The sequence below is a fragment of the Syngnathus acus genome, chromosome 16 (assembly GCF_901709675.1).
Source record: "Syngnathus acus chromosome 16, fSynAcu1.2, whole genome shotgun sequence".
NCBI classification, from domain to species: domain Eukaryota; kingdom Metazoa; phylum Chordata; class Actinopteri; order Syngnathiformes; family Syngnathidae; genus Syngnathus; species Syngnathus acus.
The window spans coordinates 8,339,546-8,483,724 of record NC_051101.1 but is presented as its reverse complement, the minus strand read 5'-3'; the positions used below and the strand labels follow the sequence as shown (position 1 = coordinate 8,483,724).

The window sequence follows — 144,179 nt, the reverse complement described above, 5'->3', positions numbered from 1 at the left end:
AGTGGTTCTTAACCTTGTTGGAGGTACCGAACCCTACCAATTTCATATGCGCATTCACCGAACCCCTCTTTAGTGAAAAAATTTTTTTTTTTTCCAAATTCAAGACATCAATGTTTAGTACTGGTGCACAAAATGAGCCGTGCATGAACATCACCTTGTTCAAACAACAAAACCAACAATGCATGAACTCAAAACAAATTACAGACCTGCAAAGCAGTGTGACTTCTGCTGTTGCCTTTGCGAGACCAAAATGTGATACACAAATTGGACTTGAGCAGTTAAATAAAAAAAAAAGAGACAGAGAGAGAGAAAATAAAAGAAAAATATCAAATATGCGTTATCACGAATTTATAAATCGGCCGTGTTCGGACCTCCTTAGTGGAGGCTCTGCCGATGAACCCCTGAGACCGACTCACCGAACCGCCTAGGGTTCGATCGAACCCAGGTTATGAACCACTGCGTTAGACTCATGTGGCAAAAATTACACCTACTTTTAGCTGGTCTCAATTCTAATTTTCTTTCTGTTAGCAAAATGTCAGATGCGCCCGGGACATGTATTAGAAACTGCCCTCAGTCTGTCATAATGTGAGGCCCAACCCTGTCTGCTAAATTCCCTAACATGGTAAACTAGAGTAGAAATGAAGACGTGTCAATTTTTATGTCGAGCAAATGTGCCCTCGTTTATGAAAATAGTGTTTTAATAGTGTTTTTCTTTTTATCCCTTTAGATGCACTGTGATCTTATCAATCTCAGCTGGCCAATCCAAAACCTTTGAGTGCAATGGAATGGAAGGCCGCTATGTAAACGTTGTGATTCCTGGAAGACAAGAATACCTGACACTATGTGAAGTGGAAGTTTATGGTGAAGAAGCCAATGAGAATCTCAGTGATACCTGCAGCTGAATCTGGAGCATTCCACAAGTCAATTATCATTCAGGGTAAAATTCTTGATAATTAATTAATCAATCCTCTTTTTCATACTTTTTACGCTTTAAGTACTATCATCTTTATGAGGACCAGGACCTAACACAGCAATAACTAAATAAAATACTGCACTCTAACTGTTATACCTTTAACTCTTAATGGTGAGATTCGACAAATAAAGCATTCTTAAAAAGAATTGTGTTTGGACATCAAGTGAAATGTACATGTGCAATCAAAACAATGGAGAACGTTTTCATACAACTGTATATATTCTTTTTTTTTTGGTGGAACCTATTGAATAATGGTCTGCCTGGGACCAAATAAAGTTGGAGAATCGGAAATCAGAGATATTGTATTTGGTTAAAACATCAGCATATCGCGACATTTCTGGCGGTCACTTAATAGAAGGACATGCACAACACACTTAGTGAGCCATCAGTGCAAGGTCAAGCCTGACAGCAGGCAGATGAAGATCCACTTAGGGGACCTGCCTCTTGTCTACATTCCTGGTCTCCATATGAGAGCTCTTTATTCAAAGGACATTTCTATTGGGAATAAACAAGGAAGTTATGGCTGTACTTAATGTCAGGTGAAAAATAAATATTGCATTGAACCTTGATGCAGCGTACTACAGCAGAATAGGATAATGTAAGAGTAAGATTAGTCATGATTTACCACAAACTAACTATTATCTGTTTTCACCAGAGTTTAAAATATATATTTTTGCTAACGTTTCTTATCATTTCTAATCTTCTCTGATTCTGGTTTTATGATGGTGGCTGGGCTTGTTAAGATACACCTGCTCTACAGCAAGCATTCAATATGATGTAGTTCAGTCCGTCAATTCCCTAATACATACTGATGGTGTGCCCGCATGACCTTTACGCAACATTACTTTCTAACAACAGGCACTATAAATTTATATATGTGGTACCACAACTCGTCTTTGGTTTGTAATTGGGGATCCAAGCAAGAGATAGTATAGCCTAGGGGGTCATTTGATAAGATAATGACAGCAACATGTCAGTGTGTTTGGGTCATTGTCTCTCATCTCCATCAGTCAGCTCTTAAAAGATTGGACAATTTCTTCTTTAATGGTTGTAAAAATTGAAGCTCAATCTCACTTTGTTCAGATTTGTTTCTCAGTGTGTAGTGTGAAGCACACCCGTTATGATATAAGTGGTTAAGTTACTTTGTTGAAATGCCTGAGGATATTCCCATCCGGGTCATTTCATTCTCCGGATATTGAATTGATCGGCAAGTCGTTGAAACGGTCGACTGTGTAGATTTTTTCATGTTCTTAATGTGCTTGCAGTTTACACGTCTTTAACATACAGTATAAGGTTAGTGATAAGTATACGAAGAATGGCATGGGATGGCATTGTGCAATATTAACTCATATTGACTTCTATTAATTTCTTTAAAGATTAACTACATCCTGTACTGGGTTTTGTGTGTGTGGGTGTATTTTTAATGACAATAGCTGTAATGTCTTTTTGCCATTATCCATGATAAATGCCTCCCCTGATGGTAGTACTTTATTGTCTTTTGTGTGAACCATTCTTGTAAAAGGCCATTAATTTATAGTAAACCCAAGACAATGGTCTCTATGATACTAATATATGCCTTGTGGCTTCCATGTACAGATTTATTTAGTGCTTTCAGGGAGCACTTTGCTATATACCGTTGTTCGATTATTCCCCGTTCCCCCTTCATGGTGATATTCTTTATGTATTTCATCTAATTCCACTTCCTTGCATTGCTGCTTTCTTATTCTTTATCGTTTAGATTGTTTTCTCATTGCATCATATATCCAACAATCTCTTTTAATTTTTATTTCCTCTGACCACTTCTCCGCCTCTCCATCTCTTAATTGCTTCACATACATGCACACCATTTGGTTTTAATGTATACCTCATATAGACCAAACAGCAGTATCATTAATCTTAGCTCTTTGGTGGCGCAAGCCTTGTTACAGTAACTGGACAAGACATTGTTTCATATGTGAGCGAGCCAATGTAGCTGTATATCTACCATCACTTCTTGATAAATTATACCTGGGGTAAATGTGTGACTACACCTTGGGCTTCAATGTTTTCCATGTGGAAGAAAGAACAAAATGCAAAACTATCCTTTATTTACAGTACCTAATTTTTCTTGCTGCTCCCAAGTTAGATTAATTTCTGCTTCACTCTCACTTTCTATCAGAATTCCACCCGATAACAATCATGCTACTTCTATTTAAAACTACAAAACTTGGACTAGTGAGCACCAGAACTCCTAAACATATTGTCACATTAGCTTAATCATTAAGTTTCAGACATTCCATCACTTGCCCAAAAAACATTGTCATTGATATTACGTCAGTGAGAAGAAAAAAAAAAAAAAAAAAAAAAACACATCATAAAAGCTCTCCTTGGGTATCTGTAATGACCGGTGGTTATTACAGCCTGTTTGTTGATATTGTAACCTCCCTCTCTGTTGACTTGGAGACTTTTGACCCTCTTAAGGATGATGTATTGCAAATAGGAGTTATTTTTAATTGTCCTGTTGCTGCAGGAAAGATTTGTAAAGCCATTACTAAAAATCAATACTCTGCTTTTAGGTGATGAATTAATTAATGAAGTGTGAATTTGCTCCAAGTGGATGTTGTTGATGGGCAGAGATAGAAGAAGCACAGGGAGAGGCAGAAAAAAATAAATCAATTAAAAATAAAGGAGACAAGGTTTATACGGCACCTAGTGATTTCATATGAATAGGTTTGGGTAATTTTCATCCATAACAATTGTGATTAATTTGTGTTTTGCTTTAAATTGTTGCATACAGGGAAGGGCAGGAGATTTTCTCTGCTGGCGTCATCTGGGAATTTAAGATTTTGTCACTCACAGATCACCTTCAAGACTATTAAGTATTATGAAACAAGCTATATGATTTACACAGTACTGTTTCTGATTTGGCCTTTTGGATATAGAAACATTTGAGACTAACATTTCTGTGTATTAGAAAGCATAATTGCTATGACATTATAAAAAACATGTTTTATACATTGCTCCACATGCTGTATGGATAATGTTGGAAAGTGTATCAGAGTAACAAGACAGGATTTCCCAAAAATGAAAATGTCAAAATGCAAAATCTGCTTCAACCTGAGCATAATCGACCAAAAATTTAGAATATCAGATGAAGGCTTTAGGATTATTAAATTCTTTTTGTGGGGGGTGGGGTGAAAATTTCATCAAGATGGTAGCCCCCTGTCGCATTGCTTATCAGACGGGCAACAACGACTATACAGCAGAAGATTTCTTTCACTACAAGCAAAACATTCTCACATGATGTCTCATTCAATCCAGTGTCCAAATTAAACATCCTACGGCAGAAACAACAGTTTTTTCCTCAAAGTACAGTAACTTGCAACTAATAGTCTCCATTATTCACGGACCTACAGCAGAGGTCACTGCCATGGGGTTTACTTTTTTTTTTTTACCTCTCTGAATTGGAAGTCAAGAGAAAATGAATCGAGGCACCCACACACGGAATGAGCTATAGGTTTGACTTTGACTTGTCCTCAAACCGCAAAGTGAAAAGATAGTTTCATATATGTCATTTGGACTGTTAAATTGTGTTGTAGGTCAACAGGGTTTATTGTTGTTGTTTTTACTTTGGTATTATGATATTGGTTCTCTAAATCATGAGGTTTTGACACATCTTGATATAATTGCTCTTCATTCAAGTGTAACATCTAAACAATAAGGAAATTGCTCCAAAATTATTGGGCACTGTATGTTACAAATATAATAACTATCTACATCTGGACTACTTGACATTTTATATTGTTAAAAAGCTTGTTCTTAAAATGGGCATTTTGCTGAAGTACAAAAATGCCTTAAAATACTGATCATAACGATTCTGTCGTTGGTTGGTAAAACTGAACTCCAAATTTTCACATACTGCTAAACATTAATTAAAATATGATAAACCCAGAACACACAGAGCCATCTGCCAATTTTCCTAACACTCAGGACAAGGCTTGGAGTGGTACAAAAATTAAAATGTGCTAGTTTTTATACTCAACCGCAACTGTGCTGAGTATAGAGCCCTAAGTGTATCACTTAAGAATAAATGCAAAAATTTGAATACTTCACTCATCACTCAGGAGCACATACACAGGCACACACACATTTACAGATAAACCATTGCACATCTATAATTTCAAAGGAATCTAACAGACAACTTGAGATGGAAAATACATTGCCACACCATGCTGTCGAGGATCAATTAGAATCCTATCCATATATCCTACCCCAGATATAATACGCAGTCAACCATTTCATTATATTTCTAATTACAGGCGAATGGTAAGGTCTGATAGGATTTTATGTCTTTCTGTAGCGCCAAGGTCTGTCAGGCAAGATAAATTCCCCTTGAGGCAAAGCTGTGTATCAACTTTAGGAAGTCCATATATTGTCTTAAACATGAGGTAATGTTGCAATGTCATTTTATGGTATTAATAAGTACCATCATTTCCGGACTATATGATGCTACTTTTTGCACAAGCTTGGAACCCTACGGCTTATGGACCAGTGTGTCTGATTCTTCTTGATTTTTATGATAATGTAAGAGGATTTGCTTTGGTAAAACAGGTAATAGAAATGAAGACGGCTTATAATCCGGTGCGGCTTGTATATCAACAAGCCCAACCTGTGTGTGTGGAGTGGAGTCCTTGAGGCCATATTTTATGGTAAAGAGAAGCTAATCTAGGAACTAAAATAAGAGTACTATACAAGGAAGAGTACGTCACTTTATGTAAGGTGTGACCTTCAATGTGATGATCCACTCCTCTATCCTCCTCTATCAGCACACACGCACACAATTGGACTCAAAGATGAGGTGTAATTTATATTACTGAAACCAAAACACACTTGGATTTCAAGCACACATTTTCTAGAGGTTGACAATCTCCACTTCCTGGTACTTGCAAGGTCAAAAAAAAAGTCAATGTCTCAGTTATCTACAAGTGATTGAAGTTTCACATTCCTAGTGTGTGACCATGTGTACGTCTGTTATGTGTAGCATAAGAGCACGTCTTGTGTGTTGCTGGGTACTGGAATGGAAATAAGCCCTACGAGTATGGCTAAAGGGCTCTCACTCTCTCTCATGAGATAGGGGTCTTAACAAGCTTGAGTGCAGAAGGTTGTGCAGGTCTGCCACTGGATGCGCATGTGTGCGTTTGTCTTCTGGCAACAACAGTTGCCAATTCTGACTGTATTGAATCAGAAAGACAATACCTTTTAGTTTTGTAACTTGTGGCATGGCCCGGGGTGAGGATTAACGAACCCTCCTTCATTGAATACTGTTTATAGTGTTGTCGTTTGGAGTGTATTGCAGAAGCTGCTTCTGTGTTCTCAACAACAGTGGAATTTTATGGAAGATTTAGTGGTACAAAAAATGCATGGATAGATGTTTGTATGTTTTTCTTTTCTGTTTTAGTTTTACTACAAACAATTCATGTGCCTGTATTGTCAATGTCTCCAGAATGTTATGGTGTCCCTGCAGTGCAAATCACAACTCCCCCAAACCAAGCAAAAGATAATAAAAATATGAATATATATGAAAGTATATGAAACGACAGCAAATCAAAAATGACAAAAAAAACAAGCAAACAAGAAACTAGAATCACCATCAAAAACAAGCAAACAAAAAAATTATCTGAAACAAAAACAAACAAGAAAAAAGAATTACAAACCTAAAAGCAAGTAACAAGAAACAGAATGAATTATTATTAATTATAAAAGTTCTCAAGAAACATCATATATCAATGTACTGTTATTGGACTTGCAAAAAGTGATTTCAGTATGCATTCTACAAGACTGCATTTTGGCTTCTCTGTCCTTATTGGAATTGTGTCACATATTTCCCTCGTGTTTTAGCACTGGTTTATATTTTGGACCAAAATCATTTGCGATGTACGCGGGAAAAGAATCCCCACTGGAAATGAATTATTGCCTGATGGCTTATCTTTGTTGGTTTGTTGCACACTGAAATGGCAGGATAGCATTGATTAAAGTACCAAATTCACAGGTGCAAACACCCTAACATATTTTAGCAAAGTTCATTCACCCAACTTAAATAGCTATGCTATTTAAAAAACAAAAAACCTATCTACTTTACAAAAGTATTGGTGTATAAATGTGACTGCAATTAAAACTCAAAATCTTGAGATGAATAAATGTAGAAATTGAATTACTTTAGTTATCATAAGGTGAAGTGTTTATACTGTAGTATTATTGTCCTGTGCAACATTTTGAATCTTTTGGACTGGCACTCGGTTTTTTTTTTAAGTCTTCTGTCTAATAACTCATCTTTATAAGTACCAGAATTTGAATTAAAGCATTGCCAATTGCCTGATTCAAATCGGTCACAGATTCCTAATCTCCTGTTGGTTTTATTCATCATTATTTTACTTTCTGAGAAAGCACAGTACCCATTGCCATTTTCAATTCTTCTGCCTGAGGGCAATATATTTTAATGATGAGCTGATTCTATGAATGCCGTCTCCTGCTTTGCCAGCCCGACTAGCAATTCCTTTTGCACATGTCAGGGTCAAGGCCAAGATGTAATCTGAGGCTCATTACAGCTGGTGAGGCCAAGAGCAAAAACACAACACAACTTCTCCCTCCAGCACCAAATTACTTTGCTGGGTTTCCCTTTCTTTCGTTCAATGTAACTCTCGTTGTCTCAGCTGCTTCACTGTTTGTCTTTGATCTCTCTCTTTCCTGGCTTATCCGTTGCCTCCGTCTCCCTCAATTTCAATATCTTGTTCTCCCCCATCTGCTTCCTTATTTATTTCTTGGTCTATGTTGTTAGAGCCCCTCTCTTTCTCTTGCCTACCTCCCTTCCTTCTGTCTGTCTCAACACCTCTCGGGACCAAATCATTGGGTCTGGAGTTTTATTGAGTTTGCTTGTGGTGCTGGCAAGGACTATTTACCAATAAGGTAGTTCAACTCTTAACAACAAACACTCAAATCCCCATTAAATCACTGCTTATGTTAGTACAGTACTTATATTAGTTTTCTAGAAAATGCTTGAAAATTGGCACAAGTTAGGGTCCAATCACAATATTGATCTGGATTTTCTTACCTAGATAAATTGGAAGGAAAACAGTTTTTTATAAATTGGAGGGAAAACAGTTTTTTTCTATGTGTGACTTACAACAATGCAGGATTATGTAAAACAGTAAAACTTTTCTTGACTCTTCAGGCTATGTAGAGATAATTCATTCTTTACGGGGATTTGTGTCTATCAGACAGAAGTGACATGTTATGTAAGAACGGCATATGTGGGAGGAATTTATTCAGCTGTAACTGAGCTATGTATTCCTTTTCTTAGTCTTTCTCTCCTCTTTTTGACATAATATAAAATCTCAAAAATTGACTAGCAAGTCAGTTTTTCAAGTCTATGTCAGAATAAAGGCAACAATATTTGCAGAATATTTATGGTGCACAGACATGATGGGCTTTCAGTATGAGATGTTGACCTTATGATAATGGTAACTTTATTCTAGGATTACACTTGATGTAAAAAATATTGTTGAGGGCAAAAAAAAAAGATGTTTATGTTTTTAGTGCTAATCTATTAACATGCATGTAAGTTTAGCATATTTTTATATTTTGAATTGAGATTCTCACTTTTGGAGGATTGATATTTATATAGTATACATGGCAATGACCCTTTGAACATTATTCTATAGCTCTAAAACTCAACATGAAATCAACATGTGTTAATCTCATTGGGTGTTTAAAAATGTGATGACAGCTGTTCCAAAGGAGTCCTTGCGGTTTGTGATATACAAGTGGCTTGGCCTTCATAAAAGTTATGGTCAATTTGAAAGCTTCACAACTGAGTCGGTGCTGGGATCATAAGGGAAGACCTTGGAGAACTATAAATTGGAAAGTAGTGAGATGATACATGAAGGAGGAAATGGAGAGGATATAGTAAGCAATACAAAGGTATGGACAGAGGAGCAGTAAAAAAAAAAAAACTCGTAGACAACAGATGTTCTCAAACTCAAAACTTGAAATAAATAATATACGTATTTATATACTAGCCATAACATTTCTTTAACATTTCACCACAACTTGAAATGTGAGCTTGATATTGTGCTTGACCACATGTACCTGTGAGAATAATGTCTTGAAATGTTTTTAAGAGACTTACGTACCTATGTCTGAATATAACCAACAAGAAACAATACAGACTGCACAATGAATTCAGTTATTAGTGGGAATCATGTACTTTAACAAACCGGTCTGTATTCAATAGCATAGTGTGTTGTAGCCTGGCTCCGAAAAATTAAGCACTTCTCTGTTTCACTGCTGTTAGTTCATTTGTTCTTCTGTCTATAATTATAAACAGGCATATTTTGCAAGTGACCATACTGCCGTTGTTTGTCATTAGCAGAATTTTCAGCACAGTACAGCCATCTGCCACAGTGCAACAAGTGCTATGACACATTGTCAGAAAGTGTTGTATCCGACAACTTTGATGATCGAAAAAGTTAAGTTGTCATTAGCAAACAGTTATTGACTGTCCATGTTTTGACATGATTTGACATAATATTTTGGGAACTCTTTGGTCCTCATCCCTTATTTCTCGCCACCAGTCGTGGTTCTGCTGTGACAAATCTGAATCTTTTGAGGCTGGCAGTGATCAGACGAGCTGAAGGTAGCAACGCAATGCCAAAGGCATTTTTTTATCCACACTTATTTTTCCAAAATATTAGAAAGAGAGGCAGAGATGCCAATACTTTGACCTTCAAACTAAAAGGCATTTGTCTAATATACTTATGATGAAAAAAAAATATTTTTTTTTTTATCAAAAGCTCTTATTGGGGAGGAACACGACTGTGTAGTTTGAAACGAGAAAAAAAAAACAGTAGTCTGATGCTTTGAGTTCTCACCCATATTCTACACAGCAGATTACAAAATAAATTTTGTTTTTTTGAAAGAGAACCTCTCCTCATGAAGAAATCCATAAATTCATGAGCATCCAAACGAAAGAGATTGTGTTGAAACAGAATGTGATGGATACCGATAGAAAAACTGCGAGAGAGACTAGTAAAAATGGGAATGGAAGGCAAAATAGAAGAGTGAGAGGACACACAAATGGTGAACAACAGCATGAGCGCTTGAAGGGACCCAGCATGAGTCTGCTCTGAACCACCAACAGATTTAATGCCGGGAGACACAGACAGAAGAAAAAATTCTTTGTTATTACCCCATGCGCTCACAGACAAGATCAACCACAGAAGGGGTTGTCAATACAGGTCGCTTAATCCTAGGCTTTAATTTTGTGACTTTAATTCATGCACCTCATTACATTAAAAATTAAAATCATGTTGGTAAAGTGAAGTACTTTCTTAAAATGGTTGTTAAATATTTACTGAGGAGCGAGTGCAAAAAAGACCAGCTTTGAATGACTTGTTTCTATGTGAAAAAGTTTAAAGGATTCATTGATGTTTATATAGGCTAAATATTTGATTCTGTGGCTCGACACAATGTTAAAATCACATTAACTATATTATTGCTAATCAACATATAGCCCAACAAGAATTAAAATAACCTTTGTCATAACTGACACTATTGGGATTTTAAATTTAGAAGGAAGTTGACAAAATCAAGGTGGTACTGTCCTTGTAGATGATGTCATGATTGTTTTACTGTATCCATTCTTACAACAGGCCTTGCCTGCCTCCCTTAGGCTGCTAAGCAAATTACACACTTAGATGTTAAGAGGTAACAAAATCATGCTGTCTTACCTTATAGTGCCAGTCTGATGTTATCAAAATGGGAGTATGGTGCAGATTTCTTTTCATTGGGTATCTCTTCTGATGCTGCAGTGATGCGTCCATTGTGATCAGTAACTGAAATGATACCAGAGAGATAGAAAATATAAACTTTCACGACAGTTTATATCTGAGGTTCATTTTTGATACAAAGACAAAGAAACAATGTTAGTCATGTTGTTCTGGTCATTTTAAGAGGCCACACATTATACTTGCCGAACTGAGAAAATGATATTCAGAACAACCTTAGTTGTGAAATCCTGCAAGGTAACATTTGGTAACATTATTCACAAATTAGAGTCTCTGTAATCTACTAATGCTGATGCAATACATAAACATTTTATCATAGAGTATGATTCAGCATTATTGTAAGTCAAACAAATATTATTAATTAGACTGGTACTTATTATTTATACCACTCTCCTAAAAATGATGACGCTTAATGGAATTATCTTTAAATCACATATTTGTGAATGTGCTCACAGAATCTCAAATTGAGTCTCTATTGACAAGAAGAACAAAACAAACAAATACACAAAAACACACACACAAACAAACAAACCACGTCCTTGTCATCAGTCAAGACTAGGAAAGGGCAGAATGATGAAACAGACATGCAACACTTGCATTTGTATGTTCTACTGGTATGTTATGTTACATTTCTGTGACTACATCATTTTAAACGGCGATTCACCAATTTAGGCTGTCAATAAAAAAAACATGACAAAGAATTAATGGATAATGTACTTTTTTATTTACTGCAGTGGAAATTCAAACAAATACTCACCATGGTCATTGTCAATTCTATTTTTTTTCCTTGAATCAAATTAGCAAAAGAACCAATTGATTGTAATGGAAATGAGTTGACCGCTCTCGTCATAAAATGCCATTGCGCCGTGGCCCCAATCTCACTGCCTTAACACTGATGGCTAATTGTTGGTCTGATTTGCTTGGCCCTCCAGTGCTGTGGTTCTCGCTGCTAATGGGCTCATTATTGAACAACAATGTAGGCCTTGTTAATTCAATCACTGTAGACATTAATGAACACTATATCCAATAACGAGCGTTGGCGATTTTAATTGTGTTGCTACAGCATTTGACAGAATCGAAAGCAAATGCCAGGTATACAGCAACAATCGTAACCAGCAAACATTGTGGATAGGAAGAAATGTCTGCTTTGCAGGTTTTATACAAGAAAATACTGACCTCATGTGAATACTGCATCAACAAGCTTTCTGTAAGATTATTTTATTTCAGCTATCATTGTATATTTTACGTATATAACGACAGGTAGATTTCACTTTCTGTCAGTGCCAATAAATCCCACTTAGCATCCATGTACCAGTGAGTTATGTTATTTTTACACTTCAATTATGTGTTCATAGATGACATTTGCAATTAATTTCAACAGTCCAGCTTTAATTATTTGAATGTTATATTTCTGTAAAAAAGTGAGTAATTCTTTATTGGCATTAGACACTATCAGGTTGTGTGAAATGACAATTTCATATTCACTATAAACTGCTATATTAGTGGCTTGTTTGACACCAAGGGCTTGTTACTTGGATCATATAATGTTGGTGGTTTTGATGGCCACTTCTGTTGAGAGTGGGCTTAAAACAAATAATTACTTCACTCACAATTGACAACAGCCCTTAACATAATCGAGTTGTCGACAAGCATGTCTGCTCGAACCGTACCCCCACCCCCCTGTGTTAATGCCCATAGAACTGGGGACCCTCAGCAGCAAGATGTGAAAATACAACATTTTCTCTGCTGGCACTGAGTCTCGTGTCTCTTTGGAGATACTTTTGCTAAATCATCCTTGCAGAATTGCTTTCATTTACAACACTGGTTTTGGATCATGAACCGTCTTTTTAAGGTCACGCCAGAGCATTACAATCAGATTCGTCCAGACTTCGTATAGGCCACTTCAGAATCTTCATTTTATTTCATTTGTATTTTTTGCAAGTATTCTCACTCAGGATCTTCTGGTAAAAACCAAGATTCATTGTTCCATCAATTATCCAGGTCCTGAAGACGAAAAGCAGCCCCAATCCATCACGCAATCACCCTACACCATCCTAATTTAATGCAAAGAACCACTGTCCAAGCACCTGTACTTATCAGCAGGCAAACATACACACCATTACTTGCTTGCAAGGGTGTTTATTGAGGTAGAAACACACACGGGTTATGCAGTCCTGGGCTACGAGAGGCAGTTTTTGGATACATAAGCACACAAGTATATTCAGTGTACAACCACTCTCTGTCTGTCTTGCCACCTTTGTCCCAAACTACCCTGAAACACAATATTTTAATTCATTTATTCATTCATCCAGTCAATTTTAATGACCCTACTATGTGATAGAAAGTGAGTCCTATTGTACAGCAACCTGTGTACCAAAACCCGTTGAGCACTCAGACAGATTTTTGCTCCCCTTCAGAGAATAGACCTAAAATGAAAAGCCTTGTCTCCTCTCCCACCATCATCCTCCTCCCATTCTCCCGTAGAAAGCCCCCCCCCCCCCAACCCATAATGGGGTACTGGAGGCTGTCTATCCATTTTTCTGCCAAAAGAGGAGGGAGCAAAAGAGAGAGAGTAAGTGAGCAATAGAGTGAGAGAGACCAACAGTGAGCTCATCATCCTTGATTAGGCCTGTCACCACCAGGTAGGAGGCGGCAATTAGCCCTGGCCAGGCCTGTTCCAGTGAGACATGCACATGCACACGTGCCCGCACGTGCTCCTTCGCACACACATGCATAATTACGCAGACACAACTGACACTCACAGGCACACACCCATACACTTGGGAGGCCGACTGAATGAGGCCGGCATCTGTTAGAGAGCGATTTGGCTGGTGAGTTTAAGAAAGAATGGCTCGATGGATGCATGGTGAGCAATAGTGTGGCACCATGGCAGGGAGGGATGAGGAAGAGGAGGGAAAGTCATAGTGAAGGACAGAGGACAAGGAAGGCGGGGAAAGTTTATTTTTAATGGAGGAGAAGCGGGGACAATGAGCGGAGACGATGAGGGGAGGGACAAAATTTTGAATAATGTAAAGGCTTTGTGGCAAAATTAACAGGCAGAAGAAAGGGCTTTAATGAGTTAAAGTAAATGGAAGGAAGGCAGAATCGGGAAATAAATGAAGAATGCTGCCGGAGTGAAATCGATTGAATTGGGACAAAAGAGGGAATGATGAAGAAAGACATGGGGGGAATGAGTGATGAGGTGGTGCCTTGAAAAGAAAAAAAAAAAGCAGTGGGGCGACAGTGGGAATTGAATTTGAGGGGACAGGGGTTTGGCTTTTTTAAAAAAGCCAGGAGGCAAGGGGTGGGGTGAGCGGGGTGGGAGGAGGGGCGAGGTGTTGAGACAGACAGGGAAGAGGAGATTGGTTGTTAGGTTTTGATAGCATGTGCCAAATCGATTGTAGCGGACTAATCCAGTTAGTTATGGCAGAGGCATGCAGAAGAAGCGCTTGTGGGGGTGTTAGGTTGTAATGTGTGTGATGGGTCGCTTAGTTGTGACTGTGTCGCGTCTCCCTTTCTGGATGTGTTTGCATGTGTTTGATTGAGGCACGGCTGGACTCAAATGGGGTAAATCTGCTTCCATGTTGGAGTCCTCATATAAAAATATTCTTACAGAAATTTCAAGTTAAATGTCAGCTGAATAGATGATAATAATTCACCAAGATTCATATTACATTTGAATAAGATGTCAGAAAACATCTCACAACAGCACCATTGCAACAACAGACTTACAGTAAAATGGTCATCGGATGGCTACCATGACCGACACTTCACTTTTGCTGAGAAGGAATTCTGGAATGTTCAATCACTTCATCTATAATTGCCTGCGTTTATTTTTCCTTGGAGGCCAAAGCATAAGAAATTCTCCCAGACCCAATAAATGCTACCACTGAACATATTCCGATTAGAGTCTGGAGGCTGAGGAAAGGATTTGATGGTAATTTTACATTTTTACCATTTTTTTTCTTCGCAGACAGTTGGCATTAGATTAGGGCTGGTCTAAGAGAGGAATGGCTTCTAGCAAATTGTGCAAGTTGAAGGGCAAATGCCCCTCTGAATTTATCAACTTATAGCTCCAGTCAGCTGCGAGGGATGGTGATGACCTTAAGATACCCTCCTAAGGATGCTTTTTACAGACATTCCAAGTTGCATGCATGTTACAGGAAAGCCGCATCTTGTCTGTCTGAGCATCATCTTCATCATCTTCAAATCACCGTACAAATTGGTACTGGCTGTTTACTATAAACAGTGTTGATACATAATGTATGTTGCTGTTGTTTTCTTGTGTGTTATTATTTTGTACTTTCGATCCTGCTAATATTATGAAAACGGTGAACTTGTGATTTGATATGTGGTTGAATTGTTTTATTTTTTTCATAAAGTATTTGATGTATGATTAACCCATAAGGTTTCACCATACACCACACCATGTGGAAGAAAGTCAATTAAAGTAAAATATGACAAAGAAACAAGCAACAAGTCAAATTCATTGTACTCAACTGCTGTATCGTCCATATTTTACCGTTGTCTGTGTGTTTCAGTTCCAACATTGTAAATTTTTATTCAGGGTGTCTCACCTTTGGCCTGACAGAAAACATCTTGGCAAGTGTAGCCTTGCCACGACATGACATCACAAAGTATATTAACAGGGAGAATTGGTGGTTCGACAGTGAGCTGCTTTTTTGCCAAGTTTTAGCAAATTTACAGTTTGAAAGATGCAGCAGGACAATTAATTGTATGAGGCCTCAACTAAAGAATATGTTTAGGAAGAAAGCATGTCTCTGGTGAACTTTATCATTATTGTCTAAATCTGAAAAAGACATTTTTACAGAAGAAAAAATCTAGAATTACAATTTGATGCCTGGGACACAGATACTTCACAAGTACCTGGATGTTTAATCTCATTCAATGCTTTGACTGTCCATTCAAAAGGTCAGGAAAATTAAGACAATCATGCACATCCTACTAAATTGATCTGATAATTGTTGAACAAACTTAGAAACCAAAGAGAATGAACAGGAAGTAATGCGTCAGAGAAGAGAAATCTTAAATGGATGAATTGCTGCTACAGGGAACACGATGAGTGGAAAAAAATACTACTAACCCGTACACAGATTTATTGCATTTGCAGTCTATGGAATAAACTGGCAAATGTTTATTCATTTCAACTACAATCAAAGCGCTTGAAGTCAATGTTCATGCATGCAAGGCATCACAACCATAGACCATAATCCATGCATTAACGGAGGAGCAACACCATGACTGATAACTGCATAATGAGAAGAACACTAACACATAAAAAATATGACATAGTTATGGCAGTCTTACTCTTTTCCAGTCATTTAATGTGACCATTATTATTCTAGAATATACGTAGCTTGAGCATCAAAACACCAATGAACACTTTGGCGTGAAAAGGTCACATATTAAAGGAAGAAAAAGCAGTTTAATTGTATGCCAAGGTCATAAACTGCAGGGCTATAAAGAGATCAAATAATAAATCAAGATTCCAAGCATTTGGAAATGTAATTTCAGCTTTAAATGCTCTAGTTGACAAAGATGGTCCACTTTCTTTTTTCTTTTACTGAAAAAGCAAAACATTTGAGCAGTGTTGTCTTGGTAATGTTCAATAATACACCAATCTTCAGGGTTATTGCCTCCCTTAGACTGATTGGGGCTGTGCACGGACAACTCCAGTGACACAAAACAGTGAGGAAGTCAGAGAGTATCCACAACCAATGATCAGTTTGTTTGTAAAATTAGGGGCCTGTTTGACTTCCGTGGCTTCACTGTATCTCTGCAGGCTCTTTTTCTTAGGATAAAAAAAAATAATCAAAGATTAATCATTGGGACTCAAACAGCTGTTTCTTGAAATAATTACATGTGTCTGAAGTAAGAAATTTAATCCCTTGGAGGAAACTAAATGAATAAAAGCGATCAGTACAACGATTCAAGTCATATATAAAGAACTCATTGAGATCTTTAATCAATGGGTAATTTCCACATTTTCATGTCCCGTGGACTGTGGTGTCAAATGCAATCAAAAGTGTCAAAACCTGAGTATGTGTGTGCGTGTCTGTGCACATGTATTTTATCTTCACACTCAATATCCACACTGCACTGAACAACAAACGGAACCAACCACTGTGGTGAGAATCCAATTTTCAACACCCAGTAGGTGATACTGTGTGCCTTATGGCAACTTCCACTATGCCCATTCTATTTACATCCTTTCAATTAAAACAATACTTTTAATGTTTCTCTAACAAATGTGATGTTATTAACTATGATATTTTACAGAATTTGGATTGATTAACAAATATTTGTATGTAGAAAGCTTCATTGTTGCAGCTCATCATGATCAGGATGCTTTTTTACCATGTAGTGTCTGAAAGCATAAATAACCAACACAACCAATTACCGATTTTTGCAACTACACCACAATACCTAGAAAAATATAATATGTGATGCAATACTCTAGTTACTACTTTCCTTAAGATTAATTTAGTTTTTTGTGTGTGCTTGCTAATAACATTACATTTCTTTGCAATGCCTCGCTGTGGCAGACAGCAGTCCCTCAGTAATTAAGTGCAAATGCCAGAGAGAAAGCGAGTGAGCACGAAAGGACGAAAAAGAGAACAGAGGAGGCTCAGCTGGTTCCTTGAACATGAAAATAGGTCTAATTAACAGCGTTGACTTCACACATGAGATTGACTCAAAGGGGAGTGAATTTCAGGCAATTACTCATACAGCAGAATATCATTTAAAGACAATTCATTTTGAGACTTCTCCCAATTTAATACCCTTTAGTCCTGGTCTGATTTAAAAAGCAAATAAATGTCCTATATTTGATAAAGTTTTCATGCATTTCACAGTTCGTCTTGGCAGAATATCTTCTCCCGATGTGAAACTTTAGGAATTGTTTAATTTTAAGGTCCAATCTTGTGAGTACATTTAAAGGGGGAAAAAAACAGTCAACATGAATACTGCAACTGCCTATCTTCCATAAAAATGAAGACATGTTAAGCAATTGTATTTAGTCCAATAATCTCTTATTCTGCTTATGGTTTAAGATTTAAAGAAAGTTAATTATAAACTCTTCCCATTGGAGTAGGTACTTGATATCAATGTGTGTGGATTCCGCTTTGTCAGCAAGTTTTCTGACACGAGATAAACACCCTCCACTACCCAAATCCCCTTTTCACAGTGGAGTGTGATAAATAGCTACTCAGCTTCCCATCCCTAAAAAATTAAAAAACAGCCTGCTCAATCCTTTCCTTTTTGTGTTTGCAAGTCGATTAACATTTTTTTCAATCAGTTTTCTTCCCCACCGCTGTATTTCCTCGCATTTTAACCCTATCTTCCCTCAGTGCAGAACATCCATATCTCCCCTTTCCCCTCTCCACTTTCTACAGCCCCACTGCCCCACTTCATCCACCAACCCAACATTATTCTAGCAGAGGAAACGATGAGGGTTAAAAGGCGACCGCGGCCTAGTCTTCGAGGAATTAAAAGGAAAGAGCTCGGGGAAGCGGGGGATAAAGACAGGGCCTGTTTAAAATTCTGACACCTCTCTGCTATAAAGTAGGATTTCTGAGCCACTTGGGGCACGGGGAGGAGGAAAGAGACTTAAGCAGATGCGGAGGGTAAATGTGAGGCTTTGTTATTTCTGACAAGCACACAGAATGGAAATGTCATTAAGTGACTGCAAATATTCAAACTCCATCGCTCACCCTCTGATGGAGGTTTTTACCATGTTGTTTTGTCTTTAGGCATAAGCATAGATAATACACATTGTGCACAGGGAAGAAATTATTTGTGTCTTATATCAATAATTCAAGCATATACTGTAGGTAGAAAAAAAAATCAAATGCCTACCCACATAGAATTATTCATCTCCATGCTTGTTGTAAGTGTGAGTCTTTTACACTTTTAACTTTTAAATGGGAGCAATGTCTAACATGGTGTAAGAGCAAGGCACGCGTGATGAAAATATAAGATTGAAACTGTAATATGTTATTCTGAAATTGTCATAAGAATATTTATTATTTAAAACGCTTTTGAGGACTTGCGTGGTGCCGTCAGGCATTCTGTTAAATAATTTCAGCACACTCAAAAAGATATAAATGATTAGCAGTTAAACAGTGTTGGGCCTTTTGGATTGATATATTTATACAAGTGGGACTATCATATGTTACGATAATCTTTTGCACCAAAGTGCAAATTTATTTATATTATAAAAACACACCAAATAGTCTATTTTGAGTCAATTCAACTCAAAATTTGGCCCTACTACTATGCCTTATAGTGAATTTCACGTTAATTTACTATTCACGTAACTTCTTTTTTTTCTGTGAGCGGGAGGGGGAACCCATAAAAGTTCTATCATAAGTGAAAGCTCTAGTCAAGTGGCTCAGCCACCCTTGTCCCCCTCAGGGGGCTGTTCTTCAACATGTCGAATTTCCACTGGTTTCCTAAGCAGTCATTACCCCATTTCAGCAGGAGTGATATGTTTTACATGGCTCATCTGTTTTCTGGGTTTGGTCATGTGACGTTGGCTCTTTGACGTAAATTTTTTTTAGCAGTAAGTGGCAGTAGAATGTTGCACTGAACACACTTTTGAAAATATATTTTTACATGATTTCCCCTTTTCACCGAACAAAGCTGCCTTTTTGATGATATTTTTTTCCTAAGCTATGTTAACACTTCCGGAAGCCTTGCACTCTACTTTGGATAGTTCCTGTTTGTATTTATGCCACAACTAAAACTGTCACCATAGTAATTGCCTGAGGAAATAAAATCCATGAAATACTAGCACAAATCTAATAGAAATACAAACAATAAAGGTAAAAACAAAAAACATATACTGTACATATAAAGCTACATATGGGTGTGAATTTAATAGAACATTGCAAGATCCCCTGCACAGAGAGTAAAGCAATTGGAAGTAGATACTGTACACACAATAAAGCAGGAACAAAAGAGGCAAGCCGAGCAGATGACAACATTTTCAGCCAACATCTTCAAGGACAAATAGAAGAGTGCTGGCAGCCACAGAGCACCTGAGGGCAGCCAGCAGAATCACTCTCCACCACCGACAACATATATTTGTCATTTAGCCTGTGGCAATTCGGTCCCCCTGAGACATTTGGAATGCCTCATCAAATGATGCCGATGTTCCCTTTCGCTGGCTTTGTGTTGTGCCCAAAAGCTGTAAGGCACATTCATCTTTGGAATAACCCAATCCCGCTTTCACTTCCTCCCCTCGTGGCTATGTTGGGAGGCGTGCTGATGTGGGTTATTTGTCCCCTCATGCTGAACAGACAGGGTAAGTGTATATGGGCTGCTGTTGTTTCAAGAAATTGGTATTGGGCTTAATATATTTAATTTCGCAGGATATCACCTTTAAAAATCACTAGGCTGGAAGTCTAAAACAAAAAAAAACAAAAAAATAACTACCTCCACATTGTAATCAAACAATCTGAGACAAACTGCTGGTTCATTTAAAGTCGTACAGTACTGTACACTCAGCAGTGTGCATGCAGCCCATTACAAAGACTGGAAAGGCAATGAACATCAGTGGCATGCATGACTTCTTTTATAAGCCTTGCACAGTTAAATTGGTGACATTTGACCTTTAATGGGCTTTGTAAAAGCTCAAATTCTTTTCAACTACTGAATGAGAACTTCTAATGAATACTCAACCAGGAGAGAGAGAGAGAGTCCAATAGTCATTGAACTGAGACATCAAAGACGACAACTAGTAAGGTTCCCAAATAACAGGTACTTCCAGGTTTTCACCTTACTTTCAGACGTACGTGTCCACAGTAGAAATATGCCACTGTACTGTTTAATCACAATTGTGCCATAAGGAAAGTAACCTTGCAGGAGATGTACGTTATCACAACAGATCTAAAATATTGGTACTAGGCGTGGAAAGACGTATTTGCCATTTTAAAACACAGCAATCAAAGTTTGCCATTATTATAGTATTCTACATCATTCCTGAGCCCACATGGCAATATCCGTCACACAATGTTGTGCTGCTTGAGATGGGAATGTTTTTCCAGGTTATAACACGGATCATAGATGATGAAATCTCTAAATGACTTGCAACTGTACATTGAGGAAAGTTCTTAAACTTTTTTAACATTTTCACACGCTGTTGATGGCCCTATCCTTGCTTCTGAATAACTGAGTTTAAAAAGCACTCTGGGATTATGTTCATGACATAATTAAAATTGAATTGCTGCTCTGAGTTGAATATTAAATATCTATTAAAAGAAACCCCGTGAGCTCTATCACTGACCATACGCTATTGACTTTTTCATCACTAAAAAACAAAGATTGGGACCAACTCTGACTCATTCACTCCACCATCTGTAAAGTTGCTGATGGGAAACCTTTACTACATGTTTTATACTCTAGAATCACTTCTCATGCCTTAATTTTCCAGCACAGGTCTGTGGTATTGATCTACGAGCGAGCTGATTGGACAGAGCGATTAATGACCTCCAATGAAAGAAGTAATTCTCTGAGGTCTATCCCTTGAAATGCCACGAGATTACATCTTCTCCCTCCACCGGACCTTCATCATCAGTACAGATAATACAGGGGCAGGAGGTTTGAACAAACCATGACCCCCTGTGTCACAAGAGAGCATTGTAAGTGTAGATCTAAGGTAATTTTTGTAAAGAGCATGGTCTCTCTCGCTCCTTTTGTTATCCATTCATTCCCTCACAGTCTACATCCTGATCTCTGTGTCACCCCTCCTTTTTCTCTTGCTCAAGTCCTCAATTATTTTCAGAGTGCCAGGCAAGGCACTGTGGGGGCACAGGGGACCATTTGGACTTAGTACATTAAAGAATTCATGATTTGAAACCACCATAGCCCACCCTGACGACTTTATGATATGACTTTTCAGTGCCTGAAGCTCCTTCCTGTTCCCCCACCCTTTTCCACCAGACTGGCTTTCATTCCCCCCGACGACTGACATTGATCTATCCTTGAGTCTTTTAGCTCAGGGACCGTAAACTTCTGACTCCTGACCATTAAAAGAAACAGAGCAGCTGATATTTATGAATCTGTCTGTAATGATTCCCATGTCCGTTTCTTGTGTCACCGTCTGTAAATTGGCCTGTTGATTTCAGGCACAAATAGTCACATACTACATGACAGCAGACATCTGAAAAATAGATTGAATGTCCCAGCATGCCGAAAAATAAATAAATAAATACAGTTATTGGAAGATAGGATAAAGCACACTATGTGTGGAGGATGCCAATAATCGTCTGCTGTGCTTGTTGTCTTTTATTTGTAATTAAAAATAAACAGTCCTAGACAACCCACAGGTAGCAAACATCCACGAAATACCATCAGCATAATTCAAATACAAAAAAGTCCCATAATATTGGTATGTGTATATATAAAAGCAATTGGGAGTTATTCATTCAGTTATTGTTGTAGATCTAATGTTTTGTTTCACTTGATTGATTAGACTGATAGAAGACTACACTTCTAGGAAAAAAAGATAAAATGTTTTGAATATATTTGATAAGAATGCTCTCAGAGAGTCGCTATTTTACCAGTGATCTACTTTTATTTTTAGGTGGGATTACTGGGTTCAAGAGGGGGACCCAAACTGGGTCCAGGAGTGATTCAATGCAAGCAAGAAGCGACAGCAAATATTGTGGAGACATTGGTGACGAGAACAAAACATCAAACAATGATACACTCCAAAACACATAAGTTTACATTATTGGGTTAGTAGACATACCACTGTGAGAGCCCGAACCATCTGCGTGCAGGTCTGACAGCCAGTTGATTGCGGATTACTTGCAGGTATGGACCTCCAGAAAAGAGCCCCACCCACCATGAAAAAAAAAAAGCAACCCACAAGCAAAGGAACCAAATAGGAACTCAGCCCGCCAAAATTAAGTCAGTGGACAAACACCATATTCATGTCAGATGTAGAATAAGGATCTTCAATGCCCTTTAAAAACATTAATATTAAAAAGCCATACATAAATCCATTGGGAAAAAAACACCCTCCCACCAATGCAAAAACATTTAGACCACCAATGTGTTTACAATTTTTCGAATTCTGCAGCAACGTGAATGAGAATGCTAGGCAGTGAATGGCCCTCAGCTGCTTTGTGAGTGCGTGCCAGATGGTCTCCTATCGCTGAATCAGCAAATATGGAGCACTTCTTTGTTTAAGTGTGGTTGTGCCATCGTTACACTAAAATATTTCAACAATCTACAATATAACAATCATATGATGTGATAAGATGATTATTATTTAACTATAATTTGTTTCACAATAAAAAGAGGAGGAGAAGGTCTTTTCATGAGTTAAGCGAATATAGCAGTGATTAAATATCACAATGTTTTTTTTGTATTTATTAATGTGACTTGCTATAAGCCCCTAAAAAAAAAAATCTGTTCTGTCTATTTTCAGTCAGTAGTTTCTGAAATGGTGTGATCATGTGGCAGGCAACATGCCACATCTGTGCCAACTGCAGGAGTCAGTGCTTCTCAAGAGAAGATGACATCATCCGTTTTCTACACTCACTTCACCAGCAAGTGTACATCATTTGTGCCGCAGTGGAGTAGAGAGGGGAGCTGCCTTGCTCAAGTGCAACTGTTTACTGACGTCAAACCTGAGACTCTTTGTTCACACAACACATTATTAGAAAGTAAATAATGGTGTTTTGAGATCTTCAAAAATAGTGACAAACCTAGACTATCTGCTGGATTGGTAAATATATACAGCATTCTATTCCCATAACTTTTATAGTTACCGAAGTCAAGATATTTGTAGTGCCAACGGCATATAAATGCTAGAGGGATAAAAGCATTAACGCAGTCAGTCATTCAGCATTTACCTTTCTATTCAAGCCCTATGGGGCATCTAATTTAAATGCCTTTTTTCAGGAATGCTGCATATTGATGATTAGGTTTGGATGCCAGCAATCTTTGCTATACAATAGTGATATAGGGACATCTTCTGGCCAAACTGGGTACTTTCGTTTCTAGTAAATCCCCATCCATAAAGATTGGCTGCAGGTTTGAGACATCTGGTTGCAAATAACATTGCTCCAGGGAGTCTTTGTCAACTTTCCAGCTTGCTGTTTCTACTTCGCTGTGACATTGTGAAGGGAAAGACATTGCTTGTGAAAAACACGGCCAGCAATTCAGTGCTGTCGTCAAATACGCATGTCTCAAACGTAAGAGACATTCTTTCCTGCCTTGGCCGTAACAACTCATTCAAAACAAGCTGTCCTCAATGTGGGCGGCGTGCTACTCTCAGTGTGAGTTCCCTAATGGCCATAATGGAGGACAAGACCATTTATTATTACAGGAGGTGAGGTACATATAAAGCTACAATTAAGGAGAAAAACATCCTGGTGCTTGTAGAGGGCAGTAATGTGACTCTGGGAGTGATGGATGCCTCGGGAATGAGTCTCACAGACCAATGGGAGTATCTTATTATCTGAAGAAAGTGGGGGATCAGTCAGTGAGGTAAATTGGAAGGAGAGGAGGAGTAAGGAAAGTAGGAAATGAAGTAAGACACAAAAAATACTCCAAACATGCTACGATTACTACAGTATGTTTTCTCATCGTCAAATCAATTGCGTGCAAATAAAGGTTGAAGTGTTACAAATCCATCAATTTCGGGTCAACGTATATCCGATGGAATTATTGGCTAATAATTACTATTGATTGTACATGTGCTCAAAAGTGTTTACATGAATGCATTTATCTAATGGGGTTTATTACATACCTGACAGTGGCTCAGCGTTCCAGTGCCAGTTTTTAATGCAAAACCACCTGAGTCTCGAAATTCTCTGAATCTTTTGATGATATCCTGGACTCATGCAGTCCCTTAATTCCTCGCAATTGTTCGTTGAGAACGATTGCTCTTAAACTGTTGGACTATTTGCTCATGCAGTTGTTTACAAAGTGGTGGACCTCGCCCCATCCTTGCTTGTGAACAACTCGAGCATGCTGATATGATGTTTGCACCATGCAATGTCTTTTTAGTGATCGTTATCTGGATAATCCCTAATTCCAAAAATGAGAATAAAATGTCATGGTACTCTATCCGATGTACTACACACCTGTGACATTTCTAGAGATTTGGTTATTATGTTTATCACGATGCCCGTGCATGTGAAATGCATGTGCCTATGTAGATGTGATATTTTACTCTATCAACCATTCAGATAAACTGAATATTATTTTGTGCGTTACAGAATGTTTCTTTGTCTCAGACTTATGTGATTGCTCGTGTCTGTTAGCAAATATTTTAAACTGATTGGCAAATGCCTTTCATTTGCAGCGTTATTGGTGTGCATTGTCTGCTGTGCAGATCAGTTTATGTGCAAATAGTGAAGATAATCTCCATGTGGATGTGTTAGCAAAGGCTCCCGTTGATATGCTTGTCATCTTACACAGACAGACACCAAGAGAATAAGGATGAGAATTGCATTCAGCAGATAGAACAAAGTTAAGTCAGTAAGTCAAGACTAAGTAACATCACTCATCTGGTTTCCTATTTCTGGGAGAGATATGCTAATCTAGTGATGTGTTTTTCAATGTGAGACAGGGAGTAAAACTGCCTGCAGGTATACCAGCTCTCTATACCCAGAGGCAAATAACATGTTTATATTTTAAATGCAACGCGATACTGAGTGGCCTCTAAGGGACACGACTCATATAGCGTGTTGAGGCAACTGGGAACCAAGAAATGCATGTGTACTAAATACGATGGCAGCTAATTCACCACTTCCTTCACAACAAGGAGAAAATGTTGAAATGAACTTAATCACGAATCAATATTAAGTTGTTCCAATAAAAAATACAATTGTAAAAAAATACTTATAAATACAATACTAAATGTTTTTTGAACACTCCTGTACTTTAGTAACCAGAAGTAGCACAAAAGTTGGTTTCACCCAAAACACCTACTTTTGACCTCTAAGTCTGTTGACTTAAGCTTATTGTGCACAAAAATAAATGTCAGTGACTTTGACGCTAATTGTGTGAATGCTCAAAGCATTCATTGTCCACTACCTTGCCAGAAAAATCTCATTCTTTCGCTGTGTTTTTGTTCTTTTATTTTTTTGTCCTGTTTCCATTTATCTTTCTGTCTCTGGGTCTTGCTGCCTTCTATTCATCTAGCTCTCGTGCTCAGCCACCTCCCTAATATCCCCCCTGCAGCTATGTTTGGGACTCTACAGGAAAGGAAGCAATCTTAGATTTATTTTACCTCCAATTTTCCAATTTGAGAGACCCCTGCTGCTGGAAGCAAATCCTTGGAAGGTCTGATCGAGTGAGTCGTCCAGTTAAATTAAAGTATGTCTTAAAAAATGGCGAACAATTCCGCGGCACGCTATGTTTTTAAATTGAGTAACAAGAATGTAACACGGTTTGTTTTTGGTATACATGGACGAAACAATCAGCTACGGTGCTATAAATTTACTCAATCTAACAATGAGACTATGCGATTTGTAGCCTGACTTTGTTACATGTAGGTCTTAGGAATTAATTCTGGCCTTTTTCCACATTGTGGCAATCCTTCACAATACAGGACAACCTATTTTGATCTTGTGTCAATACGTATCTGACCTATTTCTAAATGTAGCTCCACCTGATATTTTATTAAGTAACTTTCTGTAAGAAAAAAAAGCAATCAACTCTTTTGATAGCACGAGTATACCTGTAAGGTGCACGAAGAGATGAGGGAAGAGAGAGGAGTTAGTCATGACTGTTAGTGTCATAGGATGCAGCCCAGGCATCCCATCTATTGAGAAGAAAGGGGGGACTCTTGGCATGGTGAGCCTTGTCTAATTGGAATTGCTCTGGTGCAGCTAGTGAAGCATGGTTGGCTGTTGCCACGTGCTGACAGTTGCTTGCCAGTCTGCCTATCAAATGAAACACACAGATTTAATAATGATACCACTAATAATAATAATAATAATAATAATAATAATAATAATAACAATAATACACATTTATGTGACACAAAACACCAAACTCCAAATTATTTGAAATATATCGACCGGTCGTCGACATGGCAACAATTTGATTACAGACACTCCCGTATCCACGGTAACAGAAAGCAAAGGAAGGCCCCCTTACAGATGCTTTTGTTCTTAAGTGCATCCCTTGGAGACTTGCACACATGCAACTCTAATCCCCTGCTTGAAGCTTTTTCATTTAAATTACCAATTACAGAGATAGGAGGACAGAGAGAAATGAAAACCACAAAAGAGAGAGAGCATGGGCAGGGGTGCGGTGTAAAATCAATGACAGATGGAACTGCAAAACATAAAGCAGCACGAACCAGAGGTACTGCTGGGTTGGAGGTTTCATTCAAACCAAAGTAAATGAAGATTTTGTAAGACTGCATTATGTGCAAGTCAAGCACACTCTACCAACAGGAACTGCATTCATGTTTATATGAGCCAGTCTGAATTTGCATTGTCTATAAATACTGACTCAATCCGGAAGTGTAAGTAGTGTGCATTACTCACTAACACTGCTCATAAAACAGTTAACAGTTGAACCAGAACAGTTGCTAAATGACTACAATAGCATGTTAAAGTTGGAACATAATAATACTATATTGTGTGACAGCAAAGGACACTAATGGCTGCTCCCTGAGATGGATGAAAAAGGATGGCTTAAGATGCTTAACACTAATTCTACCAACATAACATTAATCAAATTACCATGTTCCGACTACTAAGTGGGAGCACATATAATATATCTTTTGTAAAAAACATTTTTGCATCAATACTGCACCGTAAAGTGCAAATCACCAATGAATAATCAGACTGTGCACATTACACTCTGGCTCTCCTGGATTGGTTTGTGGTGAAGGCACATGTGTGCTTCTATGTTAATGTTGTGTGATTTAACATGATTTATTGCCGCTAAATGTTTCTCATAAGTAATGTGCCTGGAGAGCTGAACACAGAATATTACAGCTCAAAGCTATACATCATCCCGACAGATCTAAAAGTAACCACAATTTAGTGCAAATGTTCAAAGTGATAACATTAAAATAAAGCAGTGGCTGGGCATCATTTTGACTGTTTTTGTTTGTCAATTTTTGTATAGTGCCTCCTATCATTAGGCTGAATTAAACAGTTTCCTGTACTTTTTAATTAGTTATACGATACTATACTATGATGATTAATTATATTATCATTTCTGTTAATTTTTTGCCACAGAGATTAACAACAAAGAAAGAAGCTCGTTGCATGATAGAAACTGCAAAGAGTGTAAATGTCACAACAGCTTAATTTCTGCACAGCTCAAACTTTTGACAGCTTTTTCCTGATAAAATGATCACTTCCATTGGAGCATCACAATTTTATCCCCTCCGGTCAGTAGAATATGAAATACTGTGGAAGTCAAGAGTTTCCTGCTCTGGCACAATGACAAAAGAATCAATAAGATGAAGAATGGACACCATAGCCAAGGATAAGGTTCTTCAGATGGATAGATAGCTTCGGCCTATATCTCATTTATCATGAGTTGTGGCAAGGGCAACTGCAGTCAAAACAATGTGGATGTGATTGAAACAACTGCAATGCACTTTGGTTAACTTTTGATTTTTTTCAATGTATAAAGACGAAAAGCCATTTCACAGTAAACAATCAAAATATCGATTTGACTAAACGATACAAACCCCCCAAAAGTAAATATGATTCAGAGTTAAAATGTGCAGTTTAAATAATTGCGTAGATTGTGAAATGACAATTATTCAGAAGAAACATTGCTTCATTAGCAGAGCAGGGCATGTTGTCCAGTAGATGTCAGCAATGTTGCCAATGAAGCTTTGGTTCCCTACTGCTTTGTTTGTATAATTTTGTGTTTCAACAATCGCTCCCAAAAACTCCCTGAGCGGAGTAAGGCTAATCACTTTCTGTCAGCCGTAGGTCATTACATTATGTTTTTAGAAACATGTACATGGAATCAAATGGTCAATCAGAATAGAAAATAAAGTTGTTTTGTATAAAATTATTTCCTTCCGATGCTAAGCATCTTTTTACGATTGGTGAAAAGTCAGGCCAATCTGCTTAGTTTTGTGTTATGAAGATTAATATTTTAATGTTCTTATTTTACCAGTTTGAGGCATAACATCCTTGTTAGGTTCACATGGACCAGCACAATAAAGCTTTATCAACAACAAGTACAATCCAGGAAGGCATACCTTCAGTGCAAATTGTTTCTTTGCTCAGACGCTAATAATCCCTCTGCAAGCCCCAAGCCATATCTTTTTTTTTCTCTTCCTGTAATGAGCTGTGATCTGTTATCAGTCATTAGAGAAAGCTTGATTATTCAACTGGTATTCTGCACACGCTCACAGAGTTCCCCGAAGGTGACCTTTTCATATCACCATAGAAACTGCCTCACTCTACACTGAGATGCTCACTATGTACTGTACACAGAGTAAAGGAGAGAGACAGACAGACCAGCAGGAAGACAGAGAATTGAATGAGTATTCTTAAAAATACAGTGAGACCTCAAGCACATTTGTAACTCAAAAGGTTCAGAAAGTGAAGTAATGTCTTCCACCGACATTAACTGTAATGCAAATAATTCGTTTCAGCCCCATAACAAAGTGATACTGGACTATTTTTATAAATCTGTGTGTTATTAAAAAATACAATAGTGCAGTGTAGAAAGAAGTGAAATCATAAAGGAATGAAACACACAAGAAAATATGAGTATTTTTTGCTCATTAACTAACTGAGGGGAGGGGGGAGGATTTAAAAGTAATCTTCTTTCATACATACACGTGGGCACAATAAAAGATAATAATAATAATAATAAAAACGATAATAATAATAATTTATGAAAACTCTCCAATGAAAATCTGATCAAAAAAACCTAATCACACAGACATGTACAAAAAATGATGATACCCCGAGAAAAGATTTAATTTAATTCAATCCTAGAGACATCAACCAAGATGTGTCGTCTAATTAGCATGACAAATTTGTCCCAGTTTTATGACAACATCCTCATTAAATAATGAATATATTGCTCATGACAGGTTGCTGTGAAAGCAATCCACAATGTAAACCTTAGTTATTTTGAGATTAATATTTGCTAAATGAGTGAGCATTGTGCGTTACTGGCAAGTAGACTTAGTCAAAGAACTAAAAGACAGCAACAGGTTTGGGACCATGCTCCACAGAGATTTAAATCCCCACACAAATACTAATAATCCCTCAGCAACTCGATGTAAACAGAACCGTCACCTAACAAGCCATCTGTCTCAGCAGATCTGTTCCGTTATTGTCGTTGCCTGTCTCGTTGACTGCAATTCTTACACGTTATAAAACACAGTAACAGGATATGAATGGGGCCGCAGTTTAAACAGATTGCGGCTCAAATTGACATTTCATGAAAAGCATTTTTCAGCTCTTAACTGCTCCGTCTATCTATCTATATATCTATACATATATATCTATATCTATCTGATTCTTGCATCCTGTTTTGGTGAATTTGTAACGATTATCAGTCCTATCCAATCATTGCCTGGTTATTTATACACGGCTCTGAATCACGATGTTGTCATGGAGTTGGCACATGCGCAGCAAACAAGGGACTCTGAATCATCGACGGGAGAAAGGGAGAGAGAGAGAGAGAGAGAGAGAGAGAGAGAGAGAGAGAGAGAGAGAGAGAGAGAGAGAGAGAGAGAGAGAGAGAGAGAGAGAGAGAGAGAGAGAGAGAGAGAGAGAGACAGAGCGAGAGACAGAGACGGAGACAGAGACAGAGTGATGGGAGCCGGCTGAGCAAGCAGCAGCGAGTCATCGCTCTCCGAGCTGCTAATGACAGGTAAATTGCAGTTGCAGGTTTTAAAATACTATAATACTATTTTGAAAGCAATTTACATGCTCATTTGACTGTTTAGATGTTAGACTTGTTAACGACGTCGTCGACGTGCGTGTTTTCATGTCAAAACGAGTGCGTGCGTCGTGCGTAAATCTTAATTATATTGTCCACATTTGGATAGGACGTATCTGTCGATGGAAACTTCGGTAGTGTCGCTTCATCGATGAAATTCAAAACTGCAATAACACGAACATGAGCATATCAAATGAAGTAAAAGTTAATCCACGTACATTTGGATCAATCATGGTCTGCTGCCAATTTGCACTTGCCGGGAAGTCAGTCGACCGGATTTTGTCAATACGGTCATTTTAAATTAAATTGAAAAACGCTCTGTGGTCTATATATCTCATGGGGGTTGGGAGGACGCAAGCTCGAGGTCTGTTCTCAGTCGAACGTCATATATGACGTATGTGCATGTTTTCATGCTGGGGTAATGGCGTTCAGCACCAAGGACAGCTCACAGAAAACGCTGGATGCTAGTGGTGGGAACTACCCATGACCCATCTACTTTTCTGGAAGTCATATAATAAGAAATCATTTATTATTTTGCTGAAGTCGAATTTCAGGTGTATGCTACCTGATTTATTTCATTTTTAAATAGGTAAATGTCAAACTAATACAGTTCAAATCAGTGGAGTGCTTGATCGATTTAGGGATCGAGTGCAGAAAAATAGCAACGTGGAGGAAAATAAACTGAGCTTTTAAGACAAAAGGAACAACATGAACTGACCTTTTATGACAGAAGCACCAAATTCAGAGAAGCAAGATATTTACATCCATATTTTTATTTACAAGAATTGTTTGTCATTGTCAGCTTCAAGAATGCTTTGTGATTAATATGTTGTTTTGTGCCAGAATAAAAATGTAGGAATTTAATTTAGGAAAAACAACTACTAAATATCACATTAACACAAATATATATAATTATTTTCATTGTGCCAAGTTATCAAAATGAGTTTAAAAAAGTATATATTTTTTTAACTTTAGTACTACTACTCGGGCACATAAGAGTCTGTACTGCACATTTAAAACATTTTGAATACAGGAGTTGACTTACTATTGTATTTTTACTGGAGTATTTTTAACACATGTCTGTAATTCTGTGAATGTAGCACAGAGTATAATACTCAAATAAGTCACAGAAATCAGTGTACTTGTTTTCACCAAATTAGCAGGTGTGTTGGGGGCAAAACTGCTTCGTGCGCCCAGATGAGCGCTACACGGCCCTTAACACTAGACTGGCTGGCACGAAAATAGAATTCTGCAGATTGCACAGGGGGCAGTCTACCAAGGTAGGGATTAGAGTTACACACTATAAAGGCATCTATTTAGGTTTTAAGGGCCTAGAAGAGGGTCTTGAACATTTCATACATACGACAAATCTCATTCAACCCCCAATTTAAGTTGTCTTACAATGCAAACATGCAAAGTAAAGTTTGTAATAATAACAAAATAATAAAAAGGAGCTTAAAACATGCCAGCTACAGTCCTGCAAAGGGTGTTGTAGTGCAAGGTTCTTATTTAGAAATGAGAATGCGCCATTGATATTCATTTTACATTTGCATGCACAGCTTCAACGTGCTGTATAAGTTTTATGAGAATGCGTGGGGGTAAATGTGTTTATGAATGCATAAGCATGTGCATAATGCAGGGTTGTGCAAAACTGTGTGGGTGGATTCATTCATGCGTTACTCTGTTCAAGCAGGCCGACAGATGTGAAGGATGGCGTCTTGCTCTGAGATCTGTGGTTCGGAATATGGAGAGCAAGCCCAAGTCAGTGGCAACTGTCAGCAGTACGGTGTCCGCTCTTACCTTCACCAGGTAGAACACACACGTATCTTTCCTCAAGAGAAAGTGTCGGAGATGAATAAAGGGCAATTGAGGTATTAAATTTAGAAATACGTCTCTGTCATCCAGTTTTATGAGGAGTGCACAGCCTCCATCTGGGAACGTGATGAAGATTTTCAGATTCAGAGATCGCCTAGCAGGTGGAGCTCTTTACTCTGGAAGGTGAGATTAACCATTAGTTTACTCATGCTTAAACCTAACTGCCGTTAAATATTTAGTATACAGTACCTGCAAATATTTAATCTTTTATTTTTCCCAACCTTAGGTCTGTCTCGCGTTTGGCACCTTAATCTTGTTTGCGGGCCTGATTGTCATTGTTGTGGGATATGCCACTCCAGCTAGAATTGAAGCATTTGGTGAAGAGGATCTTCTTTTTGTGGACAGGTATATCGTTCAGAATTGCTTTATGGCGATTAAGTTATTGTAGATCCTACCTAAAACTGTATGCAGTTAATATGCAATAATAGGTGTGAACTATCCTGTACATTATAATGTGTATATATATATATATATATATATGCATACATATATATGTATGTGTTGTTTCTCAACAGCCAGGCAGTTAGTTTTAACCGTGCGCTCGACGTTTGCAAGCTGACTGGAGCTGTGCTGTTCTGTGTGGGAGGTACCTCCATGGCTGTGGGTCTCCTGCTATCTGCCTTTGCCAAAAGCTACTCCAAAGAAGAATTATATCTGCAACAAAAGTTTAAAGAGCGCTTGGCTGATTTGCATTCAACAGTTGGTAAGGTTTAATTCTCCACCAAGAGACCCATTTCTGTTTAAAATACAGTTGTGACCAACACAGTACCTTTGATTTTGTCACAGGTACCCCCATAATGAGAGCACCAACCCCTGGGGAAGGAAAGGTGCCAGTTACACTTTCCAAGGTCCAGAACATCCAGCCAGCAACTCCAAAGTCAGAAACCTGACAGTAGTCTGATTGAACGGGGATAAAATAGTTTGAGTGAGTGAATGAGAGGTGAGTGAGTAGAGTGATTAGTGAGTAAGTCCATTAGTGCAGGGATGTTATAACCTAAAAGGTCAGCTCACATGACTGATAGGGTCAACTCTTCTCGCTGTTTGACACAACATTTCTAAGATTACAAAGTTGACATTTCATGTGCATCATTTTTTTTTTATTCGACAAAACACTTCACGTTTGTGAGTGCTAGCCACACAAATCTAAAGTAAGACAAAGAAAGTAACCCAAGAACAAATCAATAGAACACAGCCACTGAACAAGTGAACATTTTTCTTTTCAGTGTCGAAGAGAAATGTGGTGCTGCGGGAGAGAGGCTGAACAGCAGGCGTTATCGATGCGTCGCTGCCATTTCACAATAGCCAAAGGGCCAGACATAATAACCAATCCAAGCTGCATGACATGTAAACACAGACTCATAAAATCACCAGCACTTTACTGTCTACATTTAAGTAAAATCAACCGTGAGTCTAGCTTAGATAATTGCGTACTATTGGGGCAAATTAGATGAGCGAGACAGAATAGACTTGAGAGTGTGACATTTTCTCCTGACATGTTTGACCCTGTCTTCTGGAGTAAAACATTTAACATGATCAATAACTAAAACCAGAAGGTGTGATGAAAGCTATATAGAAGTTCAACAACACTGTCTGTTAATTATAAAGAAAAAGCACAGATCAGCTATCATCATCGTGGTGGATTATTTTACTTTTAAAAGTGGCATATAAAACATATGGCCATATTCTACTTTTAGTACAGCAGGGATTCTTAAACATGGGATGTTTATACTATTTTACCTTGATTTAATTGTTACAATTTGGTCAGAAACATACATATGTTAATGCTTTTTTTTTTCTTATTCTACAGCCCTCTAGAAAGCAACTAGTGTTGGGCAAATGAGCCAGTGCTCAACCTGCCCCATTCCTTAGTGCACATCTGTCTCTGTTACCTTGACAACCAGAGCTGGAGCTTTTTTGAGCTCCCAGGTTGAATTTTACTTTCAAAGCAAAGCAACACAACTGGTCTTCAAGTAAACACATGGATTGTATTTTCACTATAAATTACACTTGTCAATCGATGGTGTATGTAGCGTACAACTTGCTATTCAGAGTATTATAGTATCTGGTTGTTTCATTTAAAAAAAAATAGAAATTGGTGGCAACCACCGAATCACACTTTTTGGAAAGAAAAAAGTATGTGTTCTTACATACGTAATGAAAATGTTCGCGTCAGTTCATCTCTTACTCACAGTCCCGATGCCACTAATACCCTCTTCGTTTTATTTATGTATTTTTAATCAAAGTTTGGTGATTTTGTCATGAAGTTTTTTTATCAGACAAACCACAAAGCTATATTATCGGTATTCTAAACTAAAAAAATTACTCAATCACATGTAACATATAATCTTGTTCAAAGACCATAAACCAAGATGTTAAAAGACTGAGTGAGAGTGTGTGCTGGTGATCAATAAATGTGCTCACAAGTAGTCTCATGCTGTAAATTGTGTGTTTGGTATCATTCTTTTGCTGTCCAAAGGCAGAATTTTAAAGATATTTTTCGTCTCAAGAAAATCCTTATTCAGGGTTCCGTGTTGTAACTTGATTTTACATTCAGTGTGTCTCCTGATGTAGTAACTATACTCTCCCTAGTGGATTATAATGCATAAAAAAACTGAAGTCTATATCCACAATGTAGTACAGTATATCTATTTTTAAACATAATAAAAGCTAAATATGCTGGCCATTTTTTTTGCAAGACTGTATTCACATTTATGCAGAAGCTTTGTACTCACTCTCTGTTTTATTGTTTTATTTCTCTCTCCCTCTCCTTCATATATAGCACACAATATATATATGTATACACATATTGGTTGTAGTTATAGAGTATAAAGTACCACAGTTGTAGAGTTGTACAGTAGTAGTAAAATTGTTAAAATTGTTAACATATACAGTCAAGCCGGAATTTATAATTATTAAATGTACATATGTATGTATATGACTTTTACTTCCCTGCATCTCTAAAGCATACATGAGTTGCCTTCATTAGAGTAGAGTACAGTTTTCAGTGTAATCTATCAGCAGGGTCATTTAGAAAGGCAACGTATAGAATGATAAGTGTGCTATTTGCGGCCTCATTAACACACCCACATGTGCACACACTGAAAGGGACCACTGGACTAGATAGGACAGAATTAATGACACATCCGGAAATAGCACCCAGAGGACCATCACCTTGAGCAGTCAAAAGTGAGTCATGGAGCACCTCACCACCACCACCACCACCACCACACACACACACACACATCTGCTCACTGATGACTCACATGCACCTGGAGTCCTAGACAGGATCAATGCCAAATAATAAAGCCAACTTGCTGAGGAAAGAAAGCGTAGACCACATACAATCTCATAACATTTTGTTGTATGTAACGGTTGGTAGATTGCAGGTTCTTCCTTTGGATTTCAAAGGCAATAATTTCATGGAAAACATAGTTCAAGATGTGCCATATCATACCATAGTATTTAATGTAATGGGAGCAGTAAATCAAGTTTAATTATTCAATGAAGGTCATTAATTATCACCCTAATGAATGCCGTTGGAAGTGCTTGTTGAGTCTGATTAGGAAATCCACAAGTAGCAACAAAAGTAACATTCTTCTTGCACAAAAATGAAAGCAAATTTACATATTAAATTTTATATTAAATTTACATATAAATCATTACATTAGTCACACGATGATCATTAGTATTATTATTAATCATCAATAGGGAGTGTTTTTATAAACCGTGTTAATGAAAAAAAAATAGAAATCTGTCTCAGTTATGTGTGGGCAAACTGGAAATGGGTTAGAATTGAATGTCTGGGTCCTGTATGGGTTATTTAAGGCCTAATTAAGCATCTATTTAAGCTGGCCACCAAAGCCTGCGCCACACACTATCTAAGTAGAAATGTATTGGAACTTGTAACACAAACTTGTGTTGCATGGATCACAAAGTTAAGTTAGAACATGTGTAGCTGGTTCTTATGGCTTTTGTGTGTGTTAAGTGGGCATGGGTGAGAACTCATGTCTAGGTGATTCTGGTCCAGATAAAGCAGATATAATCATAAACTGTCTCGTGCTAAATTTTAGATTTGGCACAACTATCACTCTATGGGCTTCCTTAGGCAGATGGAGAACATGACAGAGTAATGGTTTTCGTACAAATACATTCAAATAAATGTATCATATAGTAACGCAGCTTGAATTTGTATCCATATAGTGTGAACGGTCATTGTATAATGACTTTTTAAAATTCACATTTAATTAATAGATAACCTAATACAAGCATAGATTGACAAATGAACAAAGTTAAATGGTTCACTGTAATGTTATGTCATTCTGAAATTACTCACTTCAAGGATGACATTTTTGATATTTCCATACATCTTGCCATTATTCAGCTGTTACACATCATCGTTAAATGAATTTTAACTACTTCTATTCTCAGAAGGAGTACCGAGATTGTCGTCAAGTACCCCATTCCTACTGTGGTCTAACTAACTATAACTATAGCTACCTTCATTGATCACTGATTTTCTTTCTCTTTCTGGTCATTACCATTGTCATTTTTATCAGCGCTGTATTTGGTATTTTATCCCTCATTTTGACCTTCTTTGGTATCGCCATTTATATTGTTTAAGTGTACAGTCATTTGGTCACCAGAAGATGTAACAGACTTATTCTCATCTGGAGTCTCATCCTTACTCTCAATGGCAAGCTCACCCTTATTCCCATCCACAGCATTGCTCTCATTTGGAGTCTCGTCCTTATTCTCATCTACAGCTGCAGCATTGCTCTCATTTGGAGTCTCATCCTTATTCTCATCTACAGCTGCAGCATTGCTCTCATTTGGAGTCTCATCCTTACTCTCAAAGGCAAGCTCACCCTTATTCTCATCTACAGCTGCAGCATTGCTCTCATTTGGAGTCTCATCCTTACTCTCATTTGGAGCCTTATCTGCCAAATCCTCCCTACTCTCGGAAACTTCATCCTTACTCTCATTGGCAAGATGATCTACAGCTATATCCTGACTTTCATTAGTGTTCTCATTATTTCTCTTATCTGCCGTCTCATCTGTAAACTCATCCCTACTCTTGACAACCTCATCCTTACTCTCATTGGCAAGATGATCTACAGCTCCATCCTTACTTTCATTAGTGTTTTCATTCTTTCTCTTATCTACCACTTCATCTTTAACCTCATTCCTACTCTCATTCCTACAGTCATTGGCAACTTCATCCTTACTCTCATCGGCCATTTCTTCCTTCTCCTTGTGTTCAACTGAAATCTCATTCTGGTTCTCATCTGAAGCATCCTTACTGACATTTGCTGTCGCCTCACTCACATCTGCACTCTTTTCCCTACTCTCTTCTGCAATGTTCTTTTTACTATGGCCTGAGGCCTCCCTTGTCTCATCTGGTGTTGCCCTTCTCTCATCTGGGACCCTCTTACATTCATTTACTACCGTGTCCTTCACTTCTTTTACCTCCTCTGCCTGCTCTTTTGACAACGCAGTTACTTCTCCCTCATTTTCATTCTTTGCCGCTTCATTTTCCTCTTCACCACCTCCCTTTGTTGGACTAGTTGTCTCCTTAACTGCCCCTTCTACTTGGATAACTGAAGTTTCCTTTTCAAAGGTATTTTCAGCAGAGGCCTCCTGCTTCTCTTCAGCCTTTTCGCCAGACTCCTCTGATGATTTGGTAACATCTGATGCAAGGTCCTGCAACATAACAGAAATGTTCTGTATATAATAATGTAATCATAACAAATGGTTTACTATTAAATACTTACCTAATAAATATCTACATTACAAAACAACTGAACTCAACAGATCCTGTGAGAAATAGATATCCAGCTTCACTGTGACAACTGTAACTCAATCACTGATCAATATAGATCTTTGAGATCACATTACAGTTATGAGAAAACACCTTTAGTCATTTTTAAAAATATGCACGTCGGACAATTATCTTTGTATTAGACAATAGTCAAAACCGTACCTCTTCAGTTGACTGATCTAGGGATTTAACTTCTGCATTTCCATAATCAGCTTTTGAATCCAAGTCATCTGGGGAGAAAGATGTAGGAGGAAAATAAAATTAAATGTGGCCGAATATTAACATGTACCAAAAACTTCATCATTTTAAACAGCATTTTCATTACTGAAAAGGAGAAGAAAAAACAACATACATTTCGACACAAAGACAAATCGATAATGTCATATTTCTGAATTGTTTCATAATTACGTGAATATATTTTACAGATAAAGCATTCCAAATTGCGAGTAAGAAAACACTTAACAAAACCTTACATCTCAATTGTGTAGTGTAATTACTGTCGCCTATTCACGATATAGCCCCTATTCTTCAGTCCATATCAATTGTCCATTATTTCTTAACATCAACTCCCATCATGTTCAAAATATTTGTCAGGTATTGTAATTGTAAAAAAACAACAACAACCAAACACATGAAGACACACACACATTCAAAAAAATATGTTTGAAGGTTTGTACAAACACAGCACAAGAGGGACACCTGGTGGTCTTCAGTAAACCACCCCACCTCCACCGATTGGTTTCGTGCAAGTAAACAACTTGTCCAAACAATTGAACTGTTCAAGAGAAAGCTGTAAACGTGTTTAAAAGCTCATGTATGTATCAAGTATCACCTTAGTTTAGCTTATGGTCGGAGGCTAATGAAAACAATAAATGTCATATGAGCATTGCCATCATTGTCTTCACTCATACTACATTCAGGGATGAAAAAAAAAAAATTTCCTTTGAAGGGATAGTTCACCAAGCAAATCATCTCACTAATTCCTTATACTTTTTTTATGAATTTAATATATTTCATTGATATTAGTTTAAGTAGTGAATTCCACTGCAAGTCCTTTTGCGTAATAATATGCAGAATTAAAATCAGACACCCAGTGCAAATAGCTGGCAAATTCTTCCTGCCAGCCTGAATAAAGACATTATACTGCAACACAGAACCAGCAACACAATGCTTAATTTTCATTTGAAGCAAACATTACAAGGCAGGTTTGCTGGAGTACATAATTAATACGGAATTTGGAGCTATAATGTGAACATGTGCATCAAAGGCCTAAGAGTAATTAACCTTAAAGGTCATAGGAGGAATTCAAGTTATCGCTCTGATAAACACCGTAATTGCACACTTGTTTGGAAACACTCTATGAATGGGAAATTTCCAATACAAAATAAACAGCGAAAGAGTGGGCAGAGGAAATTGAGTCATTTGTGTTCCCTTTCTTCATTTAGCAATGAAAGTACAAATGAGATTGGAAGAGTTTCAAATGCAAAACTGACTGAAGTTTTGCTACGGTTGAAGATGAAACATTACGGGGAAAAGAACAGACCTTGAATAATATTTTATGGAAATAACTTTCATCTGGAGCAAGAGGAATATGATTGAGTAGCCAAAAGAAAGCTGTGGATGAGCAGGTATGGGATTTGAAGAGCAGGTCATTAAAAGAGGATAATTAATAACAGCAATATACTTCACACATTTTGATTAAAGTTCTGAAATGAATTGTGTCCATGTGTTTTTTTTCTCTCATTATCATGCAAAGGAATATTACCTCATACACACTATATCAGCACAGAGTACTAATGCATATTTGATGACCTTTTGATTAAGTAAAAGCTTATCATTGAGTCGTTCATCACTATGAGATGTAGTCATTCATTTCTTAGACACAATAATTTGCTTTAAACAACAACCCAGTTTTTATATTTAAACAAAACAAATCCAAAACCAGTATTGAAAGTGAAAACAAAAGATTCAAGTTCGAAATGTATCGTTTGTGACAGAAGTTCTGGAACCTTTCTGACAACCTTCGTATGGGCCCAACCATTCTGCTTCTTTATTCAGCTCTTATGCAGATGGTTGATTTCTGTAAATGCATCATTTTGCCCTTTAGATTAGACACGAAAGCTCTTTTCAATATTCGGCGTAGATACCTTGCAAATTTGATCTGAGCAAAGCAGCTTGGATTTAAAATGACAGACATGAGGAAAATGTGAGTCTGTGAAAGTCTCAGAGCCACACTCTGCATGTCACAGTTAACCTTGTACTGTATGTCACTGCTGAAACACTTGTTAACAGATTAATGTGGCAGATTAGTGCTGCCACCCCACACTTTAATCCCCTAATCCCGCATCAAAGGGTCATAAAAAACCTTTTCCTGCTGCAGTAAAAACGGGAGATGAGAAGCCCCAAATAAAGGAGGCGATATGGAAAAATGGCCATAAAAAAAGCACCCACACACACAAACACGCACACACAAGCACAAACACTGCAAACACAAATAGCACATTGCTCACACAATCCCCAACAACGATCTGAGCAACAGGGAGAAAAAAAAAAAAACATTTGAATTTTGGCATCCCACATCCTTTAGCTTTTGAGCCTCTTTTTGACACAGCCACACCATATTTCTCTTTGTGCACATGCCTCCTGTCTCCCAGAGCTGTTTTGCTCTGACAGGCATTATAGATACATATGCTAACATGGATAATTCCCCGTGGCAGTATGGCTTTCTATGACACGAAAGGCTCTGGGTTGATCTGGCTGGATGACTTGTCTGCACACATGTACACACGGATGCATTCGTTGGATGAGCAGCCTTTCCTTTCATGCTTTTACTTGATAATAATACATAAAGATTAACTACATAAAGCCCACAATTAGAATTTTGGGAAGAAACATGTAATGACTAGTCAGTTAGATTGTTTTTAAAAGAGGGCATGGAGGGTTTGTGACTGGGTATTTTGTGACACATCAAAAAAAAAAAAAAGTTAAAACTTGAGAAAACAAGCACAAATGAAAACACAAAACACAATTATACACCAGAGTTTAAATTTTTGAAAACTCTGTAATGTTTTGATGCAGACACGGCCCTAATCTTGCCTTCAAACTTAGATATCCGTCCTTGACTGGGAAAAGACATACAGGAACATATGTGGACATAATGGTGCTCCATCATGTGACATACAGTAAATTGAATTTGCTCCTGCTGCATTAACACTATGGAGCCTCGTACATGCATGAAAAGGAGGCAGCAGGCTTTTCAACATGATGTTTTGTGTGAGTGAATACCCTTAAGACTGCAATACTGACCCTGTTTTACCTGGCTCTATTTGAAAATCACTCTACACCTACCCTCCAAAAGGTCTGACACAAAGGAGTTGTAATATTCTCGTAGATAGAGAGTAGAAATATTCTGTTCAAAAGAAGACCTTGGATGATGAATTACTGGGTCTCAAGCAGTTCATCTCCTTTAATTGTAAAGTTGTCATATCTTTACTATTGATGTGTAGTTTTTTAAAGTGTTATTTATTCAGAGTTGTTTATGATCAACAACAAAAAAGAACAAAATGTCAAAATAAAAGAAGCACATGCTTGGACAAGTAATTCTCATACAGTAACTGAATGGCAACCATAGAGCTGAGAGCTGAGGTAAACAAGATGGGAAGTGACCTTGCTTGCCAGCAATATCATGTCCAGATGATTATGGGACAGTGCCCAACCAGAACAGAGATAGCTGATGGCACAGTGGTGATAAAAAATATATACGACTTATAAATATGTATTGTTCATTCAATACGGAGTAGCAAATAAATCACAAAATTCTACTATTTTAATAAATAAATAAATACATTTTACAATACTTCAATTGGACACATTTTCTGAGTGTGTCTTTCTCATATTCTTATCTTAAAATCATCCAACTATACTGAATGGGTGTGGTCTCTAAGTGCCCACTATAGGCCGCAGATGCGTGATTCGTTTGTCATATTTAATGGGAGGGACAAGAGACGCTTTGACTGGCTATAATTAAACTCGGCTATGATCACCCCCACCACGGCACAGCTCTCCTTCGCTCAGATCTGCTGGCCTGGGTTCATGAGCAAAATTCCCAACACCTGGTCTAACCTGCACATTTTGTGCTTTTAATCAGACTATCGTCATAGGGAGTTGTTGTAAGACAGTGACAACGTGAAAAACACTACACTCCAGCTTATTATTTTTACTTCAAATTAAAATGTATTATTACCTTGCCTGGAGGGTAATTTGAAATTAGATCAAAACCTTGTTCAGAGCAGAGCTAAGAAAGAAAAACATTAAATTTACAGCCCAATGAACACTGAACAGAGTCCCTGCAACCATCTCATCTTGCCTTTCCTATCCCTCATCATGTACATCATGTATATCTGAGGATCTCTCCTTCAAGTAACAGGCTCTTTTGTTGATTTCCAGAGCTGCAATTTGGTTCCAGTAAGGGGCACAGGCAAGTTTATTTCTGCTTTGATGACTCTAAATTGAGAGATTAACCAAATGATAGGCAATTATCCAAAGTCCTTACCATCTCCCAGCCTTCAATATGTCCATGCATTCACATCTCCAGCTAGTCATCATATTTGATTGCACATGTACTCTCTTTTCTCACTCTATTTTGTTTATCTTGTATTCCCTCCTTTAAAGGACTCCTTTATGTTCACCTTTCATAACAGATCAGCTCCCCTCACTTGTTTTAAGGCATCTTTCACTTTATTTGTTCTGCTGTCATCTTTAATTGTGATTCAACTAAACTGGTGACATTTTGGGGAAGAAAAAAAAAACACATCAAGACAGCAGTTTGGTTTGATTGAAAATGAAAGATGTTTTTGAGAAAAAAGAGAGAGAAGGAGAGAGAGAGAGCGAGAGCAAGTGAGAGAGAGACACTCCATGACCTTTGCTGCATGAGTTGTTGCACCACCACTACCCTTTTGCTTGTGTTCTCTGTCACTTGCATCTGTGTTCACTCTAACGAAGCAGAAAAGTCTGAAGCTTTCAACATTTTTTCTTATTCCCTTGGTTCCCACTAGATGACAGACAGTAAAAAAGAAAAATAGCAGCACATACAAAAAGTGACCTCTCTGTCAGCACAGTCAGCGCCCAAGTTTCCTAGTTGCTTATTTCTTATTTATTCATCCCTCACTTTCTATTTTCCGCTAAACCTGAAAAGCTTTTAATTGCTATACATTTTTACATTATTGTTAAGTTATAATGTATGCTGTTTGGTCCACAACTCTATGCATATACAGCGTTGCTTGGTAAGTGAAACGACAGCCAGAGGGCGGGAAGGGTGTTGGATGTGGGTTATAGTATTTTGTAAGATTTGGCTTTCGCTCTAAGAGTGAAGGTTGAAAAACAAACAAACAAACAAATAAACAAACATCTGTAAACGATTCAAGAGATGACGTCTATTATCCATTCATTCATGTAATCTGCGGCCATTGATTTACAACATATCTAATGATTGAATATGCAAAAACTACATTTTGTGGCACATTGAAAGGTTTTACGGAAGCATGGATCATTAGATTTGTCGAAATTCTTAACAAAGAAAGTTACACACTCTCTTATTCGTACAAACACTAAAAGCCTGTTGAAAGATTAAAACAAGCATGAGTCTATGACAAACCAGCAGGTGATACTGTAGTGCAGATCCCTTAGGGTCAGCCAAAGCCTGTTGGTCCCCTTATCGGTAAAATTGCAGGGAGCGTGCTTTGACCGGAAATTGTGGGCCTATTTACGATATCAGTACAAAGGGAAGGTGACGTAATGTGTTTCTTGTAAAAGTGTTTAATGTCATCATTGCCTACAGTACTTTCACCATCTGCCGCAGAGCAACTGTGCCACTTAGTGGTCGTTTATGGAGGCAGCAGGTTACGTAAAGTTGCAAGTGGCTGGCATTACGTCATTGTACTGAGGACATGTCAACAATGTTTGTATAAGGAGCCGTTTGAGCATTTATTCCAAATCATTCATACCCAGCTTGAGATCCATATAATTGTGAAATCTGCCCTTAGTTGTATGTTCACCTTTAACTGGCAACAGGACCTTAAAATAGAGTTAGGGAATCAAAGTATGGTTTTTAATGGTTTCATCGTAGGGGGTTGAACTGGGGTTAGTGTTTTAAAGTACAGTTTAAGCGAATGGTTAGGGTTTTAAAATAGGGTCATGCAAGTGGAAGACAATAAGTGGACTTGTGATAGATAAACGTAGCTACAAGCACATGCGGCAACAATCATGAACGTCCTATATTAATGAATGAACGAACGTTATTCTAAAACAGAATTTTGTTACGTTTTTTTTTAGTATTACCATTGTCACCAGTAGTTATGCTCTGTCCACTCTTCTTGAATCTGAGAGAAAGGAGTCTGGCCTGGGAGATTTCTCTGACAAAGGAGGACAGTTGGTCTCTGCTGCCACCATTGACGTGTAGAGGCGAAGCCTTTGACTCGCCTTCTCCACTGTCAGTGCTTCGGACCACTGATTTTCTCTGGAGGGAGATTAAGTCAGGATTTCACTGACTGTGAGTGGCAAAACACTCAATAATGAGACATTGATAAATGTTTCTTACATTTCCATGTTGTTTTGGGAATCTGTAGATTGGAGGCAGAATGCCCATTTTCATCCTGGGGGTAAAATAAAATCAATTTGTGCTATTTTTATTAATGACATACTAGATAACCAACAACTACGGAAACTTAACAGCAGATAAACAATGCAATTATAAAAATGTGATTTTTTTATTTTTATAAAAGAACATTTTCAATTTCAGTTTAGCTGCAGGCTTCAAATACAGTGTGTTATAGTATTATTTAGTGCTTACCCATTGACCTGCCGTGCTCCCCGAGGATTGCTGAACAGCAGGTCAGCATAGGAGAGCCTCTTAAATCTCTCTCTGCCCACGGCTACATAGAGCTGACCGCTCTCCAGCTTAGTGCCATCAGTCACCTGCTGGCCTTCATGAGTGTAAAGACTAGCACAGAAAAGAGAGGTATCCAATGGATTCCTCTTTTGCGACAATGACTGTTTAACAAGGCAAGGACAGTATATTAGGATGGAACATGATTTGCAATCATAGTAATACCTTCTCACACCGCCAAGGACTCTCAAGCCCATCTTCTCTGTGATCATCTCTAGTATTTTATCAAACTGTCTCAGCATCCTCTGGTGAATGAGCAGCCTTATTGCAGGATTCATTGTGTCCCCATTTGCCACCACACTGAATATAAAATTATGAGCATGGCACAGAACTGATTTATGCAATAGTTTACATGTACTGTATTACCAGTTGTTGAACAATGTTATTTTTGCTATATTGCAATCAGTATGAATTGCTATTATATTGCAATGACACATTCATAAACTAAATGTAATGTACAAATAATGTTTTTAGCGGCACAATAATGGTGTGATGTCTTATAAGGGGTACCTGCACTCACAATATTGGACATGGCTCCTTAATTGGTTTCAAGAATCTGGCAGACACACAAATCCGATTTGGTGGAAGTGGTTTGGCCTGAAGAGAAGATACAAAACAATACTATGTATACAATATATTACAGAAAGGAAACCGGTTGCTTAGTTGCAGTTAATAGCTATTCAAAAATGTACATTATACATGAGGCCAGGTGGACTACCAGATTGTTCAAGGGTTTAGGATGATCTCTGAAGAAAAAATGTCTCTCTAGAAAAAGTACACAGCAGCCACCTGTTCAGTCAGTTAAGAGCTCTCATCACTGATTGACACAATCAGCCATATTAAATAGGGGAGGGGGTATTGCGGGTCTTTGATTTGTACATTAATATTAACTGGTAATCAAAGAACCAAAAGTACTCAAGGTTCTGTGCCAAAAGACATACATAGTGCATACAAAGGAGCACAAAGAACTGTTATAATACACAACATTTTACAAAGATGCAGTCAAGGAAAAAAAACTTGGTTCTGCTCAGACTTAAAAAAATAGCAAGGGTTGACCCTGGATTTTATTGCACATTTTATTTGGAAAGGTGGCGAATTAATTATTTTTAAGTAGAATATCTAATTGAAGTAGTAGAATTCAGAATGCAGCATATGAACAAAAAAAAAAAAAAAAAAAGAGTTCCTTATGCGGTACAAAACTGGATGTGTAACACCTGTTACGTAGAACGCCACCAGGGATATCAAGTAAGAAGTCCTTGCAATGTGGACCAACTGGTCAGAATCGAACTTGGCTGATCAAAAGACTGCTTTTTTTTTTTTTAACTTGACAGCAACAAGAGGCAATTAGGAAGTCAAAAATGGAGGTAGAAACTCGTTGTGTTGACCAATGAAGAATAAATCATGAACTTATAATAAACCCAATGGAAAATGAAAAAAATATTCCCGATTTCACACGATCTCGCTTTTTTGGCTTACCTGCAATGGAAGCGACTGTAACATCCTTCTCTTTCTAAAGCCGATCTGTAAATAACTACAGACAAGAGATATACAGTATATAGTGAATTATATATATATATTTATATAGTCTGAGATATTCTTTTCACGTTATTGTCAATAACAGTAAGTTTTCTTTCACTTTGAATACAACAAGAAAGTTTCATCAATAAAAGTAGTATATACTGTTTAGATTATGTCACTAATAATTATGGATTTTGTGAGTGTTTCTATATTTGCATACGTTGGTATTGATGACTCAAAAAATAATAATAATCCATAGCACCGTTTTAGCAAGTACTGTATGTGTGAACTTTAATATACAAACTTCATGGACTTGATTAAGAGGAGCTAAAAGAATAGTGCACATGCGATTTACAGCAAAACACCTCCAGAGTGAGCTGTTGCACTGTGGCCTTCAATAGGACTAATCTCATTACTTATATAAAGAGCTCTCTTATTTGTAGGCCATAGTGATACATGCGTCTCTCCTGATCTAATTTACCCAAAGCTATGACTCAGCACGGCTGCAAAAAGAAGTCACAGACCTTAATTTTAAATAAATCTGAGAAATTGGTAGCAATGTTAATTAAATTGCAAATGTCTTAATTTCCACTGGTGTTAAATGGTGTTGCTAAAACATGGAATGTTCTATTTTCGTTTGTATGTTTAATGTGATTTAGGCACTGGAAATAGTTATTAGACAAGCTTACCATTAGTTTTTCAGGGGAGGTTTTCAATAAGTTGTTGAGCTGAGCTTTTGGCTCTTGGTAATTGCCACTTAGACAAAATATGTAAGCATATGTGGAACGAGCTTTGATGAAGATTGCTCGCCATATCAAAACAACAATATAGAAGCTAAAATGAGATATATGTAACTTACTCTAGCTTTTTGAATCTCTCTCTCCCTGCAGCGACGTACTGCTCCCCACTCTGAAGGTTGTCCAGGCTTTCCACTTTGTGTCCTCTCCGCGGAGTGTAGATGTTCCTTACAGCTCCAAACGGCGCCTGAATGCCACTTGTAACCTCCCTCAAAAACGTCTCAAAGTTGCAGATTCTCCTCTGATTAATCACGACTCGTCGGGCTTCATAATACGGGTCACCATTGCGGAACATGAATATATTCTTCACCACTGGTTGGGACAAAAAGTTCGGCTTCTCCGAGCCCATCCTTGTGCGTAAAAGTACTTTGCAACGTGATTTTTACAAAACGCGTGATTTTGCTCACAAAAAGAAACAACTCGCTTAAGCCATGAGTGTAAAATTATTTAAGAACGCGCATAAATGCTCAAAATATCCAGTTGCTACAGCAATATACTTTTCCATGAGGAGAAGAGATGGCGAGGTTGTGCGCACTGCAAGCGCTCGCAGGGACCTGCGCCAAAGAGCCAAACAGACCTCGACTTAAGGGCTGCCCTCTCATGAGACCTCATCTATTGGGACTTATCTATGGGAACACATGTCATTTCCCAACCACAATCAACAGGTCGTATTATTGAGCTGAGCTCAAAAGGGTTGTAATTACGTCAACGCGAGCTCCAAAATGCACAGAAAACATGCGCACTGTGAAAGCTGTTGAAATAACCGCACTAAAAAAAAATATTATTTGCGTTGCACCCAACTCCGCAGGAGAGAAACTTAATTAGGCATCAAGAGACCCAGTGGAAGCCTATGGTTGCCAGTGACATCCAGAATATGTGACAAAAACATGTTTGTTCTATCTGCTATGGTTGTCAAGTGCGGCGACATGGAGATGTACACTGTTATTAACACGGCACTTTTCATGTTACACTCATTACCAACATAAATTGTAACACACTTTCTATTTTTTAATTAACACGTTCGCGTGAGTGTATGAAAATAAGGCTGCTGTAATTCTGTCATTACTGATATGATGTGTAAACTGTATGATTATTTAGTGACAAGATAAGATTTTGTCAAATACAACATGCAATTCTCTTTTAAAACCGCTTGACAGTATGATGTGCAAAACTGTATAATTATTAAGTGGCAAAATAAGATTTTGTCAAATACAGCATGTAATTCTCTATTAAAATCGCTTGACGGTGCTAGAGCCCTGGGAAAAAAAACTGCAGCCTGTAGCATGTATGCACTTTTTTTTTGTCTTGTAACAGTGACATGAAACTAAAAATAAATCGCCCTTTTTATCATACAAAGAACAATAGTAAAAATGTATGTAATGTAATCATCAGAAAAATAAAAAATAAAGTGATATTGTTGATAGTGAACATATGGCAGCAAGTAGGTTATACTTTATGAGATGAGGCTTCAGTCAGAAACATCTCAAGGCAAAATACACCAGCACATGCGCTCAGTTCAGGGCCTATGAAACCTTTAATGTGTTGACTGAATGCAGCACAATGTTAAATCACGTCATTGCTGAAATACTTGACAGGACTTTTGGGTCAGACAAAAGTTTAATTGGGTTATCCATGTAATTGTCATTGAGATCCTTAAGGCTAATATGTATCAACTTCACAGTAACAAAGTAAACACTTTTACACACATACGCACGTAAGGACACACACACACACGCACGCATGCACACACACATGCACACACGCACACACACACACACACACACACACACACACATACATACATACATACATACATACATACATACATACATACATACATACATACATACATACATACATTTTCAACACTGCTTATAGTTTAGTCTATATACCATAAATGCAATTGACATCCATCGTAACTATCATAAAATACAATACAATAAAATCTCTCAACACCACATAAACTCATAGGCTACATAGGCTATCAATATATAATTTAATTTACATTTCACACCACCCATTTACCTAATCAGCAAAGAGCAGCCTTTAAACAGTCTTAAGAGTGCTATTCGATGACTAAAATTAAAGCTTTTCATTGAAACAAACTATCATATTAGGGATGGAATATATAAACATGAACAAGTAACCAATAATATGGTAGCTCAGTGATGGTTAAATCTAATGTTTTCAGAGTCTTTGGTTGTTTAAATTAACAGTCTGGATACTACATGTGTTATTTTGAGTGCTAATGCACATAACATTTCATGCCACATTATTTATATTTTTATTATAATGACATTACAGTCAAGTTATGACTTCTATTGTGGCTAACCCATAAATGAACCATTTTCAGTTCATTCTCTCTAAGGACAAAATACTATCAAACACCCGACTGATGATAGTGTTGATGTGCCAAACATACTAAATTGGAATTATATTACAACTTAATAATTGTAAAACAGCTTTTTTTCTTCACAATATTGCAATTCTATTCTGATAATATTTTATGTATATATTTTCATTTTATTCTCATTATTATGTTATCTACTTTTTTATATTGATGATATTTTATTCTGTAGTTTTAATATTTTCAAACTGCTATCAAAGGCATGTTAATTTTATCTGAGCATTGAGTTTTAGAAAGTCTTGTTGGGATTGTTTCATCTGAATAATTTCTAATATTTATTTCCTATAAGACCATTTAATGTATACATTTTGTGAAATATTTGAAATGAACAGTTTTAACAGTCATTAAAATAAGACAGTACGTCATTCGAATAAATAGGCTTGTAAACATTTCAGAAAGTTGTAATCAACATTTGGTATGTTACAACCCTAAATAGTAAATAAATATTTGCAATTCCATCATCATTACTGAGATCATTTAACATAAAATCTAATTAGACTCCTCAAGAAATCAAATTATAGTACACTGTATCACATCCATGTTGATTTCATCATGCATGCTACTGAAAATATCTATAACAGCAATATTAGTAGTCTTCTCTGTCCTGTTATGATGCTTTGTCTGCTCCTCTAGATCTACAAAGTTAATTTATTACATGCAAAATGAAGATGACCAACATGCCAAAGTTAGACAGCATCTTTTTGAAGACTACTGTATTCAGAGAAGATGCAAGTTGAACACCACAGTACCAGTTTCCAGTTCACTGATGTCAAACCAAAATGGGTTTACGCACAGCTTTACACATGCACAGTTGAAATTAAAATCACACTATAATTTCTTACAAGTTTTTTTTCTGGCACTTTTAAATTTCTCTTGCTTTTGAGTCCTCCTCTCACCTCTTTGTCATATTTCAGACCTTTGCTGTGCATGCATTCATCCACCCTTCCTTCATATACATTTTCACTTCAGCATTCAGACAACCAGCCAGTGATGAAGCTATGGGAGAACAAAACAAGGCAATACATTACACAAACCAACAATAGTCAAAAGATCAATTAGTTAATTGTAATACTTTTGATGATGAAAATGTATTGTAACATGAACAAATCCATACGTACTGTGAACTGACGAACTTCGCCATTGTCTACCAAATGGTGTTCTGTCTCTGGGGTGATGGCATAAGCCAGTCTCTGCACCAGTAGAAAGGTGGATGACGTTAAGTAAAAAAATAAAGCCAAGTGTAATTATATTCTGCCAACACTACTGAAACATGAGAGTGACAAAGTGGCTCAGCCTTACATTACAAAACTTTCCAGGTAGGCTACAAAGTTTGTAGATGGCGTAAAGGGGCACCATGGACATCGATGAGATGGCCAGGCACCATCCAAGCACATTAGCCCAGGGAGGAAACGTGTACGTGCCATAGTTGGGGGCGTTGAATGTTGCAAAGCTCACTACCACCATAAACTAAGAAGAATTGGGCGGAAGAAATCATCACTTCATCAGATCCAATCACATTCCCAAAGATATACAAGCTAGTATGTTAATCGAATATGCTAAACCAGGGGTTTTCAATTGATTTTGTCCATGGGACCATCATTTTAACCAAGAAGCAACTCGAGGACCACTGCTTTGGCGAAATATTATTTTATTTTGCACCGAAGGAGGATAGACCTATACAGGACATTCATTTGCATCTGCATGTCTGTTTTTGGAATCTCTGCTACATTTGACATAATTTGGATGGGCAAATGATTCACAAAATTAGCTATAAAATACATCAAGTCAAAATAATGATTCAATTTTATTTTTTAGAAATTTTACAATTATTTTCCATTTCCAATTTTGCGGACCACCTGCAATACTGCCACGGACCACTAGAGAGCCACAAACCACCAGTTGACGATCACTTTTGCATTATTAATCAATACCAAAGAAGGTAGTTCTCAGTTTTGCATTGACCCCTGTGCTAAACCGGCCGTAAATGTGAATTTGACTGTGAATGCTCCAATTTGTATGTCATATTTTTTGTTATTTTATGGTAAAAAAAAAAAACTCCTGCGAAAAAGGTCAATAAATCAATAAAAAACAATAAATCTAACAGTGGCCTATAACACTGGTACGAGTTACTCACCAGTAGAAAGCAAGGGCTGACAAATTTCCAGCACAGCCTCCAGTATCTGCCTGGCCTGTGACCAATCATTTCCTCAATGTCATCACTGAATCGGTCCACACCTGGAACACAAGCAGACACTCAGAATTTATCCAATAACTCAGTCTGGGACAAATTAAAAAACACAGTCTAGCACTGACTAACAGGAACAATTCCGTTACCTTATGTATGTGTGTGAGTGTGGATTCAACATGTTCTCATAACAATTTGGTAGGAAAAAGTATAAGCAGTGTACTTGGACTTTGCCAGCACCGTGTACATGTACAACTTCACTACCCCTCTTCACTTCATCCTTAATACGTACACAGTATGACTTACAATATCTTCAGTTGTCCACTAAATGCAGTGCTTTACTTTGTAAGAAATCCTCCTAAATTCAAATTTTAATAAAGTGTCTCAAAGTGTATCTTTTGGGGTAAATTTCTGAATTGTTTCAAAAATACAATCGCAAGTTATAAATGATACAACAACAGTTCACTTTCCAGAGCTTTCTTTCCCAGAAGGCATCTCTTGCTGCTGAGGTTTTTATTGAGATGGACACAAGAACGAAAGACCACAGTGGCCAGGGTTGAAAGGTTCTTGTCAAAGCTATGAGGAAAGGGGGGAGGAAAAAAGAGGCTCACCGAAGCCTCGGGCTTGATTTATCAGGCCTGCCAAGGTTGAACCCCACCAAACCCAAGATAGAAGTTCAAGTCTGTCTTTTTTTTCTGACCTTCAGATTTTGTTTATAATAATTTTTGCATGCTGCTGTTTAAAATTTTCAATCAATCAGACACAAACAGTGTTCACTGCATACGTATATAGTGGCATGTATTAATTAATAATGGATGAGAGAATGCAAATTCAATTAAAATAAAGTTGAGAATTTATTGCTCACTTTAGAAAACCCTGCACGCTATTTCACGTAGTCACAAGAACGACAACATATTGTAGATGTGTAGTATACAACTGAAACTAAACTACATGTAACAATATGGATGACCTGGTAAAATTGAGTACTAAAATTGGATTGAGGTCATTTCACTTATCAGCCATCTGAGTAGATTATGACAAATGGGAATTTCCTGCATCCCACATGCAGTTACCTAATCTGTACCAGCACTGCTGAGTAACACAAATTAACACAGGCAGAAGTCAAGTGTCGTGCAGAACCAAAACAAGGGTATTTATGTACAGAACTCTAATTTAATACTTGCATAACAGCAAATAAATTAGCAAATAATAACTGAATAACCAGGACAAATTTTCCTTCATATCTTTTTTCATTTAATCGACTTTTTTTTTTTTTTTTTTAAAAACAAGAATTACTTCTAGTGAGATTATTGTTACTGTATTTTGTCATTTGTTGTTTAAAATTTCAGAATTTCTTTTCATCATGAAAGCGACGAAGGTTTTCTGCTTTTATGTTCCAGTAAATGGCCACAGTAGTTGTTTGCAACAACTTTGCTCTTTATCTTTTCTACTTGTTTGGAGTGGCATATTCAAAATCGAGAGAGCCACTATTGATTGCCATTTCCTGGAGCCTTACAATGGCAGTCACAACATGATGACATGATAATGATCATTTAATAGACAGATTATGCCTCAAGCAGGAGGCACAATGAGGTGGCCAGAGACTAAAGTGGTGAAAACCATTAGTGTGTGTTGACATTTTTGTTTCTTTACACTTAGGTCTAATAGAACTGGGTTACATTGAGTCACAGCACGTCTATACAGACAGATTTTTCATCAGAGCCCTAATAAAACATTGGCATTGCCCGCCACGACAACATGAATGATCTTTTCTTCTCCTATCATTCTATTTCTCAGTTTCTCACTTTCTCTTACCGTAAAACCATGCAATACCGATAGCTTCAATAAGCACTCCAAACAGAATGGATGTCCCTGCGGCAAAGTGGTCCAATAGAGTAAACACATACATCCCACCCTAGATTGACAGAGAGAAACAGAGATAAAGTAGTCATACTGAAACGAGTGATATAGCATGCAGATTGAAGATCTCGATTACATAACCAAACTTCACATTTCATTAGATTATAACAATTCCAGAAAATATTAGTGGTAGTAGTACCACACCCCCTGAGTAGCAGTCTCTGCATGATACTTGCATTTGTAACGCAGAAAAGAGAGATGAGGAAAGTGGCGGACACAATGAAGAGGGTGAACAGTTCTCTGTGCTTATGGAGGCATTTGAATTCATCAATCAGACCAGTAATGACAGACTCCATTCCACCCATCTAAAAAGTACAACAAAAGAAGAGAATAAACACTAAAACTGTCTTTTACACAGCTGCTCAAATGCACATCCAAAACACCGCACATTAAAAGACATTCTATAATGATGTTAACTTGTCCTTGGTTACACAGATTGGCAAATGCCTTTTTCTGATGGATCAATTTTTATGTTCAACAGGGGAGTTTATGCGGTTGAACAGACCAAGGTTTAAGAGGGCACAGGCAGAAAGAATAGAGAAAAACAGGACAATAGCAGAATAACACGATATATAATTATTTTAACATTAGATATTTGCAGAGGTGGGCATCGTCCTCCATCCCTGACCCACGTGTCCAGTGTAGTTGTAAAAGAAGGTGACTGCATACTCACGGCACTGTCGATGCCTAGTGTCAAGAGCATGATGAAGAAAATGACTGCCCACACCGATGACCCAGGTAAAGTGGCAATGGCTTCTGGGTAAATAACAAACACCAATCCAGCCCCTAAACACCAAAAATTGAATAAATCATCAAGTCCAGTACAAGAGCTGTTTAAAAAATATGATGTGGTGTAAAAATTCACTACATCTTATTTTGTGGTCTACCAGCATAATATCTTGCTTTTCTTGTAACAAAAAAAGAAAGAATTGGAAGCAAACCCTGCAAAACAAGATTTTTTAAATCAATACCTCTTGATAATGTCTGTCAACACAGGCCATAATTGTGTTTGTAAAGGCAGAATTTGTAAAACATTGTATTTGATTCCATTACATTGTGCATGATTTATGCTCACTGTTTAGTATATATTGCAGCCAGCATTAATTTTTTGTGTAGAATTGTTTGGTAACTCTGAACCTTAATACTCTTTCAAGAGGTTAAATGATATCAAAGCTTATCACGGAACCATGGTGGTACGTATTACACACATACAGTAGAAATCGTGCTCTGCGGGTTCAGCACCACAGACAGCTCCAATATGCTGTTGACATAGTGGCAGCCAAAGACTGTAACTTGAATTAAATTCAGACGGATAACCAAATGGCCCTTACCTCAGTAAAACTATCAACGGGAGGATTTATGATGTTTTGACAGGAAGTGGACAGACAATTTAGAATTAACATAATCATGCAGTTGTTTTCAACACTGGTGCTTTTAAAAGCTGCTGTCTCAGTCCAATACTGTACCGACCTTTTACCTATGATAGTGTTGTAAAACATCATAACTTCACAGTGATTTTTTTATATGCTAATTGCAGAGACCTGTCTGTTTGGTGTTTCACTGACATTTTGATTGTTACAAAAAAACAGCTAATATTTGATTGACGTGTCTCAAGTTCAATGGCTCATCTACGAGTAATCTAATCAATTTCTACAGATCAGGAACTGAAGTTTTTTTTTTTAGTTTGTTTATTTACATTTCTGAACCCCAGTGTGTTTCTTCTACTTACGTAGATGCACAATATGTAGTGGTTCTGAATCATCTGTTAGCAATAAGCATTACATTGAAAACTTTATAAATGACGAAAATGCATGAAAAACAAATGCTTTAAAACAAATTGTAAATATTCTCACTCAACCCAAACTGTTATTTTTGTGTGTCATAAAAATAGCAGCATACCGTCTCTTGCAACCTTTTCCAGTGCCACATTGTGCTTGTATGACATGTAGCCAAGGAAGGAGAAGACAACAAAGCCAGAGAAGAAGCTGGTCAAAGAGTTAATGGAGCTCGTGATGATGGCGTCCCTGCATCATTCAAACCAAATCAGATGAAGATTGAATATGGAAAGAAAGAATGCAGAATGAGTTAATACTAACTAACATAATACAACATAATTAGTCCGTCATCATTGTTAGAAAAATGTATATATATATATATGTTATCATGCGTTCTCTAATCAATGCTTTACCGCAATATTACTGCAATATATGCTTGCTGTTTGGCCTTGCTGTTTTTATGATGTACCACAGAAGAGAAAAGTTACGGCTGGGTCAGGAGAGAGGTTACAGCTGGGTCAGACAGGACCAGCTGACAACTCAGCAAAAAGAAGACATCTACCGAGACAGTTCCTTTTTAACAAAGACCACTTTGTTAAACAACATGCCTCATTGCTGTCTTGCACCTCAGATGAACCTACAAGTGACCATCATTGTCAGGGTTTTCCAAACTATCTTGATCGTAAGATTATGTCGGAATGTATGTATCCAGTAATAAATAACCTAGCTTGTCCCATTCTACACAATGTCGTAAAGCATCCCTTGCTATGTTTTGACTAGAGGTCAAAGGTTTTCTTCTCTATCCAGGCCACTCAAATTCCTCTTCCCACATGTTCTTATCAGTATGTAAACACCTAGTGATTTCTTCCTTACGAGGCAAAGCCCACATGCGTTCCCCCTCCTCTTTTAGGGGCTTTTGTCTCACGATTTGTGGGTAGGGCAAATCCCAATAAAAAGAGCGGGAGTGCATACAGATATTTAGTGTAGTGAGATTGTTGTGAAGCTATCTGTACTGCACTCCTCGCGAGAAAAGACTTAATATTCTGTCTCACTTGTGGTTTGTTTGCTGTTGCTCTTCTCTTGAAATTTGTTCGGTCAGCGAAAAAAACCTAACAGAAATTGGGGGCTCGTTCCGGGATCTCGACACACCTGGCGGTTCCAGCGGACTCTTCGACGCAGGCGAAAATCCTCGGCCGAGGTAAACAAAAGCCCTTTGACGGGACTGTCTCGATCAGTCCGGCTGGACACCGGGAGGGTTGACGAGATCTTCCGAGGAGGAGAATCAGCAGACCGTGAGTAGGAATATTAATTCTACTAAAAAGGAATGAATGAGCAGTGACAAGAGGTCACCTAAATGAATGAGCTGTGACAAGAGGTCACTTAAAACGAGCAGTGACAAGAAGTCACTTAAAGACCTTGAGAATTCTAGACCCTATCAAGTGCAATTAGAAACAGTTAAATTCCGCAGGGGCGGTGTGGAGCCCCCTAACTTTTACGTTAGTTAAATTCCGCAGCGGGAGTGCGGACTCCTCTGTTATTAAAAATCGCGCGTGGTATGCTTGTGTACAGTTTGACTGAGAGTGATCTCATTTGAGCGCTCCTCTATATAAACACACAGGATTGTAAACAGTGGCTTTGTGTGGGTGCAGAGGCAAAAACTCTCCGCTCCCTTCGGGGAGGTGAAAGGAGACTTACCACACATCGAACTTTTAACCACTGTCCTGTGAATAAAGTTGGTTTTAGGACACTGTAGGTGCCATTCAAACTACCAACTCCAAAATTTAGAAAAATAAACCATGGGAAATTTAGATAGTAAGCGAAAGTCCCTACCCCGACATGAACTACAATGCAAAGATTGGAAAATAATTGAAAGGCAGGATCCCGACCGACTTAAAAAAGATTTCGATAAATGGGTTAAAAAATATAAATTTGAGGGAGAACTAGAAGAAGTACAAGAGCGGGAAGAGAAAACACATGCTACAAATTCAAAACTAAAGATCATAGCGAAGTTGTATCCGCAAATACATGACACACGCAAAATTGAGGAATCACCTCCTCCTTATGGGTTGATGGACAGGGCCACTAGGCAGAAAAGCCCGCTAGAAATGGATTGGTCAAAGGAAATCAGAGCAAATTATACAGAAATAGGGAGAACAAAGCAAAATGATAATGAAACCTTTGTTGAGTATCGAGTGCGCATGACAAAAGTGTTTAAAACACACAGTGGACTGGTGGAAGATAATGCGCCTCAAGGTGCTTATCAACAGCAATTAAAAAATGCCATCCACGCAGGGTCCAGACCAGCAATACAAGGCTGGGTGATCAAACATTATATGGGCATGAACACCGGAACTTTGGAGAAATACATAAATCACGCCCTCCATGCGGAAAAAGTAGTAATAGACAAACAAAAACGAAAACAAATGAAAGCTTCAAAAGACACTTTTCTGGTAGACCAGGATAGTGACACTTTTTACCAAAATGCAGGCAGAGGACAGAAAGGCCAGAGAGGGCGAGCAATGTCTAACAGAGGAGGCTTTAGAGGCCGTGGGAGAGGAGTTGTGCAACCTCCAATAGAATGCTGGAATTGCGGAGAAAACGGTCACATGGCACGTGACTGCACAAATTAACAAAGACAGTTATGATTAGGCCAAAACCAAATCAAATCAGGTTTCCATGTAATGAAGTGGGAACCTGGCTGCCAAAATTAAAGAGAAATTAGCTTAAATATACAGGAGATATTTGTGTTAAAGGGATAAAGTAAGATAAAGAAACACTGAAGTTAAAATTGGCTAAATAAATGGAAAAGAATTACAAATAGCTTCTAGAAGTAAAATAAAGAATAAATCTGACAAGTAAGACGAGCAAAAAGGTGTTCTTAGTGGGATCTATGTGGTCTTATACGTATGTTGTGCGTCATCCTTTTGTGTTGGTGTGTGTGCGTGTGCGCGCAGAGGATCCTCATGAGTGGGTGTGTATATGAGTGTGTGTGTGAGTGAGATGTGTGTTCTATGAAAGAAAAATTGAAGAATAAGGGAAGTGAAGAAAAATCCAAAGAGAGCTTGTTGTTGCATAGGCAGGAAGATGATGAAACGACATCAGCGCGGCCTCGCTTGAGGGCCGTAGCTGAGGGTGTGGACAAATGACAACAAATGTTGTGTAGAAGACATTGAAAGATGTCGAATGTGAACATGACAAAGGGCGCAACAGCAAAGCTGGCCTGCCCTTTGAGAGGGTGAGACTGATAAGCGTGCCTGCGCTCGCGCGTTGTCGCGGGGCGGGGCTGTGCGCGTGGGCCTTTGCTATGCTCGTGTGGGCGGTGGGCCGGCATCATGGTTGTTGCAGGAAATGGCCAGCCTGTGACCAATCAACATTGATGCTGCGCCCCCCCTCGCACGAGGGGTGCTATGGCTGCGGGCGACGCAGGGAAAGTGCGAGTTTCTCAGAGAATGTTTGAATATTTGAAGCAGGGTGATGCTTAAGAAAGATGTGACAATATTTGCATGAAGGATAATAGGCACTGATGAGAAAAGGAGTATAACCAAAACGTCAAAACAGAGGATGACGTTGGCGCAGCGTTGTTTGTTGGTATTGTTTGTGAGCTGTGTCTCTGTTGTTTTTGTGTTGTCTGTGTGCTGTCAGTGTTATGTGTTAAAATTGGCTAATGTAGGTGCACAAAAGAATTTGCTAGACTGTAGTCTATCTGATTTGCACCGCAAAACAAAAGCAATTTTGTGAAAATAAGAAGAAAAGAAAGGCAAGCAATTTTTTGTGGGCAGAAACTGGTCCACACTGCATTAATGCCTAGCCCTGATGAAACAAAATTTGAGAGATGGAAAGAACTTGCTTTCTGGAATTGGATGAAGCAAAATTATTAAATAACAACATTTCAAAGCTAAATTTAGAAGAAATAGTCGATTGGTTGTGTCAAGACTACACAAGTTTTTACATTTGAGAATAAGAGAGTGATTGAGTTAGTTAAAGTTAAGAAACAACAACAATTGACTATTATATTAATTTACTGGCGGTTATTTTGTTGGTTTTTATCTTTTTATCTTAATTGGTTTGACACCTTGAGGGAGAAAAGATTAGGATGTGGAACACGGGTTGAGACAACCAGTTACACACGCAAAGCATGTGAGCACTGGGACACTGAGAAGCATTTTGAAAGGTGTGTCAAATTAAATGAAGATGAAATCATATGTAGTAATACAACACTTTACTACATATGGATGCTCTAAATCAGTGGTTCCCAAAGTGGGCGGTACCGCCCCCCTGGGGGCGGTGGAAAGATCTGGGGGGGCGGCGAGGAAGAAAGGGGCGGCAGTCGATTTGTACACAACACGCCGCTCTGGCCCAGTCAGATCCGACAGCATAGACTACAAAAGCAAAAGCTCAGGTTTATAATTTCAAGCTTGTAATGTTCAGAATTGTATCTATAATAAAAACCGCACTCTGGCGGTCAACATCATCTTGAGTTCAAGTCAACATGAAATTGGGGACTCGCCAGAACGCGCCGTGTTGTGTTGAGCTGGTTAGGGCAGTGGTCCCCAACCACCGGGCCGCGGACCGGTACCGGTCCGTGGGTCACTTGGTACCGGGCCGCCAAGCCGCACAGAATTTTTTTTTATCGACGATCAATTAATTCAGGTCAAGACACTTGTTTCCATATGTGCCTTGGGGGGGGCGCTAGGAATTCACTGGGGAGCCAAAGGGGGCGCCAGCCTGCAAAAGTTTGGGAACCACTGCTCTAAATCATACAATTGAGTAAAATAAAACATACATTTTGATTTTCATTCAAATTGCTAAGATTCTTGTGATAAACAATGAGAGAATGATTGAAAGGAAACTACAAGGAACTACAACTAAGCTAGTTGTGGAAGCAGTCCAATTGCCACGAAAAATAGCTATATGCACGTGTGCAGGGCACACATGAGACTGATAAGGTGCCAAGAGGTAACAAGCTTGCGGACGGAACCGCATAGCTGTAGTGCAAAAGACGCTTCAAATTTTGTACACACAAGAAGCAGATTAAATTACTGAAACGTTTTTAAAGATGTGCAGCGACAAAGTCCATAGACTGAAATTCGATTATGGACGAAAAGAGGGGCAAGAGTGGAGAATGGTATCTATAAATGACCAGAAGACTGACCTATCCTACAAAAAGCCTATATAAATGGGCAGCAATATTGAGCCATGGTGTGTGTCACATGGCTCAAGAGGAGGGATAGTGGGGCAGTTCATTCAGCTTTATACAACATATGGATTTGATTCATATTCAAAACATTTATAAAACAAAATTTTTGTGGAGTTTGTTTAACATGTGCTAAACACAATCCACAGGGTTATAATGCCTGGTCATAATAGATGCATTCTCAAAATGGTTTGAATTGGCTTCAACAAAAACACTGAATGCCTTAACAGTGGAAAAAAAACGTTATGTAAAGAAATAATACCGAGATATGGGATTTCGGAAATTAATTCTCATGACAGGACTGGTATAAAGTGTGAAAATGTGCATGGAAAAAAGTGGAAGATCATGGACAAAATGTTTACACCTGGTCAAACTGTACATAAATATTACAAGTACTGTGGGTTTAACCCCGTATGAAAAATTGTTTGGGCGACAATATAGATTACCATGTTTCAAAACCAAGTGGGATACTAAGGATGATTCAAATTTGGCATTTACATTTTATATTTATAATTAATATTTTAAAGGCAAAAAGAACAAAGCACGTTCTCATTAAGAGCATTGAAAACGAAACACTGGTGTTCTTCCAAGGGGGAAGGGCCACATTGAATATTGATAATTACATCAACTGCCATTAAAATAGCAGAAAGGTCAGTTGAGGTGGTCCTAGCAAATTACAAAAGGGTAATTTCTTTTGAGGTAACGTTCAATCGGAAAAAGTGACCCAAAGGAAGCCTCAGAAATGCCGGGAACAAGAAAATGGAACAATGACGTTATTGCATGTAAGGTGGCTATCTTTGTTGCCATTTTGTTAACTTCAGCAATATGGTATTTGTGGGAACTAAGTCATAATGAGTAGGGGAGAGATGAGTGAACAACTTATATTGATCACTCCCAAAAAACAATGCTGCATTGTAGCAATTTAAAAGATCAATTTGACTTTTGCAGGATGATCTGCTGTGTCGGATCTGGACTGCAATGAAAATATGATGTTTATATGTGTACTTTGTCAACAACCGCTGTAGATGTTAAAGAATGGGATGATTATATCTAAAACGAATGTGGATAATTTGTTTCAGGTAACTATAAGAGTTGCTGAAAAACGAAACAATTGATTGCTAATGGCAAAACAAGCTGCAAAGACAGAAACAAAAAGTGAATATGTCATATGTATGGATTTGCGACCGATTCTTTATGTTGTATCGTTGCCATTGACCAAAGATTGTGTGACATCTGTCACATCTACTGATTGTGAAATGTGTGACAGAGCATTCTATATAGTAATATCCATTGAAAAAAGAAAAAAGAAGCCATTGCTTTCAGAGAATGTAGTCAAGCTAAATTGTATATGTATCAACATGCCAAGATCTGGGAAAAAGCTGGAAAAACAAACAAACAAAATGTCTTTAAATTTGAGAGTCGACGATGATCTGACTGAAATTGATGCAATCAGAGTCCCCAGAGGAGTTACTGATTAATAAGAATTAATTGACCAAATTGTAGCAGGATGGGAGTCTTCCATTTGCTGGTGGTGTACGATGAACAAAAACGTCGACATGATAAATTACAACCATTGCAACATGCAGAAATTGGGCAAACGGACACAAGCGGGACTTGAGGCAGTGCACGGACAGCTAGCCACGCCTTCCCTAATGTCAATCCAGAACCGCAATGCTCTTGTTATGTTGTCGTCTGAGAAAGGAAGGGTCTGCGCAATGTTCAGAGAACAATGCTGCACCTTCATCCAGAACGACACCGCCCCTGATGGGAGCCTGACGAAGGCGATTGCAAGCTTGCAATCCCTCAAAACGAGGATGAAAGAGCACAACAAGTGGATGACTGCTTTTGGGAAGTATAAAGCCCTTGTGTCCTCAATTACTGCTATACTCACCTTGTGTGGTTGTTGTTGTATTCCATGTCTCCGTGCTCTGTTTAATCGTCTCATCACTACAGCAATATCGCCCATGGAAGACAAGATGGCCGGGGTATGCCTAATGTCTGAACGCCAGCATGTTGATGATAACGATGATGATGATGGAATTTTTGCACTTGGGTTTACAGACTTCTTCCCAGATCTGGGTGTTTCCGAATGATAATATCGCAACGTTTATCCTTTCTTGGTGTAAACTTATTTGTGCTCATACTTGTGATCCTACGGCTGAAAATCTTTTTGAAGTGGCCACTTTTAGGTGATAAGATGGTCTCTGAGAACTTATGATAAAGAGGAGGGAATTGTTAGAAAAATGTATATATATATATATGTTATCATGCGTTCTCTAATCAATGCTTTACCGCAATATTACTGCAATATATGCTTGCTGTTTGGCCTTGCTGTTTTTATGATGTACCACAGAAGAGAAAAGTTACGGCTGGGTCAGGAGAGAGGTTACAGCTGGGTCAGACAGGACCAGCTGACAACTCAGCAAAAAGAAGACATCTACCGAGACAGTTCCTTTTTAACAAAGACCACTTTGTTAAACAACATGCCTCATTGCTGTCTTGCACCTCAGATGAACCTACAAGTGACCATCATTGTCAGGGTTTTCCAAACTATCTTGATCGTAAGATTATGTCGGAATGTATGTATCCAGTAATAAATAACCTAGCTTGTCCCATTCTACACAATGTCGTAAAGCTTCCCTTGCTATGTTTTGACTAGAGGTCAAAGGTTTTCTTCTCTATCCAGGCCACTCAAATTCCTCTTCCCACATGTTCTTATCAGTATGTAAACACCTAGTGATTTCTTCCTTACGAGGCAAAGCCCACATGCGTTCCCCCTCCTCTTTTAGGGGCTTTTGTCTCACGATTTGTGGGTAGGGCAAATCCCAATAAAAAGAGCGGGAGTGCATACAGATATTTAGTGTAGTGAGATTGTTGTGAAGCTATCTGTACTGCACTCCTCGCGAGAAAAGACTTAATATTCTGTCTCACTTGTGGTTTGTTTGCTGTTGCTCTTCTCTTGAAATTTGTTCGGTCAGCGAAAAAACCTAACAATCATCATGTTGATAGAGCTGACCAATGAAGACCTGCATTATACAGTATATTCCTAAATAGTAGAAATTGCTGGCATCTCCAATATCGATGAATAAAGATGCTCCAGCATTATACACAAACAAAATATAATGTATACACTCAATTAAAAACAAACAAAGCTTTAGTAAGTTTTTGTTGGAAATGTATCAGTTTGTGTGGAAATAATATATATGGCAGGTTTCAAGGAGCTGCAAAGGGTATTGTAACTCACCTGCTGCCTTGTCTGTGTGTTTGTGCCTTGTTTGTGTGTGTGTGCGTGTGTGTGTGCGTGCGTGCAAGGCAACTTCCCACGTGCGAGTCTCTTTACCTGTAGCAGTTGTTGCTGAATTTGTTGTAGCTGGAAAAGGCGATTAGCACACCAAACCCAACTCCCAGTGAGAAACAGATTTGCGTGGCGGCATCGATCCAAACCTGGGGGGGAGGCCGACAGAAAAGGTGCACTTGTGTGAAGCGGCAAACAAAAGACACAGGAGAGGAAAAAAGGCCATTATTAGGGATAATTGCAGGAAACTCATTCAACGGCAATAGATGAAAGACGCTGGTGAATACAGGGGTAATTTTGCAAATTACAGAGCCATGCATCTATCTAATCTAATTCTCCAATTCCCTGCAATGTCTCTCTCTTTTTCACACCCTTTTTTTTTTCCATATCTGAGTATTTAGTTGCAGATACTTGATGATCTCGAGTAAGGTAAATACAACGGCTGGGTTGAAATGGTTGTTTGTATGAAACCCTCATTTAATTCACCGGTTTTCTGAATAGAAGAAATAATTTCAAAGTTATGATTAGCGCCACTACGTTAACTGTTTCACGCCCTCCTTCCCTCCGTCATGGCCACATGAAGTTTCTGACCCCGAGAATGGGACCATTGACATTTTTTTCGGAAGATATTTGTGAAATTGATTATTTGAGTAGGGACAAATGCTACAACTTATATTACAATTTTTCAACTTTTATAGAAACACAATAAGGAACTAGTATAGGAAAATTTACCAATAAAGTTTAAAAAACTTAACTATATAAAAATAGATGTATGCATTGTATTTTGCAGTCACTGTTCTTTTTTTTTTCTGCACCCAAATATCCTTACTGATTCCTGTTTTCCACTAGGCTCTCACCTTGGCATCACAGAGTTTTAGGAAGTCGACAGAAAGGTAAGCCTTAATGCCATCCGTGGCTCCGGGCAGGGTGACTCCGCGGATGAGCAGCACAGTCAAGACGACATAGGGCATGGTGGCTGTGATCCACACAACCTGAGAGGGTCACAGAAGACAAATACACACATGCACACTCAGAAAAGTAGTTACAATATGCACTTTATAGACACCAAGATGGCCAGACAATAATTCAACTACTGTATCGGAGCGAGTTCAATTTAAAACACCCAGTTACATCTTTAAACCTTCTGTACACACACACAAACACAAAATTCTGTTTCAATTCCATACCTTGCCGGACGTCTTGACACCCTTCCACAGACTGAAGTAAAGCAAAATAATGACCACACCGAGACAGGAAGTCAACTGCCATCGTGGGCGACCCAGGTCATCAATACCGCTGCTGTCCTGAATATGGAGCACCCCTCGCCTATGGGAAAGAATATTCTGGTGAAAATCAAGAGTACACTGCTTCGGTTGAAATATCCCAAATTATCAGAATTAAAACAAATCTAGGAAGTGAACGATTCCTGAAGACTAACTGTGAAACCAATATGAGATATTTTAATGAACGTATACCCTTTGGGTGGGTGTCTATAATACACAATCAATTCTATGAGATATAATAAGACCTTTATCAAGGTATAAAAATGAACCTTAATGCAGATGATTTAGATTATTCCAGAGAGGTTCTGACAATAAATGCAGTCATGTCTGCTGGTGGTTCACTGGAACTAGTGCACTGCCATCTGATTATAGTGACCCCTAAGTAGTATTTATGACCAGACTCCTTCTTTCAACACACTTTTAAACAAATCTCTTTGAAATAGGGGTTAATTGCATTTTAAAATAGCCAACTTACTCAAAGTACTCTTGAGCTGGTGTGGCCTTATAAATGTCACTGATTGTGCTGTTGTCAGCCCAGTCAGAGCAGTTTGGACTATTCCAAGAGTTGTTGCAATGCACCCAGGGGAGCTCGCTGGTGAATGAGGAGAAGAGGTAGTAGAGAGCCCAAGAGATGATGACATTATAGTAGAAGCCAACATAAAGGGAAATGAGGATCACTGTAAATCCAACACCTGTGACACAAGAACGGTCATTCATCATTTAAAGTAAACAATATGACATTTGAAAGTAAAATAAATATGTAGTATGTGCATTCATTCATTGTGAATGTAACAACTGCCTGATATAACGTAGGGCAAGAATCAACAATACTGTATATTTAAGTTATTTATTGGCTTTCATTTTCAGTGATGTTGAAAAGTGAAAAATTACCAAAGCCAAATTAGAATTCAAAAGAATTGTGGAAGCAATAGTTGGGGGGGGGGGGGGGCATCTTGATGATCAGAATAATTACTGCCAATATGGGCATGTGTATGTATGCATTTGAATAATTACTGTTATCCCCCCACTGAGAGGCAGAGAATGACAGTGTGTGAAGTGTGTGATTAGAACATCAATGTCTTCTGTGGAACCCAGACGGACAGCACATGTTCACAGACAGGAGGCCCACGCTTGCACACACACACACACACACACACACACACACACACACACACACACACACACACACACACACACACACACACACACACACACACACACACACACACACACACACACACACACACAAACACACACATCCACACGCTCTCTCCCTCCTGTCACCCACAAGGGGCTTAAACACAACCATGAGCCACCTTCAGGTTGACAAGGACATTATTGGATACAGGATGGGTGTCTGGTGGCATGCTGAGAATCAACAGATGGTCTTGGTGATGGTCTGTCAATATATTTGCATGGAGACAGACCATCATCATATATATATATGTACTTATGTATACATAAGATTGATGGATGGAAATACAAAAATAGATCAATAAATACAACAAAATGAGGGGAAAAAACAAAGATGAAGTAGAAAAAAGATTTAGTAGTACCTATATACAAAAAATATATAATCCCAGCAAATTGCATCCTAGCTCATCAATATTGTTTTGAAGAGAAACCTGCAGAGATTGTCAGCAACTGTTTGACAAAAGCATCCAGACGATCGAGACAACAGTCTAAAAGCCTAATTTTCATTTGTTTTCCATCTGACTGCAATCCGAACCTGATGTTCTGGGAGGATAAACAATGCCTGTCCGTGCTTGACAAAGACAAGTGAACAAAAGGAGAACTGGCAGGCAAGTGGGTAGACAAGCAGACACACATGGACATGTAGGTATTGAAGGGAAGTCAACAAGTTGACAGTGTAGTGGGAAGGTACATGGACACATGGACAGACTTTGATGGATTAAGTGGATCACGCAGGCAAAACATGTACAGTATATATGCTGACATTAGGGTAACACCCACACAATTGAGCGCCGATACAAGAGTAGTTTTTAATATTGATAATTTCGCTGGCTAATTGAATCATGTTGCTTAGGGGAGGTCAACCATATGCTCCCATAAAATGCGAACATTAACGTTAACGTTTATGCTAACTATAGATTGTAACAGCAGAATAAATTGCTCGCTAAAAAGCTAAACAACTATAGAATAGGCTGCATGCATGCAGCTCCAAGTGATGACGTTAGTCTATTACGTTCCCAATTCTCAGTTTTGTTCTTTTTTTTTTTTTAAATCCTTTATCTTCATCTTTCCAAAGAAAAGTTAAAGGGAGGGGCAAGACAATGGTTTAGGGTTAAAAGGAAGAAATTGGATTGGGCCTTTGGAGTCAATACACACAGACACGTTTTATTTCTATTTCCTGAACAGACATGTCAATAATGCATGTTAGTAGCACTGAGCATCCTTCAGAACGGGGTGTGAGCATGTATTTCACCTCCTAAAGTGGAGACTAAAGCGAGAACCCTCTAGAATAACAACATTCCTTTTGTACCATCAAAGAAAGTAGTCAATTGAAACAGATTGTTGTAGACAGAAGTTTTGCATCATCACAAGAGCAAAGTGCAATATTGTAGCATAGTATAATGGCTCACAGTATGATTCATATTGTTAAATTCATAATTTTGACTGTTAAAATCGAGCATTATCCTTAGAAATTAGACTCAATATTAGTAGCTTTAGATACTTGCGTAATGGGTGCTGGTGTAGCTAATGTGTGTTTACCTTTAAATATGGGACATATTTTCCAGACCCCTGCGGCTCCCTCTCTGTTGTACTGTCCCAGAGCCAGCTCCATGTAAAATAGAGGCATGCCCGCTATCACCATAAAGAACAGGTATGGAACCAAGAAAGCACCTGTACACACACAGACACGTTTTATTTCTATTTCCTGAACAGACATGTCAATAATGCATGTTAGTAGCACTGAGCATCCTTCAGAACGGGGTGTGAGCTTGACGATGGCTACAGCTTCTAAACCTAATGAGAGCTCTATGTTAAACAGCCATAATTAGTGACCATAATTGTTGGAGCTAATCTATTCAGAGCAGCTGTGGTTGCTTTTTTATCCTTATTTTGATCTCTTGAAAGGGTTGAAAGAATTGGAGAAAAGAAACAGGAGATGATACACACTTACAGCCTTACAAAACGGGAAACATTCTTAATTCAAGCATGTAAAACTTCCACCTTCATTTCACCTTTGTCAAATCTCTCTCAATAAAACCACAAATGTAAACAGTGTCACCCTTCATTTCCACCTCAACTATTTTAATAGAGGAGGTTGATTTTCTGTCATACTACCCATTCCTCTCTTTTTTCCCCCCATTACATCCAACTTCCCAAACTCGTCCATCAGCTTTAAACTCACCTCCCCCATTTTTGTAGCAGAGGTAAGGAAACCTCCAGACGTTGGCGAGATCCACCGCAAATCCAATCACTGATAGCAGGAAGTCAATTTTCTTTCCCCAAGTTTCCCTTTCCGCCTCACCACTGGGGCTGGTCTGAGTCGTGGTCGGTGCTACAAGGGTGGTGGAGGTGAACTGAACTCCATTCTGCTCCTTCACAAGGATCAGCTCCACCTGGAAGGTTATATTCATGATTTACCATTGTGGTTTGGACATATCAGCATAGTTTTCTATTTCTTCCTTGACTTCTAGCATTATGTATCAGAATGAGTTTGAATAATGATACGGCATTAGAAGGTTTATTATAAAATAATTTACAAAGATGGTAAAGCTTATTTTTGACTGACTTTATTATTGCTGCTACAGTCTGATAGATGCGTACTGGTGTAGAATGCCATTGCATTGCACAGTTCACGCTGTTCAACTTGTTCTCTCATGTAAAGGAACCAAAATATCAAAACTACCTCTCAATGTAATTCGGTGCAGTTCGGTACCACAATAAAACAACAGATCAATAAAAAAACATAATTAGATGGGATGAGTACAATATAATATGTAATGAAGTTAGGCAAATGTTACTTTTACAAATGTTATTGTTCTCTCACTTTCCACACTATAATCATATTTAGCACTTCATGAACGTTTTATTTTATTTATTATTTATTATTTATGGTTTGTGCCTACTTGTTTTTGTTTTGCGTCGCCTACTTGTATGTCTCGTCACCGTGGGATGGAGGAAACGGAATTTCGGTTTCTTTGTGTGTCTTGACGTATGAAGGGATTGACAATAAAGCTGACTTTGACTTTGACAATGACAGTGTTACAGTAGAGCACACCACACGTAATACGACATGCTGAACATCTTCACTGACCTCTTTTGCACCCATAGCATTGGAAGGGTTTTTTTCTGGGGCTACGACTGATGACATCAGGTTAATCGGGACTCTATCCTTCAGCATGGAGGGGTACTCAGCTTTTGGTAAAGGCAAATGACCCTGATTATAGAAAACAAGAGGCAGATGAATGTAGAAGAAACATAATACAATGTACCTATTACCCTGGATTAATAATGAAGATCCAGGAATACGGCAAGACGCCGGAGTACCAGAGAAAACCCATGCACGCAGGAGAACATGCAAACTCCGCACAGGAAGGCCGGAGTCAAGGTTTGAACACGTAAGATTAGAACTGTAAGCCTGTCATGCTAACTAGTACCCCACTAATGCAGTCCAAATGTTATACGATCAGCCAAAATAAATTTATTTGAAACTGCTTACTGCTGTTAATTCTAAGTGTGTTGTAATTACTTTCTTTCTGGATTTGCATACAAAGAAATTATTAGAAATTATTATTGTCAAAACTCAACAGGGAGTGATGCAGAAAAGACATGGATAGGAGTGGGTGTATGTCTCTACAATGCCATGGCTGCACGCTCATTACAGTTCACACTTGTTGATCGCCATTTTGCAACCACCCAATAAAATCGGCACAACATTCACTTTTTAGATCGAGTTCAGCTTTGCTTCACTAGAATTAGCTATGAGTAGAATACGCTGTAAAATAAACTGTTACAGTCATCTGTATGAATCCCCAAGTCTACAAATTCAGAAATATAGTCAATAAATTATAAAATAAACAAACATGAAATACATATGGCAGTGTTATATTTCACCTAAGAAGTTCACTTGAAAAAAAAGGTTGTTGCCATGTTTATAGTATAACTTTGAGATTTAATCAATTTAACATCCTTTAAATTTCAAAAGAATTCACTATAAAAACCATTTATAATATACTCTGCAAACATTACTGTAAGACTAAATTGACATAAAATGTTACTATAATATATACTAGTATACATATATATGCAAACAATTATCATCTGATATAAAACTCACGGTTCACCAGTATCAAGTGAAAAGCTCCCTCAGTTGAAAATTTCGTTTGTCACCTTCCAGTTGTGTTGAGGTTCCTCACTTGGCTACAAAATAATAAATAACATTTTAACTTTATATAACAAAAATCATATAAAACTATTCTAAATGAGATGAACAAAAATAGTGCAAAAAACACAGTGTCAGATAAGGATAAGACACAAAAAGATCAAAAGAACTGCTTGTCAGTGATAAAGTGGAATCCTCTTTGGCTACCAGAAGACCGTGTGGTCTGCTGTGAGGATCTGTCTGCAGGACCACTCTTGAAATATGAGGAACAATCAACAACACCCCCCACCCCCCTCCAGTCCCTCTGACCCCTCCCTCCTCCCATCCTCACCATGCCTTTGTCTATTCGTCCTCTTCACGATCTAAGTCACTGTAAATTTCCTCTGATAAGTATTATCCAGTCTCTCTGGAAATGGAGGATGTAAAAAGAGAAAATATTCACAAGTACTTTCTGTTGAATTAACAATTCTAGAACTGTTGGTCAGATTCCAGCCCCACAAGTTACATATACATCATTCGAATCAATTTGCCAACATCAAATTGAATATGCTTGTTGATACTAACAAAACTATAGTTGCTACAATGTCGTGAAAGTAGATGTAGCACCATTAACCCCTTCATAGATCGGAGTATTTAATCAAGGTGTCAGTCCACCTAAATGTGTGGGGGTATTTTCTGACATTATGCTTATAGGACCAAATAAATTGTCATTTAATGAGAAAATTTCAGTCACATTACCTTCTTCAACAGCATCACAGTCAAACATATGAACCTAGAGCAAGTGAGTGGGAAGAGAACAATAGTCAAAAAATGAGATGAAATTTGAGGATGAACCCAAAATGTACTAAAACTTTTACAATAGAATACAATATACATACAACTTGAATTGTACAGTGTATTTTACAACTGCAGCTGTACCAAAGCGCATGTAGCAATGGAATGACCACATAGAGTGAAAACAGTGAATTTAAATAAATTAATATACAGTAGCAGATCAGTAACTATGACAAAGCTATCTATGTTGCTGACTACAAATATCTATACTTGCAATGTCCATTTGTCCTACAATAAGTACTGACACCTCGACCTCACCCATCCATCAATCCATCCATCCATTTTCTGCACCGCTTTGTCCCCACGGGGTCACGGGCATGCTGGAGCCTATCCCAGCCGTCATCGGGCAGTAGGCGGAGAACACCCTGAACAGATTGCCAGCCAATCACAGGGCACACAGAAACGAACAACCATCCGTACTCGCACCCACTCACTTGCACTCGTGTTCAATCGGCCTACCAAGCATGTTTTTGGGATGAGAAAACCGGAGTGCCCGGAGAAAACCCATGTGGGCACAGGGAGAAGATGCAAACTATACACAGGGAGGGTGGAATCGAACTCACACCCACCTAACTGTGAGGCGGACGTGCTAACCAGTACGCCACCGTCGACCTCGCCCATTTCTGGTTAATCCATAAAACAGAAGCACCAAATAACACAATCAGCCGGCTACCCACGGACAGATTTATGATCTTTATGTTTGGAATGACAGCCTGTTGCTTGCAAGCCATTCAAAATGATTAATCAGCCACTAAAGAGCAACAAAAGCACCCACACATCCTCAAAGGACAATCATCCATCAATCCTCAGGCCTCATATCAGAAATCATTGGGTCAAAGGCGTGGTGGGTGTATTTGTTTTTTTTCCCAACCGATGGTTCAGACAACTATAATCGAGTGGGTTGTTTTCATAAATGCAACAGCTGTGACCCAGAGAAAGGAAGGGCAGAAGAGGAGGCAGAGCAAGACATGAGGTGACAGGAAAAGAGAAATAGGAATGTCAGGTAAAATGAGGCAGAACATAGAGTCAACTGTTTTCCTATTTTAGCACAAATAATCCAATCATCCTCATTTGTTTATCATTGAATTTAGAAATATTGCCAGAACCTTACCTTTAGATACGAAACATTGTTACGTACTGTGTACTGGATAGAATATAATGCCGCTGCTGACATAAATCCTTCTTCCTATGTCACCCTACCTGCCGTAACATGTTCAATATACAATTCAGAGATGTGTATGAAACATCCAGAATGTCAACTGTAAGGAATTGAAACACATTCCATTTTCTATTGAGGCCATTGCCACCATTTCTGGACAATTAGAACATTGCCCCAAAACACAAACTTCCAGACAACCTGCTGAGAAACCCAGTGGGTGCTCGTATATTTAATGAACACCACCCACTTGGTTGTTATTATTTAAAATATGTTGGTTGATGTAACAAAAAATCAACTCTTCTCAACAGCATTTGTTCACTCAACTAATCAATAAAGAAGAAACCACTAAGGGTTGTCTTGGTTAATTATCTTGAGAGAGGTCAACAGGAATCAGCAAGCCATAGATGTTTGAATTTCTGAGGGTGAATTAAAATGCTGTACCCTGTCTAGAACTCAACTTTAAATGACAGGCCAATTGCACACAAACATTATAAAAGACAGTCCTGTTGAGTTTTTTTTTATTTTTTTTTATTCTTAGATCCAAGAGTCACATTTACAAGTTACATCATAGCAGTCCTGAATAGACAAATGCAAAATAGCTTGCAAGAATGACTCTACATCAAAACGCATTTCTAAAACAAAATGTGAGTATAGAAAAAGAGGTGACGTAAAGCTACAGAAGAAACAGTTGTTTAGTCCATAAGCAGAGAACCATCAAAAAGACAATCACTCTGTCAAGAGTACACAACATCTTTCGTCTTTGGCTCAATGACGGACAAACTGTTTAGCAAGCAGCATAAATACAAGTTATTCAGAGGGCCAGCGGGATGTTATATGTGTACATACTGATGACATAAACATGTATTCAATCAATAAAACCTTTTGCCATCTAAAAGTATGTTTCGTAGGCAGGAAATAAATAAAAGCACAAGGGGTACTTTTAAAAACATTCGATTCAAGGTGAAATCTTTGCCATTGTGTTTCAGTGATATTTCACAGTCAGTCATGTCTCCTCTCTGGACGTACAAAATATTTCCTTCACATTTACTCGGAAATTGTGTGATTAAACTCCTGTTAACATCAAATACATTTCCACTGTGTGGCACACGCAATTCTTACTCATTCAAATCTGTTAGATGTTTCAGAGTTAGCAAACTCTGTCATTCCCATGCTGTAAATGTCCAACAATCCAAGAGTAAGCAGAAATGTCAGTCTAAAAGTTGTATTTTAGGCAAATTACCCAAGCTTGGTCTAAAATACAGGGAGTAGTGCAGCTTATAAACCTTTTTTTTGCCTACAAGGGAGAAACTACTGCTAATAAAAAAGGTGAACATGCTTGATATGTGAACTTTAGAAAAATAAGAAAACTAAAGTGCAAGCATGTATGAAAACAAAAAGCTAAAGGAACAAGCTTAGTGTGGAAAATACTAAAAGCATTGATTCCGTATTAAGATTTCATTTGAATATGCGTACTATGGAAGATTTGTGTCTTGTGGCCTGTCATGCGGCGCAATCACCTCAAGGCCTGACACATTTGTACACTTGTTTATGTACGCCTAATTCAACAAAGAAAAGTGAAAAGAATAAAAATGTTACTTTTTTTTTTTTTAAAAACATTTCAGTTTGCTTGGAGTTGATTCTGATTGTGACAAGATTGTCAATACATTCTCTTATCAAGCATCAAAATTATATTCAAGGCTATTGGTTTCCCTACAAAATCTGCATTTCAGATGGGAGCAGTCAATTAGCATTAAGAGGACCAAAATATATGGACTTGATTGGTTGAATACAGCATTAAATTGTAGTATAATATGAAAACAAAATGTGGCTAATTTTTCATCAACAATAAAATCTGCAGCGATCACACAGATCATAAGTAATGGCAGTGAAAAAATAAAATAAAACGATAAGTGTATATCAAAGATTCACAAAATGCCCAGCATTTGGAATATTCTAAGTACATACCAGAGCTCTTTGAAAGACTTAAAAAAGTGGAATATTGCTTTACTGAAAGCCATTAACGGAAAAACATGCAAGCATGGTCTTCAGAAACTGTTATAATACAACATATATATATATATATATAAATAAAATATAAAGTTAAAAAAAAATTCTAGTGATCAAAATTAAAATCATCGAGTCATATTTTCAGGCTAGTTCCACATATGGCCTTCATACTAGCCTAGGGCTGCACGTCATCGTATGAAGAATTTTTACAAAAATAAGAACCTTTAGCCTATCTTTTCTTTCAAAATGATTGAAGCTATGTATGCTCTGAATTGAATAGGGATTATCAACATGTACGGCATTGTAAGGCAGAAAGGGAATTTGGAATGACGCGTTATAAAATTTGCCGAAGCCACCAAAACAAAATGTGCTTTCAACGGTCACACCTAAACCCCCATTTCTGCACTTTAAAGCCATTACACCACCGACTGTAAGGTACAGACATAACAGGTGACATATTCACCAAACACATATTTGGTCCAAATTGTGTGATAACAATAAAGACGAGTGAATGAAAGTAAGCAGAACGATACAGATGTCATTCAAACAAGACATGCGCAAAACTCAAAGTAAATAATGATGACATCATAAAAGTATATTTGTCATTTGTGTTACTGAACCCTGAGCTAAATCAAAAATATTGTATAAATATATGTATTTAACAAGCTCATAGCAAAAATGTAACCAACTCAGATGACCAGAGTTATCCTCAAATTTAGCTTGAAGCACTAAAATGGCTTCAAGCGCGATAATTGTCACCGGTTAACTCGGGTGGAACTTTATGTAAATACGCCTCAATACTGTTGAAAACGCCCACTCTCGAGCCAAAAAGCAGATAACCATAAAAAAGGGAAACAAATATACATTTGAAACTCATTACTTTCCCAAATGTGTTCCTTTCATTGTCAAGGCTTGATTTCCCCTTGCTATAAACATGCACAGCCTTTTCAAAAATGCAGCTGAGAGAAAAAAAAAAAGAAAAAGACCCCGGCCTTTAGTAAGTGCCCTTCAAGTAATGTAATCGAAACAGCCGAAGTTGGGCTCCTGACAACCCCCTCAAAAAAGGTAATCAACATATAAGTAAAACTGCCATCATGTAGGATGCTACTTAAGAAAACCGTCTGACACAATGCTAACAATAGGTTAAGCCTGGTAAACATTTGTAATTAGTGAAATATAGTCCCTTTCCATTAAAAAAAATGCAACCACCTACACCAAGCATGCATAACATAACAACCTCTCACCAGGAGAGATGTTTCATGTTCCTCAACCATAACCTTAACTCTTTCAATTGTGTTTCTTGAAGAGTTCATGAATTGTGCTGTCATGATCATTGGGGCTGAAATCAGGGCAGACACCGTTAGTTATTTTGCTGTTGGCAGTGTCATGCGCATTGTGAAAAGAAAGGCTTGTCTTTGTTTGTTGATGCTGGCAGGTACCACTCAGGAGGCCAGGATTTTCAGGGTACAGGTATTCCTCTGCAAAGTCCATGTGGTCTTCCACAAAGCTCCTGAAACTCTCTGCAGATACCACAAGAGGGGGACAAAACAGAAACAGCAGAAAGCCTTAAAAATAAAAAATAAATACTCATTTGTGCTGAAAAGGCATTATTAATAACCAGTACATTAACAAAAGCTCAACAATGGTTTACTCCTCATTTTCCAATCATTGTGGGATGCTTTAATTTTAAATGCAAATTAAGTTCAAATGTTCTATCGTGTTTTGTAGATTTCTCACCAAATGTGATCTTTCCTGTGTCTTCACTGTCAATGGCAGCAAACAAGCAAGTGATACTGAGGTGAGTAACTCCCAAAGCGGTCTTCAGAATAACTGCCAACTCTGTCTCTGTGATAGCGCCATCCTCCTCAGCCTCAAACATCTTAAAAGTGACAGAATAAACAGTACATTACATAGTACGCTATGAATTGATGATTAATCACAAACTATTGTGGTCGCCGACTGGACTTGCTCTATGGCTCTGAGATTAAATGGGAGGTGATCATTAGGTGCCTTATTAAATTGAGTTGATTAAAAATACATTTTATTGTAAATAATGAATGGATTTGGGAAAACCTAATGAGGCCCACATTTATAGAGCTTACAAAGCTTTAAGATCGATATAATATCTGTAAATATAAATACGATTAAAGCTATTTCACCCAACCACATTATGTTTATTTTTTATGACCAATTTTAAAACCTTTACCGGTTTAAATTGCAGATTTTTTGCAAGCGTACAGGACAAAGCAAAGTTAAAACATTTGTGTGTTTTGCCCCCTCAAAGACAAAACAACAAAAACCTGTTGGCTTTTTAACATTTAAATCCAACTGTGTTCAGTAAATGAAAGTACAAAACCAAGAACACTATTCAAGTTGGTGTTAAGATTGGCTTGAATCTTAAAACAGAACTAATTTACCTTGAAGGCCAACTTCAGTGTTTCCAGACTTTTGGAAGGTCTGCAGACAACAGATAAGGCTATCACATATTCTCGGATATCCACGCTATTATCTTCATGCTAGAAAAGCAAGAGTAGCACAAATTAGGAAAGGTTAAGACAGTGACTAACACATTGCTTTGACATCACATTTACATTTTTGCAACGAAAATGCATTCTTTAACTTTACGACTTAAGACAGCAAACACTGACCTCATCAAAAAGGGAAAACATGTCTTGTAACATATCTGAAACGTGCACATCCAAGAACTGAGCAAAGTCTTCCAGGCAAAGCGTCTTTCCTTCCAGCTTCCTGGCTCTGTTCGCATAATCCTGCAGCACCTTTTCGGTGTTTTGGGGCTTAAGCCTGCAACAGGAAATTAATGATCATTAATATGTGCTCAAAAACATTAGAAATGCATTCAGCACAGAATTTCATGAGTCAGATAGTTGTAGAACTTCATGTTATAGCCTTACTTCGACTATTTTGAGTATTGCTTCTAAATTATTGACGACAACAGAGTCTATGCTAAGTTTCCTATCATGTGAGGTTTGAATGACCCACCCTAGTCTCCTGACAAGTTTGGAAAACTCCAACAGACAAGTTTCAACTGGCAGTCTCAACTGGCCTTCTGCCATGGCGAGCTGGCAGTCCTCAAAGGAGTAATCTGTGATGGGGACCGCAAGGGCTCTGTCACAGCGAAGACAATAGCATGACTATTAAGTATGAAATAATACACTGCAGTGCTTATGAATAAGAAAAAAAATAAAAATTAAGGCACAACATGTCACTTCTACAAACAAGGAAAATATAATCACATGACACTATGTATAAATGCAGTTTAAAAGTAGCTTGACGTAATCAAATTACATTACTTTAATATTATAGCACTTTAATCATATTACTTGTTTTTTGAACAGGTAAATAGTACCGTGATTGGCCTGGACTACATTTTCATAGTAACTCCCAACGCTGTTCAAAACTTACTTGGCCATGACATGCCTCACGTTGATAGCAAAGAGAGCAGGGTTCCTTTTCTCTTCCTCAGAGGGGGTGTAGATGGGAAGGAACTGCACAACAAGACTATGGTTTACTTGCCATTCAACTAAGAAGACTTTTATCCCCTACGATCTAGGATTGTATACACTACAGCATGACATACCTCTATTTCAAAGACATTGTGGAGCTGGCACAGTGTCAGCCACAAGATTTTAAACCTGGATGAAAAAGAAAATGAACATAATGAATAAAAATTATACAAAAGACTTGGTTTAGGTGTAGCTTCAGGGAAAACAAGCTTGTTGCTAGGGACCTGATTTTTTTGTAAATTGCTTAATTGTCAAAGAAATGTAGTAAAACATAGTATGAAAGGAAATCACTTACGCTCCAGGCCCTTGCCATGTCCATGTGATTGTATCCTTCGCAAGACAAAATAGACAATTAAATAAAACTGTATTTTCTATGCAAGATCATTTTAAAGTAGTTTTACAATTGGCTAGACAGTCAAATACTGAGAAATATCTGACAACACATACATTGTTTGATGCTTTGCCCAAAAATGGCCAGCAGGTGTCTCTGGGATAACATGTTTACTACATTATACTAACTCTTAACATTGACATAATTTCTATTTGCTCTCTTCTCAAGTTCTTACTTTGTAGCATACCTGTAGTATCCTCACTTGAAGATCATCAAACAAATGCAAATTGTATGCAAAGATAACCCTCACTTGAAGATCATCAAACAAATGCAAATTTTATGCAAAGATAATCCAAGTAAACTTAAAATGGTAATTTAAAGAAATACATGAAAAGAGGGACCTTGAAAAATTATTTTCTATCAAATCGTAATATTGAAGAAGGGAAAAATGAATATTTTTTTTCCACTCGTTCAGCCCTGGGACATATTTGTAACTGATATTTAAAGATTCTTACCAATTTATTTGGGTATCTCATCACAACCGGTTGCACTGGTACTGCTGGGATGAAGGCTCCTACAAGACCAAAATGAACACTCTAAAAGCTTATGGTTTTTACAAACCAAGCGAATACAATTTCTGACAAGATCTATGCTCACATTCAGGTGCATAGATACATCTGAAACGAGGATAAAGAAAATTATGACCAGTTTACCTGGTTTAAAGGTGATGAGGCAGGATCTATTTGTGCAGGTTCCCTCTGGAAAAATCATTATCTGCATGAAAAATGTAGACACAATGTAAATAAGTTTAAAGCTGGAACAGGTTGAAATGATCAGAAAAGGTAGAAATTGGAAGGGAGGGAAAAACAAAACTTTGCGCTAATTTCAAAGTAGAAAATGTGTCATTTTTGATAAGTGGGACGTTTTGGAAAACGTAGGCATAAGATGAACACTTTAAAGTTGGAATTGGTTGAATCGGTCAAAAAACTTTGAAATTTGAAGGGAAAAAACTAATTTTGTAATATTTTGTGCAAATTTTAAAGTTGAAAATGTGACATTTTTGAAATGTGGTAATTTTGCGGATGTTGAAAATCCTCCCCAATGTGAATTGAACGAGCTGAATGATGTGAATTGCAAATGGGAACGAAACGAACGTCAAGTGCCAACTTTTTGAGACACATTTACCTGTGGCCATTCCCCTCCAGAGTGGGCTCTGCGTTTGATCTCTTCCACGGTCTTCTTTCTTGAGTCCTGGTCTGATCGTGATACAAACACTGGCCTGATGTACTTTATCAAAGCTGGGGGCAAAGACAGATACACAGCTGAGAGAAAAAACAATTACAAAGGCTCGAGCAGCAGTCATTTAAAGTCAAAAGTCAAAGTCTGCTTTATTGTCAATTTCTTCTCATGCCAAGACACACAAAGAAATCGAAATTACGTTCCCACTATCCCACGGTGACAATATACATACAAGTAAACAACACAAAAAAAATAAAAACAAGAAGGCACAAACAATGAATAAATAAGAGTGATGAATAAATAATAAGTAAACAAATAACATAACAGACAATAATAAGATTTAGCGCTGCTCAATTAATCAAATTTTAATCATGATCACGATTTTGGGTCCAGATGATCTCAAAATTCATATAATTGAGGAAAAACGATTTGGTGTTTCCTTTCTGAGACGTGCATGCGCAACTCAACTGCTACGCCCCCGTGTGTGTAGAGTGGAGCTCCAGGCCATATTTAACAGGCAGTGTTGTACCTGAACTCATTCATATTTTGGATGAATGTGAACTGAACATATTACATATTACTGAACATATGAACATAGCATAACGATTTTGTGAACCTGCTCATTTTGGGGCAAATGAATGGCTCTGTCATCCTTATATAATATGTCATGTGGTGTTGACTGTTCAGGAAGTTGTATTGGAAAAGCGGCACAAGACCAAACTGGCTTAGGTCATGAGACTGTACACTGCGTTCTTGAGAAAAGGCTAATGGGACTAAGTGCATCCGTCATCAACAAATGTCTGCACAGTGAACGCCAAAGTGGCCAAATAGTGGTTTGGGGTGTTGCAATAAGGCTTTTGAAATTATTAATTATAGTTCTGAAGCACAATGTTGTGTCAATCCATTTTTGTGGTTGACTGGTCAGATAATCTATAGGTTTCAAATAATAAAAATCTGTAATAGTTACTCACTTCCCCACAAGGGTATATCCTTGCTTTCAGCTTTCATGACAATAGAAGCCATTGTCATCGTGACTGGGATGGCATCAAAATAAGAAGAGTGGGGTGCCAGAGTGAGAATGGGCGCTTCGGCAGGCAATGCCCTCTGCCCTTTAACAGTTATCCAATGAAAGCCACCTGCAAACCACATGACCCGCATGATGATCCTCAAAATGATGTCGACCAGTCTGAAACCAAGAGGATTTAGGTTAAAAGCCTGCATTGACTATAGATAGACAAATGTAGAAACATATGTATTAAACAAGTACATCATCATCATCATCAGTATATCATGAACAAGTACAACAAAAAAAGAAATTAATGTTAAATTAGGGATCATGGTCACCACTTACCAACAAAACAGTAACTGCCAATTTCTGCAAAGTTGTTTCCTCTTAAGGTGCATCCAGTAGGACACTCAGCAGTGTTTCTACATCATTTACAACAATTCTGAAATATGGCTTAAATTTAGCTGACGTCACGGGAGGTTACTCCTTTGCATGCATGACATAGAGCCATGTTGGCTAAGGGGGATCAGGGAGGGGGCATATCCACATATATATTAAAAAGAAACAAGAGAAAACCATTGGTACGATAATCTTTTTAGAATCAAATAATCATAACCCACTGAATCGTATTCTTTATAGAATCGTGAGGTGTCGAAAGATTCCAACCCCTAGTGAACAGCACTTCAAACATTCACACGCAGCAGGGCACCTACCGTCTCCAGAGGCACTGAGGTTCAACAGTAGTCTCAGAGCGTCCCGCTGAGGCCACAAACGCAAAAGGCCAAGCCAGCAGCATCATAAATGCAGCTATGAGAAGACGGATGGGAAACAGCGTGACTGTCATAACTGCCACCTATAAAAGAGAGAAAAAAAAGGGATGAATAAAACATTCAGCTCCTCTTCCTTTCGTTTTGCAGGGTTTATCCCCTACAATCTTGGCAGTCCTTTGGGTTCAGCCCTTTTGTCATCAGGGTGTCAAGGTGGGTGTCGTAACACTCAACGAACAGGTGGGGAAGTACCAGACTCTGAATCCTGTAACTCTGAAGGTGAGATAGTCTTGCTTTAGTAAGGTCCAAGGTGAGAGCAGTTGGTGCAGGCAAGACAAACAGCTTCTATCCATGTGGGTTTGATTTGCCTGCCACTGTACATACAGGTGCATTGGACATCAGCCATAGAAACTCTGATTTAAACTCTAAATGTTACTAAAACTAACTATGTTTTTTTTCCAAATATCCAAAGCATTTCTTTAGGAGCAACAAGCTTAGGCCCATCATGGAGGGATTATTTAGTCGTGACGTTCTTTCATGGTAGAAGTCATAAAACTGGTTTTGTGTGTTTGTTTTAGACACTTGTGCTGTTCAGTACAATCCTAAGACAGTGTCATTCAACTGGCTCGTTTATTTACATTATTTAAAAGTAGCAAAGAATACTGATAGCAACATTTAAGTAGCTAATGTTAGCCGGCTGGCTAGTAGTACTTGCACAGCTGACTGTTATGCATGCAAAAGGGCAAAATAAGCCAAAAATAAAAGTAGAGACAGCCTCGCCGCATTTTTCTTTTTTTACCACAAACTGTCATAGCAGTTCACGTATACAAATGGATATATGCGAGAGTTACCTTTGCTTTTTCCATGGGGGTGAATCTCAAGACATGTACAAAAGGGTTTCTAAACGGAGGCGCTTGGTCCATCTTCTTCCCATCACCCTCCATCGCACATTGTCTCCGAGTCCGTATCCTCATCCCAAAAACTAGTATTTGTCGAGGCTACTCTACGTATTAAAACACAAACGTGATAAGGAGTCAAAATAATATTTCCACGCGCAACGCAGTATTCACCCAATCTGTATCGTGCACGGTGGCTAATTAAGGCGACATTGCGTTGTTATTACTGCTATCTCCTTTTATCACGTACCATTGAGGGATAATGGTTAGCTCAAGGATTAGGCGGAGTTATTTGAAGAAGTCTTTATCTTTACGCCGAGAGACGCCTCCTTTCATAGTGCGGTGCGCAAAACAAACCGCTAGCTTGGGATGCTAACGGAGCCACGATTCCGCTGCCCTTATATTGCGCATGCGCATACAAAACTTCTCCATCCCGGATGGAAAAACAAAATAAAATATTTCGATAATCAAGTTACAACAAATAAAGCTTCTTTACGTATTTTCATTAATTAAATCACAAATGCAATAGAATAGAATAGAATAGAATGCAACGCAACACAATACAATACAATACAATACAATACAATGCAATGCAATGCAATGCAATGCAATGCAATGCAATGCAATTTTTTTTCATATTTCTTATGAATTATCTACCTTGTCGCTAGGATCACTGCTGAGTTGAGAAATCAGCCAACCAAAGAATGTTAAAAAAATAAAATAAAATTGGCTCATACAGTTTAGTTTGCGATCATATAATTTTTTTTCATATAATCCACACTTGGTGTGGAAAATCGACCGTACTGTTTGCCCCCCTTTTGCCCAAATAGTGATGGCTCAGCCATAGACTCGACAGCACACCATTTGTAAAGAATCCTTTGCTTCCCTCTCGTGGCAATAAACTCGCTTCGCATAAAGGGTTGTTGCACAGCCACAGTGCAATAAGGCAGGAATAGCATCCCCTTGTGGTAATTACAATTTTGTTTCTACACCATCCATCCATCCATCCATCCATCCATCCATCCATCCATCCATCCATCCATCCATCCATCCATCCATCCATCCATCCATCCATCCATCCATCCATCCATCCATCCATCCATCTTTGTCTATCTGTCTGTCTGTCTGTCAGTCCCTCTGTCTGGCTATTTAGCTCTAACAACTCTATCGAGCCAAAGGCAAGTGTGAGCACGTGTTTCAAAACAGTACAGTACTTAATGACATCAGTGTCACATAAAAATGGTGTAATTTACTCATACGTTCTCACCATCATAATGTATTCACACTTTTTTCTCATATTGCAAGTACACCAGGAACCAACTCTTCAACATACACACACAAACTACTCCCTTTCCGTTTTTGTCGAGCATGCAGTCAAAGTGTGCCGTAGGCTGACGTATGAGGTAGTGACATTTGCATTTGACAGGAATCGGACGTGTAATACTGCGTAGGCAGAGGATGGAGTGGTAGGAAAAAAAAAAAAAACAGCAGAATAGCTTTACCACATTCTACCTAGACCCCCACCCCCTCCGTTCAATCTCAAAGCTGAGGTGCTTAAATTAAAAAGGAAGAAATGCAATTTAAAGACATGGGGTAAACAATCACAAAACACTTGTTTCTGAGGGAGACACAATTTGCTGGTGCCTTGTCCAATTTCTTATGGCCTGGAGGGCTGCTACTGCACTTTAACACCTGGTTGTACGCCTCTGATTAAAATTGTAATGTCAGTGTTGAATCAATCCATATGACATTTTCGAAATACTCGAAGTATCAGGTCATTTTATACATAGAGCATTTTGTTTTTTTTATTGTTTTCATTGGGTAACAGCAAGGTAACTCACACTGTGTTTCAAGACTATGCCTTCCAACTGTTTTGTGGGGGAAAGGGAAGTTTCAATATCCTAGACAAGTATAAATATGTCACTATCATTGTTGTACCGATATTGTTTACGCTAAAGCTGCATGTAGGTGCACTGCAGAGAGCTTATAACGACACAATTAACAATTTTCATTGCTGCTTTGGCAATCATTATAGCAGATAGACCAATAAGGGGGTTTGTTTCTTTTAACTTGAAATGTCACAAAGACAAAACAAAATCGTGGACTTCAATTCCAATGACAGCGTCTGAACATTTGCTTGCAACTTGCCTTCAAAGTGCCTTCAAATATGTGAAGGCTATATATTTTAGGAAGGTCAAGGCTTTGGAATATTGAGTACAAAACACCCATAAACAAACACATACACATATTTAGTACATCAAATTATGTTTAACATATTTTGATTGGAACAGTCGAATAAAACAGTAGAATGAAACAAATTCTAATCTGATTCTGTGCTGCCATATAATAACAAAGAGAAAGGGAGAAAATTAAACTGTGAGAGGATGTCCAGATTTTCTAACCACTATCAAACCCGCATAACCCCCCAGGCCAAACATCTGAGGCCGAGTGACATACGGACCATTGTTTGCTTCGCGCCACAGTAATGTTTTACTAGCCCTTGCGCCCTTGTCAATCAATGGCCGCTGTGTTCCGAAACATATTCAACACACAGCGAAAACACGTTGGCTTGAGGAAATGGATTGTGCGCATGATTGGCAGGCGACCCGGTGGATGTGTCAATCAACTAAAGCTCTTTGTTTTTGCTCCTGTCCCCACTCCCCAGCCTAAAAGGCTACGGGATTTGCCATTGTCATTTTTGCTTTAGTAAACAATATGCTAACACATATACTGGGTACTGTATATTTCACTTTAAGTGCAATCTTGAATAACCTTTGTTATTTTGTTACATGTCTTACATCTTGTCATTCTACACTATTAAACAGAGGTGGGGGGATTCAAGTTATAAACGTTGGACTCAAGTTGACTCGAGCTACTGATTTTATGACTTGCTTGGCAAAATCTTCTCTGGCATTCATGTGACTCGACTTGGACTCGAATGCTATGACTTGACAATTCATTCTGTGTACACATTAATCTACTTTTTTTAAATAGAGCGCACCTTTTATCATTTAAATATTTGTTTTTTGGTGACATGCTGGGCATTTTGGCAAACCATGGGCATTTTCGTTTACACACTTCTGACGCACATGAAAATCTGGTGGCTGAAAACATGGAACTTTATACCTGCTGGAAGCAAGTCCAAGATACGGCATAGGTCATGGATAATCAACTGGCGGCCAAATACAAACCGGCAAACCATCCAATGCAACCCGCAACGGGATTCCAGAATTATAAGAATTAAAGAGGAAAATAGCTGTTTCAAGAAAAGCCTGACTCATAAATTTGGAACATGCTGAGAATGGCTGAGTAAGCAAAGTATCCCTCAAATGATGTTGAGTATCCATTGAGTATTAAAAAAAAACATTAAAGAATGACAGCTGTTGTATCCAATTTTCAGTATATTGTTGTTACACATAAACTATTATTACATGTTTACTTTCATTCATTAGAACCATCATACACTGTACTCCCACCACATACAGTATCTGTATACAGTTTGTGGCAGGAGTGAAATTCGTGTGATAAGTGACCGTTACTAAAACCTTTTGAACGGACGTTTGAAATCTGAGAGAACTGCCTGTCTCTTCGCTGGCATCAAATCTAAGCAGCCTTCTTTCTCTTTTCTTCTTGCCGTATCCCTGTCCTTTCTTCCTAAATCATCTGTCCAGGTGCTGTGCCATCTCCCTGTTAAGACATGAATCCGTGCACCATATACATCATTTGAAAGAGGAAACCACTTTTCAGATCATGTTTGGAAGACACCCTCCGTCATCCGCTGTGTTCCGGAGGGAGATGAAGGGGCTTCCGCTTGGGAAGCTACTTTTGTAACTAAAGCCGCATGTTGGGCAGGACACTGTCAGTTGTAAGACAGGAAAGATCTTTGTGGCAAACACAAGTGCTTGGCTGTCCTTGTGCATGCCCGTCTGTCTGCACTGCTTTGCTGGACTCGGGCACCTGTACAGATGTACAACTGCAGTAGTCCCCGGCCAACCAAAATACCCTACAAAAGCAGGCAATGTGTGAAGGGGGATTATCAAGGTCTTCGTGAAGTCCTGCTTACGGTCTTCCTCTCAGAGATCGTGTTTGACAATAACTTTCTGTCTGACACAAATGAAAGCCTGTTTAGAGGGGAGTCTAATATACTGAGAAATGTCACAATTTTTGTCTTACACATTGACTGCCCACCAAGCTTATTGAAAACGACTGAAATAAATAACATGAAAACGAAAATGCGTTTTAAACAGCAATCACTAATTGAAACTATCTTTTATGTTTGTAAAAGCAAACAAACACAATAATTATAGCGCAAATTTTATTTTCAGTTCTGCTAATTCATTTAATAGATGGATCTTTAGGGATGACTTTTTAATGTGTTTTCAGTATTTTCATATTACAGCACAGCCGAAGAAAAAAAAAACATGACTATTTGTGAGAACATTTGCAATATTTTCCTGTCTCAAGTGTTTGATAATCTGTGATGGAGGGGCGAAAAGCATGATAAGGCACAAGAACAACCTGTGTCTGTGTGAATAACAGACCATTCAAAAGTGACTGAGTATACAATCAAGTAGTCGCAATCATTAGAACTTCCTGTAACAATGCTCAGTTGATCCTGTGCCAGACTATCACGATACGTTTACTCTCTACAAGCATCATTGCAATTCCTGAAGTATGAAACAACACCAGCAACATCATAATGCGGCAGGTGTTATGTTTCATAATTTAGTAGGAGTAATCTATTATGCATATAATTCAGCTAAAATGCATCTCACTAAAAGGCCCAGAAATCACACAAGCCTGCACACAAGAATGAAGAAGTGGCCGTATTTCTGAATGGTTCACTCTGTTCTTATTTAGCTGTAGACATTGTACATGTACTGATATACATAACCACATATTTTGTCAGTAGGTGAAAGGCCGAGATCATATTTAAAAATTTATTTAAATCATTTTGGTACGTTTTTTTTTTTTTTCAAGGGAAATGTCTCCTCATCGTTTAACACTGCAGCATATGTCTTTTTTCCCTTTACATATATGTAGAATGATATTTACCCATACCGACATCCGAGATTTGAAGTTCTACAGTAATTATTTCATTCATGTAAATCTACACATTGAATGATGATAAACCAATCACTTTTGGTGCAGTCTGACCAAGTGCTGTACTGGATTGCAGTACAAGTAGTGATCAAATGGAGGCACTCTAGTGATGCTCTTTCAACCACTTGGGAAGACCATGCAGGACACTGATGTTGTGTGAGAGCATCTTTTGGCATTCAAGTGTGTGGTAGCCTCCAAGTTATAGAATGTGTGTTACCGCAATTAGAGAATTATGTTCACTACTGCACATATAGTAGTATGTTCACAACACATCATTTATCTTGTTGTGGTTGTAGAGGACATGCATTTTCAAACATACACGTCGTAGCTGTAGATGTGATCATAATATTCCCATCAGGTGCTTTTTAAAACTGAATCCTGTTCTTTTATTTAGAATGAACTTTTTGAAAAACAATAAAAGAGTAAAATGATCAACACTAAATATAAAGGGAACTAACCCAAAAACTAGCTTGTAATATTATATATAGTATATATATTTGGAAGATTGCTGTGTCCATATTGCAAAATGGACACAGCATTCTTAACATATCTTTGATTTTTTTTCTTTTAAATAAAATGTAAAATATTTGATCACATTCCATTGCGTACTATGCAAATCTCTTAGATTACAGTTGGATGTGTTGTTTTAACGATGCTGTAATAACTAAATATGAATATGGTTCCATGAATGCCAGACATCCCTGGATACTTACGACATAAATACTTCCTATCAATGTAATTTTTCACCTTTGTGTGCACCCGTTCCTATGGTCACGCCAAATGCGGCTGCACGTGCCTGCCCTGCTAATGTCAACCCTACTTGAGGTAAATAAACAAACATTTAAAAATATATATAATATTTTGTCATAATAACTATTTATGTGTTAAAAAATTCTTGTCGCGCCAATTTGGGCATTCTAGCGCAGAGACATGCCGCTCCCGTGACGCACCTGACAATTTGGTGACTGCCCTCTTCATAAAAAAAGGGTGCACCGTAATTTCAAGACTATGTGTGACTCCGCCTCTTCCTCATTTTGTCTGCGCCATGTGCCAGACTTGTGTCCAAAACGAAAATAAACTGTGCCCAGTGGCGGACACCAAGTGTTGGTATTTTCGGATACTTTATAATGAACTGCAGGAAGAGCTCCACGGGCGGATTATGTAAAGTTGGTCGGGTCGATAACAGATCAGTGCAGAGAAGTGGTCACTTGCCTCTTCTTCGTCTTTTTAAAGAGAAGACGAAGAACTAAATTTCGAGACATTCATTGAAAAAAAACAACTAACCAAAATATCAAACCTCTACTTCATTGAAATACACATATTGCCTCGGAAGTTTAACATTCCATGTTCTTAGCCATCAAAAGGCAAATCATATTTTGTGCTAACATTTTTTTTTTCAGCTAAAACCCATCTGTTGTACAGCCTGAACATTGTGTTAAAACTGTCACACCACAATGCTTGACATTGGTCTTGTGGTAGGAATAAAAACTGCAAATAAACAATGGCCCTACATGCTCCTATCAAACTCTTCCTTAAATCCCCTCTTTTAACGTGCTTTCATTCGGTGTCATTCTTCCTTCTATCTGGAAGGGACTTACAAGTCTCTGGCTGCGACATAGGGGATTTCATGTTGTCCATTTCTAACAGATTACACAAGGACACGAGACAAAGGGACAGACACTTGGCCTCTGCATTGATTTGCCTCCGTAAAGAGAAAGCGACAGGAAAAAGGGGAAAAGGAACGTGATCATTTTAGACATATGATACTGATGGTTCTATGGACTGAAAAAAAAAATACTAAATTGAGGAGTATAAAAAGGAATGAATTTCTTTCTACTTGGTGTTTATCGGCAGTCCAGGCCAGCATCTTTATTCTAAGAAGGGAAAATGCTAATCATCAATCTCAGGCTGTGTGCTACGTCTCTGTTTAATAGCTGATAGGGAGTCTCCACAGCCTGCTTTGCCTCTTTGTTTAAAATGACATATAATGGGACTCGGCCTTATCAGTGTCGCTGAGCCTTCTCCCTCTCCCTCATTCTCTCGTCCTCACTGGGTTTGTGGTCTATGGTAAAAGAATAAGGGGATGCAAGCCATGATTGATTTTGAGCCAGGGATAACTTAATCTATCAATTTAACATGACATGAATATGCAGCAGCGAGAGGGAGTGAAGCAGGGCAAGTCCAACCTCTTCAGCAATGACTACAAGCATGCAGAAAGATGTAGGGTGAAGTGTATGAGGTACACCTAAATCTTGATTTTACGCGGACTTTGGTGTCCAGAATTTGGGAGGAGAGTTAAATTATTTTACATAGTCTATCAGCACACACATTGTCCACATGTTCCAATGGCTTTAAAACATATTTTGGCCTTTGCTTATTTTAAACACATCAGCTATCTCATCTAACTTTTGGCCTTTGCTTTTTTTGAACTCATCAGGTATCTTATCTAACTTTTATTTACCTTGTGGAATAATTACTTTTCTATTTTATTTTGTTAGTTAGGTTACAGATTTCATCATTCCATATATTGAGTGGTCAATTGTACTCGTATGCAACAAAACATGGTTCCTTCTTCAATAAAGTTAAGGTTTAGGTAGGGTCTACAGCAGCTTTTTCTTCTGCAGACAAGGGATGTCTTTAATATTGTCGAATGTAGGCATGTGTTTTTTGAGACGTTTTTTGGGGATTAGGGCTTTATAAATAATTTTGACTTTTTTCCTTTTTTTAAGTTTGCAAACACGAGTGGCCTCAAGAGTGGTTAAGCGATAAACAAATAATCTTGCAAGATATTTCATGGCCGTCGTGTATTTAAAGATTGGTGGTGTTTATTATGGTTTCGGGTCAGCTGCTTGTCTGTCACATGATCAGGGAGGAAGAAAAACATTAACATGGAACACGGGCTGGAGCAGATGAAAGCTCTTGGCCTGACTGTCAGTGCTCTGAGGTGATGAGAGATGTCATTACTTATTCATGAGCTCTAAATGCAGTGCTGGGGAGATGGGCATGGCTGACCAGGAATCATGAGGGGCTGAATTATGTGCTGTTGGTGGTGGTGAGGTGGGGTGGGGGTTTATTAGATGATAAAAATGTGATTGAATCAAACCCACATCAGCTGTGGTGTGAATTTGATCTATCAGGCAAAATAAGATAAAGGTTAAAAAAAATAATATTTGTAAGACATACTAAACTCATCAACAGATGTTCACATCAAATTACCTAGTCGGATATTTTCAACTTTACAACCTAATTGACAAGATCTAAAAGACACCTGAATGTTTACTCAAGAAAAAAAAAAGTAGTTTTATAATGTTCATTTTGGCTCAACGGAACAATATCGCTTACATTTGTATTTTAGTCTCTTTCATTGACACCTGTTCATATTTTCTCCTGACACTTGGTGTGAACTCTTCACATTGTCTGCTCTATGAGTTGAGTTACACTGGAATGCTTTGACAAATTATTCGGTGAGCCATATATTCAGCTATCCGGTGACTCAGTTTCCCGCTGAATATGGGCCTTGTGCGCTCAGAGATGTGTACGCAGCTGAGGGAGCTTTTGTTTCAAAGCGGCTGGAAGGGATCTCTCATCAGCGGAGGGAGCACAAGTTAATGGATGAGTATTATGACTTGTGTCACAAAGCCAAGGTACATCGTACACAACACGTGTGCACACATTTAGCAGATGACTTGACCTATACATGCAGTACAGGAGAATTTTGAAAACTCCAGTGGGGCAAGTTTGGCTGCAAATGACTATTGTTACTAAAGTCATAATTTTTTTTTAAAAAAGAGCTTGTTTCCCTCCTTAGGGCAATGGGATTTTAAATGCTGTCAGCCACGGAAGGAAATGTGATCAGAGACGTTACACAGCACAGGACTTTAAAGTCAATATCATGTAACTCTTTCCTTTTGATAGAGGCTGGTGTAAAAAATGTGCAAAACTAGAGTCCATGCACGGGAAAACATCACCACACTATTAACAACTTCTAGCTTGTCACGGATAAGGAAATATTAATGCTTATATAACCTGTACCATATATATTCTATTTAAATATACAGTGGGGAAGAAGTTGAATTGTCCCCCTCTGACTCTTTTTTCCCAGTCCTTATCTGCATTTGCAGGTTTCCCAGATCCATCAATGTTTATGAAACCGGGGCCAGTGTAATTCTACCACATTTATCCAACTGGAACACATACACCAACATGCACATCAAAATGCATCAACACACACGTACACTTGCGTGACTTTTCCATTATGCCGTGAATATCTCCTGCATGAGGCTTATTTTTAATATCCAGATGCCCAGACAAAAATCTTGAATTATTTTTAGAGGAAAAATTTCAAATGTTTTATAGTAGATAAAGTTGATAGGGCAAGAAGGAGGTTCTTTACTGGGCGTCACAGAAAGATAACTCGGCTTTATTAATGACCTGACACTAGAACAGCCTAAAGTAATTAGGCTTTTTCCTGTCTCTTTCTCTACTCTCCTCTCTCCCATTTCCCACCTCGATATATGGGTGAGCAAATTTGGGCGATAGTTTGATAAGCAAGGGGAACACCGGCAAAGAGCAGAATGAATGAGTGCAAGGAAAAGAGGGATACCACTGATGTTATCAAAGTTCATTTGATTTGTGGCTGAGAAAGCAAGGTGCCTATCGGTTGCATTCACCTGTGAATGCTTAATTAGAGTGCACATGCAAATTGGCGAGCCATTAATAACCTTGGATGAACTAATTCCTCTGTTCGGTTTTTCAGTGACACGCTATCCCGCTCGTAACTTATTGGGCTACTTTCTTGAGACAAACGTAAGGTGGGAGGAGAAACAATCTGTTTATGTAATTGTTTGTAATTTTGTTGCCACAATGGCAACCAAGTCAAACCTAAACCTAAATGAAAAAAACACAATGTCATGGAACTACACTGGCCACTGTTGTTTTCCTTCATAAGGATTTGTAGCAACCACATAGTAAACATGACATACATAATATGTTGTGTGACTTTGTAACTGCGACGGTAAAAGAGGGCCCATGCAACAGATAAATAAGAATAACAAATGATAAAATCATCAGCCTTAATCTATATCATCCAATTATCTCCGAAAGACACACTATGCCTGTCGAGCGACAATCGCTTTTAAACACCCATTTTTCATTCGATCCATTAGCGGAAGCATCTGCAATCTCTCTCAGAGCAGCTGTAGTCCGGTGACGGCAAAGCCGGACATGCATTAATACATGTTGGTCGGTATGTTAACTATTTAAATGTGATGTCATCCATCCTCTGAGTAGTCAGTCAGAAACTAAACATAATTTGCGTGTTAAGAGTTAATTTCTTGATTATTTGAAATTACGTGGTAATCAATTGTCAAATTGTATTTTAAACATTAGCTGTCCTGTGTGTCAATACTAATTGGGCTCATAACTTGTGAGTTTGTGTGTGCATGTGCGTGCGCGCATTCATTAGACAGGACACCACCAGACCACCATAGTTGCAGGAAGCCAGTTCAGATAGTTCTTATATCAAACTACATCAAAGAAATGAATAAGATAATCATCATCTCCAAATCAAAAGATGAATGTGTGATCTGATATACTTAAAAAATTGGAATGGGCAACTCTCTGTGTTACAAGTGTGTACGAATGAAGACACCCTGCTGACTCTCGCTCTCACTCACAGATCAACAGTAAGGTATCGTATCTTAAAGCTGATGGAAAAAAGAAAGTCTACATATTTTTGTCACGCATTGTAATTCATAGCTGAAATTCCACCTGTTTCTGAGCCTTAAACCTATTAAATATTAAATATTCCTAAATACATTACTGTATTACAAATTATTAAATAATAATAATAATAATAATAATAATGTAAAAAACTGATGCGGTAGAGAAAAAACTGACTTTACAGAAGCAATCATGAAGCACAAACAACATGAAGTTTTCCAGAGAAGTGCTTGACATCTTCCCTTTGGCCTAAAATGATGACCACTTCTTTGTAGCAGCAGCAGTAGCATATAGATCTCCCAGTGTATAGATCATAATATAGAATTCTATAGCCAATTCACAGTGAGGCAAGCTGCCAAATATTGAAACACAACAGACTCCCACACACTTTACTTTGTTCACTGGACTTGTTCCCCGTTGCACATTGAGTTACTTCATAATTAAATGTGCCCGGTAGCAAAAGCTTCCTCAATCTATCTTCTCACATTAATGCGAAACACAGGTATTGACTGAACGGTTGATGAAGGTATTTTTCCTTATTTCTTTGAAGCATGTCAATATGCATTACTCTGGATGTCTAGATACTATAATGTTACCTCTTGGTACTGTACAAGGCTATTTATCAGTCAAATTTGTGTTAAGGGGATCTGGGCGCTTCCGAGCGAATGAGTGTTTTATAGATAAATGTGGACTTATTCAGATGTCACAATCCAGCTCTTTTGTTCTAGTTTTTGTTTTTCTTATTCATTTTGTTTGCTGTGTTATTGGGATTTTTTTTCTAAAACTTTAGGTGACAATTGCCTCACTTAATCTCTCAAGGCAGATTAAGTCTTCTTCACTTGCTACAGTGATTGATGTGTGATTTAAGACGTGATTCAAAATGTGGTACAACAGATTAGCACTTTGTGTGTGTTAGGCCGACACCGTGTTTTACAGCCCTTACAACGACAGATATGGAGTTGAAATGCAAAACTAGTGGGCTCGAGTGTGTGTTTCTGTGCATCTGCAAGTGTGTGGTTGTGAGAGATTGGCCTTGGGTTGTCATGATGTCCAACATGAGTGTTGTACAAGCTCCAGAAAACCATGTTGCTTCTAGTCTACATCTTCCGTGCATTTGTTCTGCTGTTACTAGGTTTCCTCTTGTGGTACAAAACCAGCACTTTCCTCCTCTGGGTAGCTTTCTGGCATATCCCCTCATCTTCGTTCCTGACTTTTGTGTGTTTGTTGTTCCTTGGTTTCTTGTCCGTCCGTTTATTTGTGTGATTCTTTTTGTTTTAATTATGACAACATTCTGTTGAAATGTAGAATGTACAAAAAAGTAGAAAGGCATAGTACTGAACAACTACAGAATTTTAACAATGTAATTATGGTTTAAAATCAAACATAGGGATGCTATCAATTCTGAATCAATTCCACAACATGATCCCAACAAAAATCTCTACTATGGTACTGGAACTACATGTATCATTATTGTTGTTGTATTTTATTTGGATTACTGTGCGCTTGTGTGATCAATTTGACTTGTAACTTCTTGCCATAATATACTCTATATTACATCGACCCCTTGATCTATTGGAATGGCTTGTTTTCGATCTATCCTCAATTTACTGTCTACAAAGCCTGAAGTCTCTCTCTCTCTCTCTCTCTCTCTCTTGCTCACTCTCTCACACACAAACAGACAAAGGGACCATTATAAAATGCCAATTCATATTTCATATGTGCCTGTTTGAATCTGTTTGGGCCACAAAGTTACAAATGGTGGTGACGTGGTTAAAGTATTTATGCTTTGCTACCCAACAGTCTATCCATTAGTAATACGGCAGCGTGAAAGGGAACATATTCTTTGTCTTCATATATTCCATTTGTTGTCAGGATGGATTCACTCTTTCAGTTAGATACCATATGGGGATAACAACAGCTATCGTGAGTGTGTGTGGGTGTGCATGTGTGTGTGTTTGTGTGCATATTTTGGTAGACTGTGCGCTCAGTGTAAAAATGGGCATAACATCATTTCCGTGCCAGTGCAGGTCTGGAGTGTTTGGGGCCATGTTGCTAATTGTTAGCAAATCTGGGCGTGCCAGTGCATGAAGCAGCCTTGCCCCCAATGTATTTGCCAATTTGGTGACAGAAAGTAGTTGGCGTTTGGCGTTAAAGCAGGCACATGTCATTTTCATGCAGGGGCAATGGTTTAGTTCAGCATGTTTGTGAATTTGGGAGATGCATTTCTGCCTCGCCCACTAGCGCATCTGCAAATTTGGTGAAAAACAGTAGATCATATAATTGACTGGGGTAAAAAAAAGCAGGTCTACTTCCAGGCACAGTGAAGGGCATCTTGGTATACTTTGAGAAATGTAAAATGTATAACAGACACCAATCAAACATACAATTAGAGTTATACATTGCACATTGTTTTCCGATAACTTCTTTGTTTCCACACATGCTATTGTCACTGCATAATTTACTAAGATCATATGTTTATGTATTTCAAGCATTACAAAGAGTGCAAGAAAATTCAGTCCACTTCATTCCAGTCAATTTTGTCATTAAATAAAATTGGCTTGCAGGCTACACAAATTTATAGCAAGTATTTTTTGTAACAACAAATCTATTTGTTAAGCCACTTGAGCAAACATTTAACATAACCACAATGGTAGCAGTCAGGCTAACATCATGTAAACAAGGAGAACCTGATGCCGCATTAGAGTAAATGACAGTTAAAACTAAGTCTTGCAGTGCTTGGAGCAATATGCCAAGTCGCAGGCAACGAAACAAAAGTGGTGATGTTTACAGTCGTGTGACAATGAACCATGCCAGGGAGAAAGGTAAGAATTAATAGTTACAAATTGAAATCCTACTTGGAACGCATGTTTACCTCTGGTTAAATGCATATTAGATGAATGGGTTAGAACTTCAAAACACAAGTAAATATTTTTTTTTTAAGCAACTCCGAGGTGCACAAGGGCATATTGTAATCACAACATGCTGGAACATAAGTCAGAAGTCTTTCAGAATTTATATAACATGGAAGCAACATTATTTGGCATGTAAGTGAAGGAGAGGATTTGCATGGAATATAAATAACTAATAAGAGCACAACACAAGTTTTTTATGACTGCAGACACCAATCAAGATTAATTATTTCTATTGTTAATTTTTTATTGTCTCAACACACAACGGAGAAAATGCATTAGTCACTTAGCATCTTTTTAATTTTTCATGGCAAGCTGCTTGGGAGGGAAAAAAAGAACACTGTAGTGACCAAAGAAATGACAACAAAAGATGCAGTGGCAAACAACTGCAAATAAGCATCACACAGACACAGATCGCTGCCTCTTAATCTTCTAATTAATCTTCTTTTTTTTTTTTTTTTTTAAAAGACTGATGGTATTCTCAAAAAAGTCATGAATGCTAATCCCATAATAAAGCCATTGTGACATTTTTTAAAATCAGGCAGTTACACTCAATAGGTAGAGCATTTCTAAATACTTAGGAGTATTATCATTTTTAATAACCTTGTCAGAAGCCATTCATTCAAAGCTTTTTTGATCCTCTGTGACCTTTTAAAATTCTGCACATAATATTACCATGCTAACTGTGTGCGACACGGCCCATGCATATTAAAAGCATACATTTTAGTGTCAAGCTATGATGATGATTTGTCTGAAAATATGCTCAATTAGCTATTAATCCTTTACCTCTGTGCAATTATCATTCTTTATGGAGGAGGGGCTGCCAGGATTCTGGTTAACAGTTTGGTTTCAAAGGTTGCAGAGGTTTTGAATGTGATCAATAATACAGGCTTTAATGAGGCGCAACGGGCCCCCAACTGAGATGATTTCATCCAAAATGCATTAATTTCTTGTTTTATTAATCTGCTACCACAAGCTGAGATGTTCAAAGCTGCAGGAAGGCCAATAACCTGTGGTGCTGATAAGTGAATGGGAAAGAGGTAGGGATTCTGCGTGTATCTTTCAACACTTCTCCAGGAATCATGGAAAACTGTCCATAACTGGAACGTTATTAGAGTTGGCACAATCTGAATTTAAATCCATGCATGATTTTTTATTTGTTTACACTTTATAGCGATTAATTTAAATTTACAATTCTGTGACCATTAACAATTGTTATTAAAAATTGAATTTAAGGATCTGTATAAGGCGTAGTTCCTTATGAAGTGCTTAAAATTACATGGCACGCACGCACACACACACACACACACACACACACACACACACACACACACACACACACACACACACACACACACACACACACACACACACACACACACACACACACACACACACACACACACACACACACACGCGCGCACACACACACACACACGCACACACAGTTGTGATGTCTATTCTCATTCATTTATAGTACCTTCTGTGGCCAAGAGATGATACAAAGGTCACGGAGTGTCATGTTTTTTAAGAAGACCTTTTTTTAAGGTGCTTGTCAGTTGACTGAAAAGAAAACCCTGAATCAAATCTGTGTGGATGTTGAAACCAGGGAGGATGAGGGTTAAAAGGTTGGGTTATTGAACCAAGGGAATAAAGTATAACGTACTATAGGAATGATAAGATAAAGGTGAGGAAAGCAAAAGATTGTTGAATTACAGATATACTACTTTAGATAATCTAAATTGTCATAAGCAGGCTCAAAGATACATTTGCTTGTATACATGCGCGTGTAGTTGGGAAAGACATAATATTATATGGTGATTAACTGTTCAGTCAATTTTCTACATAGAATATTGTGAGAATATTTTGAAAATGTTACTCAAAATACTTAAGCGATGCATTTTATCCACCCATTCATACGTTTGGCCTTCTGTGCCCTTTGGTGAGATCCTATTTTTTCCTTAACGACACCCTTCTCCATGCTCCCAGACCTACCCTGACTCCATTTGCATTCATTTTCATGATTGCCCCATGCCTGTCTCACTCTCCCCGCATTGCCCTCCTATTACCTGCCTGTCCATTCAGCTCTACATCAGTCCACAGACAGAATTCACAATATTCGCCTCCTTTTGAAAACCACAGGCATGGTTGAGGGGAGCTGTAGTAGAAATCATTCAAGTGTGCTCGTTCACTTTTTTTAGGGGCTTGTCGTTTCACAACTACCTTTTTCAACAGTGCTGTCGGATAAGAGAATTAATAGGCATCACCTCAGTGCTCTTCCGAAACCACGTGTTTGTGCAGCCTTTGGAAATAGTAATTGAAATTCATTTTTTTCTGAAAGGAAGTATGTATTTTAAAACAGATTTTCTGGTGAAGAGCATATCAGTCACTGTTATAGAAATCGAGACAATGAGAAGTTTCAAATGGAGACACAGAGACAGTTAGAGATCTACGCCATCATTTTGTAGCATCAAAAGAAATTCAACACACGTTATCCTCCAAACATTTTTGACCACAAACAGCCAAATCACTGTCACACTTGCATTTTTGTTTCATGAGCATTTCCAGTCAAGATCAGAATAACACACAACGACTGAAGGAGTCTTAAAACACCAATGCAATGTTGTACAGAGCAACTGTTCTGGAAAAAAAAGATCCACCTTAATGCATGACCATGTAGAGCGGAACAGAACCTCCCCCTACCCCAAAAAAACATTTTCTTTTCTTTTTGAAATGAGTGATGATTTTTTCAAGACTCAACAGCAGACCGTTAATAAGAATAAGACAAATCAGATAGTTGGCATCAGGTCAAAAACCTTGTACCTCAAAAACTGACACTTTACCGTAGCTCCCCAAAATGGAAAAATTAGCATTGCATCGTTAAAGAGAGCAAGCCATTTTCCATACTTGGTCAATAATTTGCAAAGAATTGCACCCACACTTGTGGAGTGAACAGTACATTTTTGACAATACGTACGTATATGTGACTTATGAGGGTTTGGCCCGGCCCCAGTTATATTTTTTACCAACAGTTTAATATATATATATATACACACACACAATGTTGTGAGGTAAAATCATTGTCATTACAATATTCATGAGGTTCATTCCATTCCTCCCCACCCCCTTTTCGCCTTTCCTCCTTCTCTCTTGAATGCCAGAGGTGACAGTGGGAGACTTTCTTTTCTCTTCTCCACTGAAAAGGTTAATGCGCATGCCTCATATCAACCAGCACGATTATATCCTTGGCCCATATATTAAATACAATGGTTGATACTCAAAAAGTGACGTGTCCAAAACAATTTAATTCCAATTGATCATTTTAGAGAGAACAGCATCGCAATATAACAACAAATCTCACTTGTATACATTTTCAGGTTTCATGATTTCCATGAGATAATTAGGCTATGACAGTTGTAATCCCAGGGAGGAACCAATATTTGGTTATTTTGACTGCATGACTTTTTCTTGAAGATTCTTACTGTTCCTGTACAGCAGCATTGATAAATTTGTTCAAGGGATGGGTGAGTACCGATACCAGGTATCGTATGGGTGCCGATATTTTATGATATCTGTACTCACAAAGGCGGCCAATACCAGTATTGGCTTGGGCTTGCATCTGTCTTACAATTTGGAACTATAAATTAAAAGAACTGAATTTTGCCATTAATTTCATGCATTTTTAAGGAAGCTATTTGGGGTATTAAGACTTTCTTTAAAATTATTATAAAATTGTCATGGGGGTTATGTATCAAAAGTAGGTTACTCGTTGTATCAGTTCTTTGTATCGGTATTGGTGACTACTCAAGTATTGCGTATTTGTACTGCTTTCGGTCTGAAAAAATAAGTGATATGGAACATCCCCAATTATTTCACTGCCTATCAATGTTGGAAATATGATGAGCAGTCGTGTGTCCACAGTGTACAAGCATCCCTCACACGTCTCACATTCTTCCACAGTACATGTGTCTCACTCTTGCGCTCTCACAGTTTCTCCTTATCGCTGGCTTTCTAACAAATAAAAGGACAACAAGCAAGAACATCTGCTGGACAGACACAAACATGCCCGCGCACGCCTTCACCCTGGCGCCTCTGCTGCAGCATCTCCACACCACAAACAAGCGTGCGGTTGTTATCGCTTCTTGCCATGCTCGCAGAGTAAAGTTTAAGCTGATTCAGTGACAACTCAAACTGAGCCACCCCAGCATTTTCTTACAGCAAGGCCTCCTAATCTGCCAGCCTGGTGTGGCAATGGAAAGTGGTCTGCATCCTAATGCAACAGAGGAGAGAGACTCGAAACAGCACAATTAAAAAGATACGGTTGTGTTTACACACTGGCCTGTGTAAGTGCTGAATAAGAGACATAAACAGCTTTGCCGCAGCCAGTGTAAGTGGCCTGCTACGCCTGCTGAATATCAGAAGTGTTACTGTAGCTTTGTAGCGCTGCCCACAATAAACCTTGTGTTGTTTGAAAAGCCGGCATTAGACAGCAACAACTGGCATCGGAGAAGTGAAACGATTTGATTTTGTCTAATCTGGTTGAGGGGGGAAATAATCCCTCCATGCACTGTGATCGCTTGGATGTGCTTGCTTCTGTGTTTATGCAAGTTTGTGTATGTGTGCTGATGTGGGATTGCTTGCCAGATATTTGTTTGCATCCGAGACAGAGGTTTGGACGCTTAATTCTACGCTTTTGGTCCTTTGTGTAAAATTGTCGATATGACCATTTCCATTAAAGTTGCCATAGTTGTTGCACATTGTACGTACAATGACAGGAGAGTGATCTGGCGCTCCAAATCCATTCTACCCTCACAATTTTGCTCACGTCCTTGTGGACCCATCTGAGCTCCATTGTAAATGGCACTGGTTATATGACGAGTTCAGATGTAAATCCTCATATTCTCTCTGATATCTCTCTGGCATCCTGTTGTCTCGATCTCTGATCACTTATCTTCTGGGAAGTGTTGCACTGAGCCAGAAACAACAGCCATATTAGCTTTTTGTATGTATTCCCCCAAAGAGCAACAATGGACTGTGTCAGGCTGATTGGTTCCCCCAGCGATTCTCAGGGAAGGATTTGAAAATTGAAAAACAAAACAAAAACAAACAAAAAAACTTTGGTTCACACAAGGCTGTTCAATTGCTTGCTGCCATTATAGTTCCTCTTTGATCGTGCGCTCGAAGTAAACTAATCTCACAAGCGTTCATTCATTATAATCCTGGATCATGAAATATAGATCCATTTGGACGGTTGTTCATCCCAAAACTCTTTGTGAATTTTTCATGCCAAAAATGTGATATTCATTCATGTCTTTTGTCTGATGAAAGCTCTCATATGTTGCATTTGCGTGATGGGTAATCAGGTGTTTCTATAGACAAAGGTCCACTGTCACTTTGTCTGCAGGGCAATGATTTGCAGTCTCACACCCAGTCACCTCACCCAGGGAGAGGTGACAAACAATACCATAGTGGCTCATTATAATCCATGGTGACACACACCACGGATGGGTAAAATACTTTGAAAACAATGTTGGGTGTTGGATTTGATTTTGTGGATTAAAGGGTGACTGCATGCAGTTTCTCGCTATGTTGCACATATGACAACATATGATAATGGATAACGGAATCACTATGATTCATTTAGGCTTGCAGACACTTAACAGAATCACAATGAAAGTCTGAGTTAAGCCAAATTCCATAACTTTGTGTAACTTCTTATTTACTTCTTGGAAGTGGAAGATGAAACAAGGGTGGCTGTAGAATAGTGAAAGAAGTATTTGTTTGAGTTGATATTACATCAAACAGGCTATCCAGATCAATGGTGACATTGTATTACATAAACAAAAGCATATGTTCCCGTCATGTATTTATTGCTTATACTAGTATGACCCCGCATCAAGACACTCTGCAGATGAGAAGTGTGTGACTTATTTACTTGTCCAGCCTCTCTGTGTGTATACTCTTGTCAACAAGATGTTAACACTCAAAGGGGAAAATAACTGCAAATATAAACATGGCAAGGAACATTTTAAGGTGGAACGAACATTCTCTGACAGCTTGACAATCACCTGAGGGTGAAACAGATTCCAAAATCCCTGTCCAACTGGCCACACATTTTTCTTTCTTGGCTTGACTTCTACACACCTAAACACACATACACGTACCACAGTTTGAGGAGGCCACGTGGGGAGTGAGACAGTCTTTGGTCAAGATGCTGCACGCTCAAGCAGAACTATCTGGATGTTTCCTCTCAGCAAACTGCCGGTATCGGTGGTGACAGATAGACAGACTGACTCACTCTCCAACACACTCATAAAGATGACTGACAGATGTGGATCATTTCATCGTAAATGTTGCGCTATCCAATTAATCAAATGAATTTTACACAATTTTATATTGTGCAAATACCCGAAAATGAAATGGTGTGTAATAAGACAATCTTTTTTTTCCAGTTGATATAGGATTAAAATATAATTTATATGTATTTACGATGCCCAATCAACCCCCACACAGTACTGTATCTTGGTGTAAGTGGGGACTGTTTTCAAAGCTAATTTGAAAAATTTTAGGCATCTCACAGATCATAGTAAGTCAGTGGATATAAATACTGTAGATATTAATCGTAGATATTAATTAAAAACAATGTACAACGCAAACTAGATGCTCAAAAGGTGGACGAAGAAGCCAGAAATGTTTGAGAAGCTCAAGAAGATGATGAAGAGGAAAGTTGGAATTTTTTTTTTTTAGAAAATCACATTTGTCTGACAGTTTGAAGAAGAGGGTGGAATTTACCAAAGGTCAAGACAATCCTAGGATTGGCCACTCTCAAACCAGCCATGGGATCAATCTGTAGAAGCAGCCAGCAAGTGAAGAAGTGTCAAACCAAAGAAGTCTTCTTACCCAAGGAAGGAGCCACTCAAGATAAGTGACAATGCATTGGGATGCCACCAGAGCCAACTATTTTCCCCTTCCTTTTGCCTCATATTTCTTCTGAATTTTAAACATTATTTCCAGGTTTATAAGATAAAAGGTGACAGCAGCACAGCGACAAGCTTGTTGCCATCAAGACGAGTACAGTATTTGCCCAACCTCAGTTTTACAACATTAGAGCTGTGATGTGATGTGTGCAGTGGACAAAAGAATAACCCTGTAAAAGGTACAAGAAATACGAACAATGTAACACAGACACAAATATGTTGTCCCTACTATGTTGTATTGTATTTTGTGTTGTATAAATTGGCATGCATGTTTTTAATTTCTAGTTTTGTAATTATGTACAAAGAAATATACATAAACAAACCTTTCACTTACAACCTGCATTTCTATCACATATATAGAGCTTTATTTTAACTTTAATATCTATGATGGTTTGCCCAGCCCATGAGCTTTTTTAGTTCTCTTTTCACACCATAGAGGTCACTGTTGCTTTACAGACTGCTTTAAATAGCCAGTTTCAGTGTTATCCTATCTTGAGCTATTGTCACTGTAAGAAAATGTTGTTTGCGTTGCTATTAAATGCATCACACAACAGTACTCTCTTCATTTACTATTATCATATCAGCAGGTTTTCCACCTTCAAACTATCTCAACGTAATTTGTCATTGTGGCATTGCGGCACAAAAGCATACAGTTAATACATTGGTCATACATACTAAAACTTTAGTTTGAGCTCTTGAACCCTTGTGGTTCATTTCGTTTTCCTCAGGCAGCTTTGAGATTCTGGCAGTTGAAATTCTAACAGTGAATGGGGCTCTGAGGTTACAACAAAGTGTAACCTCAAACTTACCACAAACACTTTGTAAACACTTTATGATTCCCTGGACAAGGTTTCAGCATGGAAAAATGAAACAAAGTCCAGTCATTGTCTATACATCATAGGAACTCGAGTAAAGTTCTCTTCTTAGACCACAAAATATACATTTTAAAAATGTACTGTATTAAAGGAAGTATTGCACTTCAAAACGCATTTACAGACTGTAACAGTGATACACGCACTTTGTTAATTTGACAATTTCTTTTAATTTAGCATGCAGAGCAACGTTAAAAAAACGAACAAAAAAAGACCCAAGAATCAAAAATTTAACTAAAGGTGATGAAAAGAAATTATGATTTATTGCTTTGGAAAAGAACGTTGGTTAACTGAAACCACACCTTATGCCTTTGCAAAAAATGTTATGCCCTGAAGGAATCGTAAGACTTAAAATTGTGCCAGCAAGATGTCTAGCTCCAGGCTAATACTTTTCACATTTATTTATGGCTCCTTGATGAAAGTTATAAAACTACTCAACTAGGCTACAATATATTATGGGGAATAATAACTATAGAATCCAATGCATTTATGATCTTGTAAGTGTACTCATTTGGATGCTCATGTGAGCAAAATATCTGAAATGCTAAGTCAGATTCATGCAAGAAACTGAAGTGTTTGCATTCAGTTGGACAAAAATATTCAAAATGTGTTTGCATTTATGTTGCTCCTACAAGGCAGCACGCAAGTGTCCAAGTGTCCACATGACATGCTAAATAAGTTCAACACACCTCAGCACACACTGACAACCATTCACACATTTAACACTTGAACTGCATGTGCCAAATATTCAGGCTCTGTTGGCTTGTTCTGGGGTCTAGACCAGACCCCCACCACCACCACAAACGTACACACTCTCCCCTGAAGGCTCGTTTCCATCAACTGACAAACACAGAGCCAGCGTGGTCTCTACCCATTCCATTTTTTAAAATAAATATAAATCCATGTCGGTGTAAATGGTTAATTATCTGTTTCACTGAGTGTCAAACTTCCTGCCTGCACGGTTGCTCATACATACACGCACACAAACCCAGACATGGTAGATGACAATGGCAGCAGAATGGCACACAATCTTTTGTCCTTAAGTTACTGAATCAAAAATAAGGATTCATGGGATATGAAAGATAAAATGGGCGGAGGACAAAATACAGTCAGTACATTGCATAGGCTACTTCCAACTTACCTTGTTAAAAGTCCTTAAAGGTAAGTTGGCATGTCATACTGTGTGATCCCTTTCACAAAGTGGAGGTTTTTGGAGTGATTTTGGTGCGTAATTATCATAGCAACATCTTGTGCTCAGTGACAAGCAATCAGGCGAGCCTGCACACAATGGAAGAATGAAACAAAGAGTCATAGCCTTCATCATAATTAATTCTTTGACTTTGATAAGGTAGAAAAATATTATCTTGAGTCCGTCTGTCTGTTTTTAATTTGATGTATCAGACCTTATATGATATTAAACCCCAGACACATCTGCGGACCTGTCAAACAAGCAGATCTAATTAATGTCAAAGGAAAGTGAAGGTAAATGCTAACCTTTACTAATATGAAGCTAAATTCAAAGTTTTTGTTAAAACGAAAGAAAGAGCATGGCAATTTCAGGAGGATATATATTTTTTTTATACTGTCGTATTGCTCTCTGATTTTGTGGTAGAAAAGAAATCAATAATTAACCGTTTTTAACTTTGAATGGATTTGAAAAAGACACTGAACCACAGTCTAATGCTTGTTTAAAGGTGGGAGCAGTTGGAAGACCATCTCTCTGCTGAAGTAATTATTATATTCAATAATATAGTTAGCATTATTGGTAAAGGAAAATTATGAATTTCATTTCACAATTCAAAACTAGTTCTTCGACATGATGAAAACTTCCCCATTAATGATTCACTTCGTTTGGTTTTACGGATGTGAATAACGGAAAAGACATTTGACTGGAAAGACATTGGACAAAACTATTGAGACTAAACTCATGTATGATTAATTTTTACTGATCTTATTTGAATCATGCACGCATATTCAAATACAGAGGATACATTTGACCATAATTACCATAACTTTTGAACTATAACTTGCTCCAGATTATAAATTATACCAGTCAAAACATTAATCATGGAGAAGAAAAACGATAATAAAAGTCACACTTAAGGGGTAATTTGTTTTACAAAAACCTATAGAACGAGTTCCAGTTGGATGCGAAACTTCTATGTCCACTACGGAAGAGTTTTCCTTTTGAATTTCAAGTGACATACCTAGCTCCAATCCTCTGCTACATTGTGGCCAAAGGTAGAATCCTGGTCTGTTAATCTGCCTTTTGATGCTGTAAATAGAAAAAGAGGAATCTAATTTAATTCATGAAGGTATCGCTTGAAAGTAAATGTTGACATTGATATGCTTACGTTCTCCTCAGCCTTGACTTTTGTTGATGTTGTGATCATCCACTGTAGTTGTCTTCACCTGTATGTTGTCTTTGGTGAAACGTGAGAATTTCTTAAGCTAAATAAATGAAATAATCTTCAACATCAGGCAGCAAAACCACAAACGCAGCAAATCACAAACAAGCACTGACCGAAATAGCCAAAAGAAAGGCCTAACAAACCATACCCAGAGTGGAGGAACGTGGTGTCGTCCCCCAGCTCCTGATTTCAAGCAGTCAATGAATACAAATGGTTTTCATCACAAAATTCAAAGTTCTGTTTATATCGCTGCAATATTAGCTACATGCTATAGTACCAGGGTTTGAAAGAGGATCCTGCTTGTCCTATCACTGACTGAAGTCTCATTGAACAGCTGCCATACCGCAGAAAGGGTAGAATGATTGAACTCAGAGACGCCAGCCAAATCTGTTTTGTACATATGCATGGCACTCTTGTTTAGACGACATGTAAATATAGAAGAGGAAGCAGTTCAAACATAGATTGCACACAATGTGCAATAGTTTCACTTGATGAACAAAGGGAGGAGAACTGCTGTTATGCGAATACCAAGGTATTTGCATTCCAGGTTTTTTTTTTTTTTAACCTTGAAAAAACAAATTTGTGTGGCGACCAGTCCAGGGTGTAAAAAGCCTCTCGCCCAAAGTCAGCTGAGGGGCTCTAGCTCAGTGAGGATAAACATGATAGAAAATGGATTGATGAAAGTCTGGATTTATTTTGAAATAAATACAATACAAGACATTGATGCAGCGTTTTTTTACCAAAGCAGGGGAAATTCCAGGCCATGGAGAACACAATAGATTACACACTCTGAAGGAGACGTGCCAGGGGACAAACACTTTCTACTTTTTCCTTATCCGAATCATATTTATTTTATTAGGTCTATTCTCCATAGGCTTCACGGTGGCAGGATAGCCATGCGTTCAGACACTCCCTCACATACACACACATGCACAAACGTGACAGGACCCCAGATCTCCACTGGTGCATGTAGTGATTCTATTTTTTGTCCCTTGTGGAGTTTTCTTTCCCCCCTTTCATCCACTGAGGATAGCTAACACCAGCAGCCAGACATAATTAGTACTGGAGAAAACACAAAGAGTGCAGGCTCCTAATGACTAGTAACATCTTGGTGGTTTGGTGTAGACTTTTTGTGTGTGTCATTTGAAAGGCGGTAAAGATCAATAGCATTCAATGAAAACTAATTGTGAAGCACAAAAGTGGGCAGCTGTGAGGCATCTTTTAGGCTATGTGACGGGAAACCATGAGGAAGATTTTTTTCAGTCATTTAGGAAAGCCCTCTGAGAGTAAAATTGTGTGAAACTGTGCGTGAAAAATGGCAGAATAAAATACCCATAATTCTTCCATTATTTAGTAACTTTCAAGCAACATGGAGAGATGGGAGGCAGATGGCAAATGAGAGTAGGAGAAGACTGTCATCCCATTGAATGTCTACAGTTTCTAATGTTCCACATTGCTTCTTACTAAAGAAGCTGCAATAGACGGTGAAAGAGAAAGACCACTGGAGACAAATACTTAAGCTTTAATGAAGGTAAATTGGATCCCACCTAAATTTTTGGAATTTATGAGAATTATTAAATTCAACGTAGGTTCCAAGACACATCTTTGCCTTTTAAGTTTAAGGGAATTTTCTTTTCGTTTGATGAAATCAATTTTTCACTTTTGGGCCATAATTCCAGAGGTATGTTTACGCAGACACAACACAATTTTAAAATTCCGCACCAAAACAAACAAATAAAATAAAGGCAACAACAACTACAACAACAACAAAAAACCGACCTAGTGACCTATAAATCCTGCTAAGCCCATTTCCATTTACAGAAGTGATTATTCCTTTACAGACTGAATAAACAGGATATCAATGGAGAAAAACAGTCTGACCACCTGACACTGACTACAAACATCTGCCAATTGGGGCATAGTTCCAATTAATTCGATTCGATGCATACAACTATGAAGCAACATATTGAACGTTTTCTTATCAAAACGACTCCTTAAAAATATCATCTCTTTGTTTCGCATTTGCTGACTGCACATTTGTTTCCATTTTACTGCATTTTCTACTATATTTATAACCCTCGTTATCCTAAACACACATGAACACACGGGGCCAATCACACAGAGATTAGAGTGCCCAACGACCACCAACCACAGCCAATGCACACATCCACACATCCAGCCACACAAATTTCAGTTGGCCGTGGTCATTGGCAGTGACCTTGCTATAATCTCTATCTAATTATATACACAGCCAGGTTTACTGTTTAGAGGCAGAGACCTGAGAAAATATAACCTGCTAATCTTATTTGGTCACAGTGGTAATAACCTGTTGAGTAGGCAGAGAGGAGCCCGGGGCTTTCGCTTCAACTTAAGCAAATATACCCTCAATAAGAGTCAATTGCACTCTAACTTTATACCGTATTTTCCTTGCAGCTATGTTTATTCTTTCAGCTGCACATGGGTGGGGCTGCCCATCAGGGTGGGTGGAGGATGTGAATTATTGGTGTGTTGTCATTTTATTAGTAGCTATGTATTAATGTTAATAATAATTAAACATAATTAATATTAATATGCAACATATACTAGTCAATTTATTTTTTATTTGGTTGAAAAGATAAACACTTGTGTATATTAGTGTGTGCAGTTGCGTGTGTGTGGTTGTGTGCGTCACGTAAATCTGTGATTTAAAACAAACTTAAAAGGCTGATTTGGGAGAATCAAGAGAAACATGAAGAACTGAGGCAGTCTCGCAGAAATACAGGTGCAAAACTCCTTAGAACACACACACATAAACAAACAGCATTGCAAGTCTGACCACACTCATCCTCACACATGCAAGACCATCCGTAACACTGTACAAGTGTAGGTTCATCTCCACACTCCACTTTTTTGCTCATTAATATTAGCAACAAAGTTCTTATTTACTTCTGTTTGCACAACCACATGTTAAAAATAGCATCTAAGAACTGACATATTTACAATTACCATAACCTCTCCCAGAGTTATTACCTATTTTGTCCTATTTAATGAACAAAAAGTTATTACAGAATTTCAATTTGGCCTTGGCTCTGTCTTATCGTGTGTCTGTGATGTGCATGGACACACGGATGCTCAGACCTTGTTTCCACATGAATACAAGTGATAGAATGTATTCCCTCATCAAAGGAGGTGTGATAGAGTGTGTCTCACAGACACAAGCTTACACTGCCACACACATTATGTAAATAATGCATGCGTCTTAAAGGGTTCAAGCCACCAGAGTTGGCCCACTCCAATTATGAAGGGTAGCACTTAGCATGGTTCTCTCTTCATCTCGTTTACCAGGCTCACCGCTGAGTTTCACCAAGGCGGACGTGCTAACCAGTTTATCAACGTGCTGCTTTTTCCTTATCTGAATAGAGGACCTTTTCAAAGCGGTCTTCTTAACCTTACTACTATCTGTTTCTGTCTCTATATCACCACATCCCTGGTGCCCATCACCCTGCAACCCAAGCTTTTTATTTCCACTCACATTAAGTGGAGGCCATGGTCTGGTCTACACTCGCCCCAAACACATCTAATGACAACCATGCCAAGCATTCACCATCCATCACATTATCTTTCAGAAACGAGGTATTAGTGTTCCCTGTCCCGTCAGCCAATTACCTGCTCCCTTCTGCTTGAGTCACCTGCATTGCAAATGTGACCTTTACTTAGAAGGCTGATTGCATATTTCCCAGAGCGTATGAGAGAATGCAAAGTTTTGAAGTGTGTGCGTGTTTTCCGGGGAGCGTGTGATCTCCAAAAGTGTGACATACAAGAGAATGAAAATATGCATGCGTGATGCATGCATGCAGGCAGGCACTCAAACTGCACAGTTGTCTAGCAATGCTTATGTGTGGGACTTAATGTGATACTTACAGGATATGAAGAACAATAAATCGTGTACATGTTTGGTTTTATGCCAGCGCCATTGTGTCTCTAGGTGAAAAGTCTTTGTGTTTGTGACTGCGCCAGTGAACAAGCTCTGTGACCCCTCATATACATCCACCGGACCCCCCTCCCTTGGCTTCTCAGCCCCCCCCCCCCCCCCCCCCCCCCCTTCAGACCCCTACCCAACCCATTCACCCTCCTCAGGTGATGGGCTGTCGTGAATGTTAATGTTCTGTGATGGCTGTGGAGCAAATAAGTGTTTCTGACACTGTACAGGATAGTGCCTTAATGAGGAGGCTGGTCAGTCAGCCGCAGCCACTGTACCAGTCACACACTCTGCTCATGCACAGATGAACCTTAACACGTTAAACCACCACAGTTGAGAGCACTGCAGAAATTCTATAACGTAACTGGGGTTTTACTGAAATACATTGTGCTCAACTTGAGGCATATTAACATGCATGGAAAATATATTTATATAGCTCTAATTCTCAACCAAATTTCTGACTTTCTATTTAAGTTGGCAACAATAAATTACTTCCGAATAGATTCGAATGTGTTACGCATTGCACAAACGTCACAGTCCAACAAATAAAAAATTCAACGTTAGTAAATTTTTTAATGAAGCATGGTTATATACCACTTTATCTACACCATACGGTGCCCAAAGTGCTTCACAAAGCCTGACATTCACTGAAAACGTAGCTATTGAACCGGAGAAGGCCATATATTGCTAAAGACAGCATCTTTAATACATCGGCATGATGGGCATCATTGACCGTACTGTTAAACACTTTATTTAATGCTCATTAGCTCGCTATCACGCTTATCCACTCACAGGTGTATCAATTGAAAGAAGCTTGCCGTCCGCCACAAACCGTATGTTCACTCCCGAAATACCTAGTAAGTTCACACTTACGCAACTCTGCATTCAAATGACGACACAGTAATATTCAAAGTTCTGATCACAGTCTGACAATTAATTACGACTGAGTAGCACCATTGACAAACAATACACAACATTTCCCAGATAACAGCTGCTGACATTTGTCCCTCTTCTACACAATAGGCCTTTTTTAATTTTCACTTCACTCAAGCTGATTCTTAAGATCGCATATTCCTCATACATTACCTTGCAACACAATAAATTGACCGATCATTCTAGAATACTCAGTTTCATTTTTAGATTCAGTGGGTCATCTTTGGTAAAGAAATACTGAAGTTCAGACCATTTTTTTGTTGACATATCTGCCCATTATGGAGTCCGAATTATTCTGACAGCCTTTGGACACAGTAAACTGAATCACTACCAGTCCACTGCATGTACAAGTCTGTGAACAAAGAACCTGCCTCTCCCTCCTCCCTGTGGATTGTCAAGAAAATGTACAGCTTGTAACTGAGTCGGCCATTCATTTCCGAAAACAGGTGAAAATCAAATCGCTTGGCTGACTCATCACAATCTGAACAATTTGAAGGGGATTTAATTCATTTTTTTAACTTTAGCACATAGAGAGAGAATAACCCTAAGAGGAGTAAAGTTGGGAGTAAGAGAAGCCAAGAAGCAGACATTAGGCTTGATTGAGACACATTGCAGTTGGTGAATCCCCTAACTGTGAGCACAACCTCACACTTGGCCGGGCTGTCTCTCAAAACGCCCAAAGTAGTCTATAGCGGACCTGTTGGAGTTACTGAATCGTCACACTACATGTTGTAGCCCAGGAGCGATGTGCCCACAAAGGTGTTACTTTTCCTCTCTCTGTGGGACTTGTTAGAGGAACTATTTTGGAACGTCATTCTTGCTGCCACAGAGTAACTTGAGCTGCAAAGCAACTGCACAGTTGCTCTAATTTTGTTTTCAATTGAGGTTTGCCAAGGAACACGGTATATGTTAAGCTTAAGAAATAAAGTAAAAGTCTTTGTTAAATTACAAAATGCATTAATAAACCCCTGGAAACAAATACATGTCGGAATAAAAAAACAACTTCTATGTCATGGAGCTTATTGTGAGTGAGTGAACATTTTCCACATTGTAACTGGATACTGAATATTTGACATTTACACAGACACATTCTTGTCAACTGCCATTTTTTGGGCGACATTAAGTGGTTTCTACTCTCAAATGCCATTTGCCCATGAATTTTCTATTGTGCTTGTCCTCTGTGTTGTCCATCCTAGTTAGCTCTGGGCAAGGGACAGGGCACACCCCTGGACTGGTCACCCGGGCACATGTAAAGAAACGACCATTCACACTCACACCTATGGCCAATATAGAGTTATAGAGTATTTAACGTCAAACTGCAGAAATCCAAACTGTTTCTGAAACTACTTTCCACTCAAAATAAATGCATTATGATAATTGTACTATAAAGTTTAAAGACATCGGCAAGCTAACAAAACTGTTTGGAAAATGTAGCTGTGAGATAGGCTACATTTTTGTTATACTTTGCAAAACACAATGGTTTACTTTACCAAATGCCTCCTTTGGTAAAAAAGTCAAGGCACTTGCATGGCTAAAGAAAACAGCAACATTGATTTCATCCTTAAAATAACCATACTTGAATAAGAATAACCAACGAGACTAGGTTGTAGAATCTTTGTTATCTGGTGGTGAGTTTAACTGAGTTGTCAGACGGAGATGAAGTGTGTTGTGATGACCTATGATCACACCCTCTTGACAATCCCTTGACCTTTAGAGGGCAAGTGTTAAAACAGTCACAGACTATAGCCACTGAGAAGTACAACAATAAAAAAAGACTACGTAAGTATCAGAGGCAGTCATTATTGTCATCAAGTGATTTTGTATTTATAATGGATGATTTTGTCACAAGTGCCACTTTTAATTCAGAGTGTTCATGTATCCATATGACTTAATCAGCACTTTTATCACAGCTCCAAATTCCATTTTGCCTCAGGACAGTTATAATTTACACATGTGCATGATTCTGTAATTTGATTCTGTAATTTGTATTTGTTTCTACAAACAATATATTTTATACCTACTGTGTGTGTTTTATTACTATTACACATTTTATTTGGCATTTCCTCTGTCATTTAAAACCTGTGACAAGCTACACACTGTGTTGGATTAAATGGAAATAAAAATATCTTGTCTTCAAGGTATATGATTTTGTCTTGCTGTTCAGATGGAATTTTACCACCCTACTGTGGCCTTTACATAAAAATAAAATAAAAATAATAATAAGCATATTTTCCTATTTTTATTCAGTAGGTAAGAGTATAAATGCATTCAAGTACACTCAAAATAAAATGCCTCACTGAAATTCATTGTTGGTTGAGTCATCTAGTCAGTCTTTATAGAAGCAAGTTAAGGTGGTGAAAAGCAAAGCCCCTCAGGCTAAAGCCTCTTGACCTGTGGAATGACTGCAGGGAGGTGATGGCAGCTTGGGTCTGATAGAGGCCAATTGCCCAGGCCTTAAGGCACATCCTGCACACATGCTTTTGGCAACACTAACCTCAACAAAGCAACAAATACCACACACCAAAGATCACACACTCAACAGACGCGTTTCTATAAGCAGGAGAAGAATGAATAAGCTTTTCAATTCTTTAAGCAGTGGAGGTGGGTGGGGCTGCTGTGCACCTTACCAGATTGGTGGTTGCTGACTGATGACAGAAAATACAGCTCAATTTGAGCATGCATACCAAAACCGAAAATAAATTAGAATGGCAGTTCAGAGTGAGGTAAAATAATATTTTGATCATCATACAACATATGTTAAGTTGAACATGAGAAATGTAGGTTACTGTTATTTTCTTTTAATTTCTTTCTTTCTTTGAATCACTGACAAAAAAGTAATGGGATGAAACCTTACAAAATGTTAGTAAACAAAACATATTTGTTTATTTGGGGTGCGTGGTAATTTTTGCATTGTATTGTGTCAGTAATACTATATTCATTTGCAAATATTGGCCAGAATCACAATTTAACATTTAGATTTTATTAATTTGAAACTGAAAAGGAAACATTTGTAATGCTGAACACATTGGGAAAAAAATGCAAACACATAGATTCTCTTCAAGGTGCCACTGATCTGATTATGTGTTTCATGTCTGTGTTCTCCATTCACACTGTCATGCTTCATGTTTTCATCCAATCACATAACTGTTATTCTCCCTTTATTAATGTTGGTCTGCCTAGATTAAATATTCAATCAAGCCTTGTGATCCTTATACAATCCTTGTGTGTGTGTGAGAGACAGAGAGAGTTTGTACATTGATGTGTAATGGTGTGTAAATATATTTATGGCTCAGGGTCACAGTGGCATTAACCTGACCCAGACTGTGCCTCTCAGGGGATCGTCAGGGCTGCTGATTGTTCTGTGTTGCACTCACCTATTGCGGGCCCATATAAACAGTGTGTTTCAACGTATGTGATTTTTTGACAGGGCGCTTGGTTTTAAAGGAGTTTGTAGTGAACTTGGAGGATATTAAGGTTATCATTACTAATGACAGTATTATCTATAGAAACAATCAAGTTGTGTGAGATTAGTACACATTTTACTCTGCAAGTGAGCTCAAGCTTGTTATTAGGCCTTTGGCTCAGCTCGCTCAGTCAGACATATGCCAAAGGCCGACATATTATTCGAGTTTTAAACCTCTAATTGGTAGCGTTTAAAAGGCATTTAAGAGTGCCCTTTCTTTGCCACTTTTCTCATTCCCCATTTAATGTATTGTGTCAAAGTCTATTACCTCACTTGGACGTTTTTGTCCCTTAAAGAGCGCGTGCATGAGAGGGGGTGAGAAACAGGGAGAGCGAGAGTGGGGGGTTGGGGGGGAAAATAAGAAAAAAAAAAAAAAACACCATCAGCTGAGGTTTGCCAGGTCGATAAAGCTTTTAGATTTGGAGATGTTTTCAGGGGAGCCCATTTCCTGCGGCTAAGAGTTGTTAATGGAGCTTAAGGAATTATCTTATGACTCTCTCTGTTTCAGTTTGTTTGGGCCTTGGAAACCCCCCCTTCTTTCAATATGCTACTGTCAAAGCTACTTAATGAAAAGTAACGCGCCGCTGATTACAGTTTTATATGGTCTCTATGTAAAAGGGGCCTGTTAATTTACCATCACGCTCCCTCTGTGTGTTCATATTTGACACGGCTGAATGATTTAGCGCTACACTCCCTCTCCTTTTTTCTATCCACCTCTCTCTTATTCAGTCAATTAAAAAGGGCCACATTGCAGGTCTAATAAAATGTACCTTCATGCTAAATTAATCAAACATTGTGGCAGGGTTGTCTTATCAGGCAACCATTGCTTCCTATAATAATTAATTAAGTACCAATTAACCCTGCATATCTGACACATCTGAGGTTATTTTCTTGTCATAAATCAACTTTCTTCTGAAATGCTGTGTTCTATCTTTTATAAAAGTGAATAAATTCATTACCGCTGCTCTAATAAAATAAATCCCACTTTGCTTCCTTGCAGGAAAAAAGGGGGCTCAATCGTTGATGCTCCCCCCACCCCCATTAAAATTCATCTGGGAAGGCACGCCTCCCTCCCCTCCTTGCTCTTCTAGGACAGAGTCCCATGAGAGCTCCACTTTTGCCATTACTGTCAAGTACCCTTGACTTTTTTCCCTCTATTTGCCCTTTTATCTACAACAACTAATTCGAGTTCCTTTGCCCTTTTCACTTTTAGACAACGTGAGTGCCTCCCTTTCACTTTCTTCCCGCACATTCAGACCTTTGTTTCCTGGATGTTGTCTGATGGAAATTGAGGAGCCAGTGTCAAAAGTGAAAACTGCAAATTATCTCATTGGAGCTTCTTTTCTGAACCCATTAATGGACGCATGGCGAATAACTTAGCAGTTTGACAGCTGCATCATGGACAAGGTTGAGAATGGGGAATATTGGAGAGAGAGCTGAGAGGGGAAATCAATGGGGTGCCATGAAATATGTCCACCTACATCCCAATTACAGCCTGTTTAGATGGAATTAATGAGGCAGAGCTCAGATATTTGCCTGTCTTGAGGTCTTGCTTCTAAAATGAGATGTTTTGAGTTAGTCTGTTGTTCTTAATTCTGCTTTGCTATTAAAATGATAAAGCTAAAATTTATTAATAATGATTAAAAAAAATCTATTTAGTCCCTCTTCCTGAGACAGCAACTCTTAAGGAACATCACAATCTCCCCTCGGAAGCATGTTTTTTTTTTTTTTATTGTCAGTGCACAATGTTGGAACTCATCCAACCTTTGAAGAGCTGTGCATTGGTTAGACTTTTTAAAAACGTGTCCAACTTTTGAACAGCTGTGCATTCGTGAGACTTTTTTTATTTAATAGTGATCCTCCAAATTATTTTAATTATATATGCATGCGTATAGGAACGAAAGTAAAATAAATAATAAATACTGTCCAAGATGTAAACATATTATACAATTCAACAACTTGTGCGCGTGCGTTGGAAAAAACAAAATCTGGATCAATTGGAATAGTTCACTTGTGTTAAAGAATGTACCAGCGAAAAGGCGACATATAGGTTCTATCCCAGTTGTTTTTGTCCTTTTTTTTTTTTTTTAAATAAATTATTTGTTTTGGTGTTATTATGAACAAAAGAGTTTGTTAATAGTTTTGAAACTCATGGCACTGTCTTTGGACGAGTCCTGTTCATGGTGTAGGACCCCTGGACTCTTCTCTGCTTCCAAGATGGATCCTTTGGTGGTGCTGCTGCTCCAGGATACAGTGGTGTTGGTCAGGGCTTGACTCAAAGTGCTGTGCCTGAACAAGGGATCATGGAAGACCCCATCCACCCAGTTTCTCAGTGTGGTGACGGGCGAGTCCTGCCTGCGGTCCAGGCCTGAGGTGGGTGAGGTAGCGACTGATGGTGGGCTGAGGGAAGAGGAGGGGGGTACTTGACACCTCAGCATACAAGAAGGGTAATCAGTCTGGACCAATGAGGTCGCCGTCTGGGCCAAAGACCAAATTCGAGGTTTGCCGTCTAATATGTGGTGCTGGGGCTGTTGGTTGTAACAAGCCTTTGGCTGCACTCTACTCTCTGCCTGGAACTCCTCTTGATTTGTTTTTAGGCAACTTTTACTCAAGTCTTCTTCCCCCCCGAGTGCAGCCGGGCCAGACATTTTTAGAGACACATCTTTGATGAGATGCTCAGTGGGACAGTCGCCTGTCGTTGTCATGTGAGGGTTCATGTGGTATCTGTGCTTCAACTCACACTCCGAACTCTCTGACTCCAGAGTGTCAAAATCTTCCAGGTCGCTCAGCTGGAGATCTTTATTGGATTGACCTCGACTATCTGGGAAAAAGAGAAAGCAGGCGGTCAGTGCATGAAGGATGGCAACACCGGATCTGATTACAGCATCAGCCACTCTTCAGTCCATTCAGAATGTTAGAAGTTCAGTGATAGTACTGACATCAGAGCTGATAAAAGGCATTTTCCTCTCCTTGCAAATGAAAAGAAGTTTGTTTTATTCAGCATATAAAACTGCCATTAATTGTGCTGATCAGTGTTAAAAAATATCCATCAATTATCACAATTGTAAATGTAGTTTCCTTTATAAAGCAAATGGAAAATATTAAAACCCTTCCTGTGTACTTATTTCAATTTTAAGATGACATGAAAATTGCTTAACAAAGCTCAGTCAGTTTTGCATTTAATCAAATTTGCATCCCCTGATCCATTTGAATCAACTGAATATATTAAATAAAAAAAAAATACAGTAACATCCAGCTGAATATATCAAACTTGAACTTGATATTGCGTGGTCTGTAAAAATATGTTTTAATAATATTTATAATGTATTAAATTTCACTTGTTAAAAATATAAGTAAATGACTTTTTCAAAGACTATTTTTATTCGTGTTTGTGGTATTCCAATCATACTTATATTTAAATTTGCTATAAAACGTTACATAATGACACTACATTACAGATGTGCAGTTCTTTTTGTCTTCATACGCTCCAAATAATAAAATCTGAAAATCTTTAACACATCAAAGACACTCGACGAAAGACCCCTGTTATATTTTGCTGAAACATTTTGAAAAAGTGACGCTGTGGTGACACTGACCATTTTCATTACTTTCACTTTTTATCTGCTCCTCCTGAGAACAGTCGTCATCCTCGTCATATCGTTTCTCCTCTGAGCCCTTGTTTCTGGGCGGCCATGTCATCTTGTTCTCTTTCTTCAGCCTCCTCCTGGCGTTGGCAAACCAGGTGGACACCTGTGTCAGGGTCATCTTGGTGATGATGGCCAGCATGATCTTTTCACCTTTGGTGGGATAAGGGTTCTTCCTGTGTTCCTGCAGCCATGCTTTCAGAGTGCTAGTTGTCTCACGAGTGGCGTTCTTGCGCCTAGGACCTCCATCCATGGAACCATATCTGCTTGGGAGAACAACACACCCGCAATGAGCTCATATGCGATATATTTGACTGCCCAAACTTTTTTCCCTGGTGGACTTAAGGTTAAAAGCAATCATCTACAGTTTGCTCTTGAAATATGACTCTGAACATAGTCTGCTTTTTTAATTTGCCAGACAAAACAAAAATTGCCCATCAAACCACATCAAACACGCATCTTCATCACTTCTTGAAAGTAAACATTCAATTCACGTACACAAAAGACCGATGTATTGTTGAGATAATTTCAAAATCTAGTTTTGTCAGCCTCCCTAGTCCCACAAACATATCCGTACATTTAAAATGCACAATGTTGATCGTCAGTCAGTAGAGAGCTCTTAACGTCCTCTCGAGGGAGCCTTTTATGAGGCCTTATTGCTTTGAATAGTTTAGTAAGGGTCAAGCACTGCTAAGGGAATCGCAAGGAGAACTATGCACCTTTCCTCGCTGCATTTGGTTCTCTAGGAAATAAAATAGACTGTAAAATTGCTTTATGGGCTGTGATGATGAGCCCTCAGGTAAAAGACAGACAGATAAAGTGGAAGTGTTGTCGGGCCCCTTGTTCATCTGTGTGCCAGATTGTCTGCCTTTCCTCACACACTGCAAGCCTTTTATTGCAAGTTAGTTTACATTGACTGTAGTGTGATTTTAAGCCAGACACGCCCTTTAGGCGATTGTTTTTTTACATGTAATGCATAAGAAAATACTAAACAAGGGAAACATTTGTGTTAACTGCCACACTGATTATAAGATATAAGAAAAGACAGGAAGTGTTTACTTCCAGGTGTTACTTTTCATCACCTCACAATCTTCAGTTCTGTTCAATATGACCCATTATTCTCATCTAGAGCCTAAAACAGGGCATAACTCCCCATTGTAAACAAACAAAAATCGTTAAGTTTTGAAACTGTAATTTCTAAACTTTTTGTGTAGTTTTTCCAACAAAATGAAATACTGCTGCATACCTTCAAAATAATTCATAATAAAAATATAAAAATGATAGTAAACAGCTCTTAGGCACTTCTGAAACAAGCAAACAAACACATTAATTTGAAAATTTTGTCAGACTATAAAAAAAAAATACCTGTCATACTGATACTGTCCCAAGGTCGGATCGTAGGGGTAGTAGGCCGTCGCTTGGGTTATACCTGCATGTGCAGAGGCTGTGGCATCTTTTGTATCAAATGTACCCTGTAACCAGTAAACAAAAATAATGCTCAACTTGAAATCAGGAATATTCATGTTGACTTAGTTACACACTTGAGAATGATTTAGTTTAATTTATTCCACCAATAATGATTAAGCCACAATGTTTCACTGTAGCTGTGGAAAGTGGGAATTGTTCAATAATTATTTAATTAGGAACTTGTGGTTTCTGAACATTGAGTTAAAAATAGAGTAGCTTTTTATAGCAACACATTAAAATATAGAAACAACAAATAAAAACTCTAAATTTTTTTATAATAAAACATTAAAACATTTTAAATAAGCATATTAATATCAATACATTTTGTATGATGTAAGACAGGATGTTGCATTCCTATTTTGTCTGTCCGACTTTATCCAAACACTGCACCTTTATAAATTCCCACTTATTTTCTTTATTTTTCCTGTGACATTCTCAAATTGCCTGATTTGCCCCTGCATGTCACTCTGAATCCTATACATAAGTGAACATAAACGGATTAATTTGAGTTGTTGCTGAATAGATTAAAAGCATTTAAAAAGTGAAAATAATCTGTGAATCAATGTCTATTTCCATTACTGCGTTTCCTAAATGTCACTTCGGAATGTGATAAAATGCAACATGAGCACAGCATGCATGCAGACAGAACCAGTTTTGTTAAACAGAGAGGTGCGACTGCAGGGTCCATTAATCAGTGCCAAAAAAAAAAAAAAAAAAAAAAAAACGCTCACCAGCGAGTAGAAAGCGGAGGCGTCCGTTCCATATGTAACATAGTTGCCATATCCTTGCGTGCCCGTGTAGGGACTCCCGTACATGCCCAGTGCGGCCGCCGAGCTGAGCTCATGTCTGGCGGTCGCCAGCAGTCGGCTCTCATACACGGGGCAGTAAACGGGCGTCTGCCCGGACGCAGCCACTCCGGAGTCGGCGATGGATCTGCCGGTAGACTCGCAGCATGTGGTCAGAGAGTTGCTTGTCATTAGGAACTGCACGAATTAGAGAAAAAGAACGAGATCATTTGAAAATAAAATCACTTATCGTGCAAGAAAGTTTCAGCCAATGCATGAGAAGCTGGAACGGAACAGAACGGACTTTTTTAATTGAATATTGTGTTACTTAAATGCACACTAACGAATCTTCGAAATAATAATAACAATAAAACAACATTCTTTAAAAGACGTTGAGTAATGTTGAAAACCTGATAACATGCGCGTTAACACAAAAAGACGCATTTTTTCCTGCAAATTGATGGAGCGCACATGCGTTAAAACATAATGTCTGTCAATGACATGCAGACAAAATAAAAAATAGCAGTTTGCACATGAATGTGGCTTATTAAGAAGTTGTCACGTGCGTAATGCGCAAATACAGTCTATTTATCCGTTCAAATTTATTCAGAGTATACTGGAGGTTTCATTTTCCGCTTCCCTCGATTTTCTACCTTTGCAGGTGTCAAGTTAGAGTAAAGAAATATCCTTTCCCATCTCCGACACGTGTCTTTCATTTTTTATCAAAGTGCGCAAAACACCAAACTCAGATCGATGAGATAGCCCATCGCAGACGTTTCAGTCAAAATCATTTATACAATTAAACAAGTTAAAATAACTTACTTGCGGAGCAGACGAATAAGGATATCCAAATTGTGGATATGACATGGTAGAGAGGTCCCCCAATATCCAGAAATAAAGCGAGACTGAAGGTCTCCACTCTCACGCAGGCTGCTGCTGCTGCTGCTGCTGCTTGACTGTACCAATTGATTGCACAAGCTTCTTGGATGCTTATAGGGCGAAGCACAGTAGCATGTTTAATTTGTGTAAAATGCCCCCCCACTCGAACACCTTTCAAAGAAAATAAATAAATAAAATACAGAAAACCAGAAAGCTGCTGCGTATTTTTTTAATGAAAAATATATATCAACCAAATATATAAAAATAAATATCTATCGTTTTCAAGAATGACAACTTTGTTGTCCCATATGTATTTTTGCGTTGTAAAAAGTTGTACAAAAGACGTCAGCAGCGGATGCAGGTTGTTTTAAGAGGCAGTAGCTATGACGTCACAAGTTTGTCACTCTAAAAATGATCCGTCCTAACTTTATTATTAATTTTCATTGTGGGGACGAGGGCAATGAAAAAAATATTGTTTGCAAAAGTGAACAAAGTGAAATTAAAACAATAAATTGCCCAATCAATTGCCAGAGCATGCACATGCGTTTAGTGTGAGAAGTCATTTGTTAGAATTGCTAAACACATGCAAATAAAGTAAAAACTATCTATCTATCTATCTATCTATCTATCTATCTATCTATCTATCTATCTATCTATCTATCTATCTATCTATCTATCTATCTATCTATCTATCGATCGATCGATCGATCGATCGATCGATCGATCGATCGATCGATCGATCTATCTATCTATCTATCGATCGATCGATCTATCTATCTATCTATCTATCTATCTATCTATCTATCTATCTATCTATCTATCTATCTATCTATCTATCTATCACAATATTGTCATCGCCAAACTGGTTAGCACCCAAAAAGTCAAGCTCTTTCCCTTGAGTTCATGCACTGTGCCTGCTTGGAGAGTCCCGGGTTGAGACATGTGAAAGGCCCCCGGGGTCACTCCTCAAATTAATGATGATGTACTCCCCCCCTCCTCCACCCGCCCCCCACCTCTCCTTCTCCACTGCTCTCCAGCTGGATCTCTGCCTACCGGTGACAGCTCGATTGAGGGTGATTGATGACTATCTAGGGGACCGAGGCCAACATACTAATAATATGATGCTGGCACCTCGCAATAATTGCTGGCTCTCATTTACAGATGAAAACGGTAATAAAGCGCTATTGAGACAAAGTATTCTGGTATTTGACTGAGGTAATTTAAGCGTTGTGTTTTCATTTTTTACTCGTTACGTTTCTTTGGAAGCTTTGGAGTGAGGGAGAATGGCCTGTATAAAATGTGTGCACTCTCATTTATTCGGACAAATTGAATTATGTGGGGAGAGTACCTCAAAGCAAATGGTCACATTAAGACTGTGAACGGGAAGGGGCAGGAGGGTCAAATGGGATCAGGCAACGCTTTTTAATTTACATTAGGCCACCTTGCCCGAACAACCATGAACCGTTCAACCACACACGCACGCACGCACGCACGCACGCACGCACACACACGCACGCACGCACGCACGCACGCACGCACACACACGCACGCACGCACGCGCACACTCGCACGCACACACACACACACACAATCTTTCCTTGCGAGCAATCATTGTCAAGATGTTGATTTTTCAGGATTGTGCGAGTACTCACGCATGATGTCAGAATCACCCAATGTGGTCAGATCAACACAGAAAGCAACCGATCAAGGACCTTTGCTCTTGTATATGTATGGAATTAGTCTGGAGACAGAAAACATGTTGGACACCCTGACAATACACCATCGTTACAGACCACACACCCTGCTTGTTGTATAGGGCCTACCTTTTGATTATCCATAGCCTTACCCAGTGTTATCGGGTGCCTGTAATGAAATATTTAGGCACACGAGTATATGCTTTTAGACAGAAAATGAAGGCGACAGCAGGAGTTCAAGCTTGTTTAGCGTTTAAAGATTAAAAGAGATGCTTCTTTTTTTTTCTTTGACAGATGTGGGGAAAGAGGGAAGCTCCATGTTCGGACAGATGCAGGCATAATGTGAGAGTCCATTAAAGAGGAACTAAGCTGACTGCATTTCCTTCTGTTTTGATATTAATACTCGTTCTTATCTAAGAATACATTTAAAATATATAAATTTTATTTTTAAACCATCATCTCTATTTTTAAAATATGCAATATATTTAAAAAATACTAGTCAATCTCAATTTGTTCAAGATATGAAATCATTTTTCCAAACGTAATTAAAAATAATTATTCTCTTCCAGGGTATGTCCATCTATCCATTTTCCTCTGCTTCTCTGGGGTTGGGTCATGCAGCAGTTATAACAGGAGAGTCGAGACTTGTCACTCCCCAACTACTTCGTCCACCTCTTCCAGGGGTGTCATGAGACATTCCCAGGCCAGCCGAGAGACATAGGGCTCTATTTCCGTGCACAGTAAAAGTAAACCTGTCTGGAGTGGATTTTGGTATTTCTGCAGACGCACAAAGCTTAAAAATTTAGATTTTGCGCCATTGTGGGTGTGAACAAAGCCGAAGGCGGCTTCTGTGCATGAGAGGCGCAGTTCTTGACATGGTGGAAAAAGGAATTGATTATATTGAGTCCATCCATGCAGGAGGTCGAAGCATTCAAAGTACATTACTTTTAATAAGGATCTTCAAGCAGACCACCACGGGCGGCAAGTGTACACTTGGGTACCGCCTTCCACCCTGATCATTTGTGTCCATGTGTGACCACGCTATTACTCTGCCAAGGCCAGGGTGGTGATTTTAAAAATATAATGACAATAATAACAATGTGCGCAATCAACTGATTTCTACAATGATTCAGACCGTTGATGCACGGCTTTGTTATATTTATAATTACAGTGATGACATCCACCACACGTGTGTGGACTGTCATGTAATAACGGTAAACCGTTACCACTATAAAAACTTTATTGACTGTAGAGTTAATGTTTTAAGTGGCATCTTTGCAAGTCTTTAACCCTGCATGTTTGAACATGTTAACCATTGTAATATTAATACGGAAAGCAATAAAAGTGTGTTGAAACAGACTCTTAACTTTATTGATGAATGAGGAATGCGCAATAAAAGTCTTGTTATATGTCTGACACATTCACTTTGAGCTACTGCCTCCCACCTTCCATACGTACCACAGCTCTAAACCTGAGCTAAGTGTTTACTAATTGTGTATTTACTCTAATTTTGCCAAGATGCAACCTCCAAGTTCTTGACATCTTATCTTTTAGTTAGACCTACATATTCCGCTTTGATTTTTTTTTTTTTTCCCATTTGACACAAACCCTGGAGTACTATAACCGGAATAATAAGCTCCCTTGCACTTTTAAGTAAACTTGCTAATTTGCATCTGTACAACTAAACTCCTATTAAAGAAAGTTCCCCGGCTACGTTGTAATCATGAAGGTGTCACTTCCTTGATAATCTGGCGTTGATTAATGAGCCACCATGAGGAGGTAAGCGCATGATTGCGTCTATGTGCGTGTACACATTGGCTGGGGAGGGTGAGGTGTATTTTTTTAAGGGGGGAAGGTGGATATAGAATTGAAGCGGGATGATCAAGAAGGTGATACACTCATCTTTCCAAATTTCATTCATGCCATTTTAGGATAATTTGAATAGGTACAGATGTAAGATAACCCCAATGCATTATAGTACGAAATCATTCTAATACTAGTATGTACCTGATTTTACATTACAAATATGTAGCTGGAATTTTTATAAGTCATGTGGATTAACACTATTATACAAGTGTAACCCATCAGTCCATTTTGACACACTGGATGTAGCAACAGGGAGCCGTCACAAACAAGAGGAAGAAGAATATCCAATAATCTATTTTCAATTGGTGGTTCTTTTCAGGGTCGTGCTGTAAACGAATTCATAGCAGATGACTTTGGGGCAAGAAAGTACACTCTGGACTGGTGGCTAGTCTTCTCCGCAAAGTTTCAAATCTTGCATTTTGCTATTGTTTTTCCCGGTTACAATAAAATGATCATTGAGACGTTTTCGTTCGAAAATGGTCTAAGTGAATTATCGATTTTGGACGAAAGCAGAAACCTTGAAAGCAAGCATTTTGTGGGCTAATTATTGTGAAAGTCTGGTCTCTCTTGCAACCAGTTGCATACAGTGTCACACTGCCGTGGACACCCACGATGTATGTTGGTCATCCACGAAAGCCCTGGCGGGACACTGACTTAAGCGGAAGTGGCCTGGGGGAAAATGAGCTCAAAATTCTCTTGCCACGGCAACTGACCATTGACCCGGGCCAAGAATCCTGCCTGACCACTAAGGATTGCCTTTCCAGCAGCCATGGAATTGTGTGCATGACTCAAAAGGAGCCACAGGGCTCACACTTAGTAGATATGTGTGTTTACTCGCTTCTAAAATGGTCACTCGATGAGCACACAATCACACATTGATGGCGATGGCGGAACCATTGTTTTCCGTGTTTCACTGCGATTCCGTTTATCTTACGACTACACCACTAAAAGATAACGACTTGACAAATAGATCAAATTAATTGAACGAGTAAAGACAGATCACGGTGGAATGTTAGAGTATATTAAGTTCGCTAACTGACAAAAAAAATATTTCATAAAAATACCGTTTGCTCACGTACTATGAAATCAACCTCAAAAGTTAAATTCAAAAGTAATGGTTTTGCATTTTGTGGATTCTGGTTGTTTTGGTGTAACCTTACCAAAGACCTTTTGGTCCCACCTTGAAGTAGAGGTTTCCTGTTCTACTGTATTTAATTTAAATGCTCCAACGAACCAATATCTTATGGTCCACTGTTTCAGGTTCTGTTTTTGGCATCAACAACACAGAAAGTCCAACTGACCTCAATAGATATGGACAGCTGCACAGACGGACTCGCTTAGTGACAAGAAGCCCCAAGCTGCTCTGAGGCTTTCCAATAGTGACCGTGTTCTCCTTCCATAGCCATAGAAATAAGGTGCAAACATTGTCTCTCTCACACACTAACACTGAAACACGCGCACACACACACACACGCGCACAAACACACACATAAGCGCACGCACGCACGTGCACACACACACACACACACACACACACACACACACACACACACACACACACACACACACACACACACACACGCACACACTGCTTATCCAGCAAAACATTAGACTGTCCACAGTCCTGTCTACTCGTGGAGTCCAAATGGAATATTGATCTCCAACAATCTTCTCAATGTATTTCCTATTTCTTCCCTTGAACAACACAATGATTTTTTTTTTTCCATTTCTCCTCGTTGGGCCCTAAAGCCCTAATGGTTTTTGCATGAGTAGAATAGTGTTGCAGCATCCTCCAGGCAGTATGTTTAGAATGGTGACTATGGTCTCTTGCTGAAGATTCAATGTGCTGATCATTATTTTTAGTTGGGAAATTGTGCAAAGTAGTCAACATTTTCAGCTTTGTTTTCTAACTGAGGCACTTTTAAAGCTTTATATAAAAAAAACAATGTCCTTTTAATTTGTTCACCCTGAGATAATCGGGGTCATTCAGGTCTATTAGCTTTTTATACCAATATGATGCTTCCAACACGTGTTGGAACAATTATAAGATCAGTGTAAGACATTGATTATTCTGGGAGAAAAAAGTCCAACACATGAAGTTTCAAGTTAATATCCATTATACCTTCTCCTTTTTTTTAACCCAGCTGTGATAGTCTGGCACAACGCATTCATCTGTCTGCCTGTCGATCTTCAGTCCCCTCTCTTTCTCACTGTTCTGCCTCTTCATCCACTCTAAGAGGTTTAACATGTCCAAGTTCGCTCACTCATCCATAATTGATCAACACAACGGGAGCATCTCCTCTGCACTTAGTTAACTAGCTATCTTCAGGTGTTGCCCTAGCAACTGGCCAGAACATAAAACACGGAGAGGATCTGTATGTAGCACTAAAATTGTAGAACCAATGTGTCTTGTAAATCTTAGCGTTGGGTCCTTGTTCCTTGGACATCTTCTTGGATTCCACATGTAGAGGCACACCCAATGTACAATACATGACAAGAGTGACAACGATCAAAAATCTTGTAACCCAGTGTGACATAAAAGAGGGATGATTCCTTCTTTCAAGTATTGCATATGTGGCATTTTGTTTTAGGGTTTTCCCTCTTAGCGGTTTCATGTAGCCTGGTAGTTTGCACATCATCTGAGGACACAGGGACACGCAGTCTCGAAGGCACATTCAAATCTTCTCACTTCCAGATTTGTGGTTAGAGGCGGTGGTCTTATAGGTTTTAAGGTTTTTTTATGGGTTCCTTTGCACAAATTAATCATAAAAAAGGTCACAGTAAGCATTATGTGATGTAAAACTCAACCATAGATATCATTTTAAAAAAAAGAAGCAGATAAACAACTATGTGCAAATCAAATACCTTTTTTGATTGGAAATAAAAATGTAATTCTACTGAATCAAACCCAATCGAATGCCATTGTCTTTTGATCCCATGCCAAAATATTGTTTTTTATGTTCATTATTTTATCATCTTGGTCCATGATCTAAATCAGCAGCATGCCATTTTTGAAGAGATTGCTGTTGGTCAGAGATTCCTGCCATTTTGAATGTCATTTTCTCATTAATATTCAAATAAATCAATACTTATAGATAAGCTCTGACTTGGGCTCTATTCTCTTAATGTGAAGAAAAGAGCGGAAAGTTGTAGGAAAGTGGAGGCTGTAATAAAAATATGCATCACTCCAACTTTTTTTGTGTTCTCACGTGTTTCAGTTTGAAAGGGATTTGATCAAGTTCTTGAGAAATTTGTAGGAAATGTAAGCAGGTTGCAGCAAGTGAAAGTTATTTTACCTTCAGGACAAATTTCCCAACCAGACTCATATACATAGTCGGTCTTATTTAACTTTTTGCTCTTTCCATCGCAATAATTATTTAGAAAGGTGTGCATCAATTGTCTTGCAAAATCTTGTCTACCATTCCATTTACACATATATAAAGACACATTTACATTCATAATGACATACATCAAGCTGTGTAGAACTCCAGTTATGAAGTTATAATTCACTATGGGCATATGTGCATACATGTAAAAAGACATTTTATTCTTTGCTGATTTTTAGCTGATAAATATTCACCTTATTTTTCACCCTGCATGCTTTTCTTTAGATGAACTGAAAACATTGTGGATGGTCAGACAAAAAGGACATGCCAATCATCTTTCTGCCTGAATGTGTCTAATTCTGTGTGTACGTGTGCACGTGTCACAGCCTCAGACCATCATGTTGGACACTGGAGTGACACTGATCGTGGTGTGATGCGTACATACTCTGGGGGCCAGGTGGTCGCTCTCTCTGTCATGACCAACCCAGAGTCCCTTGACACATGCGACCAGCACCAGCGCATTGAATCTCCTTTGCATTTCAAATTTGGAAGAAGTCACAATGCAGGTTGCACATGTTGTTTCTACAAGTACTTTCACTTTACAAATATGTATGTTGTTAGTGGTTACAATTCAAACAATGTGACAAATACTATTATAGATAGACATGTCAAGTGAATGTTTGCCTGAGAATAAATTCGCCAGTATATTTTCATAGATCTAGAAAAATGGCTATCAAAGACACAAGAGGGCAGCTTTTGAAGAACCCTAAAGATAAAGTCAAAATATTTCACTGTAGTACTTGGTCATAACTCTCAATAAACATAAGGGAATACTTTCTTTTATATTTCTGAGTGTCTTTTTAAGAGACCTAAAAAGAGACCTATATGACCTAAATATAATATGAAATAGTTATTAACACTTAGGAGTTACAATTTGAGCCACTTGTATAATTTCCCATTTTATGAGTCATTGCCCGAATTTATAAAAAAATAATTAATGGAGAAAGATCAGTTGTGACCCGATTTTCCATCCTTTTTTACAATCTCCCTATCCCTTCTGCTTGCTGATGCATATGGATATTATAAAGTCATGATCGCCTTTTCAATATTCACCTACATAATAGAGTTAGTACATGAGGCAGAGCCGTGTTACGGGGCAGAGAATGTGTTATATGCAGTGATTATCTTCCTGAGGACGACACAGCCGAGGCAGGCACTTACAATTACTTATTCATAATGCATCCACTGAAACACAAATGCACTTTATTGTCTCATTCTGCATCTTATTTTACCCATAAACCAGAAAATGGGTTGGTTTTCTAATGAAAGAGGCATGTTAATATCAAGGCAGATAAGGGCTGGCATGTGCAGATGGGAGCACCGTGTGGAAACTCAATCACAAGTTCCTTCAATCACTCTAAACCTGAACAAGAGGGAATGGGTGCATTTGAATATTTCCCCCTACCTGAAAGTATTAAAACTATACAAATTTAATACCTACTTAACATGTAGTTGCTTTTTGTGCCTCTTACTTTTGCAGTTCTGCATAAAAAACAGGGAGGTAATGCGAGAGTGACTCTGGCAGGTATGGACATGACATGGTTTTCCAACCAAGCATGTCTGCAAGATTCTCTGGGTTTAATGGTTGCTTGAACTTCTTTATCCCGGAAATTTGAGTAGCTCTTTCTTTTTTTTTCTGTTATATTCCCAGTGCTCTGCATTCGTTACAAACAAACAAAGTAGTTTGCAGTTGATGATATATGTGTGTATGTACTGCATTTACTCATAAAAAGTATTTCAATATAAACAAAAATGGAAAACATAATCCATTAGGATAAGTATATATTTTTTGAATGAATTTCTCAAAATTTGTGGACTTGAGTTAGCTTCATTGCTCGTATCTGAAGAAACGGCTTGTCGGAAAGTCGGCTGATTTGTATCTCATGGCACGACTGTGATTCCAAAGTATTTATGTAGTTAAACAAAAACGAGTAACCCACGGCCTGCAGATTTGACTCTGATGAGCTGATCTGAGGCTTTGTTAGTTAAGAAAGCTCTAAGAGCTCTCTGCGAATGGAAAATCAGGGTTACAACGGAGTGATGTACTAGGCATTAATAGATCAGCCTGGGTCTTGGATGCCACACAAATGCATGGACCAACACTGATACAACACTGATAATGGATGAAAATAAAATTAACCATTATACAATATCCCCACATAAAGTACCCAAAGAAATTTCATCAGTGGCTGTGGCAAGGTCCCTGCAAACACAACATTGTACCCCAGTGGTCAAAGCACATAAAAATGAAGAGGGAAAAAAAGAGGCAATGTTAATTCTGTAAAGGAGTAGGGAGAAGAGGAAGACATTTCACCCATCCACATTCCTTTATTTTCCACTCCAATGATCACATTAGAATATTTTGAAAGGGGTGCCTCTGTTTGCCTTATCATGCATTATTCGGAGGCATTACCTGGGATTTAACACCGCAATAAAGATGCCTTGGAAGTCTATCTCGCTTTCTCACACAGATGCACAACAGTAATAATATTCATACACAACCAACCCTCAAGAAGTGCTTTCTCTGTGCATGTTAGGATGAGAGATTTATCAACTTTGAATGACACTGAGTCATTTTTTCTAAAACGCAAGAACAACTTATCGAGGCAGTGAATAAGAGTGATATAATTTAGAATGTGAATACCCAGAGTGGTGTATAATCCTATTACTGTAGATGAAATAAGCAAACAGTGAAGAAAAGACTATTGATGATTTAGGCTGAAATCATGTGAGGATATTTACGTATCTTGATTTTTGTGCAGACGGTAAGACAATTTGTTGGCAGACAGTTGGAGTAATGTAAGGCCTGCTTGGACCATGTCTAAATAACGATTTTGTGAAATTTCATCGATACACAGGGAGAATGAGTCAAACCTTCTGAATTATTGTTTTAAACATTCTTCTTGTTATTATTACTAATTATATTATTATTATTGTTTTTAAATCATCCCACTGGTTGGCACAAGATGTCCCTCTGCCATATGCTAACGGTGGCAAAACTAAATGGAATAAAAGGAGCGGCTTTGATTGCTGGTGAATGTGTTTACTCCCACAATGGCGCAAACCTTAATTACTCAAAATGTGCCGGCTTGCATGCTTCTTTGTGCGAGGTCTAACACACATCCATGTAGACTTATATCAGACGCCTGCATGTGACTTCCTGAAGTTAAGTTGTAAAGAGTTACATTTTTTTTAAACAATAATTTATGTGCAGTGTAGAACTGTAATTATAGTGACATGCATTATGTAATAGTTGACCATATGAAGTTCCATTCTATCTGCGTTACATGAATTCATTTGCCAAACAGAAACAGGACCTTATCTCAAACTTACACAGCAGCGTTTGATAAGTTAATGTAAAGTGTCACATTTATTCTCCAATCATAACGGTATTTCATTACACAGTGTCACCAACTTGTGTATTTGCAAAAAATGATAAAAGGGTACAAAGCCCTGCTAAAGCAAACCTGCAAATACTGTATAATAAATTAAATGTTCGATTGAATTGTTTTGCCTCATGGATTTTTTACAAAATACACATCACTCAACCTGAGTCGCCTCAGTGAGCTCAGCTCTGTCACTCAAAAGTTCTAATTTGTCACTGAAATTTCTGAGTCTTTATTCAATGTGGAAGGCTGCACGGTGGGGCACTGGTTAGCATTTCCGCCTCACGGTTAGTTTGTGTGGAGTTTGCATGTTCTCCCTGAGCCCGCGTGTGTTTTCTCCGGGCACTCCGGTTTCCTCCCACATCCCAAAAACATGCTTGGTAGGCTAATTGAGCACTCCAAATTGCCCCTAGATGTGAGTGCGAGTGTGGATGGTTGTTTGTCTCTGCCTGCCCTGCGATTGGCTGGCAATCGGTTCAGGGTGTCCTCCGCCTACTGCCCGATAACTGCTGGGATAGGTTCCAGCACGCCTCCACCCGTTGGGGGCAAAGCGGTATAGCAAATGGATGGATAGATATTCAGTGTGGACCTTTATTATATCTGGATTTTATTTCTTGTGTATTTTGCTGTTGGGAGCGGCTGGAGTGCCTGCCCTCTGTCTGAAATTGAACAAATATGTAAATCTTTTGTGAGCTGCCTATTTGTGGTGTGCAAGATTGGTGATGAAGTGCTCCCTGAACCACTGCAAACAAGAAAAGCTGCTTTATGACTGTGGAAAATGTCTCCTTGAAGACACCACTACATCTGTTATTTTAATGACCTTTATCATAGTGTAGTCACCCCTCCCCCATACTAAATCAGTAAATAGTAGGACATATACAGCATCAGGATTTTGGAACATGTGCAAACTGATTTCACTAAAGCTATATAGAGGGATGCCCCAGCACTAAAATATGCAGTTTGATACTGAAAACAATTGATGCACATGAAAATGTAATCTTGTTCGTGGAGAAAAATAAGAAAAAAGCAAGAATTGTCTCCAATTCAGCTGATTTGTGTCATTTGTATGCTTTTTATTTGGCTCTAGACAAGTTTTTCATCATTTTCTTGTCTTTCCCTCAAGTTTTCTCTCTCTGTCTCCATCTTTCCCGACCTTTTGCTTCATTGCTCTCCCTCCGTGCCTGCCTCTTTTCTACCGCACTACCCACTTTTCCTTTCGAAGGCCAAGGATTCCTACAGCCCCACTGAGAGAAGTGTGTGAAAATGGACAATGCAGGTCCCCTGGTGTGCCCACCCCCGGCACAGAGTGTGAGAAGAGGGCCTTGCATTTGATGCCTGACTGACCGAATCTTCTGCCAGATAGCCGGGCCTTTTTATTCCCAGCGGCACTGTGAGAGCACGGCCAGAAGTGGTGCGGAAGGAGAGGGGAAGGCGCAGTAATTGTATCAAGGTCTGTAGAGATTCCCCACCCACCTACCCTGGGCCCCCCTTTCTCCCCGCCTAAGCCACCCCTCCACTGCTTCTCAGTTAAAAGGAAAAAGGTCCCTGGGTAGCAAGAAGCAACTTCTCTCCAGAATCACCAAAAAACAGTGTGCAGTCATATATGAATAACATTCAATTTATCACATGAAAGCCCATATTGAATACAACACCTTGCACTGTCCCCAATTCCATCTATTTTTCAACACCTTTGATAGAAAAAAAAACAATAAATAAACAGAGTTGTACTTCCAAAATTACTTTTGGATTGTATACTGTCATGGAAACACATTCTGTAAAGTTACGCTGTGTCACAAATGCCCATTATAAGAAAATAGATGACATGCTCTTTTGCTGTGAATAGCAAAATATATGGTGGTTGCAATCCAATTTCTATTAGGATTATTTATTTATTATTTAAAAAAGGAAAACTAATTTTCAAAGCAGCATAATAAACTACAAATAAACAATAACAAACTGCACTAAGTAATTTTTGATCATGTGACTGAAACAGAAATCATAATGGTTTGTCTCGTCTTTGTCTGAACGTAAAATCCTGTGCTTATCTTTAAAAAAAATACATATATATTTATTATTTCACCAGGTAATAAACTTGATTAATGTGTGTGTAAAATCCTATCAAGGGATCTAGAAATAGACCACTTAACCTCTATTAGAGAATTTTGTTTTGTTTCAATTTCGTTCAGTGAACGATATGCAAATATGCTAGTCTACCGTACGTCTAATAGCTACTTTACTAAGTTCTAAGTAAACATCTATTCTCATTCAACTTCACAACATAATCAGCTATAGGGGATCTCAACTCTGGTTGACGAAGATGCTTCAGTGGCCATTTGAGGATTTTATGAGAACTCCCAGTACATTTCAAAGGTCCGTGCTCAGCGCTTCACATTTTCTACATCCCTTCCAATTCATTACCCCCCTCCCCACATGTATTATTCTGCCTGCTACACATCCCCTGTGGTCTCTCGAGGCCGATTTATTGGTAGAAGCATTTTGACTCTGTTTACCTTTTAAAAGCTGGCATTTAAAGGTCAATATTTTGTCTCAACTTCAGTCTTCAATATCTTGGCATGATCACTCTGCTTTGACGAGCAGTGCAACGTCATTATTATTGGTGACAAATTTAGAAAAATATGATCTGTTAATCTATTCAAGCAAGGTATTCTAAAAAAAAAAATACAGGACCATATTTAGCCTTTGAAATTTGAATGAGTTTTTCTGAATTTTGCCAATTGTGTTGATGGTCTAGGACTCTAGGATATTGGTCAACTCATTAGCAAATGGCCAATTTAAGACATTATTGTTAAAAGACATGCTATTGATTTTATAAATGACTGCAGTTTCAATACGTTGTGCATCAAGATATATGTTTGACATTTGTTTTGAAGGCTAATCCATCATTAAAATGTGCGAACTACCCATGGTCTGAGTATGTTCTATTTTTTTTTCATCGTACACACACAAATTGAAGTACAATGACATTGTTAAATCATACATTTGTACCTCAAACGTGCGCATGCATGGATCTTGTCTGGACGTTATTACCCATCCGTTTTAAGCGCTGCTTATCCCATTCATGGTCATGTTGGAGCCTCTTCCTGCTGACTTTGGGCAAAAGGCAAACGACATCATGAACTGGTGACCAGTCAGTAATAGGGCACCTGGGGAGAGAGACAAACATTCATTCTGTCACAAAGTGGGTATTGTACGCAGGGTGCCTGGACCGAAGTCCGATAAATGTACCATCACATCATCAGAGACATGCATGGCATCATCAGTCTGAATCCAAAGACATCCAGTTCACACGTAAGAAAAATCCTGGTAGTAAAGTTATTATCCGTCCGTCCATCCGTCCAGCCAACCATCGTATATTTATTATTATTATTTTGACATTGCACTTTTATTTGCATTAATTTGCAATGTAATATATAAAGCGCACGACAGAGCAGTCACATTAGCTCCCATATAGGAGAATAAACATATGCATATTTCAGATAGATTCGTATCACGTTCGGTGGGGTTTTCTTAAGAGGGCATCTATGACGATCACTGTAATGAAACACAAGTTCAGAGAGGCATTGACTCATATACACTCACATACACACACAGTAATGGGTTGTGAACATCACGGTGTTGCACAGCCAAGACAGAGACATACGTAAATCTTATTGTACAATAGACAGGTGTGGTAATCCAGAGAGACATTTAAAGGCCCCTCACAGCAACTTTAATTCACTTCAATTGTCATTGTAAAGTAACAGTAGCTCAGTACAGTTAACAGCCGTCAAGAGACCTAACCTGTTATTAGGTATATATTGCAGGTGTCAAACTTTCATTATGAAAATGTAATTCATCAAGATCATAATGATACAATACAATTCCTCTAAAACTATATATTGAACGCAAACAAAGACTTTCATCATAGATTTCAAGTAGTTGTTGTGTAATTTATGTGTCTTTGGAAAAGGATTTGGGAGAGTGGTGCTCAAAAAAGGCAACCGTTTGCCAATAATTGATATCACTGTCAGCGTCAAAGCACGTCTGATGGGAGGGCATTCGGTCACACACCCTCACCATAAAATTTTCAGGTGAGTTTGAGTCACAGAAGCCAGCGCTCAACAGTGTAAGAGCCAAGAGCAGCGTGGGGGAAGGGTCAAGAGGGTCACTCCATCTGAACAGCACGGTAGATTTATAGTTCTTCTAATGTCATCAAAATGCTTCCAGATATGCATCAGCAACATCCAATAAATCAAATCAGCATTTTAGATCTTTATAACACCATCAAAAAAGATGACAAATGTAGAGCAAAGGGCGTGTATGGGGACATTTGAAAAGATGTGACCCAAGGGCAAGCTTACATTGGGTAGCTCATTTTGGCAGGAGTGTACAAATAAAAGGGCAAAATTACATCAAGCCTTTGGGCTGTTGACACTGAAAGGGCAATATTTCTAGCCACCTTGTCTCTAATTACGATCTGGGTTTTTACCTGTGTCATACGCTTTGATGACAGGCAAACGGCACGCAGAAAAATATCTCACACATGCATATAAATACTATATTCATCGACATAAAGTATCCCTATTCAATTTTCGGTTAATCGTGGGATTTTATGGGGAGTTGGATATTGCAGCATAGTCACGTAAATGGTGTTTTTGATGTATGGGGTGGGGGGGAATTTGGAGGTTCCGTTTTTGGCTTATTACCCAACAATCAAAGTCAAAATAAACAAAAACTTGGACAACAAATGGAAAAAAATTGTTTCTAGAGTTTTGAATTACTAGAGTCAAGTTGACCTCAAGGATAGAACTTGATTGTACATTTGAATGCATTAGTAGGGTTAAAAAAATATCCTTTTGAAGATCTTGCCATGTTGCCATACTTTTGAACCATAATAATGTTTGGAAGTTAAAAACTCAAGGTTTTAGGTCTTAACCATAGTGCTTATTGATCATTCCATTGACAGAGCAGTCTCTTCAAAAACTTTAGCCCTTATAATGCATTTTGGAGATCTATAATATGATTGACAGGAAGGAATGTTGGTACGCTCTGTTACATTTGTCCAAGCAGGTCCTGGTTGCATCAGTCACACCTGGTGATCGCCTAAGGCTTACCAGTCTGCAATTTCATGGCTCAAAAGTACAATCTCTCATTCTGTCAACATACACTCCTGATGGAGGTACGCTCATTTATACCTGCATGCTTTCTACTATTTTGGGGCAAAATACACAACTTAACAAATTCATTGTAACACTTGTCATAAAGAATGGCACAAGAAAGGGTCGAGGGAATTACAGATCAACTGCACTACCTAAATTTCAGCCAGCTCACTGGGCTTGTATGAGAAGTCGGAAATGATTATAATATTCAATAAAATATTTGGTTGTATCTTCAAGAATGCAAATAATTATAATTTGACATTTTAATCAACATTTTTAAACAGTCCGTTTGAACTTTTATTTATGACAACAATGAGCAATAATAAAATAATTATTTCTAACATCTAACTTTTGTTTCTGAAAAAAAAAAAAAAAAAGCTTGCGCATATGCTGTATTAACAAGCACAAACGACATTACAATAGTTATTTTAGGAAATTGTTGGAATTTGTGAATGCGCACACTGTGTTGGGGTCTTATTAAATGTACTAAACACTGCGTACTGGAATAAAACATCATCTTAATTCCTCCAGACCATTTATGTCAGTTATTCTTAAAAGATGGGGGGGGTCATGTAATGCTGATAAGAGTGAGATTGATTACAGTTGGGAATCATTTTACTCCCACTGGTGACATATTTTCAGGGATGGTGGTCCTCCAAATGCTGTGAATCATATTACTACAGGGTAAGAATGCACCCTCAATTCTCTGTTCAATGCACCTGATGTATAGTAATGGCAACACCTATATTTATAGACTTTACTGTGTTTCAAGCATCATGAACAAAACATAACTATGCATAGTTACTTCTGCCTTCATAATTCATACAAACAATGCTTTTACCGAGATGATATCGAAATAACCATAGGACACGCAAACATGGGGGTCATGGTTTTCCTATAATCAATACGCATTTAGTTAAAATTAAATTACATTTAAATCATGGTCGGTTAGAGTCAAGTTAAGATGTGTCAATAACCTTTAAAAGGAGAAGAAAAAAGTCAAGCAGATATATATATTGATGGTGGAAGAAAACAGAGCAACCATAATCTCCATATTCAAAGCATGAGCACACTTAAATGCATCTGGATGTCACATTGAACTCCAGCAGCTGTCTGTAACGTTGAGCCAGGGGCAAGTGCGGGCAAAGTTCAAAGGTTAGGCAAAGTGTGATGCTTTATTACTGCGGAAAAGTAATTTTCTATCAATCGATTTCAAATGATCATAAGCCTTGAGGGGGCATCAATGATTTAATGCAGTCTCATAACAAGCAATCGAAGAACATTTGGAAGGAAGTAAATCTGTTTCGATTAGTTTGAATTTGATCTGATGTTTTTGGTTTTATTGCCTTGTGAAATGGGAAATGTTAGTCCAAAAATAAAAAAAACCTAATTAATAGATGCAATTATTTTTTTTTTCTCACGGGAGAAGGTGGAATAAGTGCAGGAAGTGATCAGAAGCTTTACCAAATGGCAATTCTTAACACAGTCAATATTTCTTAATTAATTAAAAAATATAAGTTTCACATGTTTAAATACCAAATGCAATGGTCAAATAAAAAGACAAAATATATAAGCAGCTCATTCATGAATATGTGCATCCAGTCTTGCAATGGACCCATCTTTTGATTTGCAGCTGATAGCGTGTCAGGCTCAAATAGATCCTTCTCACCACCGACACCCCAAGTCAGACTCTTTGATGATTCCCAACTTGGGTCGCCTCCCTGTGATTGACAGTTGGTAGATTGCCTGTCGCCCAAACACAAATGTGAGGGAGACACAGTCGACATAGTCAATACCCAACCCAACCTTTTGATGTGCCTGCACTTGCGTAAGAAAAAAATATCCACACTCGCAAACAACATAATCATGAAGGGTAACTTTCATATACATACAAAAGGAGAGGAGAGCAAAATCTAACATTTACACAATAAAGGTGACTGTTTTAGTTATAAAAATCCTGTTTTGAACTGAGAAGCTCACATTGGTACATGCTGTGATGTAGGACAGACACACACACACACACACACACACACACACACACACACACACACACACACACACACACACACACACACACACACACACACACACACACACACACACACACACACACACACACACACACACACACACACACACACACACACTCAAATGTGCCATACACACGTGCAAGTGCAAGTTAACTTTGGCCAACTTTGCCAATCATCAAATCACGGTAAGTCTCGTTACCCTGAAACAGGAGAAGCAGTCGTCTGGAAACACCTTGTATTTGTCTCAGGGCGGAAGAGACTGTTGCATGTCGTTTACGTGCGTGTATGTGTGTATTGATGTCGTAAGAAGAGTGAGAGAGAGAGGGAACTAGAAAACGAGGGAGCCCAGAAAGAGACCAATAGTCACTTTTTTGTGAATAACAGGGTAATAAGTGCAATGAGCAGTTTGTCATAGCATAATTTGAAAGAAACAATGAGGACATATGAGGACAAATACAAGTCCAGGGCATCAGTAGGGGAAATGGAAGGGATGGGTTGGGGGTGCTAAGGAGGTACTCAAGTACGGTGTAGGAAAGGTGGGAGGAGAAAAGTGTGGAAAAGCGAGGGTGAAGTCAAGGGGGAATAAGTCCCGCTGCCCTTCTTTCGCATTCACTACTCAGGTCATCTATGAAGTTCCCCTGCTTTGCTTTCAAGATGCACATCCACCATCTCTACCTTTTCATGTTTCTTTCAAGAGGATTATCCTCAATTCCTGTAACGCTTTGAGGGGATCTGCGGTGAGGAATGAAAGAAAACACATCAGTGTATATTCATCTCAAGATGTATTGTCATTGTTGAAATCACAAGTAGGAGAATGAGCGTGAGGTGTGCCAATAGAATGAAAAGGTCATTGTGTTGCCGGTGACCAGAGGGGGTATTTTGTGCAGGGAAATTGCACTGTATTGCTTTTGTGACAGAGGAAATGTAAACTGTCTGTGTGGGTGTGTGACCTCTCACAGAGAAAGACGGGCGACTAAATGGCCACAAAACACCCCCTGGGAGAGTTCTCTGTGTAACTAAAACAGCTTTATAGGCATGATGATGGCCGATTGTTCGCTATGTTCCCACAAGATGGTGTTTGCAGATCAAAACAGGAAGCACAGTGAGGCAACAGTGACTTTTGAAAGTCACTTATAAGAGGAATTTTGTGCTGACATCTCAAACAAACTAATATACTTTACACACAAAAACACAAACTAGAAAAAAATAGACACAATTATAAAATAGTTATTATATTGTGGGTATTTTCCTATATTTTCCAAAGTTTCCAGTTTTATATCATATATTCCTTAAAGTAAACAACACCCTTTGAAGCACAGATAATTTACAATGATTGACTGAAATAATTATAGGAAATAAAATATTGAGTTAAAATATTGCATCTCCAAATTCAAACGTTCTATTATTTTACCTTTATATTTTGTTGATGAATGCTATAAATTTCCCAGCTCCTCCCTGCTCCCCAAAGTCAGTTAGGAGTTTGTGGAAACAGTAGAAAAGCTGCCACCTCCTGGTTGGCTGAAATATTGCAACCATACGTTCAGAAATCCTAAAATGCACCACAGGCTGGAAATATGTTGTACGTGGAAAGCTGTTATCATCACAATCTTTATTTCTCAATAGAAATATTGAAATAAAATAATGAGTAATAAAATACAGTATGTTTTGTACATGTTTTATATATATTTTTTTAGTTGTTAAAAATAATCTTAAGTATATACTTAGTCGCACATTGAGTCATGTTAATGAAAAATCCTCATGTGCAGCAGCCCATCAAGGCAGAACTAAACACTCTATAATGTGACATCAAAATCTTAATGGATGACTGGGCATAGTCACACTATATTAATGCTGCGACATTTCAGCACACGTGTGGACATCACATCTGCAGCGCACAAAATAAAATGTGATTTAATACCACTTACCACATCCTCTGCAATACAAATGCAGTGCATGCAAGAGTGCACACAGACACACCGAAATTTTAATTTACACGATCATGTAAAACGTTATAGACTAGACACAGTATTATTATATGAAAAGTTTAGCATGATGTGGATAATAATATACACTCAGCATCTAGTATTTATTGGTTAACATTAAAGACAGAAGAAATGCAAAAAAAACGTAGTTTTCTTTTTATATGGAGTGGAACAATCCTAAAATATTTAGTACGACAATAACAGAATATAATTTTGATATCGGACCAAAGATTCAAGCATTACAATTATCATCTTTGTGTTGTTTTAACTACTATTGGGTGTGCTCACTCAAAATAAAAAAAATCACTGTGAATGCACTTGTATTTCGAAATGTTTTTTTTTTTTTATACACACACACACACACACACACACACACACGCACACACACACACACACACACACACACACACACACACACACACGCACACACACACACACACGCACCCCCCCCCCCCCCACACACACACACACACACACACACTGAGAGAGAATTTCATACAACAGTTGTGTGGTTAACAAAAGTGGGAGTCATATGAGGTTTGACAGCTTTAACTGAACCAATAGAAACTTAAACCGCTTGGTTGACATCTGGTGTCACGTATGGTGTCAGATCCAAATCAATATTGGAGAATAGAATAAAGTGCCCTGTTACTTCCTCTCCTCCCTCTCCTATGTCTCCTTCGTCCTTCTCCCTTCTCTTCACTGTCGTTTCAATTGCCATTATTCTACAATCGTCTCTACCGGATATTCTTTTGCCTCTAAGATAGGGTGACCCAGAAGTAAAAAAAATAACACTGGTGGTTGACAAGGCTTACATATTCATACACGTATGTATATGTGTGTGTGTGTGTGTGTATATATATTTCTATATATATATATATATATGTATACACATACATACGTACGTATATTCATAGCACTTGCAATGGATACAACGCAAGCCATCATACCGTCTCTAAAGTGCCCCACCTCCTTGTACCTCCCAGACCTCCCACATCAACACGTTGTCCAGTAGTATAGCTGTCTGATTACTTGTTACACTACTTTCCACTTGTCTCCCCTTCATCATCTTCCCTCCAACCGCCCCCCACCCCATTTTACCATACACTTTCTCTGTCTTCCACTTCAAGCCTATCCCCTTGTAATGGAGACCTCCCACACCAGTAGCAGATTGCCATGCACTCATCACCCCTTCATCTACTTTCTAATCCCCTGGTTACTCTTTAGGTTTCAAACTCCATTTGGCATATCCATCGGACCGCCCCCCTCCTCCGCGCACACACACGCACACACACACAAACACACTAACAACGGTAAATGATTTCGAAGTGATTTGAACAGTGTGAGGGGAGCCAGTTAGAAAGCCAGCTGCCATGTATATCATTCACTTATTCATCTTTACATTGATTAATGGACGGACGGGTCATGGGTCAACCTTTTATTGTGCAAGTAGCTTGACCTGAAAACAAATAAATACGGTTACCGCCCTCATTCCCTGATATCTGACTCCCGCTCTTGTTAGACCATCAGTGGTTGACCTTGGTTAGTGACAGTTGGCTAAAAATTAACATTGGATAGAGGTAGCAGTGCACGTTCCTAACATCTGTTACATATATAAATACGGTATGGTATAGAATAAATCTGATTCCCCTTGCTGATCAAAGTTTTAATTTACCAAGCTCATGAGATCAGCACTGTTTTTTTTTTTTTGTTCATTCGTATATTTTTTTTAGCTGTACGTGAGGAACATAGGCTCCTTTTTTTTTGCTTTTGTTTTCCTACCTCACCATTAGTCTGGTAAACTATTCAAACTTCTTTCTTGTTCCTTGGTCATATTACTCAAAGAAGACAACGTATATATGTCCACAAATTGAAAGATATCCTGAATTAAAAATTGTCTGACGTGCTTTGGTCACAATACCCCAAGGATCAAGATTGACAGCGTCCGTCACATCATCATCCTCTCTTGAAAATCATGTTGCATGTAACCAATTTTGGGGGTGCTCTTCTATCTTATGTAAATAAGACACTGCTCACCCCAGCTTCAAAGCTTCATATTACCTTGATGAAGGTGGTTGGGCTATAGGGGCCCATGCCCGCTGACCAAGATGCTTGTGCCCCCCACACTTCCCAGCATAAGGTGCGGATCTCTAAAAAAAAACCTATATATATTTTTTTTATCATAGAAGGTATTTTTGTGTTGTGAAAAACAAATTTTAAGTTGTTCATCACAAAAAACATAAAAATATGGGTGGATGGATGAATTGTGATTTTGTCCTATTGATAGCCAGTCTTATCCGCAGCAGCCTATCACGGTAATGTCTGCGACACGAGTGAAAAAAAAATTGGTTTGGGAGCAAGATTGTTTGATTAGCCAAACTGTTACATCGTCATGAGGCCATCAGCTGAAGTGCTTGCTGAAAGAAATTATTTCTGACATACACTATAGGCAGCTCAAAATGTAATTGGTTGTACAATTTCACACTTCATAGATGTGCATGCATTCCAGAGACACAAATAGGAGAATACAAGCAATTAAAAAGTCGTTTTTACATTATATGTCTTGTGAGCACTTTTCTACATGTTTATAATGCCTACCCAGTCAACAATGAAGCAAAGCCTTCGCAACCTGTGTGACCCCGATGCCTGGTATCTCACTCCGCTGATTGACAGTAATGCTATTTAATCAAATGTCAAACAGC

General features: G+C 38.4%; 6 protein-coding genes across 10 annotated transcripts in view; 2 read left to right on the top strand and 4 right to left on the bottom strand.

Annotated features, from left to right (window-relative positions):
• Positions 1-1,119, top strand: part of LOC119135467 (fucolectin-like) — a 2,372-nt gene extending 1,253 nt beyond the window's left edge. The window contains exon 4 of the mRNA XM_037273039.1: positions 728-1,119. Coding sequence (XP_037128934.1) covers positions 728-902 — 175 coding nt within the window. The 3' untranslated portion in view covers positions 903-1,119. The remainder of the gene's footprint in view (positions 1-727) is intronic.
• Positions 1,120-30,550: 29,431 nt separating this feature from the next.
• Positions 30,551-35,284, top strand: nrsn1 (neurensin 1). 2 transcript variants are annotated; one of them, XM_037273987.1, is made up of 6 exons: positions 30,551-30,657; positions 32,420-32,535; positions 32,632-32,724; positions 32,828-32,946; positions 33,117-33,304; positions 33,388-35,284. In XM_037273987.1, exons 2-6 carry the CDS (start codon positions 32,437-32,439, stop codon positions 33,489-33,491), a joined length of 603 nt encoding a protein of 200 aa, XP_037129882.1. In that variant the 5' UTR covers positions 30,551-30,657; positions 32,420-32,436; the 3' UTR covers positions 33,492-35,284. The 2 variants fall into 2 exon arrangements, with proteins under 2 accessions (XP_037129882.1, XP_037129883.1); XM_037273988.1 differs by having other exon boundaries at positions 30,555-30,657; positions 32,417-32,535.
• Positions 35,285-35,427: 143 nt separating this feature from the next.
• On the bottom strand, positions 35,428-48,249 carry LOC119135956 (doublecortin domain-containing protein 2-like). Of its 2 annotated transcripts, XM_037273985.1 has the most exons (10): positions 47,740-48,249; positions 46,839-46,893; positions 45,883-45,959; positions 45,528-45,662; positions 45,267-45,416; positions 45,015-45,069; positions 44,756-44,933; positions 38,582-38,649; positions 37,780-38,301; positions 35,428-37,695 (listed from the first exon to the last, which is right to left on the bottom strand). In XM_037273985.1, exons 1-10 carry the CDS (start codon positions 48,024-48,026, stop codon positions 37,174-37,176), a joined length of 2,049 nt encoding a protein of 682 aa, XP_037129880.1. In that variant the 5' UTR covers positions 48,027-48,249; the 3' UTR covers positions 35,428-37,173. The 2 variants fall into 2 exon arrangements, with proteins under 2 accessions (XP_037129880.1, XP_037129879.1); XM_037273984.1 differs by having other exon boundaries at positions 35,428-38,301.
• A 1,461-nt stretch (positions 48,250-49,710) lies between these two features.
• Positions 49,711-71,346, bottom strand: slc6a3 (solute carrier family 6 member 3). Its single transcript, XM_037274106.1, has 16 exons — positions 71,045-71,346; positions 70,022-70,144; positions 69,113-69,323; positions 68,470-68,601; positions 66,212-66,428; positions 65,641-65,779; positions 65,311-65,445; positions 64,499-64,602; positions 56,089-56,213; positions 54,863-54,975; positions 54,366-54,494; positions 54,085-54,184; positions 52,219-52,319; positions 51,384-51,551; positions 51,203-51,274; positions 49,711-51,080 (listed from the first exon to the last, which is right to left on the bottom strand). The coding sequence occupies exons 2-16, from the start codon at positions 70,106-70,108 to the stop codon at positions 51,057-51,059; spliced, it is 1,857 nt and encodes a 618-aa protein (XP_037130001.1). The 5' UTR covers positions 70,109-70,144; positions 71,045-71,346; the 3' UTR covers positions 49,711-51,056.
• Positions 71,347-75,282: 3,936 nt separating this feature from the next.
• LOC119135920 (lysophosphatidylcholine acyltransferase 1) lies at positions 75,283-83,251 on the bottom strand. 2 transcript variants are annotated; one of them, XM_037273929.1, is made up of 15 exons: positions 83,103-83,251; positions 82,808-82,959; positions 81,903-82,042; positions 81,155-81,369; positions 80,130-80,242; positions 79,658-79,718; positions 79,460-79,518; positions 78,909-78,943; positions 78,688-78,742; positions 78,513-78,595; positions 78,090-78,215; positions 77,738-77,891; positions 77,507-77,605; positions 76,827-76,968; positions 75,283-76,609 (listed from the first exon to the last, which is right to left on the bottom strand). In XM_037273929.1, exons 2-15 carry the CDS (start codon positions 82,928-82,930, stop codon positions 76,377-76,379), a joined length of 1,638 nt encoding a protein of 545 aa, XP_037129824.1. In that variant the 5' UTR covers positions 82,931-82,959; positions 83,103-83,251; the 3' UTR covers positions 75,283-76,376. The 2 variants fall into 2 exon arrangements, with proteins under 2 accessions (XP_037129824.1, XP_037129823.1); XM_037273928.1 differs by having other exon boundaries at positions 82,808-82,954.
• A 31,443-nt stretch (positions 83,252-114,694) lies between these two features.
• irx4a (iroquois homeobox 4a) lies at positions 114,695-122,417 on the bottom strand. 2 transcript variants are annotated; one of them, XM_037274011.1, is made up of 5 exons: positions 121,918-122,417; positions 121,042-121,293; positions 120,209-120,315; positions 118,796-119,109; positions 114,695-118,020 (listed from the first exon to the last, which is right to left on the bottom strand). In XM_037274011.1, exons 1-5 carry the CDS (start codon positions 121,960-121,962, stop codon positions 117,314-117,316), a joined length of 1,425 nt encoding a protein of 474 aa, XP_037129906.1. In that variant the 5' UTR covers positions 121,963-122,417; the 3' UTR covers positions 114,695-117,313. The 2 variants fall into 2 exon arrangements, with proteins under 2 accessions (XP_037129906.1, XP_037129908.1); XM_037274013.1 differs by having other exon boundaries at positions 118,796-119,106; positions 121,918-122,411.
• Between the last annotated feature and the right edge of the window lie 21,762 nt (positions 122,418-144,179).

Excerpts from the sequence above, each read along its gene's own strand:
- slc6a3 (XM_037274106.1), bottom strand. The coding sequence starts at position 70,108 with ATGCTGAAGGATAGAGTCCCGATTAACCTGATGTCATCAGTCGTAGCC. Across the intron at positions 54,185-54,365 it reads CTCTTTTCTGCGTTACAAAT|GGTGGGATGTATGTGTTTAC; the intron begins GCAAGTATCATG and ends CTGTCAATCTAG. Across the intron at positions 51,552-52,218 it reads TCAGCCCTTGCTTTCTACTG|TTTATGGTGGTAGTGAGCTT; the intron begins GTGAGTAACTCG and ends AATTCTTCTTAG.
- LOC119135956 (XM_037273984.1), bottom strand. The coding sequence starts at position 48,026 with ATGGGCTCGGAGAAGCCGAACTTTTTGTCCCAACCAGTGGTGAAGAAT. Across the intron at positions 45,070-45,266 it reads GGAGCACGGCAGGTCAATGG|GATGAAAATGGGCATTCTGC; the intron begins GTAAGCACTAAA and ends TTTTACCCCCAG. Across the intron at positions 38,650-44,755 it reads CATAACTACTGGTGACAATG|ATGACTTGGATTCAAAAGCT; the intron begins GTAATACTAAAA and ends CTTTCTCCCCAG.
- irx4a (XM_037274011.1), bottom strand. The coding sequence starts at position 121,962 with ATGTCATATCCACAATTTGGATATCCTTATTCGTCTGCTCCGCAA. Across the intron at positions 120,316-121,041 it reads CCTCCGCTTTCTACTCGCTG|GGTACATTTGATACAAAAGA; the intron begins GTGAGCGTTTTT and ends TACTGGTTACAG. Across the intron at positions 118,021-118,795 it reads AAGTGAAAGTAATGAAAATG|ATAGTCGAGGTCAATCCAAT; the intron begins GTCAGTGTCACC and ends TCTTTTTCCCAG.
- LOC119135920 (XM_037273928.1), bottom strand. Across the intron at positions 78,216-78,512 it reads GTGAGGCATGTCATGGCCAA|AGCCCTTGCGGTCCCCATCA; the intron begins GTAAGTTTTGAA and ends TCGCTGTGACAG. Across the intron at positions 77,892-78,089 it reads AAACTTGTCAGGAGACTAGG|GCTTAAGCCCCAAAACACCG; the intron begins GTGGGTCATTCA and ends TTCCTGTTGCAG.
- nrsn1 (XM_037273987.1), top strand. The coding sequence starts at position 32,437 with ATGGCGTCTTGCTCTGAGATCTGTGGTTCGGAATATGGAGAGCAAGCC. Across the intron at positions 32,725-32,827 it reads GGAGCTCTTTACTCTGGAAG|GTCTGTCTCGCGTTTGGCAC; the intron begins GTGAGATTAACC and ends TCCCAACCTTAG. Across the intron at positions 32,947-33,116 it reads GATCTTCTTTTTGTGGACAG|CCAGGCAGTTAGTTTTAACC; the intron begins GTATATCGTTCA and ends GTTTCTCAACAG.